Raw genomic sequence first — 143,849 nt, forward strand, 5'->3', positions numbered from 1 at the left:
ATGTTGAGTAATGGGAAAAATATGCCATCACTCTCCTCCGAGCCTCCTCCCAGGATGTGATGCCACTCGGCCCTGTTGCATCCACTCCTCCCCTCATGCTGCATTTACAGCCATCTCCGGCTCCAGACAGGAACCGCCACAGCCCGCAGGAGCCTCCAGGACTGCACCAAAGCTGTGCACTACACTTCAGCTAAGCCTCTCCTTGAGAAACAGCTAACAGGCACTAAATGTGATTTACAATCCACAGACAGCTTTACAATCCAAGGAGCTGCTCTGAGACAATCCATGGAGTCGCCAGCAAAACCTGAGCAGTGGTGACATGTCCTTGAAAGGAATGCAAGACTCCCCGTTTGACACCAAAAGGAGATATAAGGGAAGTTTCCTGTGTTGCTACGTGCCGCTTGGGCAAGAGAAATAATTGTTTTCTGGCATTTCATTTAGTACTGCAAAGAAAACTAAAAGCAAAGGTTCCAGCTGAATTCTTTTGTTGCTCTGTAACTAAGGAAGGAAAGCAAATATGGCATTAATTAAGAGGATTTACTAAGTGCTCTTTCTAGTGAAACAAGCTTGTTCCAGCTGAGATGGAGCAGGGAAGGCTGGTGTGGGGCAGAGCTGGGTGAGAACATGGCACATGGAACACACCATGGTTCAGCCGGCACCAGACCCCTCTGGCACCATAACCTCTTGTTCCCTACAATCCCACAAGACCCCCTAGCAACAGATTGAAGAAACAGATACAGAAGTGGCTCATTGAGAACCCATGAGAGGTCATAACTGCTCCTGTTTCATCTCACTCATGACCGGTCTGCATGCTTTTTCACTGCCAGGTTCACCATGTTCCAGTGCACACATGTACATTTAATTACCAATTACTTGCCAATCAAATGCCTTCTTGTGCTCCACTTGGCCAGGTGGAGCAAGAGAGGGCTGAGTAACACTCTCCTCCCCTGTCAGTCACCAAAATCCTTCTGAGATCCTTCACCAAGCCCATGGGAGGATGACCTGGGTTAGAACCTCAGCCACCAAACAGATTGGTGGCTTGATCGTGTCAGTGCAGGAATGTCTGCCATGAGGCAATGCCAAGGTCTTCCCCCAACACCTTTGTGCCTCTGTAAGAACAGTATAAGACTACCTTGTAGCAGGCTTCGGGACCCTTTGGGGCTCAGTCAGCCACGGAGTGCAGGTGTCTCACACCATCGGGCCTCTTTCTGCTTGCTGGAAGATCCATCAAGGAACGGGAGCTCCAACAAACTTGGGATTTTTGTTTTGCTTTGCTTTACTGTGTATTTTCTCAGCTGCCTTCCAAAGCAGAACAAGTCTGTTTCCAGCCTCCCCCTAGAGCACTGCACTGCACTCATCGATGCAGATGTCTTCTCTGATGCTCAAACCGACTGCCAGACATGGTGGTAGGGCCACAGGATCCTGGGCAGCCATGTTAAGACTTTAAGAAAATGGCGCCGGGTGGCTCTTCACTGGAAGGGACCATTATGTGTGGCTGACAAGACTGCGGTAACGGGACAAGATGCATTTTGGACACGGTTGTATTGCCCCATGGGGGCCATGCTCAGCTTTGTGGACACACTGGTGTGTAGGTGGGCACATAGAGGTGTAGGTGGGCACACGGTTGTATAGGAGGGCACATGGATGTAGATGGGCACTGCAGTGCCCACATCCCATGGCATGGGCGCAGTGGGGATGCAGGCTGGTTTGGGGAAATGGAGTCTGTTTCAAGCAAGCAGCAAAATGGGGAATGCTCTGAACCCATGACAAGCAGCTTTCTTCTTTTCCTCTTTTCCACCTCCTATAGCCTGGCTTCGAGCCCTGAAAGGAGAAGCTGTGTGCCGAGAACGTTTATGACCAGATCCAACGTTGCAAGCCAACACCTGATTTGCCCTTAATGACGGTGGTGGGAATGGGAGTGAGGGGGGGCAAATGGGAAAGATCAAGGAGGGGGTGACAGTCAGGATGGGGCTCATCTGTCACTCACTGTAGGTCACGGAGCCAAAAATAGGCACTGAATGATGCCGGAGCTTTTGTTGAGCCTGTGAGTAAAGCTACCCTGCATCCACGTGACCCAGGAGCAGCACAGCGGGTTCCCAGCTCCTCGGAAAAACCAGGAGGTGCTGCTAACACTGGGCTGAGCGAGCAGACATAGGGAGACACCAGGCTCTGCATGGTATTGAGTAGCTGGTTGCAAATAGAAAGCAATAAAATACCGATATTCAGTCACAGATCTATGCAGGGATAGATATAAAGAAGGGGAGAGTCGCAGAGTTTGCTGAATTAAAACACTGCACGGCATTAAGGCAGCCACAAAGCCCTAGGGAGAGGAGAGGAGAGGGAAAAGGAAAGAAAGGAAGGCACCGAGTTCTCTGCAGTTCGGGGTGCGTAGCGCTGAGCCTAAGGCAGCCGCACCACGGCTCCTCCTCAGCTCCCAACACCGGCCCCTCACACGAGCCGCCCCCGGTGAAGGTTTCCCGCCCCGAAGCGCCCCCCAGCGGCCTCCCGACACCGCAGCGCGCGTGCGTGCGGGCCGCGCGCGCCCCCCCAGCCGCTCGCGCACGCGCCCCCGCTCAGGCCCCGCCCCCCTTCCCCCGAAACCCCGCCCCTCTCCGCGCCGGCACGCCGAGGTGGGTACGGCGGGGCCGCGGCCCGATCGCGCGGCCCCAGAGAGGGGCGGGGCCGCCGCGGGGTCCGCGGGCCGCTCGCGTGACGGGAGGCGACTGCGGGGGCATGGCGGGGCGGCGGGAGCGTCCCGGAGCGGGGAGGAGCCCGAGCGGGAGCCCCGCGGAGGCGGGAGGCCCAGCCCGGGGGAGGGTTAGGGGAAGGGGTGGCGAAAGCCGGCGATCTGCGGGCCCGCCTCTGCCCTCGATGAAATTTAAATCGCTCGGGGCTGCCGGCTCGCGGCGGGCTGCGCGGGGACGGGAGGCCGCCGGTGGAGGGGCCGGTGTCGGTGCCTTGCCCTTTGCAGCGGGCCGGGCGCGGTTCCCGCGGGTTTCAGCCGCACGGCGCTCACCAGCGAGCAATCATGTCGTCCTTCGCCAAAGGTAAGCGGGTGCCCCGCGCTGTGCCCCGCTCCGCTCCCCGCGGCTCCTCCCGGCTCTGCCCCGCGGACGTGGCCGGAGTTTCGGCTTCCCGTATTGCGAAACGGAGATCGTTTCAGGAAGAAAAATCACGTCGGCGCTTCGAAGGCTTTCCCTGCCCTCCTCTTTCCCGGTGTTCCTAACGGGGCGCGCGTGCTTTGCCGCGTTCTGCGCCTCCGGGCTTTCTCGGTGCAAACCCACGCGGGCCTACGGGATGTCGCGCTGCCTGTAGTGGGCATCCGTGGGTCTTCTGCGAGGGGAGCTGGGAGGAAGCCGAGAGCTTGGCAGGCTTCGGGGAGCCGCTGCAGCTCTCCCATGGATGTGCAGCGCCGGTCAAAGCTGTGCTGTGTGAGCGCACCGACAGGTCGACGCGGGGCAGGGATCGCGCTGTGGCAGCGCTGAGATGAGATAACTCCTTTCAGTCTGTGAACGCGAGACAGAAATAGGATCGGAACCCAACTTCTGAGGGGAATTGGCTTATCTTGGCCTCCTGATGAAGGTTCCCGTCTTGCAGCAAGCAGTGATGACCCGCATGAAGAGGTCGGGAAAATTTCTGCTCAGATGGGCTTTCTCTGTTAGCTTTATCCCCAAAGGACAGAGAAGAATAAAAGGAGAAGCTCCTGGGGGGCATTCCCCCATAGGGTCTCTCCCTTTCTTAGTCTACTGGAGGCATTCCCCTATAGGATCTCCCCTTTATTCGGAAAAAGAAAGCTGGAGACACTCCTCTATCTCTTTTGGGGATAAAGACAACTGAACAAGCCTATCAGAGCAGAAATTTTCCCAGCATCACCAAGAATTTGACGGCGCTGAAAGCTTTCTTTTAAAAAGTATACGGCCCTGAGCTTCTCTGCTGTTATCCTGAGAGACGTTGCTGGTGTCAGGTGGTATTTTTAGCATGAGCAGCTCCACTCAGAATTGCACTGCGTAACCTCGCAGCCCTCGGTGTGTGCAGCTGGCAAGGAGCGCCCTGGGCTACAAGCCTGTGGGCGAGCTCGTGCTGACGTGCTTTGTTAAGGGGAGAGAATCTGTGAGTTTCACTTCATGTATGCTTTGCTCTAATGTATGTTGACAGACGTGGCCTGTGGTAGTAGAAAGAAAAAAGTTTGTAAAGGTTGAGTGGGTGCTCTCAGTTCTCAAGTATCAAGTGAAGGGCTGTTTGTTAGTTTTGTGTGCTACAGTGTCGGTATTTATGAGGCTTTTATCCCTGTCAGGGATAAAAATTGCCTTGAACTTTGGAGCAGAGCTGGTGGAAGTTAAGGCATTTGCTCTGTACCATCAGACCCGAGTTCACGAGCGGAGTGCTTAAAGTTCAGCTGCGTGTTTTAACTTACGGATCAGCCTCCTGGATCTCTGTGAGAACGGGCTGGCTCCACGGAGATGTAAATAATTTTCTGCTGTAGCTCTTCCTGCACGCTTGCTTGGATTGCAAAAGGAATTAAAACTTGTAACCCTCAGCCCAAACAGATCCTCTTATTTCCCTAGGAGGACTTGTTGCTTGACTTGACCTGTACCTCTCTCCTGTGTGCCGTGTTCCAAGGCAGTGAAATCCTCCTCAGAGTGAGACAGAGGGCTCTTGGGGCAGCAAAACTAAGCTTTGTTCGTTCCTCTTTTTTAATATCAAATAGGGATGGCAGAGAGGTGATACACTGCAGTTGAGGAAGTCTGTCCCTTACTTTGTTTCTGATCATTCACAAAGACCCCCTTTACAGTAGCTTAATCTTTCTTCTTTTTCCCTGAATGTCAGTTATAAAGCCATGCATGATGGACTTGAAAATGCCTCACCGTTTACGTTGGTGTGAGGACAGTGGCAGGTTGGCTGTGAGATAAGGGCACAAAGCAAAGTAGAACCTAAGGGTGTGGGCAGCAGGGTTTGAATGAAATCCTACCAGTGGCTTAACTGAGGGAGTATTTCCTGCTGAAGGCATTAAAACTACGTGTGTGTGAAGAATACTGATCCTGTAAAAGTGAGCTTTGTCTGAAACTTGAGGCTGATGGCTGCAGAATGCTTGGAGGAGGCATTTATTTTCTAAAGTAGTTTGGAAGCCTGATAGCTCTTCCAGCACCCCAGCCTCCCATCTGACTTTACAGAGGCACGGTAACTGCTTTCCATTGCAGCTTCAGAAAATGTCACTTGCTGATAGGAAATGACTGCTTTTAGCAATGCAGTTGCACTGGCCTTTCCGTGTCCTCCTTGCAATTACGGTGAAGGGGGAAATAAACCTTAACCTGGGCTGTTAAATTTAACAGCAGCTCACAATGGAGGACTGCAGCTGTCCTCCTGCAGTTGGTAGGCTGGAGTGCATAAACACCAGCTTTTTCCCCACGGTGCCCAGGGGACAGCAGCACAGGAGTTTGGAGCAGTGCTTACAAAACCTTTACAGAGGGCCATCATTCCCCATTCCAGTCCAAATCCCAGTTTGGGATAAATGCTTAAAAACCTCTGGCTTGCAAACACGGGCAGCTGGCTCCTGACATGCTGGGTGAGACCAAGCAGTTGTGGAAATGTCCCCACAGAGCCAAGGCAGCTGTGGGCTGAGGTGAGGAGCGATCTTGTGGCAGGCTGACCCGCAGGAGCCTGGCTTTGCTGCTCTGCAGGGACCTTGGTGATCCAGCACACTCAGTAAGTCGTGGACCCCACGCAGAAAGCGAGGCCGTTATCACGTGTTTACTTTTGCTGTGCCTCATTTTGGTTTGTTTGTGGTATTACTCAGTCTCTAAATGCTTGTTATCTGGGAGAGACAAGTCTTTTGGCCACTGTGGACTAACTGGGTTCTCCTACGTATGTGGCAGCCTGGAGAAGAGGCTCGTGGCTCTGCCTTAAGCAAAACATGATCAGCAATGCGGATGCCGGTCCCTGTTGGATACTGCTGAGTTTCTGCTGGATGTGTTGCATCATAGCAGGAGCTTCATGTGTTCTACAGGCTGATGAGCTGCTGGAAGTGGATGCCCTTGTTCTGCCATATATTGCAGCACGCAGTTGGGAGGGTTACAGACACCTGGAAATATCCTGTAGCTGTTGTTCTCCCAAAGCTTAAGTGGTGTTTCAATCTGTGTAGGCTCAAAGGCTGGTACAGATCTCCTTATCTTTCTGCAGGAGGAGGTGAGCCTTAAGGAAGAGCTCTCGTGTTTCTCTATATTTCACCTGGGAAGGGACACCTACCAGGCTATGAGCTGTTCGTACTGCCAAACGAAGGGCATGATTTAAAAAACAGACCTATTGTTAATTGTAATGTTCCTCTTGAGCTCACCTTCCCCCCTCATCGCAGCACAGAGAGCTCTGCAGCACTTGCCTCTTGTTTTGTTTTGTTTTCCTTACCTGCAAAATGATGCGGTCAGGAAAATGGCTTCTGTAGCCTTTGGAATCACTCTCACTGAATCTGAGGCCATAGGGTACTTTAATAAAAAAATAAAAACAAAACAGAACTATAATTAGAACCATATTAAAATGAACTGCTCTTGACTTTCTGAGGCATCCAGCAGACTTTAACGCGTGTTCCAAACAAGAAAACTTGAAACATGGCTGCCGCTTCTAACAGTGTTTCCTGTCACTGGTTCATTTGCGGAGTTTGCTCCTGTCCCTTTTTGCACTACTATTCACAGTGTTTCTAAATCCCTGCTAGATTTGGCAAGGCAGCACCTCTCTGTGTTACAGAGAAGTGATTGCTCAAGGGATTTGGCCGAAATTAAATTAACTGCGGTCTTTAGAGAACGTACCGGGAATGTCTTTTGAGGAGCCACTCACTTCAAATGCTTTCTTCTGGAAAATAAAGCGGAGTTATCTTCCATTTCTTTCTGTGAGGTGCTTTGACAGTGTGGACTTCACCGTGTAGTCCATTTGTGTACGTATTCTTTTTACTTTTATGGAGCTTATCACTTTCAAAAGCAAAGCAAATGCTGAAGTGATAGACGGACTAATTCTCTGGGTTGCTTAGTAACTTGAAGTGCGTGCTGTAGTGTGAAAATACTCATATGATAAAGTAACAGAATATTTACTGGAGCAAACTGAGAATTGTGTGAAAGTGCACTGTTTAAATAATTAAACCCCGGTTTTATTTGGTTGTGTGAACAGAAGGATACCCTTGATTGCAATGTTCTGTGTAAAATACATACTTTATTGAATGGCTTTTTCACTTTTTTTACTTGCTAAAGTATGCAGATGTGGTAGGACATGAATTCTTTAGCTGCACAGCAATAAAAAGAGTACTGTTATGGATTTCTGGATGTTTCTTGAGATGGATTGTTGATCTTTGGGGATCTTCTTAGGGAGAGGAGGGCTGTTGCTTATTGCTCCCAAGTTAAGGTCTGTTCTCCAAATTACTAGGAATGAAAGCTTTGGATTCCTGAAGTGCTAGTACAGTAATAAAACTGAGATTAGGTCATGTGAATTGATTATATATATATGTGGGTACTCAAAAAGTAATGCTTCCTAGTTCTTCCCCGTGAAACTACAACAGATGCAAAGAGCAGAATAACACTATTTGGTAGAGTAAGTTCTTGGCTACAAAACACCATTTTTTGACATACAAGTCATCTCATGCTGGTGATGGAGAGTGAGCTGACTGAGGCACTCTTCATTTCCTGGTGTGGCAGTTGTTTGTGGCCATCCAGAACGTGTCTTTCATATCGCTGTTGCCACTGCTGAAACTCACCACCCACCTCTCTGTGCTCACATGCACTCTTTGGTCTCCATAAATGCTCAGCAAGCATCGACAAATGTCAGTGGGTACAATTATTTCCTCAAGGAGGAAATCAGTTCCACACCTTTGTTTCATAGGCACTCCCAGTTCGGATGCCATTCAGTCAGACTGCCCCTCTGCTGCCGTCTGTCACACAGCAACAACGTGTAATGGAATATTGGGAAGGTTCAGCCTCTGCTGCCATCCCACAGACATCTGCCCCTGATGTTTGTTGTGGGACGAAATAACGAAATAGGAGGCATTATTCCAGAGCAGCCCCATATATTTATAAAGGAAACATGAGAGCTGTCTGTAGTATAAGTAAGTTAGTTTTATGTATCCGTTTACTCACTCCCTTGAACTCATGTATTTCATTTTCATTGAAGATTTCAGCAAAGCAATGTCCCAGGCCGGCCCGTCGCAGTTCCAGGAAGTCATTCGGCAAGAGCTGGCGTATTCAATGAAAGTAGAACTTGATAAAATACTCGCGACTGCGCCCTCAAATGAGCTAGAGGTAAGAAGTCTGTTAGGGGCAGGAGACAGAAGCAAATTTTATGCAGGGGGACAAATCACAGCATGATGCAGTCCGTGCTTATAGGATGTTCTCTAATCCCGTGAAGAGTTGCATGGCTGCAGTGTCTGTAGGAGACTTCAGTTCCATGCAAAACACATGGCAGAGTTATTACCTAGTGTTTAATCATCTTTAGTTATTAAAGGTTCTCTGTAATCCATTACAGATTATATACAGGAAGGGTAAAACTGTTATCCTAAAGACTGGGCCAGATTCTTCTGTTTATAATTTTGACTGAAGACCTTTCAGCTGTCCAAAATGTGTTGGGCATTTTTTTTGTTTTTGTTGTTTTCTTATCTTGAGCTTTAGTGAAGAGGGTCTTCTGGCACCTTTTTATTTAAAATTTAGTGTGTCTGTGCTTCGTATGTGGATAAAATTATTCTTGGGAGTGTGCTTTATATCAAGTTTGTAATAATGCTTCCATGATCTAAAAGGTAAGCAATAAATATCTGTTAACTAGTGTGTTTCTTTCTTGTAGCACACTAAAAAGGACCTGGAAGGATTTAAGAAGCTATTTCATAGATTCCTACAGGAGAAGGGACCATCTGTGGACTGGGGGAAGATTCAGAGACCACCAGAAGATTCTGTAAGTTGCAATTAAGTGACAGTCTGTAAGAACATAACGATGATAATTGCAGCTTGCAACAAATGCTGTAGTTGCCTGGAGAAGATAGAACTTCCCTGGTCCTGTAAGATCACGTAGGATGACACTTGGGGTCCTAGCTGAGACATAATAATTTACAGACATATGCTGTGTGTGTTCATGAACATCAGGTCCTGTTCAACATATGCATCAAGATCCAGTGTTATTTTCTTAACTGTTCCTGAACAGGGGAACTGAGTGGGACAGATGCCATCTTAGCATTTGGTACCTTCTCTTGAGTGAACGGTAACTCTTGTTAAAGAGCTAGGAGGAAGGACCTTTGTTGTCACCCTTTTTTCCTGCCTGTGAGAGAAGGTGGCATGCCTCAGATGAGACTGTTTCCAGCAATCCGTTCTGCTAAATAATTTGAAAGGGACATATGGCAAGTGGGCTGGGTTATATAGCTCGTGTAGCAACTTCTGTAATCTAGAGCAGCTCAGTAGAAGTGAGGAATCTGAAACTAGCTGTTGACTGTAAGGTTTTTTGAGTGTCATTTTATAATGCCATCTATGTTGTTATAATGGATAACCTTCCACTTGAGATGCTGCTGAGAAAGCACTAATAATGTTTTTTGGCAGTGTTTAGTACTGAAACAAACACTTCCCATTAAGCCTAACCTCATTTTATTGATTCATCTGTGGCCCAAGGCTGTTCTTTTGGCTCTTGCGTAACGAATGGTGTAGTTGTGTTACAAATTCTTGCTGTTCCCAATGCAGCAATCTTGGCATGGTGTGAGACTCCTGTGTCCCTACACACATTTGTGGTTTCCTTTTGCCTCTGTGGTGATTCAGTCAGGGCTCTGTTTGCAACTGAAAGACAGGCTGTCCAGTTACTTCCAGAACAGATGCAGCACTGCTTTCTAAAGCATTGATGAATGATGCTGTTTTAGAGCAAGGATAGGGTTTTTTCCAAGGCTGAGTGTTTTCTTTTAACTTCGGAAACACGTGATGTCTGTCTCTTCCGCACTGTAAAACTGAATGAAATGTTGTTTTGGGGAAAAAAACTCCACCTTGAATAAAGAGGCCAAGGTAAGAAGCTGGAGTTCTAGGTGACATCTTACAAGGAAGGCTGCAGAAAAGGGCTTGCTTTTAGTCTAGAGCAGGCTGAGGCTTCAAGGAAGCAATCGCTCTTTTAAATATGTGAAAAGGTAGCTGCAATAACAAAGGGAATAAACTGTTCTCTGTGTCAAAATAAGGCCTGGGATTAAATGACAGCAGTTTGATGCTAATGAATGGACTGCTTTGTAGAGAGGGAGAGCTGTTGTCCATTTCTAAAGTTTTGTACACTTTCATTGAAAAAAATTCAAGTTCTATAAAGGACTGAAAATTACTGGGTTATTGGATATTGGGAGCAAATGTCAAGCAAGAGGGATGAAAAAAACATTAAAACAAGTTGTTGGGGATTCCCAGGCAAGGCAAGCTGTTTAAAAAGGTCTAGCCTAAGGTCACAGAGGCCTGAAAGGATGACAGGATTGGAGGTGGTATCTCTCTTCTTTCTTATGGCCTGTTCTGGCTCATGCTCATTTCTGTCACTCAGCTAGGAAGCAACTTTTGTCCAGAAATGTGAAAGTATATAGTAAAGACTCTTGCACCATCCTATTGCTTTGGTTCAGGTGAGATGCATGCCTGTTCTTGGCTGAAATTCTACTTCCTAGCATGAACTCCAAATTGCATAGCAAAAATGTCACAGAGGAAAGCTAGAGAAAAATGCCCTCAAACAAGCTTCCTTCCCATGCTGCATGTGAATACATACAGACATACACACATACATGTACATGTAAGCACCCAAAAATGCAACACCAAGATTTTAACAGCTTAGAGTTCATGAATAGGTTCTGGCGTACTTAGGCTTTGTCTTCTAATTTTCTATTCTACATGAAGTATTTCTGAGATTCAGGTTGAGTAGGAGAACTGCTCCAGGATTCTGTCCAGTGCTGTGACTGTGCTATGCAGGAGAAGAAGTTCTGGTCAGACTTCAAGGGTCTTTCATTATCTTCATGGATAACGTTTTATCCACAGTTCTTGTTCTTTGAATGTCATTTTCTGTTCCTTTGTGAAATACCAATGGACAAGTAAAGATTCCTGACAGCAGATTGCAATGTAAGAATAACTGTGTTTTAATATCCCCCCATTTTTCTCCCTTCTGTTTTTAGTATGACAGCTAACAACAATGGGCAAGCAAGTTGTAGGCTTTAGATGATGAACCCATTCAGATGAACCCATTTGTGTGGGTTTAACATGTCATGTTGATAAACTTCTTGTTTTTTTCATTCCAGATGCTTTCCCTCTGTATGTCTAAAGGCTTACAGTGGTAGCTGACCCATTTCTGTGGTCTTCAGAGAAGAAAGCGTGCACTTAAAGTCCTGATTAAGTAGGAGACAAAGTAAAGAACGTGAACACAGCAAGTGTAATTTAATCTTATTGATGTAGATTGCAGTGATCAGCTTGTTTGACTTGGAAGCAGTAGCAAAGCCCTGCTGGGGGCCTCTGGGGAAACTGCAGTGATCGAGTTAACCTCAGAATAGCAATGCAGACCCTCATCCTTGATGTGAAGTGAACATCTGAAGCAGTTTGAGTGTGAGCAAGTTGTGCCAGGGGAGGTTCAGGCTGGATGTTAGGAAACATTTGCTCCACTGAAAGAGTGGTGAGGCACAGAGTGCCCAGGGGGGTGGTGGGGTCACCATCCCTGGGGGTGTTCCAGAAACATTTAGATGTTGTACTGAGGGAGGTGGTATAGTGGGGAAATACTGGTGGTAGGTGGGTGGTTGGACTGAATGATCTTGGAGGTCTTTTTTCCAACCTTGGTGAGCTGTGATCGTGAAGGAAAAGGAAAAAATGACATGCTTTTAATCAAAACTAAAATGTCTTCCTAGTCTTGAACTCTAAAAGCAGGTCTGAAGGGTTCATTTTTGCTCTTTCTAAAACTGCCCTTTGGTGCTGAGTAAATGTTACCTTGTTTTTCTGTGACTACAATATTGACTAAGATGGGTGTATTCTTTTCCTGTCTACCCACGGTGGTGGCCCGATGCTCATTTTGTCTCTGGCAAACTCTCCCAAATGTCCCTGCTGTAGGAGTGTACTTCTGAAACGTTAGTCACACTCCCAGTGTTGCCTCATGCGAACTGTTCCAAAAATCACTTCTGTGACACTGTCTGCAGAACTGAGTGGAACTAGATATCATCTCAGAGGAATCCCAAACCGCAGTTTCAAGACTCGTTGGAAATGACTAACACAGTAATCATGCATCTCTAAGTCCTGTCATTCCTGCTCAGTTTTACTCCTGAAGTATTTTCTCGTCGGCCCTCTCTTGTCAAGTCCACTGTTCCAAGCTCTGAGCGCAGGAACTGATTTTTGTTATTCTGGAGCACTTTCTACTCCTGTCTATGCTTGTAGGTAATGAGGCAGCTCTTTTGCATTTTAGAGCCTCTGCACGCCTGCAACTGCTCAGTAATAGCACCAATACCTAGCAGTCCACATGCTGGAAGGATCCTGCTTGAATTTGAATTCCTAACATTTCTTGTTCTCTGAATTAAAGACCCTTCAAGATCCAGGGCTTCATTTCCAAGTTGTCATTTCCAACATTTGTGCCAAAAGAAACTAAAATATTTAGGCTGAGTTACAGATCTTGCGTTGGAGCTACAGCAAATGAACTCAATCCTTGACAAAGAGGGTTGGGGTAGAATCGTTGATTTCACTGGCATCAGATTTTTGCTCTGGGCTTTCTGCAAAAGCTCATTTGTAGTGCAATAGTGAAGACCAAAAAGGGGTGGTTGGCACTCCAGCGAATGATTTTGAGGCAAACTGAGCAGCAGTCTCTATTTTTGGAGAGCTGTGCATGATGCAAGAAGAACATAGTGAGACTTTAAAGGCAAAACCATTTTTTTCTCTGTTTTTCAGCCAACACCTGAACACTGGGTGTGACTCGTGTCCTACCCAGCTACATGTTTGAAATTCACTGGCAGCCTGGTAGGGGTGGTGTTGATTTTGGAGTGGGTAGGAGGTGTAACAACAGTGTGTGCTCAGTTCTGGATATCTGCTGTCAGTTCCTGCGTTCATGACCCCTTGTCTGTATCGGCTGCCCCTGCCTTTCTGACAAATCCATGATTAAAACCTTTGGGATCTTTTACCTTCTGTAGTTTGTTCAGACACATCCTACACTGCTGAAACGCTGTCTCCATATCCTGCCTCTCTCATTTGTTCTACACGCTCCCTTTTGAAAATACAGCAGAATAAATGGACTGTGGATAGAATAAAGTGACTCTGAACAGATGGCATTTCTGAACGGATGTGCATTTGAAGTAAGAGAGGAATATTGTACTGGATGATAGGCAAACAGAACTGAAGCTTTTCAACATTCTGCAAAACTGCTGCTATGAAAGATCCTTGCATAGTATGCAGAAGATTGCTAAGGGATTCTCTTGTACGTAGTTTTGTTGTAGCTGAAAGAAAAGGGAAAAGGAAAGAAAGGGGTGTGGGAGATGCAAAGGATTTTGTGTGGAAATCATTTTGCCTCAAGTTTGTTGTGCATTCCTCTGTGTTATTCTTACCTAGCATGGCTGATGAAAATGGTGATGTTTCCTTTTGGATCTAGAATACTGCACATTATTTGTATCCCTTCTTTCCCTGTTCTCTTCCAGCCTCTGGTTAGCAATGAATTTCTTGTGAAAAGGTTCAGTTCTTTTGAAGGTTCCTTTGAATTATTCTGTCCTTTTGATCTGCAATGAGGAGATGACCAGACCCGACATGCAAATTCATTGCCGTGCTCATCTCCAAGCTGTGGTTTTGCTCCAGGCATTACCAGCCTTTGTGGCCTTCCAATTCTCTCCCTCCCACCTGCTGAATGGCCTCAGAGTACATTCATGGCACTCAGTGTGTGTGGGTGCATAATGTTAGCAAGCGAGCATCCTGCTCTGAACCAGCTGAGGCATCTGTGGGAGCAGCTGAAGTCTTCTCATTTGCAGCACTGTCCTGTCAGGCAGCACTGAACTCATCTTGCAGAAAATGCAGTGGATGCTGTTTTAAAAGGTCACTTTCTGACAGACACAACCAGGGCTGCTGCTGTAGCTTTGGTTTGGATTATTGTAGTTGTGCTCACATGCTCTGTTGCAAGAAGAGAGACACCTGGAGATACTAAGGTGCTACTGAAGCAAGATCAGCCTATTGTGTGCCTTTGGGCTGCAGAACTGCTTGCTGATAACCAATTGCTGGAGCTGTTCTTGCTGCGGTCTTCGTGCAGTTTTGCTTGGCTCAGTTACCCCAGGAGCATGCAGGGCATGCCGTGCAAGATCTCTAGGTTTGCTGATGGCAGGGTCCACAAACCTGTAGCATCTAGTGATTGCAGGTCAGCTGTAGCTGATTGGCAATCCCTTGAGGTACGATTACGTGAGTGAGAACATCATTACTTCTGTCAGGAATGTTGCCATCCAAGCTTCCTGTTCAGTCGACTTGATAATCCAGCCTTTCTGCCCCAATAGGAAAGGTATGGCATATATAATGCTTTCTCACTTCCTCATACCCTAAGTAGCTGACTTTTCTACTCCTCATTTAGTCACCTCTTAATATTTTCAAGAGACTCTTTGTTTCAGAGCACATAACACACGGATACGATAAGCCCTGTATGTTCTGTTTGTCTTCTTTTTTTAAATGCCGGTCTCCTGATTCTCTGCATCTCACTTTCTGGAAGAAATGAGCCTCTCAGCTGAGTTATAAATAAAACAACTCTGTAGACTTGAAAGCTTTCTCTGTCTTAATTTAACTGAATAACTCTATTGCTGGTCATAAGTTTCCTACTGAAGGGTTGTAGTGTTCCTCTGTAAAATAAAGTGACTGTGCAGGCAGTCTGAAATGGTCCTGTTTCAGTCTGGAAGATGTGGGTATTTAGGAAGCAGCTTTGACGTGGTGTTTGTCCAGGTTGCCACGGCTGCCCTGACTTGTAACCTTCTCATCCTGGTGTTCTTTGGGCAGTCATGGTTTATGCAGGTGGCAGAACTACGACAGAGGCCAGGATAGATGCAAGTGATGAGAATCGGTGCTTAGTAACCCTTGGAGTGCAGGGATACAGCTCAGGGCTATGGAGGACAAATGCCCCTTGCAGAGGAGGAAGAAGAATATTTGAGAATGCCTGGAGAGATGCAGACTCCTGCTGCAGATGGGTAGGTCCAGTTTCTCACTTTGCAGCTCACCTCCTGTAGTAAGCTGCTGTGGTCAGTCTGCCTTCTGTTGTCCTCCTTCACTCTGGATGTGTTGGAAGAGAAGCAGTACAAGCTGTGTCAAAGCAGTGCAGCCTGCTTCATCCCTTCTTTCAGCAAGCAGGAGTCATTGGAGTTCACATCTCGTGCATCTTAGAGGCAGAGAACACGCTACTCCAAAAACAGGCAATTTCATAGTTCAGGGCATTTTGCCTGTGTAATATTGCAATGTCACGCAAGTGCAGATGTTGTTCATTTACCAGAAGTACAAAGTTCAGGTAGACTGTTCTTTCAGATAGTCTGTGGTTGTGGTTTTTTTAGGCTTTGAGCAAGTCTCTGAATAAAAAAGAAAAACAAAAAGAGCATAATTCTTTCCAGCACACTTACCTGCTGGATTTGTTTATCAAACATACTTTAAGCAAGGAAGGGGCAAGATAGTGGATCTGTCTATGCTGAGGGAGCACTGAGGCCATGTTTGCCTCTGGAGTTTACAGTTTCCTTTCCAAGGAAAGATTGCTTCCTACACAGCCAGATCAACAGACCTCACCAGACTTGATAGGCACAAACCCCAATTTAAAAAGAAGTCTCCCTGCTCCCCAGGGCATGGTATTGTGGTGAGGGGGTGTGGAAAGGCTTGGGGCCATGATCCCCACCTCCTCACCACAGCCCTCCTGGAGAAGCCAAGTGCTGGGGCTGCCTGTCATGGGGCTTTTAGGCCAGGGCACGCAGTTGCAGCTGAATTGCTCTGGAGCCACATTTGGCTGCTCCCAATTTTGCTTATCCTGGGTTATCCATCTTTTAAGCCTTTGCTGAAGTAGGACTGTGGAGATGCTTCCAAAATCCTGCTGTGAAATTTAAAATGCGAAGAGGAATGTTTTGATAAGACTTAGTGGTCTTACATTGGTGTACTGGCATTTTATTTCTTGTTATTTCAGGTCTTTTGCCCCCATGCCCTAGGACTCCATTCATTTCGAGCTGTCACCTTATCTTCCACCTTCTTCCCTCTTATCAGTCTCAGCTGTCTTTTTCCTTACTTATTTCAACCTTCTGCCTTCTCTGGATGATGCAACTGAGCATAATTTATAACCTGGAGGCAGAAGGTTGTGCCAGGGTTCAGGTTGCAAATAGGCTGCAGCTAGCTAGAGGTCAGAACCAGCAAATAGATGTAGGGGAGGGCATGGGCAGCACAGTTGGCTGAGGAAAGGAAAGCAAGGCAAGCAGGGATGAGTGTTTCTCTTCTACTTACAGTCTGTCTTACCTTGCCTGTGACTTGTGGAGCAATACACAGTACAATCCTGTTAGCAGCAGGTACTGTGACTGGCTGGGATGATGTGTTTGTGATTAGAACAGTTGCTTAATTTCTTCAAGTTGCCAGATAGTTGTTTTTTTTCTTTTTTGCCTAAAATGAATTCAGTCACACCCTCACATGAGGAAGCTGGAAAGTCTTACTCTGTTGCTTCCTTAGAGGAGCAGTCAGACTAACACACCTATCAGTAGATGATACACAATAGAATCTTGCATAAATTATTGGTAACTGTATAATCAATAAATGTACAGATGTTATAGTTATGAGATACACCAGAGAGCTTGGCTACACAGTTATTACACCACAACAGAATAGATAGGATGCTTACCTGATCCTGGGCTCACTATAAGACTCCAAGGAGAGATCTCCAGCAGAGATCCTTCCCCGCTGGCATTCAGCTCTTACATGGGTCTAGCAGAGGTGCAGCCAGGCTCCCCCCCTTCCAGCAGCACAGCTGAATTGCCTTCACCTGTGCTCCCATGGCTGACTCAGTGCTCGCCTCAGGTGCTCAATCAGAGGTTCAGGCCATGATTCAGCAGTTCCCATACAGCAACAAATCCTGAAGTTCTCACTTGAAGCCATGCATTCAAAACTGTCAGGCTTTTTAAGCAAGGGATCTTGGAGAGCTGTTTTAGACAAGATAGTTAATGAGGGAGGAGCCTGTTGTTTGTTCCTCGTTTGAGGTAGCAGCAATCAGTGCAGTTGTTTTGATTTAGTGCACTTTCTGGTGGGTCGCTTTAGACATGCATTGTTGTTTAGGTGTTGTGTGATTTCAGTCTCATGATATGGAGTCAAAACTGAGAAACTGATTGTCAAACTGCTGGGACCCCCTGAAAGCACTGCTTGAAAACCACCCCTTGTAGACAAGTGAATCAAATTGTGGCAACAAAGGTAGATTTGTAGGGATCAAACTTGTGGCTGTCCTACGGTCAGCGCTGAACTTAATGATTTGGCTGACAAATTTCCCCTCATCTTTTATTGATGCACATAAATCTTACTGACAGATCTATCTGAAATTGCGTTTCTTCTACTACTATCATCTGCAGATTGAATGGAAACTGACATGCCATCATCACCTGCTTTGTTTCATCAGTTAATTCCTTTCTCCAGGGAACTTGGATGCTAGCACATGACTGCAGCAGTAATAGTGTTGCTGCTTGCTGCCTGAGCCACCATAACACTTTGTTTCCCTTCTGGCTAGTTTGCTGAAAGGGTGAAAGAAAAACTGTGTAACCACCATGTCTGCTACTGTGACATACTGGAAAGTGGAGGCTTCAGTGCATGATTTCCCCTTTCATAGTTAACTGTTACAAGCAAAATCACCTCACCTTGAGTGCAGTGGTAATTTGAAAACACAGGATAGTTTGTGCCTTACTCATTAGGTTCCTCACCTTACTCGTAAGGTGCTTCTCAAGGATTTTTAGCACAGGGAACCTCTGTTGCTTTGAAAAACAGGGAAGTACAGTGAGCCCAAACTTACCAGTAGGTAGCAATGCAGGAGCTTGGTAAAGAGCATGTGGATTGAAACATTTCTATCATTAATGGGGCTTTCAAGTCCGGTTAATTGCTTGGGGTTTTTTGGAGTATGGATCTTAAGCACTGGGAACCATTTCTAGGTGGAACGAATCGAAGCAGCTGCATCACGATCTTCCTGGGCCAGTTTCCACTGAGTAATGGCAGTTTCCTCAGTTATTATGCTGCAGCTTGTGGAGTGATCTTCAAAAATGCACCATATGCTGTGCAGATACTGCGTAAGGTGGAATTTCCTTAATGTGAGGGATGTGCTCTAATCTGCCACCTGTGCCCTGCTGGAGCTGCACTTCTCCTCCCTGTTCCTCACATCTGAGTAAAAAATGTGATTCTTGCTCCAGCACAACGTGAATTTCCATTGGAACCCCAGCCTGATGTGCCCCAAGCTGACAGACTTCTGAAAACTGCTAAGCACGTGTTTGTCTTTGGTAATCAGCTGTGGATTTTACACATCCCTTATCAGCACAGAAATAATTTGTTGTTGCTAGAATACATACAGCACTGAGGCACAGGGACTTTTCTCCTAAAGAAAATCTCTAAAAGGGCAGGTTAAAAAATAATTGTATTGACTTTGCTCTAACAGTGTTGGCGTGGTTCTTATCACTGCATTATTAGCTGTGTTTCCTTGACTTAGGTGGTTTGGATTACAGAGAAGCAGTGCTTAATGAAAGGCATGCTGGCTTTCATTACAAGCCTGATTTTGCTCTCCATCTGTCACCCCGAAAGCAGCCTATACTGTTTTTATACTGCTTTTAAACTTGCAGGATGTAGCTATCAGCAAGGTAGAAGGCTTTCTGTGAGTTTTGATGTGAGCTGTAAACACATCCTGAAAATATCAGGATGAGAACTAGGAACTTCCTGTCTTCCATTTGGAGAGATGAATGGTTATATCAGGGTAGTAACTGGAGTAACAGGTGGCTTAGACTGAGTCAAAGAACCAGCCTTTTTGCCAAGAATGTTGCCTCTGAAAACCTTACTGCAATGTATCAAAAAAACTGGTGTGACTTTATGCTGCTTGAGGATGGAAAGTTGGGACGGGCGTGCAAAGCCTGTGCTCTTAAATTGATCCTGCCTGAAGGGGGATATCTTAATGAGGAAGGGTTAGATGGGTCACAAAGAGACCCTCTCTCCTGTAGGACAAGAAGGGGCTTGTGGTAACCAGTGTATCTGGCATGACTTCCTCTGTGCCCCCTTCTCACCGCTGTGTCAGTTCCCCCCGTGTGAAAGAAGAGACTGAGACATCTCGTCTGGATGAAGCTGATGGTGGCTGGTCTCACAAAGCTGCAGAGCTGCTCGAGAGAATAGGTCATCTTATTGAAACAAAGCAGGTTGTTGTAGACTCATTTTGCAAGTGTTCTACCATCATATAAGAGAATGAGGGTATTCTTAGCAAATTTTAAGATTTGAAGTTTCTAGGAAAGAGCAATTTCACTACAAATATCTGACTTGAAATAAACAAATTACTTTCTACAGATCCAGCCCTATGAGAAGATAAAGGCCAGAGGACTGCCCGATAACATCGCTTCTGTCCTGAACAAGCTGGTAGTGGTGAAACTCAATGGCGGCTTGGGCACAAGCATGGGCTGTAAAGGCCCCAAAAGTCTTATTGGGGTGCGGAATGAGAACACCTTCTTGGATCTGACGGTTCAGCAGATTGAGGTAATTTGTAATGTGCTTTGAGTGCTGGTGTGGATGCTTGAGGGGATCTGTGTGCTCGAGACCTACTCTGAAACCCACTTAGAGCTGAAATTCCTGCCAATACAGAAACCCTTCCAGTGACAAATGTGGTTTCAATTGAATACAAGACCCAATAAGTGGTCATGCTTTCCCTTTTTGGGGTAAGAGGGAGTTGGAATCCAGTTCTTGTTTTGCGTGCTGCCTTTTGGAGCTGTACTTTGGAATAAAGCATTCCCTTTCTACATGAGGTGAAGCAAGATGCGCTGAAGCATCTGAGCCATAGGAGAGATCACAGTAGAGACTTACCAAAAGAGAGAAGGAAAGGGAGCTTGGTCACCACACTAGTGGTAAAGCAGAGAACTGCTTTGGAAGCAACAGGCAGTAGTGATGTGCAGCACACGTGGACAAAAAGGACAGAGCAATTGGGGATTTACATCTGTCCTCTCTGCACGTTACTGGAAGTGTAACACAGCTGTGTGCACCAACCCTGAACAGTGGTGTTTGTGTCCTGTAACACAAGGCATCAGGTTGTGGAGCTGACTTCTGACCCTTCCAGATGCAGGTCTGGGGGTGGCTTTTCTCATGTCCCTTGGAACAAAGCTCTCCAGAGCAGCTCAGAGTTCCTTGTCAGATGGAAACACTCGTGATAGAAGTGCTGGCTAGGATTTTCCTCTGAGGAAACAAGATAAAAGAACAGCTGCTAGTGTTGAGAGAGGGCACTTCACTTATGATTTTAATGCTGACTATTCCTCTCGCAGTGGATACTTAAGATGGTCATTGGAGTAGGAGATGGGGTGTGCCTGCTCCTTGCTTTCTACATCTCCAGCCATTGGTGCCTCTGCATGGTTTTTGTTTGGAGTGGCTATGTATGTGAGCTACTCCAATAGAAAACTTTTATCCAACTAATTTTTATCCAACTAATGCAGCTTTACTCTGCCCTTCTCGCGGGTGCTTTCTCAAAAGGATCATTGTGGTACAGCCTCTTCCAGAGGTGGACGATCCCAAACATTTCCCAGCAGGTGAAGGTGATCTAATGTACCAAGTTTTCAACCCACTGTAGATTTTGTGGGTTTTTTGCACTCTCCTTTGGTGAAACACTATCTTGTTTTCCAATGTGTTTCCTTTTGCTGTGCTGTCCACATGGGTGTATTTCAGTTCTGTTTTCCAGATGTCCAAATAATTAAACACTGTAACATTTTATCCATTATGTACTCCTGATACTCTTTCATCTCATGGCTTACCAAAAAGGCTCAAAACTGCTTATTGTGCAGAATAGTTTTTGCAACCTCCCAGACTTTAATAATTTGGGGGAAAGCGAGCCTTTTGTAACCAACAATTGGCTGAAATTTGACATGATCATTTTGCAATGCTTTTGAAATCTTGAATTTTCATGCAGATTTAGAAACAAAGATCAATTGTACGTTAATTAACATGGTCGTGACCTTAGATACTTCACAAGGTTTTGTTTTCCTTCACTTGATTTATTAATACATTCAATTAGCGTAAGAGTATTCCTTTTATCTAACAGTTAGATGAGGCAGACTGGGATTAATAAGCCTGTTTCCTTTTTCCACAAATCCTTAGGAGTTAAACATTCATGCTGAATTTACCATTTCTTTCTCATCTCAGCACTTAAACAAAACCTACAACACCGACGTTCCTCTTGTTCTTATGAACTCCTTCAACACGGATGAAGACACAAAGAAAATCTTGCAGAAATACAGTCACACCCGAGTGAAAATATATACCTTTAATCAAAGCAGGTATAAACAACTTTTCTACTTGAGTGAAAGGCAACATACCTTGCATTTCCTTATATTCCAAATGGCTTTTAGTTTAGTAACAGGGACTTCTACACCCATATTCAATCTCATTTTCTTGAAAGACTGAAATGTCAGTGTTAAGTAGAGCCAAAGGCAATGTATTGGAATTAGAGAGGGATTCAGGATGGGGCACAGTCTCAAGAACTGTGTGTAACGGAGTACTGGATGTTGGCCACTTGGTTCCCGAATTTGCTTTTAGGATACCAGGGCTCTGGTATCCTCTCAGGGAGATGGAACAAACTCTAAAGTGTTTGATGTGGCTGATGATGTTGGAGGTGTATTTGGCGTGCTGTAAAGCTGCATATCAGAGAAAAACTGCTTGGTCTGAGGACTGCGGGTTTAAATCCTTGACTGAGAGATTGCATTCTGCAATTTCCTAGCTATAGCTCAGGATTTGGATGGGTCTTCCAATTCAGAGAACTTACGCTAACCTTGAAAGCCTGGAGTCAAAAGGGTATGAAAGAAGCCCATGCAGCTGAACGTTAACTACTGTGGTTTTCTTTTATTTGCTGCTGTTCTGGCATTGGTGAGAACTTAAAGAAAATGTTGTCTTCCCAGGTATCCTAGAATTAACAAGGAAACTCTGCTGCCTATAGCCAAGGATGTATCTTACTCAGGAGAGAATACGGAGTGCTGGTATCCGCCAGGCCATGGAGACATCTATGGCAGCTTCTATAACTCCGGTCTGCTGGATAACCTTATTGCAGAGGGGAAGGAATATATTTTTGTATCCAATATAGATAACTTGGGTGCTACAGTGGACCTTTATATTCTGAATCATCTTATGAACCCACCCAATGGAAAACGCTGTGAATTCGTCATGGAAGTCACCAACAAAACCAGGGCAGATGTGAAGGTAAATGCAAATAGTTGTGTAGCACGTCTGAATGCCTTCACGTTGCTGCAAATGTAAGCCTCTTGTCTCTTCCCTAGGTGTGAATTCAGACACGCATTAAATCTTCTTATAGCTATTTCAGGCACCTTTTAACACGTCGCCTGTGGTCTAATTTGAGTGGCACACAATCAGCAAGTTTGTAAAGTTTTAAATAAAGGAACAAATTGGATCGAGGTTCTGGGCACCAGCAGACAGGGACAGCTTGAACTTGGCTGGTTACTGAAGATGATTTCCACACGATATGGGTCATAACCTCTGTACCTTCTCCAAACTATCACTTACACATGGCAGAAGTTTGGGGATGGTAAAAGCTGACTGAAAACTCTAAGCTCTTTATGCTGCTGTAAATGCATGCATTACACAGCTCAGCTTGTTGTGGCTGCAAAGCCACTCCTGCCCCAGCCACGTGACTTTGCACAAAGTGCAGGTCTGACACCTTGTCCGATGTTTAGGCTGTGTGTCAGGTATTGCTAGCAGGCAGTAATTTGTCACAACAAATCTGCCCTAACAGAACTTTGTATCTGTTCTCTTAAATAGGATAAGGGGAACAGGACTTTCTCCCTGTTAGATATCAAAAGTCCTCTAAAACCACAGAAATGCTACATAAAAATACAGAGCTTCATCCATGGAGAGTCCAGGTTGCTGAAGTACCACTTATCTCTTCAACAAACTCCAAGAGAGCACAACTAATAGACTTATTTAAATTTTGCTCCATAATGTAGCAAACTGGTGCCAAAGGTGGTTTTTGACAAAAATGGCATTTGCAGAAGATTGCCAACAACTTTCATTAACAGAAACAACTGTTCTGGTGATCTGAAATGTGATCATTGGACAGCTGTAATTTAAACTTGCTCTATAATTAGTAACCCAGTGAACACAAGTTTTCACTGAGGCTCAACTTTAAATGGCACCAAAGCAGTGCTTGTGCTTAGGGTGGGGGGATGGTTTCTCTGCTGACATCTCGTGAACAGGACCTAAAGCTGCTTCTTTAACCCCTGCAGGGTGGGACACTCACGCAATATGAAAACAAACTGAGACTGGTGGAGATAGCTCAGGTCCCAAAAGCACACGTTGATGAATTCAAGTCTGTCTCCAAATTCAAAATATTCAATACGAACAATCTGTGGATTGCCCTGTCTGCAATTAAAAGGCTGCAAGAGAAAAATGCTATTGACATGGAGATCATCGTTAACCCAAAGGTAAGCAGCTGGGAAGAGTTTGGAGCAAACGGACTATAAAGAAGTACTTCTTCCTGTGCAACTAAACAAGGGCTGCTGCCTTCAAAAAGGAGCTAGTCTGCTGCTAAATGCAGAGCTGTGAATTAAGCTGTGTTAGCACCACGTACCTTCACCTGCTGCTTGTTTACATGAGCTTTCTCTTCCAGACTCTGGATGGAGGCTTGAACGTTATCCAGTTGGAGACTGCAGTTGGTGCTGCTATTAAGAGTTTTGAGAACTCTCTGGGAATAAATGTACCTCGTAGTCGTTTTCTGCCTGTTAAGACCACATCTGATCTCCTGCTTGTGATGTCTAATCTGTATAGTCTTAATGCTGGATCTCTAACAATGAGCGAGAAGCGTGAATTTCCAACTGTTCCTCTTGTCAAACTGGGAAGTTCTTTCACAAAGGTAAACTCCTATACTTATGCTGAGTTGCTTTTTCTTTTCTCCCTTTGTATAAAAGTAGACCATAGCAATAAATATATTAAAAATGAGGGGATCCCCCACCTCTGAGCAACTTGTACCAGGGCCTCACCACCCTTATTGTAAAAAACTTCTTCCTTACATCCAATCTAAATCCTCTCCTCTTTTAGTTTGAAACCGTGTCTCCTTGTCCTGTCACAACAGACCCTGCTGAGGAGTCTGTCCCCTTCCTTATTACAGCCCCCCTTCAGATACTGCAAGGCTGCTCTCAGGTCTCTGTGCAGCCTTCTCTTCTCCAGGCTGTCAAATGGAGATTCCAGAAAGACACTTGAAATGAATTTTCAGGCAGCTCCCATGCATGTCTTAGTCCACAAATGGGTTTAAAACAGGCAGTATTCTTCCCTTTCCCCCAAAGGTTCAGGATTACCTGCGGAGGTTTGAAAGTATTCCAGATATGCTGGAACTGGATCATCTCACAGTTTCAGGCGATGTTACATTTGGGAAGAACGTTTCATTAAAGGCAAGTACCTTTACCTTACCTTGCAGGTTGGCTTTGCAGCTGTGTGTCCGTGCTCCTCAGTTTGGGATTCTTGCTTTCTTGGAGCTAACCAATTTCGCTTCTTTCTCACTGCTTCTTCAGGATCTGTGGCACTTTGTTTGTTTGTCTTGTAGCTGGGATGGTAAGCTGTGTTACCAGCTAACATGGGAACATTTTTTCACCAAAAAGCAAGCAGGCACGATAGAAGCACATACAACAAGTATTAATATTCAAATAAGTTATCACTTCTGTTTGCAATCTGATGGTATGTAATATGCTGGCATAATTACAGTGCTGCCAATATTGCTTGCTTTAAACCTCTGTGCAAAAAACGTCTTTGCAGAAACAGCTGAAATACATGCAGGATCTGCCTGCTTCACAGCTGAAACTTAAGCTGGTTCTCCGAACAGCACTAAATGTCGACTTGGAATGAGCTCATCTATAGCAGTGTTTCTGAACGCTTGCTTTCCTCTCTGTGAATGCAGGGAACAGTTATCATCATTGCAAATCATGGCGACAGAATTGACATCCCAGCTGGAGCCGTACTGGAGAACAAAATTGTATCAGGGAATCTTCGCATCTTGGACCACTGAGCCAATGGAACGGCGGCCGGTTCTGCAGACTGCTGTGCTAACCAGTCATCGTGGAAGAACCTTTTAAGCATTAGAAATAAGTACACGGAGGGCCTACGCTTTGCCATCTTCACAGTACCCTGCAGTATTAATTTTAAGTTAATTTCTCTTGTCTTTTTAAGCAGATACGTAGCGCAATGGATGTGCGTAAGTGATGTTTCAGACCTTAAAGAGATTCTGTAACTCAGTTAATATAACCTTGAAGTGCAATACTGTTTGTCTTGAGGTAAGATGGACAGATCTACTTTGATAAGTTCAGAGGCTTGCCTCTAACACGTAGTTGTTTTGAATTGCTTGTAACTGCAGAAATAAGCTGTGAAGCAATACACGTGGGACATGGTTAGCTACTCATGCAGCTTTTCTTTTAATGAAGTGTAAACAGCAGGCACAGTTGAACAACCAAAAGTTTCAGTACTGCTAAATGTGCTGTTAAAAACCCTGTAGTTCATGTGCTCACAGATATCCCAACCTATATTCCTAACCCCTCACAAATGATCAGTGGGATTGTACCGCAGTCATTCTGTGTGTCACCATACAAAGGCAAGGCCGCCAGTGCCTCCCTTCTGTATCATGAGAGTGGGCAGCGCTGATGTTCCAAACTCGCCCAAAGAACCTGATACTTGAGAAAAATGCCTCATCATCCACCCGTGGTGTTTGCTTTTCACATCCCATTTAAGACTGGATCTCCCATTAATATCTTGATCCTTGACCTGCCCTCTTTTCGATGAATTGATATAGTCACCAGGATGTAATTCACGTTCATCTTGTCACAGCCACTTACTTCTGTTCATTATCTTCTCTTGACTCATTTCTAAATTTTTACAGAAATTGAAATCCCTCTCCTGATCACTGTTGATTTCTTAATGTTTCTCTTGTATTGACATGCAGACAATTTATTTTATAAGCTTATTAATAACACTGGTATGTATCATTAAAGAAGTTGATCTTTAAAAACAACCGTGATTTTATAGCTTTATTTTGACTGACAATTAACGACATCTGTTATGCTAACAGATAAGCATGCCTGTCTGAAGAAACCATAGGCACACACACACTGTAAGACAATTCCATCGTACATCATCATCACAGGGTTAGGCACTCAGACCGTTCAGGTAAAGAGGTGTGAGGTGAAATACACAGGCACTTTTACTTAGTACTGGCAGCATCCAGTCTTAAAAGGTAGTATAAAAAAAACCTCTTAATTTCAGTTGCACCTTCCTTAAGGGTACAACCTTTTATGAGCAGCCTAAAAACATTAAAATGCTTCCTGCCCCATTTTCTGTGTCCTCCTCTGTCTCTACAGAGCTGTTTTATCTTTAAAAGGGGGGCTCAATAGTGGAAAAACTGACTGTACTTACCCTAGTGTAAGTGGCAGTGCCCAGTCAGCGGTGGGGTAGCCGCAGGAAGCCATCCACACATCAGCCTTTTTACTTCCTTCAGGTTCCAATCAATGCACAAATCCATCCTGCAGTGATGGCTTCAGTGAACAGGCGCATTTTTAGAAAGTCTCCTCTTCAGCCGGCAGTGCAGAGCTCAGCTGTGAGAAATACCCTGAAACAGGACTGCTCCCTAACAACTCTGAATCCTATATGCAAGCAAAAGACATTTATTCATATAAAGTTCTGTAAAAAAATAAATTTTGGAACAGTATACTTTTATAGAGAAAAACATTTTCTACAGAGTTCCAACTGCAAGATTTTTTTTTCTTTTTATGTTGTACCATCATTAAATAAGGTGGGACACCGTGTGAATTCCATTGCACTAGAAGAAATGCAAAGCATCTTTTTAATATAAAGATATACAGAGCATTCTAGACAACTACAGCTGTGTTACAGCTATGTGTTCTTTTGGATTTGGTCCAAAGAAACCTGAGTCTGTTTCCAGAGAGAACGAAAAACATTGCACAGACAGCTGATCACTTGTTTCTTGCTGAAGGACACCAAAAGATCACTCCCTGCAGCTCCCTCTGAGCCTAGTTTCCCCAGCTATCAATAGTGTCCTTTCTTGGACTCTGTTCTTCAGTATTCACCTCACAGTCGTCACGCTTCTTAGAAGAAAGTCGGTCTGTTGTCAGAGCCAAGTGACTGCTCCCAGTGGATTATCACCTCTTCTGCTCCCAAATTTCAGCCATGTTTAGGTCTAAGTTGTTAAGGCCTTTCAGAGCTTGAAGGTTTCCAGTGTAGAAAGCTACATCTGACGTAACCAGTCTGCATTGAAACGCGCACCAAGGTTAGCACCTGAGCTTAGTGAATCTACCACCAATATTTAGAAAGACAACCAGAGGTTATTTATGAATCAGGCAACCGGTTACATCTTTAAATACTTTGCTTGGATTAAGTACATTAAGTACCAGTTCAAAACTCAGTGCTCTGGAGAAGGTTTATCTTACAAGAGCCAAAGTGCACAACTCGCAATTACTGCCTGATGTAAAAGCTGGCTGTTAGGGAAGGCAGATTAAACAGCAAGTTCCAAAAATTCAGCGGGGGGTGACAGAAACACAGGCACAGTAGTTCTAGTTGGAAAGCAGCACCACATAGGAATAAAAGTTGCATTTCATAGCAAAGAATTAACCAAGATTAACAGTGCTGAACTATTACTGTTGTTACAAAAACAAGCATTTTAAAGTAGGATGAGAATCAGAAAAGCACATTAAAAACAACATCAGTGAAGGTTGCTGGAACAACAGCAAGTAAAATTCAGCGTTCGATATTTTCCTTCTCAAATGGCTTTAACTACTTCTTTGGAGTGTATTCTAGAGGAAATAGCTGCTGTGAAAGAAAGAGACCTGGGGCATTCATTTCCAGCTGGAGATGAGGGACCCCTGTGACGGGAGGGTGATTGTGCTGGGAAATACAGCACTGGGCTATCAGAGGACCCTGTTCTCAGAAGGGGGCTCTTTTAGGCTCTTCAGCTGCAGGCATTACACAAGAATGAAGGCAGCAGCATGAAGACATGACAGCACACGATTCAGGACAGACAAAACATGCCAAGAACACTCCCTGGGTGCTCCGATCTCACAGCTGGGCTGCTGTGGCCTCACTGCCATTCAGTAAGCTTGTCGGCCTCTCCTACTAAGCAACTTGGTGTTGTGCAACTACATCACAACTACAGATAAACTAATAGGAATAAGCTCATGCAAAACATGAAAGAGTCAGTTGGACAGAAACAAAAGTATTTCTCATTCCAGCAACATTTCAGAATGTTTACTAACTTCTTTCTCTGACTTCTTCAACCTAACGCAATGCTTTGTTCCATGAGGGGAGGCTGGCTGAATTCAATGCCCGGCTCCCTAACCTCTTAGCAAGCTGACTGCATTCCCATAGGCACAAAAAGCACAAGTCATGTTCTTTAGTGTAAAAAAAATTCCAAATGAATACCAAAACATGGAGTGTGGCTGCATTCTCCTATAAATTCTTGTAAGACAAGGCTTGCCCATTTAAATCACTCAGCATAAAAAAGAAATGTGGATACTTACCCATTCTGAGGTCCTCCATCATTGACTACATTTAGATGGGCCAGCTGCCTTTTCAGATGAAGTTTGTAGCTTGCATTAATTCTTAAAAACAAGATCTAGAAGAAACAAACCAAACCGAATGAGGAGCCATGCCACTGCCTACAGACAATACACTGCAAACATCTCGACTCCCACTAACCTTCAGTCTCGTTCATGCAATTTCATGTGCTTTTCCCATCTGCCAGGCCTTCCTCCTCCTAGTCTAGCTGGCCACTACAATATACCATAGCATACAGGACAGAACACACTCTTTCTTATTTCTTACGTGTCGCACTTAAAGGACAGTTTTATTTATATTTTCTTCCCTGTTGTCTGAAGCATCTAGAAATTGCTAGAAGAAGAGAATTAATCTTTTTCCTGCACTATAACCATTTAGAGTCTCTTTTATTTTTCCCCTCCAAGAGGAAGTGCAAAAAGCAATCTGAAGGGAACATTTAATTTAGTGTGAAAGAGAAACTACAATTCAGCACATTCAGCGACTCTACCAGTCCTTCCTGTCCTTAGATTTACAACTCTGCAGTAGCACTAACTGCAGCAAAACATGAGAAAGGCCATCTGGTACAATCTAGCTGCATAACACATTTGAAACCTCCGAAACCCACCCTATATGAGCAGTGTGTGACAGAAGAATTCCCAACAAGGGCTGTGTGTAGGTTTTGCCAAAACTCAGAATCCCACCCCGTGCAGATAAAGCAGAAGTCTCTCTTGTTACAGAGTGCTCGTGCATTTGCAAGAGAGGTGTCACATGGATTTCAAAAGTAGCACTCACCTGAGTTTGTTCCTCAGGAAGGAGATCATATATAGCTTCATGCATCTTTGCCATTTGCTTGCAGATATTTCTGAAGCATGCTGAAGGAACAGGAGCTTTCACTTCATACTGGAAATAAAAGCAAAACCGGTTATTCCTTTCTGTCCCTGTAGAGCAGTTTATACAGGAGAATTTCCAACAGCCAGTGGAAGCTCTGTGGTGCTGCTGCTGCTATCGTGAATTCCATTTAACTTAGCACAAATGGAAAGGGGCTCCTGGCACGATCTGGTGCTAGTCACTCAAGGATCATCACACAATCCATCAATCCATCTTTTAGCAATTCCTGCTTTATTTTACAAACACACTCAAACCAGCATGAAATCTGAACATTTCCAACTTCATCTCTAATCTTAGAGCACTCCACCAAAGGAATCCACTCCTCTAAGATTATTTACATCCCTACTCTGCAAACGGAAGATTGGAATGTGATTTTTGAAGTAGCTGGAAAAACTATGCCGGCAGCAAAGCCAGCACTTCAGGTGCTGATGGAGAGGCTGTGCTGGCACAGGCCTGGGTTAAACACCCACGGTCACCTTTGCTATCTCCACAGAGCCTTGCACCATTCAGAGGAAGAGCTGACTCACTGGGACTAAGAAACAGGAGGAGATGCTCGCTTGTACGCTACTCTGAATTGTGAAACAGAACAAAGCTTGCGTGAGTGGGAGATGAAAGGGAGGAAACGAAATGGGGAGTTCTGAGAAAGCCTTTAAGGAGAAGCCAAACCAATGACTAACAGGAGAAGCAGCAGAAACAGTGCTTAGTACCCCAGGAGCCCTGCTCTCCACACAGCACGCGGGTGCCTCAGGACATTAGAATTGGGCAACCCATGACTTACAATTCACCAGTACAGTACAAAGCCGAAGGGAACTGGCAAGCTGCAGCAACGGCCCTTGTGGGACTACAGACAAACTGCTCATTGTGACAGGGTAACAGCAGCAGGAGGAAACATGAGCCCAGCGCTGCGAGTAGCTGCCCGTTTTCATCTCCAGCTGAGGTCAACAGCAGGTAACAGCAGCGGGGATCACACAAATGTACCGCTCTTCTTTGCTGACAGTCACACAGCAGCGAGTTGGAAGAGAAGCTAAGAACTCCACCTGGGTTTTTTCCACAAACACGCACCCTTTTAATCAGTTTGAAATGAGGGATTTCTAGAACTGTTACACCATCCTTTCTTGTTTTAACTCCGTGCCAAAGCCAACAGAGATGCCAGGATCCGCGCAGAGCACAAGGCCTCACTGCAGTGGGATGGTGTGAGCAGGGCTCCTGCCCCCTGGGGCTCAGAGAAACAAAAGTAACAAGGACCAGGCCAGCATTAACGACTGGGCTAAACTGTTCCTCTCGTTCAAAGCAGCGTGTCTCCTAGACTGTGCAATCTGGTTTTAAACCACTCTGGACATGGCACTGCCATGAAACTCACTTGCTCACCCTTTTAGATTTGCACATTTGAAAGCAGATGACCATTTTATCCGTAAGTCACCCAAAGAAGATACTGGCATGGATGCATGGTTTGCCTGTTTGCAAATTTCCCAAGTTTTTATGTTCATCACTGCCTTCAGTGCCAAGATTTCATCACTGCAGGAACAAGATGAACCGAATTATGGGAAATGTTAGGAAGGGAGGCAAACCAACACATGGTCTCCTCTTCTGTCCTCTGTGGGAAGCATTCACACGAGCCAGGCACTCTCACCCAAGCCTTTCAGACCTTTAAAATACAGGAATATTCACAGTTCTTATATCCTGCCAGCTCACAAGATGTGAACAGGCTGGAAAGATGGAAGGACAGCAGGAGATGGATACTTAATAATTACCATCAAAAACCAAAATAGTGTTACTGACGTGCTGTGGGCTAACTTGGTTAGTAATGGTAACCAAAGTTCTTCCATTTATCTTTCACTTTCAAGAGGAAGATGACAAAAAGTGATCAAAAAGCCACGTTTCTACATAGAACTGCTATTTTGTACAGGGAACAGAGCACTGTTTGCATACTTAGAAAAGGGCATAAACATCTTTTTACACGCGTAAGCCCAACAGGAGCATAAGACCCATAGGAAACCACTAAGCTTTAAGAGTTTCTCCATAGTTTCTCCACCAAATTAGCAGGCCCAGCAGACCCCACCTAAGGGCATTCTCTTCCACAGCCCCAAGGAGTGCAGTGTTCTCTGCTTCTAAGTGAGCCAGGAACTGGATCCTGCTCAGGACAGATCAGTTCAGCTGACAGACACTCGTGAAACACTAAGAGCATTTAATGGCACAGCTATCAGCTCTGCTGCACAGCAGGACCCTCTAAGTGCAGACTTGCAGTGCCCAGGCTTGCAGCCCTAGCAATGGTTTGATCCTTCTTCACAAAAAAACTCTCCCCCCTCAGTAGATTGTTCTGTTTCCTCAGCTGCAGGAAATGAGGTACCATCAGGAAGAGCGGGGAAGGGGAACCAGCTTTTTTGGGGAGAGGCAGGGGGCAGCAGCCTGGCCGCAGACAAGCCATTGGTGGGTAGCACTGCCCAGAGAAGCAGGGCACTTCAGTTCCTGCATGGCAAAGGCAGAGCATCTGCACCAGCCTGATCACATCTGGTACAGAAGTAAAGGAACCATCTGGGGGAAGGGAGGAGGAAGCTGAACGACACCCATGTGACAAGTGCTGAGACAGAAATGCACGATGCAACACAGCTTTGTGCATATAGAAGAATTCTAACAGCAACTGATGAAGAAAGTTTAAGATTCATTTGCAACAACCAGGCGCTACAGTGAGGCCTCCAACAGCAATTTAGAGTGTCTAATTATTTCTGTAAGTCATTACCTTGGATAACAGTTTGTCAAATAAGCTATCCATGATGGCAACGAGCTTTGCTGAGATTTCAGCTATGTGGTCGTGATAATCCTGTAATGAGAGAAAGTAGGTTTTATTTATTATCTAATGACATTCATATTTTTCAGAGCACAACTAAGAAGCAGAACTTCCTGCTTAATTGGGAAATGTCAAAAGAGTTACCTTTGTAATGTGGTCAAAGTGCCTGAGCATGCTAAACTGCTTTGGCTGCAGCCGAGCTTCAAAATGAGCCCTGATAATAGGAATGTAGTGTACGATTAGCTGTAGGCAACGTGAAGAAAGGGCTGTAAATCCAGAATTGAGAGAGGAAAAGCAATTAGTACACAAGAAGAGTCTTTCTGTATGGATTGCATCTCCTTTAACATGAATAAGATAGACCTAAACACAATTTAGTGTGCTTTAAAACAATACAAGGAAGGGGGTAAGCATTTATTTCCATTGGAGGAGCCCACCCAGTGAAGAGGCCACACAAGCACCTGCCTATTCACACCCAGCTGCGGTAACATACAGAATAAGGGACCAGTTTTACAAGAGGCCTTCAGTGCCTACTTGGTATTTGGAGCCCTGAGCACACACACACACACCAGAGAGATCTCAGAAGACCTGACTCAGCAGCCACCTAACCTCAGCAGCCACATTCCCAAGGCACCGATGTTTCACCCCCATATGATGTACACAAACACTGCCCTGCCAGCACCGAGCTGCCTGCAACCAGCTCCTGCCTGAATGCCCTCAGGGTTCCCAGCACCGAGCTACTCCTGAGCACACAGGGTCAGAGCCAGCAGCAGGACATGGTGGTGCCAGTGTGGTCACTGTGCTGGCCAAGCCTGGAGCCAAAAGCTGGACCCAGCTTCTCTCTGCTCATTGTGCCTGTTCCAACAACTATGGCCAGCGACCCCCCAGGGGAGCCTCTGGATCCACCCTCCTCAAGCTGACCTCTTAGCTGGTAATCATTGCACCCCAAAATACAGGAACAGGCTCTTGCCTCAACCCATTGCTAAAGGCTCTTCATTTCAGGAAACAGTTTAAAACTTGGAGGGGGGGTTCCTTGAGTACAACCAGGCTTTCCTGCAGCATGAAGCTGTGCATTTAGCTCTCCCTTGCTTCTGCAGCAGCTGGAGCAGCCCAGGCAGGTAACTTTGGGCTGTCAATTCAGCTGAATAACTGCACAATCTAAAGCTCAAATCTGAGTTTGGATCCAGCACACAAAGCCCTAAATTACCTGGCTGCATGGAGACACTCAACCACATAAAGACTTACTATTTGGTTCACAGCCACCCACAGACATCATGTTGTGTTTTACCTACGTGTGGTTACAAGCCACAGGAGCCACAGGAGCTGTCTGTGGACAGACTGTTCCAAAGCAGCACCACAGGGCAGACAGGATGGCACAGCTCAGCAAAACACAGGGGGAGGCTGGTGTCTGGCTGAGCCCTCTGCCTACACCGCCCATCTGCAGACCCAAGCTCTGCACAGCACACACACATGCCAAAGTCACCAATGGAAGAGTAACTTCCCACAGTTTCCCACAGTCAGAACATTTTCATGGCAAACCTGCCAGCCTGTTGGTTTCTCTCACCTAACACAGTGGAGCTTTATAGTCAAAGCATTCTGGTAGACTGGATGGATTTTCATGCACCTCTTGCAAAGGCAGTTAGCTTTTGTACATGTTTTACCCTCAAATATGCAAGGTTTTATCACCTTGCGTTCCACACCAAGTACCACAACACAAACGTAGCTCATCCTTAACTTCAACAAAAAAAATCCACTGAACACTTCTTAAAATAGGCAGGAGTATAACAACTGATGCCTTAAATACGGAAACACATACCTAAATTTTTTGTAGTGATTGTTTTCAATCCAACAACTTGTAATGCACCGGCTCCAAGCACCAGCTGGCAGCTTCGAGAGTTGAAATACTATGAGACATAAAAAAGAAAAGACAACAAAAAGATATGCTGGCTGTGTATGCAGATGTATGCTCCCTTCATCAAAAGGAGAAATACTGTTACTAAAAATATATTGTTACATTAAAAAAAAATATCTTAAGAGCTACAGTAGAAAGGACAAAGTAAAAATGTAATACATCAGAATGAGTTTCTGGCTCCACACCTTTCACACTGCTTACCATACAGAAAAACTTGAAAGCATCAATCACTGCTGCTGAGGTGGGTGAATTTGCATTACTTACACCACAGAACTTGGAAATCTAAGAAATGCCACACAGAAAATGTTCAGTCATGTCAAAAAGCGGGGGTAGAGCAACTTCAGGTATATTAGAAGACTTGTTACTTGATCTTCCTAATGTAGCTCCAAGAGAGAAATGTTGTTAAATGGACACAGGCCAACAGGCTCTCTGGGACAGTAAGAGAGCTCCTCTTAGCATATTCTGTCTTAGGAATTCTGTTTCTTGGCCCAGCTCAAGACCCAAGCCACCCCAGACCAGGTTGCATGATGCAGTAGAGATGGAAAAACCATTCCTGTTGTCCCTGATCCCTGCTCCAGAGGGACAGCAGGAATTCCAGGGCTCACATTTGAACACAGCTACTCTGGCATGGGACTGGAAGTCAGGAGGCTAAACCCACCAAGAGCTGACCCTTTTTCCTGTACCTGATGATAGATTCACAAGTACTTGTGGCAAGGCCGCCCTCCTGCAGCTTCTCTGTGCAATACAGTGCATTTCCTTCACAGAGGAAGGAAATTTTTATTTAAGTTCCTATTTTTTTTTTTTGGGGGGGGGGTTGGGGGTGGGAGTTATCACAACTCTGCTTCACAGCTCCTTATTCACAATAACACGAGAACAAAACCCAAAATGTCAACCTTCCCTGTGTAAAAATAAGAAAGAATTTTTCTGTCTACTGCCTGAAGTTAGTGACAGAACTCAGGACTACAGAGGATGTAGTGTGAATGGAGCAGGGCCAGAAGAGCAACCCAGACCTAGTGCTAACAACAGAACCAGAGCCACACGTGGTTCCTGATCTGACAGTGGCATCACCTACTCTGCTCGCTGGTAGTGGTCAGGATGTGAAGCTGTTTGACATTCATTTCCTCTTTTCATCTTGAAAAGCAGGACCTTTTCTTGTGCCTCCTGGTGGACTTTGGAAGTATATCCACTGAGCTAAAGACAGACATCCTACACAGCCTCAGCCCTCTGAGGTATTTAGCTTAGGTTAGAGCAACACCTCCTCCTTGTGACTGTTCGGAGGAAAGTATTTCTCCATTCTGGCACTGTGGCTGCAAACCTTCTCGTCTGTGCCAGCTTAACTCCAGTGATGATGGCTGTGTTTCTGTTCACTCACAGTGTCACTTCACTCTGGTTACAGCCACAGCCAAGTTTAATCATCCAGCAACCACTTCACAGTTTGCAATCACTGAGTACTCTTGCTACCTTCAAAGCCTGCTAGCTTTGACAGTTGTCAAATAAACAGTAGTGACCTGCAAGGACACCTTTGAGTGGCCCTTATTTTGTCCAAAGCATAAAGAAATGTGCTTTTGTTTTTGCTAGCTGTCTTTGTCACCTCTCTGATGGTCATCTCATTGTCACAGAGTTAGGAATTACAACTAAACTGCAGTGATGTTTGGGTACCAAGCAACAAAACATGAATCGTTTATCTTGAGCAATAACAAGAAATGGAAGGGAGAAAGAAGTAACACAGATGCAAATGTGCTTAAGCCTGAGGCAGTTGCTGCTGTTCTGCCTGCCTGCACAAAGGTGCTGCAAGTCCTGTGAGAAGCAGCAGATTTAGTAAAAAGAGGAACATTCCCAGTCCCAGACTGACTGGATTCCACTTGAATGGCATTTAAGAGGGAAGGTTTGTGGATGAACACAAATGATGACTACAGGAAGCATTTCTGTGTCTGCTTATTCAGATAAAGACCACCAACAGAAGGATACTATTTAAAGGCCCATCTCCCCAGGTATATTTACATCTCTTTCAGCCCGTTTTATGTAAAATATACTTGCAGCCATTGCAAACACTAGAAGATGGGATCTCAGACCATCCCTGGTGAACGAGAAGAACAACAGCCTTCTGGACACAGCAGATTGCACAGTCAATAGCTTACCTTAAAGGCCTACCTCATGGCACAGTAACAAATGCAATCGTTTCTAGATCATTTCCATCCTTTTCACCAAGTTGTAAAAGCACGTGAAACGTTAGAATAAGACATGTTCACTGCCCTGAATACTCTTATCTGGCACAGACAGCACATTTGGACTCATACCTTCAGTAAATCAGACAGGCGGGTGAGCATGTCGGTGGTGATGGAAGGAATGTTATCCACGCACTGGCAGTACTCCAGGATTATTCTTATTAACAGCAATACTGTCCTACAAGAGAGGAAACAGCCAAATACGTTATCTCTGTGCACAGATGAAGTCAAAAAACAACAAACAGGCCAGTCAGACTGACAGAAAGCCACCTAATGCTGGAAATGATAGTGTTGAATGTGCCCCGTAACTGATCTGAGGTACAGATGGAACAAAAAAAGATATATAAAGAATACCTGTTTCAGGGGGAACTGTGTAGAAAAAGTACTTAACACACAGGTAAGAAAGCTTCTGGTGTTCATTAGGCATAACTTTTTCATCTCCAGAAATAATTACTGTGGAACTAGAAGTCTCCATGCAGATGTCATCTGGGGAAAATCTAAAGCTCCTCTCTTATAATATTGTTTAACTGGCCAACTTTGAGCAAGCACAAAAAAAGCATAGCCTATAGAAAACAATAACCACTGAAAAGGATGCAGTGGGTACTGAGGAGCCAAAAAGAGATCAATCGCTGCAAATAAACATCTGGAGAATCCTGGGGGAACATCTAGGCTTTTTCTGGTGAATGCATTTGATTAAATACAATGAAATTGTACGTAACAGTGTGCAGAACAGCATGTTGCACCAATGGGAATTAGCTCACAGAGCTAAAAATAAAGCTTCAAATTAGCAGAGATTAACTATCAAATACACAGCCTAGTGAGCAACTTCATCCTTTGAAGCACGTTCAAACACTCCTTCCTACTTGACCCGAAATTCTCTTTCGCCAGCAGGCTGGCACTGAAGTTCTGAGCCACCAGCTTCTGTTTCTCATTGAACAATGGCACATCATCACAAAGCAACTCACGAAACGAGAGCTGGTCCAAGACTTTATGTAGATCAGTACTTTTCCATTGAAGTTTGGGGTAAATTATGTCAGGACTCTGGAAAGTGAGATCTTCCAGGTTTTACTCCCTTCTGAAAAAACCAAACGCTCCCAGGCATATTTAACACTTAAGCCTCTCTGTCTTTGGAAACACAGAATGCTTCTGAATGAAAGAAATATGGGAGTGCCACATATTTTAAAATATCACTGATATAGCCAGCTAGCTGCAAGAAAGTACTTTCAAACCAAAGCAATCAGGCTACAAAGAAATATGGATTGCACCTTCTGAGAAAGCCTTATCTTCTATTTTTTATTCTGAGTAAAATAAGGAATCAATCTGTACAGGACTTGTGTATTTTGCTAGAGACAACCTATATTGTGAGAAATAAAAACATCATGCTATAACAGTAAATCTATATTTTCATGAACAAGTATTTTCATGAGAAAATTGCAAAAAAATCAAATAAAACCGTAAATTTCAGTCCAGTCTTTCAGAGAAAAAACGGTGTTTTAATAATACAGAAGAGCTTGTGATGCTTTAAAACTGTTCAGGAACTAAAAGGAAACTAATCTGTGTAAGGAAAGGTTTTCTTTCTATTTAAATAAGGTTGCTAGAGCTATTAGTATTCATCACAGTTCTACCCCAAAACACTTGCCAACTAATCCACTGGTAAGGGAAAAGTGCCTCTTACCCAACCGTTGCATATTTTTGTCCTTCAACAATAAGGAATTCAGTTGGCTTCCTTTCTTCAGCACCTAAAGATTTTAGCAATAAAGGAAAAGGATGAGTTGACCTAAGAACTAGTACAAAAAAATGCTAGTTTCTAGAAATCAGGCATTCCCTTGCTCAAGTTTGAAACCAGGGAATCAATCTTTGGAATACTGATCCATGTTAAAAACTGTGTCACTCATTACAATTAATAAGCAACCTCACTGGTCATATCTATTGGAATACAGATGGGATTTTACATCAGAAATCCTCCAAAGTCATTACAGATTTAGAAACTTCAAATACAACATGTTAGAAACACATGAAAAAAAAGCAGAAAAAGCTACGAGGTTTTCTACTGTAGATTCTCCAGTGATTTGCTATGTATATTAATATTTTAGCTTCAAACCACTTTTTCCCTCAGGCTTCACAGCAGAAGCTCTTACTGATGCAGCGTTTCATGCTAAATTTGATGCTCTCAGTTTCCTATCTTCTTGAAGAAAGCTGCAAGAACTTCTTTAGGAGGAATGGCTGCCAAGCACTGGAGTAATGTTCCATGATTTGTGTATTGCCTAGTGCCTTCCATCCCTTCTGCACTCCTTCTGAGGGGCAGACAGGGCTTCTGCCCCATGCCATCACTGTATTCTCACTCTGCCATCTTCCTTCCCCTCTGGGTATGCTTTCTCCCCTTTCCAACTGTTCACAGACATTTATCGCTGCAATAGCAGATGAGAATCCCCACCAGGTAGGAATACATTATGCATTCCCACACTGCACTGGGGAAACAAAGCACGAGGAGAAAAAAGTGATTTGTCTGAGGTCAAACAAGGTTTCTGTGACAAGGTAAATAATTGAACGTACATAAGTTTCCACTTCCACGAGCAGCCATCCAGAAGGCTGTCTTTCACTTGAACAACTGGCAGAGGAAGCAGTGGAAAGGTGCAAAGCACTTCGTAACACAAAGGGAGCTGAACACATGCACATGCTCCTTGTTCTCTCGCAGCACTTCAGTGAAAGAGTCAATTTATGCACGGACTGCAAGCCTTTACACTGGGAATACTACTGGGAACATAGCTCCCTTCCTGTGCTAACACTTAAGTGGGTATTCAAATGGAAAAATAAACTTTTAAAGTCAGCCCAAGTTTCGACACCGCTAACACACAAAAAAGTGTCAGTTTCCTTCCTTCTGATGTCCCCCCAGTTGTGATACAGAAACAAGCACAGAGCAGAATACGTCCATCAACATTCAGCAGCACCATCTGCAGCTCACAAGTTTAGATTCTGCTAATGGTAGAACTGCAAAATACCTGTTGGTTTTTTTTCAGGGAGAGAAATTCTGCCATCTGACACAGAATCAACAAGATCCTGAAACTCGGCAGGAACTTCAGCTTGCTTCCAGCGCTCGTTGTCCAAGAGCAGGCTTAAAAAAAAAAGACAAAAAGAAAGGACAAAGACAAAAGAAAGGAGGATGAGAATACAAAATACCTTGACTGGACACCTCCCTTGCCTGTAGTGCTGCTCAATCAAACCTACAGTAATATAAAAAGAGCCAGTGGCCCAAAATGTTACATCATCAATCCTTATTAGAAAGAGGTGCCCAATGCTTAGTAGTAGCAAACCAGAAAACCACCCTTTTGGCCTAGAGATCTTACAGCCTGTTCATTCAAACTATCACAGAGTGCAGACGATCCCAGCAAGGAATAGAAGTCCTTATAAGATCAATGCCACTGAAACAATGTCAAAACAACATGGAAATACTGGAACTTTGGATGCTTTTGATGAATGAGAACAAAAGGACTTTGTATGTGTTACTGGGAAGACTGTTTCCCAGTATGGGTTGGATTTTTGTGGTGTGGGGGTTGTTTTTTTTCTTTGTTTTTTCTTGGAGGTTCTTCCCTTCCCAACTAACTCCTGAGATAGAGACCCCATCTTCCAACATCACTTTCGAGTTCTTCCTGTAGCTATAAGCTGTTCTTATTTACTTCACCATTGAACAATCCGGTTTAAAGAAACTGTACTGAACATTGTAAAAGCCTAAAACAATTGAAAAGAATTGTGTTTCAAAATGGCTGTTCAGCCTGCCCCTCCTAAGTACAAAGTTCTGAGTGATCCAGGCAATGAAAATTTGTGTTTTCATATGAAAGATTTGTGTTTTCCTGGTGTAGAATTGAAATTATGCATGTAAGAACATGAAGGTCTTCTACACAGAGATACCTTAGCTTTGTCTTCCTCTCCTCATGGAACCTATTCACAAATTTATTGGCTTGACTTTGAAGTGCTCCTCGCAAGGACATACTTTTTCTGCCACAGATCTGCTCAGTATCTAAGATAAAGCCTTCCATCAAGCGAGAAAGAGCGACAAACTCATTGGAATTCAGCTTCTCTAGGAAGCCACCCTGTATGCAAAGAAACCCACTGTAAGGAGACATAAAACCACAAAAATTCAGAGAAGACAAGAATCAACTAGTCAGCACATCTGAGGGCTAGCAGTATTTTAAAGGCACGTTCTTTTATCCTACATGGGACAGAGTAGGAGACTGCAGTATAAACAGCTGTCTTGTCATAGATTATGCATTCTCTTCATGGAACTTCAAAGGCAACAAGTCAGAATATTAAAAAGAAAAAGAAAAGTACCGAAACTCACGTTACTTTACAACAATGTGATACATTAAAGCTTGGGCTCTGGGCAGTAATTAACATTACGTGACTGACCGTGGAAACAATTACTTAATACCAATTGAGAAAGCGATCTCAGGAGTCTTACTTATTAAGCCAGTAACTTGTAGTAACATCTCACAGAGGATGAGACTCCACCAGCAGCCTGATCCAAGCTCCTTACCTTTGCTCTTGCCATGAGGAACTTAACTGAACGATCATGGCAGATATCAGAAGCATTATACAACAACTCTTGAATGTTATTTGCCAGCCTGCCCAGTTCCAGTTCAGTCAACTTCATGTCATCGCTGATCCTACAAATGACAGAACCATTTGCTTGAGCATCAATTCATAGAAAACGGTGTTTCTGCTCACAATTCCAAGGAAGAAAGAGCTTTGCAGCAGCTGTCAGACGTAGTCAGTTAATCACCAAAGCCACTCTGTACAGATGGGACCATCTAAACTGCTGTCAATGCCACGTCAGTCCCTGTGGCAAGCAAATATGAAACTGTCCTTATATTTCAATGTCCTAATTACTGTTACTTAAAGAAGAAATCACACAACCATTGCTAATACAATAAATACCGATGTCTATTGACATAAACATCACCTAGCTCCCATTTGAGCATCACAAACGTATAATGGATAAACACAGTATTTTAGTACCAAAGCAGGTGTAAGATCTACCATAAATGCTCTGTGCTCTCATGACTGTAGTTTATCAGCCATCATTCTGCTACAGTCTTACCCTTCAGTCTCCTAAGCCTTTCCTTTTAAAAATAACTCTGTGGCTTGTCCTGTGAAACAAGCACATAAGCACAGCTCTGCCCTTCACCTAACCAGCTACGATAACAATCTTCTGGTCTCGCCTGGCTGCTAGCACTGACAGCATGAGATGAGGGAGAAAACCTGGGACACAACAGCACATCAACTGGGCTAGCAGTACCCTGATTGTATAATGAATTACCCTTCTCCAAACGTGGAGCAGAGGTACAAAGGAAAACAAAGAAGGGGTGAAGCAAGTCCATTTCTGAACAAAATTTCACAATCAGCCTTTGGAATGCTTTTGTTGCTTGAGAACTCCATCTGTGTGGTTTATTTTTAGCTAACCTCTCCAGACTGGCTGGGATCCTGCTCCCTCCTCCTTCCTCTCTCCTCACTCTAACCCCATGAACTCATCTCCACATTGCGTTTTCCTCCCAACATAGGATGAGTGTTGGGACATGCAACAGCCTGAATCCACTTCAGTTGCAACAGATTTAATTCAAATTCCTTGTGATTTGGAGGAGGAAGGTCCCCAACAAAAGTGAACACAGGGATAGACGCTTGAGTACCAACCAGCAGGAGCGAGCAGGCAGCTTGCTGCCTCACCCTGCTGAATGACAGAAGAGGTGGTATTTCAACTCTGCTTCATAAAACTATATCTAGACATGCTGGGTTTTGAAGTGGCTCACAGCTGAATCCCACACATTCTTTCAAAAAGGTAGCTGATGACAGCCATAAATAAGAAATGCCCAGAACTTTGTCGAGAATATTACAGCTGTGCAGTCAAGCACACCACGGGGCAGCACTGCCTATGTTACCGAAGCCTTGAGGAGTACAAGTTGACCACGAGCAGCTGATTTTCTCTAGAATTCATCAAGATGTATGCCATGAAATCATCTTTAAAAGAGAATAGAAAAAGTAGCCACAGTAAACGTGTGCAGGGAACTGAGATGCCTCAGTCAACTGAGGCCAAGACAAGCAATTAGTCTTCTTTCATTAGGGTAGACTTCCATCTCCCCTGCTCTCTAGAAGCAGGCTCCTTAGCAGAGCTGACAGGAGAAGGGTGTATATATACATGTATATATATATACACCATATGTAGAGAGGTAAAAACAAAGCTAACCAAACAAATTTGAGTTGTTACTGTGGCAGTCTGTAGGGATGACGGTGGTGGAGAGCCACTTCATTTACCTAGAAAAGCACACTCTTCCAACCTAACTTTTGTACACACAACCCCCAGCTCCCAACACCCTGCTCCTGACAGCTGAGGCAGGTACTGCATGTACTCACATCATCTCCACTCCCGGAGTAACAGACGACGTTGGCTCCTTGCTGGACGAAGAGTCTGTAGTGCACTCTGGTTCAGAGACTGAATCACTGCTACAGGGCTCGCTGTTGGGAGAAGTGTTTCTCTGAGAGGTAGTGTCAGCTGCTACAAGTGGGAGGTCCCCCTCGCCGAAGGCGTCGCTTATAAACATGCCTTCGTGTGTCAGGTAAGCCACTTCTGTGTCCAAGGGACTGTCTTTCACAGAGTTCTTTTGCAAGGTGTCCTCCAGGTCTCTGGTTCTTTGGTTCTTGTCTAGAACCAAGAGAACCACGCTACGGATAGTATTTAACGTTGCCTAGAATCAAATATAACTTTTATTACAAAAAAAGACCCAAAACCCTGTACCATACGCCTGCACTGGGAGAAGATTTTCTCTTACCCACAGAAATCTGACTAAATCCTGGCTTTATTTTCTACTGTGCAATTAGCATTCAAAGGCAGACCCATCGTCTTTGATGGTAACCTATATCAGATGTTTCTGAGAACAGTGAAAGAAACCTCATTTGGAGCAATCTAACACATACAAAAGTCCTGTCCTAATCCCCAGCAGCCCGAAATGGATGTAATCAGGCTACAAGAGGTATTATCTCCTTCCCAGTGCTCTCTTTGTTAGCACTAATCATTTTTAGCCTGGATGGTGATATTCACATATCCCTCTTTCAATCAAGTTTGAATTCTATAATCAAAAAGAACACCTAAAAACTTCAAATGGAAAGTAACTTCATTCTGTCTCGTGTCTGAACCAGCTACATGAAAATCTTGGCAAATTAAAGCCTTACCTTTATTCTCTTGAGGAAGATAGTAAACTTAGAAAAAATATCCTTCAATAAATCAAACCACTGAGGAAAATTCATCATTCTTATCTGGTCTGCAAGCCTAAAAAAAAAAGAGCAGTATTTGGTAAACTGCAAGTATTTATTAATCATGCTGACGACTGGCATATCAAAAACAAAAGCAAGCTCTAAATGGGAACTGTAATTGTAAGGAAAACTGTGCAGACATCGCCTGAAAAACTGTCCTGACTAAACACAGTGTATGCAAGTGGAATGGAGAAGGAGGCATAGAAAGATAGATCATGCTAGAAAAACAAAAGCCTCACTTAAGCTTTTCTAGGGCATAATGCTCTTTTCCCAGAAATAAGTTATGTTACCATAAAGGGGAAGATGGGGAGTTAATAACATTTTTACAAAAATGAGACAACAAGAAAAAACAAAAATACTTTGCAAGTATTGCAACAGCTGTGTTATTAAGTTCATTTTGCTGCACTGCAATGAGATCACTTTTATTAAAGTCAGCTGTTTGTAGCAGAGGGCAGAAAATTCATTCACTGAACATAAGCTAAACTGTGTAACAAAGAGTTAGGATCCAATTGCAGAATGGTAAACACTGAAAATAGTGAACAAATAAATCTTCAACGCTTAAAAGTGATGCTGTGCCCAGTCTCTCAGTCTCAGCACGAACACCATGCAAATTTTGCTGCTCACTTTGCATTTGCAACTGCTCTGGCTTTGTTATCTCAGGGTAGCCCTTTGCTGATCCAAATGGGTCATGGAGCTGCAGGCTGGTGGGACTCTCTAGAGCTGGGACCTCTGAAGATCCCATGTCCAACCTCTGCTTTCTCTTGTGCCTGCTGCCCCTCACCCTTCTGCACACCTCCACAAAGAGCCTGGCTCTGTCTCCACCTTTGCCCTATCTCTCCCATGGTGCAGCTGCAGGCACCTCACCCCTCAGCTTACCACTCCCCAGGATTGCCCAGCTCTTTCAGCCATTAAATCTCAATGCCTTTCTTGCACTGGGGAGTCCGAAGCTGAGCACGAGAACAAGATGCAGCCTCAAAACAGAGGACAAGGATTATTTTCCTCAACTTGCTAGCTATGCTAATACAGCCCAAGCTGCAGCTACAAGGACACTCCATGTCCACGGCTGATCTTTCACCTACCAGAAGCCCCAGGTCCTGCCATACAAAGCTGCCCCAAGTCAGCTGGCCTCTGCCTCTCATCTTGTGAGGGGCTGCCCCCTCCTGGCTGCAGGACACGGCGTTTGCCTCCGCTGGGCTTTGTGAGGTTCCTCCTGCCGGCCATTTCTTACCTGCTGGCACTGTCTGATCTCTGCCCAGGTAGCTCTGTTCTCATTCACATGCAATGTACTGAAACTACCAACACATTTTAACACAAACAGGGAACACCTTCACACAGTTAAGAATTGTATGCCTAGGCACAGTCGTTCAGGCTGCATGCAAGGAGATTCAGAGAGAATTTCAATGCTTATTTCAAAAGCAAGTTAAATTTAAAGGAATGATTTCTAACATTAGAGACTGAATGAGAAGAGGAACACATGCAGTTTTTCAAAGAGGTGGACAGGAGCAGAGGCTTAAGGTGAAACAAAAGAGAATCCTTGATTATATGGAAATTGATACAAAATTAGAATGGGTAATTTATGTGTGCTAAAAGCATCCATCTCCTATCCCCCACCCACCATTTAAGAAAAACAACATAACTAGCTGTATACTTACTTAACAACCACTTCTGTATCTATTTCTTCTATCTGCGATACCGTATTAACCACACACTGTCAAATTTAAAGGGGAAAAACAACAACAAAAAAAGATCTTAGCTTCTTTCTAACTGCTGCTGTGTTTCATAGCATGCACAGTAATCCTCATATTAAATAAGGAAAAAGAAAAACAAAGCAAAGGCATATTTGTATCATTTGATAACTTTTTTTTCTCTAAGGAATAAAGCCAAACCAAACAAACACCCCCCCCCCCAAGACAGCTGGCTGCAAAATACCAGGGGTCTCTATTCCTAGATTTCTTCATGCTTACTTCTACACTGCAGCCTTTCCTCAAAGGACTCTGAGATACCACTGTCAGCCAGTGCATATGGAACTGGCCAGCTTCTTCAGGTCTCCAGAATAATGGATTTTTGCTCCAAATGCATCTTTTGTCTTACAGTGATTTGTTTACCCATCTCATTTTGCACTACTCTCTGTTGTGCTCATGGTATAGACTGACTCCATTTAGAGTGCAGCAGGGTTTTTCCTCCAGGCATCAGTCAATAACCTGATGAAAGGAGTCAGCAGCCATGGACTCATCCTCCTTCAAGTGAACACAGCCCGAGTGGTGACTGAGTGCTGGCAGCCATCTCAAGCTACATGGATTTTACTTGCATTTTGAATAATGGTGCTCAGTACAGAAGCTTCTTACAAACACACTTTGCTCTTGAACTAAGCAGTGTGCTCAGTGCTTACAAACCTCTGCTCTTCCATCTGTCTGGCAACAAGGAGCTACTGAAGTACTGACCAAAACAGGCCAGCAATGCGCTTTAACAGCAAATGCATTTGGGACACAGGAGGGAAACGGCTTCTTCTGTTATGGAAAAATATCTTTGTAAGTTCAGACTAGATGATCTCCAGAGGTTCCCCTCCCAACACCTATCATTCTGTGACAACAGGACTCTGATCCTGTCCACTTTTCTTATTTAACAGGAAGTTACACTGGAAATTGGAAATCCCTTCCAGTACTTGAAGGGAGCATTTAAACAAGAGAGGGAACGACTATTTACATGGGCTGACAGTGATGGGACAAGGGGGAATGGTTTTAAACTGAGACAGAGGAGGTTCAGGTTAGATATTAAGAGGAAGTTTTTCACACAGAGGGTGGTGATGCAACGGAACAGGCTGCCCAAGGAGGCTGTGGATGCCCCATCCCTGGAGGCATTCAAGGCCAGGCTGGATGTGGCTCTGGGCAGCCTGGTCTGCTGGTTGGCGACCCTGCACACAGCAGGGGGTTGAAACCAGATGATCGTTGTGGTCCTTTTCAACCCGGGCCATTCTATGATTCTATGCTGAAATTGATTAAACTTGGGTCTATTATTGAGCAAAGGTGTCACCTGAGAAATCACAACATAAAGGACAAATATTTCTAGAAGACTGGGAAAAATACTTTATGACTGTAAGCAAGCTAGAAAACAGTGTTACTTGTCTGTTACCTGACTAAGCAGAACTCAAGGGAAAAAAAGTCTCCTTGTGACTTTTGATATAGGTAAGTGAAAAAACAATGGAGACTGATGCACAGATAACACAGCTTTATCCTGGTCTTACTCATTCATGCACATTGTGCTTTTAGGCCCAGAACAGCTGTGCACAGAAGGGGCAGGCCCTTATTTGTGGGGCTTATGACAAACTGTAGCATTTGGGAAAGCTGTGTGCTAAAAGGTAAAACAAATAAAGCTGAAGTCAATGAATTCAGAACAGTGGTAATCATACAGAGAAAGCTGTGATCTCCTGCCATTCTTGGGCTGCCTACTTCCTGCAAAAAGTCTTCTCTGCAAACTGACCTGTGTGCTTCAGGAAGCCCTTAGTGCCTGCAGGCTCCCTAAACGTGAGACCATCAGCCAGCAAAAAACTTCAGAGCAGTCCTTACCCACTTCAACACACAAACATTTTTAAGAGGTCGAAGCAACCTTGTCAGATAAGTCAAAAACTATGGGCTTACCTGTTTTATTATATTCTTTGCAGTAATAATCATTTCATCTCCATATATTTCATAAAAATTTAGCTTCCTTTGCTTTAAAAGTCCAAATACTAGTGATACAAGTCTCTCCTGTCAAAAAAAAGAAATACACTAAAAATATCAAGGGGAGAACAAGAAACTGTGCAGTAATTAGATAGAGTTCATGAATCAAACACACGGAGGACAGAATTTACCTCAGTCCAGTGCCTCGAGACTAACGCCATGACTGAACAGTTCTAAGCTTCCTGTGGTAATAACAGCTAAAGGAGTTCCTCCCAGCCTCTTTCATTCCTTTTCTGCTCATACAAATGTTTGTAAGCACAATTGGATTTCCTAAGCTTAACATTTCCTTGCCCAGAGCAAGAATGGCACTGCAGACAACTGCACCAGCACAAGTGAGACGTGACACACTGCTGCATGGAGGTGGGAAGAAATGGTAGGGCAGAAATGGGAGTATTTCAACACGACTGCCATGCACCACATGTCACAAAACCCACCCGTTATACAGGACTAAACAGTTCACGGGAGCTAGCAATTACTGCAGAACAGTGCAAGCACTCCAAAACCACTACAACAGCTCCATTTTCAAGACCTTCAAAGGAATACACCCTTCAAATGAAGCATGCATTCGGGGCAGTCATATGCTTGATATAAGCACCCAAGAGTGCACAGGAAGACAGAAAAACAGCACACACAACCCTCACCACAAAAAAGTGAATTTTTAAGGCCAAGCAGCTATAAGGGTCCACATTCTTTTCCACCTGTGTGTTGAAGTTCACCAAGTGCCCAAAAACTTAATATACATTTAAAACAGAAGCAATCATATTTAAAAAATAAAGTAGTACTGGATCATGTTTCCATATGGTTAGTTACAATTATTTAATTAGACCGAGTACAGAAAGGTGTGGGGGGAATTTAGATGAGAAATTACATGAAATCGCAATGTTGCTACTGAATCAATTAGTCGGTGCTAATTAAGGATGTTGCAGATGCAGACATACTCATCAGACGGTTTATTTCAATAAGAGACATACCTCTTCTAGAATTTGGCAATCATCTTCTAGGGGTCTATTTAAATCATTGCGAGCGTACGTTGAAAACTCTGCAATCATCATTTTATCTATCAGCTTTTCCAGTTCGCAGAGCTGTGAGCCAAGGTGCCTAAGGAAAACAGCCATTGAGATGTAAGCTAAATAATCAACCTGAAAATGAATCATTAGTTCACAGTTGAAGAAAATAACCACGCAGCAGGTAATTTCCATGCAATCATCAATGCTAGCTTAATGGGAGGCGTGAGTCTTCTGGTTCTTAGAGCAGCTGTAACCATGCATTTTTCAGAGGCAACATCACCTTGCAGTAAAAACACACAGACCTGAATATTAATGGAAGGATAAAAATGGAAGCCAGACTTCTTTGGAAGGTGCTGAGTGCCCTCTCTTCCCAGTGAAATGAAGCAGAACCAAGAATATCCCATGTTTGTCTGTACCTAGTGCATCAGGTTCTTCCATTTCAAGTATTCAAACTTCTGATACGGTCACAGGAGATTTACTCCATGTGGCCGAGATACAGGGATAGCTTTACATTACAGAATGGCTGTCAGAAACACAGGTGAATTTTCAAATTTGCCACTTTGATATCACTCTAAATTAATTTTTTCCCCCCATATATTACAGATTTTAAACCACATTTTGCAGACTGCTTGCATATGAAGCCACAAGGCAGCTCCTCACATCAGAAACGTTGAAGTTGAGCAGCGAGAGAGATTTGCAGTAAAATTCAGAGTTGGAACCTCAGAGGTGCCAAACACTCATGGCTTTCCAGGTTCAACTGACAGCTACAGTCACCAAGTATCTGTAGAAACCAGGCTGCTTAAAATAAGCATTTTTTCCAATGAGAATGAAGAGAAGCTGCAGTGTTTTAGATAAACCCAGTTACAATGCAGGGAATTCCTGACTTTACAGAGGCAGGTTGAAGCTGCATTGCTCACTGACGTTACTTTACTGCTGGCTTTTAGGTAAGCACAAAGATGCTCTTTGGTAAATTATATGTCTAACTGTGATTAATGCCATTAAAACCCAATGGCATAACCTCAGAGGTATGGAAACACTTAATGAGAGTTGCACAGTTACAGCTGGACTAAAATTTGTGGACAACAGGCTGGCCATGAGCCAGCAGTGCGCCCTTGTGGCCAAGAAGGCCAATGGTATAATGTGGTCAGCAGGGCGAGAGAGGTGATTCCCTCCCTCTGCTCTGCCCCAATGTCACATCTGGAATACTGTGTCCACTTCTGAGTGTCCACTTCTGAGCTCCCCAGCTCAAAAAAGACAGGGATCACCCAGAAGGAGTGCAGCAGAGGGCCACAAAGATGATACAGGGCCTGGAGCATCTCCTGTATGAAGAAAGGCTGAGACACCTGAGGCTGTTCAGCCTGGGGAAAAGAAGACTGAGAGGGGATCTGACTAATGATTACACATAACTAAAGGGAGGAGGGAGGCAAAAGGATGAGGCCAGGCCCTTCTCACTGGTGTGCAGAGATAGGACAAGGAGCAATGACCTAAAACTTGAACATAGGAAGTTCCGTACAAACATGTGAAAGAAGTTGCTCGTGATGAGGGTGATGGAGCACTGGAACAGGCTGCCCAGAGAAATTGTGGAGTCTCCTCTGGAAATACTCAAGACCTACCTGGATGCCTACCTGTGCAACCTATCGTAGGGAACTGCTTTAGCAATATGGCTCAGTTTAAAGACATCCACCTTTTCATTGCACGTTATTTCTCCAGCTGTGCAATACACAGAGGCCACTGTAAGACGTGGGAGCAACCACACTGAGGCTGTTAGATACAGCACTGCATCTTTGGTGGGGGTGAGTAGTGAAGTTACTTACCTTTCTGAATAGCTACCAGCCAAGGCAAAGGGGACATTTCCAACTCACATCGCTACTTTCTGAATATATATATATATATATATATATTTTAACTTCTACCAAACCAACCAAGTAGGCACTGTTCACAGAAATCCCTTTTTACAAGCCTGCAAATATGCTCCACACCCGACTATGATTTCATAACAACAGCACAGTCTTGGAGCACCAAGTATACTCTCTGCTGACACTGCACATAACTCAGGTTACTCAATTGCAAAACAAAACGAATTTTGATTGAGGTTACAAGTTAGCAGAAGTAGACTCAGTATCAGCAATGTAAGTACAAACATGACTCAACTGGATTCATTAGCCTTTAAAAAAATAGTTTTGTTTTGGTTTTTTTTTGCCAGATTATTTTTCCTGAGTTCTCTTCTACTTAAAATTTGGTTCTTTTGCTGAACCAGCCAGAATGACTGCTACAGGAGGTGCTCGTCAGCACAGAATATCCATGGTACGGTTGTGGAGCAATAACCATGTTTTTATTACAAAACTAGAACCCTGGATTGCAGGAACCATGCGACCTCAAAACCAAATTAAACAGTAACTCAGCTAAGCAGACAGCTCCCCAGCTCGCCAGTACAAGTCTTAGAGCCTATTTAACATACTCCTGCCAACAACACAGTGGTTGCTTTGCATGTGACACTTTTGCAGCATACACAGCAGTTGTGGTCGCTAACTTTGCATCTACTAAAAGGATTCTGATGTACTGCTACTCCTGCACATCACAGGTGACCCTGCCCAGTGCAGCACTACCTCCCATGTGGAGCTCTAAGTATCCAAACACAGGTGAAAAAGCTATAGCAACAGAAGTTCAAGCCTCAGCTTTTCACTGCTTCTTCCCATCCCAGCTTTAGCAACTCACAGAACTGGATTTCTCAGCAGGATGAAGCAAGAGGGAGCACCCTCTGGCCACTGTAAATACAGCTTTTCCCAAGAGCAGACGCTGCTGAACACATCCTATCTAACAAGTTGTCATCCGACCACTTTTTGAGCCATGAGGTTTGATAGCATTGCACTGGCTTTTGCTTGCAAAGCTCCTTCCAGCACAAGGGCAGGCTGAAGGTTAGGACCCACTCAGCTCCTGATACTTGAACATTCCTACCAGCACGTGTCAGGATCTGTCAGTCAACACAGGGATGAGGAATGCAGCTGTGCAGTAAGAGCTGGGGTGCTGTGGCATTAGAACTGCAGATCACAGCTTGGAAACCATCTCTCAGCTGTGAGCTACAAACCCTGCAAAATGAAGGTTCAGTCCCTGCTTGGGTGCTCATCCCTGTGCTCCTAAACCACCTGGAGACAAGAAAGGAGTATAAAGCATCTTAGTACTCAGTACCAAAACAAAATGCATCCAGCACATGCATTAGTCATGCTACTTATGCTATAGTCATATTTTATACTGTGTCCTATGAGAATAAAGAAACATGTATATCTTCCCCCTTCAGCCAGCAGAAGACAGAACACATTCAAGCTCTGCTCACATTTTAGTCAAGTCCTTGATGGTTACCTACCGGAAACTGTGAATGCCTTGAAGTTCCTGCTGCAACACCTCCTGCGTTGTTGCTATCAAGTCCAAAGCTCCAACAAACTCAGAAGTAGACAGTAGCAACTGTACTGTGGGCTGCGTTTGGTGTACAGTAGCCATTAACTTCAGTTTATTGTATGCTTTTATACAATTATTTCTGGTGAGCGACAGTCTTAAAACTCGAAGAGAGCCTTCACACATTACTTTATCAATTTTGGAGATTTTCTCTCTAAGTAATTTTACAGCCTGGGAGGTTTTCCTGAGGTAGTCCTGTAACTCATGCTGAGAGGTCATTGCATGAAAAAATGCTTCAGAGCGTAGAGAAATCTGATGAGCAATATTGACTTCCACAATGTCCAGATAATGGCTCAGCTGGAAAGAGGATGGAAGGGGAAAGGCACTGTTATGGCACGACATGTTCATCACCATGCAAAATTATACATTTTATACATACATACTGCTGAAATGTTTTACTGCATCATGGAAATTTTGCTAGCAATCAAAAATGCTACAGTATTCCATTAAAACCTCTGTCAGAGTAGCAAGAAAATAACCACCCGACATGGCTTGTTCACTTCTTTCTACATGAGCTCAAAATCACTTTGGGAAGGCTGACCTGATGCATACCCTGCTTGAAAACGACAAGGCAAATAGTTTTAAAATACCCACGCTTTTGTACTGCATGGTCTGCACTCTGGCACCATTACAACACAGCCATTAACCTTGAGATGGGCTCTCAGTACTAGCGTGCAAGTAAGAACAGCACACGTGTGCAAATATGCTATGCACTGAGAGGCATTTGAGTTGATAAAGATGCAGCATGACTGTGTTTGATGGAATTACTTTGGAATGGCTCTGTCAGATAATAGGTTGTAGCATCATCTTTGCAGAAAAATCCTCAGGAGATCTCTGGCTGCAGTTGCTTTTTGACAACCAGTTTGAGCTGCTGTTAAAGTCACTTCATGTGCCATGGCACTATGGGATTTCCAGAGACAAAACAGGCCTATGTGTTTGGAACCTGAGATTCAAAATCTTCATGTTGAACAAGTGCAAATTCATTATGCTACCAGACCAATGGATTGGCCTGATTATCTGAGCTGTACAAGCTCTGCGTTCTGGCTCATGCTGAATATGCATCTTAAAGGACTGAGGTATTAGAATGCTCATCTGAATGCTAATACTCAAATGATCCGATTTCTAAGAGGTGCCAAGCACTCAAACCTCATTCTGGATTCCAAAACGCCTATCCAGAGATGGAAAAAAGAAAGTCAGTCACACAGATACTTTCATCCCGCATACTTATAACAGTGGAGATTTATGCAGTGTGCAAACTCATCTTTTTTGTAATATATTTAAAGCAAAAACATCCTCCACCAATCAGCTGTGACACATCTAGCCCATAGGAGAAGCTGAGATGGACTGTGACAAAAAGATCAGGGAAAGGTTTATTATGATAATTTATATATATGATTTTTGCAGCCAGATGCCCAAGGCCTCTTCACTATGCCAAGTATTGCAGAACAAACAGAATAAAAATGACAACACCTGCCTCGAAGAGCTTACAGTCCCGATGTAGGCCAAGAAATAGAATGAGACAGACTAAAGACAGACTAAATTTTCAGAGGGAAACTGCTCAAGTGCATAAGCAGTAAGAGCCTAACTATGCGTGTTTATAGCAGGTTTTTCCAAAACCTGTTGCAAAATAGCACTGGGATCTAAAGTGAAAATTAGTGCAGCAGGATAACTATCTACCTATCTGACTGATGCAAGCAAACTTGAGGCAGTTCAGAGCCTTTAAAAAGCAAAAACAAGAAGCGTGGACCCACTAAGTAATGTAATATGGTTTCATGCATGTGGTTTGGAAGGCAAAGGACTTTTTATGCTATTTAGGTACTTTTTATCATCTCTAAAAAAGCATGTCTCACAGCTACCTACAGCCCTATCCCCGCCCTGCTGCAGCAACAGGGGCTCTGGGTCTCCTTCACTCCAAGTGCTGCTGAGCATCCATCCTGCTGCTGCCAGCCCCGCACACAGGCACTACCCAAGTTTCAAGCTTGTGCCAGACACAGCTTTTTCATCTTTGCACAGCAAGTGCCACGAGCAACTACAAAGTAGCAATCCCAGAGGCAACCTTTCAGTACGGTGGACATGCAAGGAAGGAGCAAGCTACCTTGTAGCAGAGCCTGCCTGGTTCCTCCTGACATGGAGGGAAATCAGGAAGAATAATTCCTCGAGATTTGCAAACATCTCCCAAAGGATTTTGTGTTATTTCTTCCCTAAGGCGCCTCTCTTGTTTTTTCTTTTTTCTTAATTTATTTTTCACTTTTCATTTTTTTAAATCTAACTCCCAGAAGCTTTAGCAAATTAAACAGGAAGGAAAATCTAAGTTACAGCAGAACCCAAAATTATGTTCATTTCCGATAGCTATTTATTTTCTACTCTGACTACATAACCTAACATCAAAAAAGCATAAGACAGGACTTATGTTTGAGTGAAGCAGCTCTGCTTCCCTGCTCTCCAACATACCAAAGTTCTTTGTAAAATGCAAAAATGGATCAGTACAGATGACTTGATAGCAAAAGGTAAGAGAAAACTCCCGACGTATAAAAGATCTGGATTTTGGATTTCTTTTAACATAGAGACCTTCAATTTGAAGTTTTCTTGAGATGCAAGAAAGCAGTAGCCTTAACACGTGTTCTAAAGCCTCTGCTGTTGCCTTCTCATGGAACTGCTCTTACTTCTTAACAGCTCCATGTCTCTGAAGTTGTCAACGCATACCCGCTTCCTCAAAGAGCCAATTAATGTTCTATATGCAGATTTTTTGCCAAGTTTTTACAGATACATTTATTTAGAAGGGAAAGGAGCCCTCCCCAAATAAGATACTTCCTGCATTGTTTACTAATAATCTGTAACATTTCAATATTTGAAGGGAGCATATAAACAGGAGGGGGAACGACTGCTTACAAGGGCGGACAGTGATAGGATGAGGGGGAATGGTTTTAAACTGAGACAGGGGAAGTTTACATTAGATATTAGCAGGAAGTTTTTCACACAGATGGTGGTGAAGCACTGGAACAGGCTGCCCAAGGAGGCTGTGGATGCCCCATCCCTGGAGGCATTCAAGGCCAGGCTGGATGTGGCTCTGGGCAGCCTGGTCTGCTGGTTGGTGACCCTACACACAGCAGGTGATTGAAACTAGGCGACCTTAGAGGTCCTTTTCAACCCAGGCCATTCTATGATTCTGAGATAAAACTTAAGTTACAAAAGTCCATGCACTAACATCTCAACAAGCACAGGACAGCAGCAGTGGACTGGACTGCTAATAGTTTCTTTGTAGTGACAGCTAGGGAGAATAACAACACATCGTATCAGAGCCTTACCTTTTCTTGAAGTAACTTGGAGGAAGCTGCATCACGATTTCCTTTTCCACCAGCAGTACTAAAATGAGACCATGGTAAAACGGCATTAAACGTTAAGGAATCTTCCAAGGCAAAATCTGGTTTCATAAAAATCTGAAACAGAAATAGAAGAAATAAATGCATCTCTCTTATCCGTATGTACTCCTTTCCAGTTTAACAGACATCCTGGTTCACAAAACGAACAGTGATCTTATTTGTTCATTTTTCAAAAGTCAAATTTTCTTTTATCAACTCAGACAAATTAGTTCTAGACCTTATAACTGATTTACTTCATACTTTAAAAGCTTGCACGATCTGACAAAGCATCATCTTCCTAGAATCCGAAGGAAGCTCCAAAACGACCTGTGTTATCAAGCACCCAAGATGATCAAATATCCTGAGCATGAAAGCATAGGTAACACTAAACTGCACATGCATCCCTAAAGGAGCAGTGCAAATATTCCTACATAGCAGAGGCATCTTACTGCTGATATATTCATTCATGGAGCCTTAGTTTCCAGCAGACCAAAGATGCAGCCAGCTGCCCACGTGCACCAAGTGCTGCTTGGGAAGGAACAGAGCATGAAGCCCATCTCCTTTAGCACAGTACAACAAATGTACTGGTCTCTGAAAGGCTTGGTCGTGTTATTTTCACTTAAAAAACTACCACAGAGCTGGGGCACCCAGCTGGACAGCACTATCCCTTTCTCTGTTTATGAAGTGTAATTTTAATAGATTCAACACAGGCTATAGCATCCCACTATACTCGAACATTTTTGCTTATGGGACTTCAAATGCAGTGATTGCTGCTCAGCTGCATTCATAATCAGCATAATCATTCATAATCACAGAGGTGCTTTACTTGAGGACTAGAGGAGTGAAATCAACTGCTAATTTATACATACTACGTAGTACCCAAACTTCTGCCAAGCCCTTCGGTTTCCCTTTCCTCCTGAAACACAGGATGGCTAATTTTGCCTAGCTCTAAAGTTTTAACTATTAAAAGATTTTTTAAAATGGCATGTGTATCCTAAAATCATGGGAATCTATTTCAGGATTAAGATCAAGGAAACAAAACAAAGACAATAAGCAAAACAAACAGACTGTTCTTAATTTTGGTAAATTTTAAGTTCTAGAGATCCTCTCACTTCAATTAATTTGGACAAGTCTTCCACGTACAAGAGAGTACATTCATGTATTCAAGACTCTATGAGAAATCCTTATAAAAGCTTAGAGTTCAGAAAAACCATACCTTAGGTACTTGTTCCAGATCTGTCCTGGATTTATCTAAAATTAAGCAAAACACAAGTAGTCACTCATGAGCAAAGAAATGAAAACAATTCCTTGAATGCTATTAAATACTACAAGGAATTTTTCAGAACAAAAATGCCACACTCCTCACAGTGAGTAGACAGGTGACAGGGCCAGAAATTGAAACACTAGAGGCTCTGGCTGAATGTGAAAACATTTTTCACCAGGACAGTCAAACAGGCTGTCCAGAGGCACTGCACACTCTCCATCCTTGAAGATTTTTAAAGGCCTGATTGAGTAAAGCCCTGAGCAGCCTGGTCTGCCCACACAGCTGACGTTGCATTAAGACAGCATTTGCACCAGTGCCCCTTCTAACCTGAATTATTGTGACTCTTTCAAGCATCCTGCTGTGCTTTGCAGTTTAGGTCTCGTGGTTAGAGTGTTCAAAAGTGTTCCTACTTGGCTGCTTTGGCAGTGAAAACATTAGTAGTACAAAGCAGTCTACTTTGGACCTCACATTCCACCATGCAGCGTTCAATCAGCTGCAAAGAGCCAGTAAAAGCCCATCTAACATTACCCCAATTTTGGTGATCCAAATCAAAGCTGCTCATAGAATGATTTGTGCACAGCACTAGGAGTGTGGATGCATAACAGCTGGCCAGAAGGATGAATGAGAACTCAGGACTAATCTCAAGCACACCGAGCACATAGCACAGAAGCAGCCTTCTCTCTGAGGTAAGCTCCACTGAACCTTGCATGGGATGAGCTAGTTGAGCTGGGAGAACGAGTATATTGCAGTGTAAAGTGAAGAATTTCAAAGCAATAGTGTCCATCTGTCTTTGAGAAGTGTGGCAAACACCACATCAGCATTATCCCCCACATTTCCCTCACCTCTTTGTCACCTTACAGATATTGAAATACAGACCAACTCTTACAGAACTAAAAGGCCTGGTCTTGTGGGCTGGAGTTAGGGGAAAACAGGCAATGCCAAAAAAAGAAACTACAACATCAGAGCTTCAGATTACCTAATGATGCTTCAGTGAGGAATTGCCCCTCTACACAAACCAGGAGCTCCCAGTTACTTTGGTGACAGAGTCATTTTCTTTCTCAAAACAAAAAACTCTTTCAAAATGAATTAAGCTAAGCCTGAAGAAGGAAATTCTATTTTACGGTATGTGCCACAAACAGACTCAGTCAGGGACAACTGCTTCAAAAGAACGAGCCCAGAGAAACTCTACATAAGGGTATCTTTATGCATGGAAAAGGAGGAAGAAAACTGACTGGAAGAACAACTTAATGAAGAGTAAACGTTTTTTGCTTTTTGCTGCATGACCCATGGATCATTTATACAGAATGAGCCTGATCGAACAGCGATTGACAGATGAACCTTATGTTAACATTTTTGAGAAAACAGTTCAAAAGAAATTAAACGTTACAAACTTGCTACAGGTTACATTTTTTTTTCCCTTTGTTTCTCTTCTTCCTTTGGCCAGTTTTTTATTAGCTGAACTATTTCTGAAAAGTTCAGAAATTCCACTTTACTACAACTGCAGACACCAAAAAGCACTTTGCTAAAAGTGATCTGAGAAACACCTCTGCAGAGAAGGCCCTTCAGGTCCTGGTGGCCAACAAACTGACCGTGAGCCAGCAGTGCACCCTTGTGGCCAAGCATCCTGGGTTCCATTAGGAAGAACACTGCCTGCAGGCTGAGGGAAAGCAATCCTCCCTCTAAGCAGCATGGTGAGACAACATCTGGAACACCATGGCCAGTTCTGCACTGCCCAGTAGAAGATATGAACACACTGGCCTGTCATTGAACCCACTGCACAAAGTTGGAAGAGGGAGCAGGGTGTATTCTGCATGAGGAGAGGCTCAGAGAGCTCAAACTGCTTAGCCTGGAAAAGCTCTTAGTAATGTTTATAAGTATCTGATGGACAGCTGTAAAGAAGTCAGACTCTTCATAAGCCCAGTGATAGGACAAGAGGCAAAAAGTACAAACTGAAACATGAAACATTTCATCTTTTACTCTGAGGGTGGCCAAACACTGAAAAAGACTGCCCAGCGTGGTTACATAGCCTCCATCTGTGGAGATAATTAAAACCAAACTGGACAGAATACAAGGCAGCTGCCTTCGGTGACCCTGCTTGAGCAGGGGGTTTGGACCAGAGCATCCTCAGGCATGACTTCCCATCTCAGCCATTCTGGGATCCTCAAGGCAGATAAGCTGGGCTGGCCCGTTGCTGCTGCTCTTCTTTGCAAAGAAATTTGATGCAATGGTTTCAGCTTATCTTAAACAAAAGAAAGTCAAAAATACTGCCAAGGACTAATGACCTGCCAAGAAAGAAATTATGAGCAGGTCTCACAAGCATTTTGACCTATCAAATATCAGCAGCCATCATGAATGAGCCTGGTCAATTATGGCTGGGTTTTCAATTATTGCTACAAAGCAATCACCAGCAGCTATTTTTGCACATGAAGCCTATGAGCAAGTGAAGGAAATAATCAGTGTGTTACAGAATTCATGAAATAAATGACTTTTTAATGATTAAAAGAGGGCTCTGACTGTACCATAGGTGTGTAATAGAGTCCTGTCGAAGGTATCTTTAGAAGGACAAATATTCTTGCATCTTTCGTGAACTTTCTCTCTCTGTAAAACAGAAAATACATTAAAAGAATTACTCTAAGAAGTTAAAAAAAATACTTTTTCTCTGAAACAGAACATTTTCAGAGAAACACAGTGCATTCTGCTAAATAATTCTGAAAGTTGTGCAGTAATATTTCTTTCCCTCTTAAAAACTCAGATGATGTTTGTCAGGTGAAAGGACCGAAAAGTTCAACCTGTGATATGTTGTTTCTTCAGTATCTTTACAGGTCAAGAGAAAACGAACACAGAAATTACTGAAAAGCCACAACAGCCTCTCTATGTAAGGAGATAAAACAATAGATCAATGTAATGACAACACTCATCTGCTGTCTGATCCAGACATCACACTAACACACAAAAAATGCTTTTTCATTGCTAGTTCACCCAGCTGAAGCCAAATATCTTGGTTTGTCATGCTGAGCTTCAAATTTTATCTACAGGTACAATCAACACTGGTGACCACAGCAATTAGAAATTGCACTTTTGAAGACCACCAGTGTTAGCTGGACCTCTGCTAGAAGCCACGTCGTGCTTCAGTTCCCTCTTCCCAAAACCTTCTTTGCTTTGCAGTCACTGCTTTCATTACAAGTTAATTTTAACAGATGAGCTCTTAAGTATTTTAGGTGTTGAATGTGTGAACAAATGGCACTAAAGACAATTCTCTTTCGCATACTGCAACTACTATTTACACAGCTAACACCTCCTGTAACTCATCCTCTAACAGCAGAAAATTAAGAAAAAGCTACAAACCAAGGAAGCAGAAAACAGTGGGAGACTTCTGTGTGTTCTTTCAGCTCAGGAAAGAAAAAAAGAAAAAGAATGTTACTACATACTTACTGACACCTGTATTTTAAAGAGTTTTTAGAAGTCTCCTACTGGCCCTGGCATCCTTAGATGTAGCTTAAAATTTCCTGTTACAAAAGAAATCATCAAGATAATAGTTTAACAGGTTCATGTATGAATTTTTACATTGGAGATTCTTAAAAAAAAAAAAAATAATTCTTGCAGCACGTAGTTATGCTCCAGATTTGATTCAAAGGTCTGAAAATGTTGAGCTGTAAAGCTCACACAACGAAAGAATCCCTACAGAAAAAGGATTAATAATCAGAAAGAACTGACATAACTGTAAGCCCTGGCACAGAGTACAGCATTCAGAAATACAAAAGAAAAAACATGGCATTGTCTAGAGAGAATTCAGACATTTCTCACTCTAAGAATAATGAGATAAAACAAGAAACACCTGACGGAAAGTCAACAAGCATTGGAGAACAAATTAATCATCAGCTAACTGTATGATGCACTACTAACAGGGACAATCTCTAATTAGGAGGAGGTTCTCACATCTCTTTCTAGTACTACATGCATCTGACTTTGGGTTCTTACCGGAGCGATCTCCTGTTGGTATAATGCAAAATGTTCCTTGGTGATCTGTGGGAGGTAGAATGAAGGCGTGACTTCAGTGTCCACAAAGTCCACTCCCCATGTTTTTGTAAAGAAATCAGATTCCCTTTTTGCTAACCTAGGATCATTTAGTGCTGCTGGGAGATTGACTTTGGAATGATAAATAGTCCATCTGTGCTGATCCGCAACTAGAGACGGGCTGTCACATAAACTACTGGCATCGCCTGCAGCACAAAAGACAAGACAGTTTGTTAAGCTGAGAAACTGAAAGCCATAGTTTTTGTTAAAATGTGGTTCTTAAGCAAACCGTGTTCTAGCAGTTACACAATGGATCAGAATTACCTACACAAAAGACACGTTACATCTCCATTTCTCCCAGCGCTGAGACATTTCTTCCATCAGATTAATCAGTACAAGTTTTGAACACAATAACAAACCCACGCTCACCATCTTTAGCTCAACACCATTAAGTTACACCAAACAGACAGGAATCTAATCACTTAGAAAATTTTTTCCACTATCTCAACTGATTACTTGATCAGAAATAGTCAAAGTCCATTTGAATTATATTCTGCAATTCTTAAGATCTCATCCTAGCTTGGTATAACACAGCAGCTATAACTTTGGTTGGTGTTATGACACTGCTAGGGACTTATTACAGAGGTACAGACAGGTTTGTCTTTTGCTTCCCACTGCAAGAGGGCTCTGTGTGTTCCCAAGAAGTAAAGCAGCTGGGCTGCAAGCATGCTGGGTAGGTCTGCTACAGGCTCCCACAGAATATACCTTCTTTTGGCATGTGGTACAGTGTATGATCACCCTCAAAAGATCCTACATATCGTGTGGAGATCTAATTAGAAGCTGCAAGTGGGAAGGCTCTGCCATTGCTCCAAAGGGAGCCAGGTGGTATAAAGCAGAATGATGGCATACTTTGAAATAAGACCAGAGCTTATTACGCTACACCCAGAATACAGCAATATTTGACTGAAGAATTGAAAGGGGATTTCTGAGTTCACAAATTTAATTGCATTTTCACCGTCTTTGCCCACCAACGTTACCTGTAGGCTCCTTGGGACACACATCAGGCAGTGACTGCACGGGCTGGAAGCGTTTTGCAACATCCTTTTCCTTTTTAAAGAAAGCATCGCTGCTGTTTGGCTGAGGCACTGGTGAAGAACTGTGGCTTGATGCCATTGCATAAAATCACCACTTGATAAAAGCTAAATGAGAAACAATAAACATCCAGGCTTCAATGAAGTTACTTAAAAAAACATTTTAAAGACAAAACCAGAAGGCAGAATGCAACTTCACAGCCCGTTTCCTCCCCTGTCCTCAGGAATGAAGGTTAGTTCAATAAATGCAGACACAATAAATGTTAACAGCAACAGTAGCAGAAATCTTTCAGGCACTTCGGCCTTCCTGTCGCCAGAACTACTGCAGTTCCAGCACACACTCTCAGGGTACATCTCCCTGGGAGATAGCAGGGAGCTTGAGTAAACAGCCCAGCCTTGTATGTGGGCACGGAGCTGCTGCCTGCACCCGTCATCCTGCAGCTGCTCCACGCTGACTCAGTAGCCAAATGCAGAACTACTGCAGGTGTGCGAGCTCACCAAAACCTCCCCATCACGCACAGCTCAGAGGCACTGATCCGAAACCTCCCCTCTCAAGGGAAATAAACACATCTTGCAAGATCTTGGCATTTAACTACCAACTTCTAACAGCATCACTTATACTGCAGCAAACACTTTTGGAAAAAAAAATAATTTCCTCTTTCTAAACTAGGCTGGAAGCATCCTGCAAAACAATTCTAAGGCTGAGCTAAGATACACAGCACTAGGAGAGCACCCAAGGAGCAGGAGCACAAAGCAACAAGCACTGCAGCAGGAATGCTGGTCAGGCATCCGGCCATCTGCACTTATAGCAGATAGAATCATAGAATGGCCTGAGCTGAAAAGGACCACAATGATCATCTAGTTTGAATCCTCTGCTATGTGCAGGGTCACCAACCACCAGACCAGGCTGCCCAAAGCCACATCCAGCCTGGCCTTGAATGCCTGATAGACATGTGCCTTACTCCCTTCTGCTGCCAACATGGTAAACATGCTTCTGTGTGCCATAAGTGACTGCTGAAGAGGTGAAAACAGCTCAGCAGAACCCTTTCCATAAGTGTGCAGAGGAGCAGGAACCCTACCTCCTCCTCTTCAGGGGAGTGGTGGTTGTCTCCTATGTAGTCAGTACTGAATTTACTAATTGAGATAGAGAATGGGAGCACAAAGGGAAGTGTGGGTGTAGTAATCTGCCACACCTTCATTAGACAACATCAGTCTCTCTCCCCAAAGCATCCCAAAGAGAACTCTGTTACTACTTCTGTTAGAGGGCGGGTGTTCTTATGCTCTTCCCTTGACACTCTCAACCCATATTATTTGTTTGTGAAGCTCTCTAATGGAACGGCTTAGGTTGAAGGGACCTCAAGAATCAAGTTCCAGCTCCCCTGTAGGGAGGGTTGCCAAGCACTACATCAGAGCTGCTTCAAAGTCCTGCACTGGCAGATTTTCTCCCCAGAAGAGCCTCTGTAACACGACTCAAGGTCTGCCCTAGCCAGACACATGAGAAGCTAAAGCCGTTTGTAGGAAGCACTGAAAACCTTCACTCTTGCTCTCGAGTCTTCAGTTAAGTTTCTATCCTTTCTCTGTAACAAAGCATTGCTCCAAATAATATCCTAAGATGTGACTTGTCTGAAGCACATAAAATGCCTCGGCCACAACGCTAACTGCATTATGCTAGGGCAAGATTTAAAGTACACACAAAGGTCAACGTAACACTGAAGACAAGTTCAGTACTTCCAAGTTTTCAGACACAAACTACTTTGGTACAGGCATTTTTATTGCTCATCACCCTAAAACATTCCATTGCCTTTACATACTGTCAAACTCTTAAAACAGAGCGAAAAGAGAACAATGAAATGTCAATGCAAGCAGTAACCTTCATACTATTGAGTGGCTTTCAACAAGATACAAAGATTCACAGACAGAGAAGCCTTCTTAAGTGGCTAGCAATACGATGCTGCACTAAATTATTCATAGTTAGCAGCTATTCTGGTAGACTCATAAGTCAGGGCTTTATGGATAATTAACCTTCTGAACAGCCGCGTTTGCACAGAAATAAACTGATCTGTACTGCCAAAGCCAGGCATCCCTCAAACTGCAGTCCTTACAGTAGGAGGCATTGCTTCGAAGAGAGGGAGAGAAGACAACTGGACACAGTTACCAGCATTAAAACCAAATTACAAAGGGAAACCTAAGAAGTCCAGGTGAAGGCACACACCCAGCCCCACACCCCAACCCCTTAACCGTCAGACCAATGAAAAACACCGTTTCACTTGCTCACTCGCACATCTTTCTTCGTGCTATCCAGCTAAAGACTTCACAGACAAATGGATTTATAACCAGCCATCTGAATGAGCATTTTAAACAACGTGGTGAAAGACAAATCTGCTGATTTAAAGGAACAGGAAACAGTGATGTTCAACATTAACACAGAACTAAACTGCTGCAGACCTGAACCCTTCCCATGCAGGTGCACTGCAGCTAACTAGAGCTACCTCATAAAGCTGTGAGCAGGAATTATGCAGTGGGAGCCCTCTGAGCCTCCTGCTTAGAACAGCATAGGTGCAGCAATAGGAATGTGTGTCTGGGTAACAATGACCCCAGTTTTTAAGTGGCATATGATTAGAACTGTGCTAGATTAACTCTGTTCTCTCCAGTAATCACCATAATTTACTCACGTTTTGTCTAGCAACACACATTAAACTAACATAACCAAAAAACCGAGGGGATCAGGTCCTGGTGTAACAATGGAAATACTCACAGGATTAGAGCTACATTTGCTACGCTCCTGCAAGATATTAAAGCTATTCTGTGCTCACTGCATTAACTCCCTTAAAGGATGACATGAAATTACACCTGCTACCTATCCTTACTGCCTGAACACAGCCGTGAAGTGTGGAATAAACATCAGATGATATATGACCAATGCTTGGCTGTTGTGCAGTCAGCAAAGCAAGAGACCTGAGCAGTCAGCAGTACCTTAATCACATCAACTCTGAGAAGTGCTGTGATGACTCCTCTGTGAGTTCAGTTTCACCACAAAGCTCTCAGCACTTAGAAGAGCACAACAAACAACACGACTTCTGAGTGTTACTCAGAAATAATTGCACAGAACGGCTGTAGCTCCTGTGCACCTGTTGGTTGGATTATTTTTTATAGAACCATTAATATTTGCATGAAGTTCCTCAGAAACTGCCTCTCCATATTCTAAGGGCTACTCATGCTGTTTCTGATACGGTAAGATTTGAAGCATCCAGTACACACACTACATGACAAGAGGCACAAACTACACCTCACCTATCCATGGTTAGCTTTGTTCTCAGGTCTCCTCATTTTCTGGCAGCATTCCATTACTACTATTGAGCAATTTTCTATTTGCTACTTAAGGTAACTGCTTTTTTTGGGTTGACTGTTTCTGCTAGGAATCTTCACATGAGCACATTCGAGTTTGTAAAGCCACAATGTACACTAACAACATAAATTAGAACGTATGAAACCAGCACAATTTCTACAAGGAAGGGAAGGAAGTAGTAATTTCTCCTTTATCTACACACTACCTCCCAAATGCTATTAACAGCAGCTTCAACTTTAGCTGGCAGTTTTGATCAGCTGGTGCTACACAGCGCACCTGAGAGCTTACTAACTCCAGATACCTCCCCAGTTCAGAGAACCTGATCTCCAAACCCTGTTTTGGTCACGAAAACATAACAACTGAGAGGAGACACTAAGCACCCAGGGCTTCAAGCTAACCACACAACACTGAGCAAGTTCTCCTTTAAGTATTCCACATCACTCAAGATGAGAGACACTCATATAACACCACCAGGTACCTCTGATCAATATGCTCTGCTCCCAAAGGTGAGCTGAGAAGTTTCTCATTGGGAATGAATGCCACATTACAGCTGCTGCTGCCTTCCATCGCTTTGTCTGGCAACTATAGAGTGGAATCAAAACATTTTCAGGTGCTGCTCTGGCTCACTAATGCCTTTTGGAGTAGAAAACCATCAGAAGCTGCTCACAGTTCATGTTAAAGCAAAACATTTCCTTTCCAGAAGTCATAAATACTGGAGATGCTGCCTAAGGAAAAGGATACCTGAAATATAACTGAAAGGGAAGAAACCAGCAGGGACTGTTTCTGGGACCCAGCAGTGTGTTTCTTATTGGTCCAGTCAGTGTATTTACACTGTCCCCAGAAGTGTAGGTTTTCCACTCCATTATTATACAGCCTTTTATTAAATCAGCAGGATTTAACCTTGTAACAAGAAAGCCATCACAGGAGTTAAGTACAAACCACCTTTGTAAGACAGTGTGTAGCAGCCTAGATTAATGCAAGCTATATCTTTCAACCAGCTAATTCCTTGGACTGAGATTTCCACGCTTGCCCATGTACCTCAAGACAGACATCTCTTCCAGTGAAGGAGCTGAGAGTTAGCTTTCAGCTAAAAGGTTTAAGCAGTTCCAGAGAATAAGGGTAAGGCAGTGCGAGCTGTTCTACTAACTCAAGTGCTTTCTGAATACTTATCTACATCCTAGGCTTTCAGAGCAAGCAGTAGATTGTCAGGGAGGTGGTAAGGTGGGAGTCAGAGGAGAGCTGTGACTTGTACCCATGCCAAATCAATCCCGTTTGGTGGTCCTTTTAACAGCTCTCTTCCTTGTACAACTTGGAGAGGAGCCTGTGTCAGCCCAGCCTTCCTGAATGCCCAATAAATAGGCACGTATTTCTAGTCAGACACACGAGTGTACCTCGGCACATTCCACACATCTTCTAATAGTATCCCTAATCTCATCCTCCTAGACTGAAGGAACACCTTCCCTGCACAAGTGGTGACCACCCAGATTAGCTTCACGGGAACAACAGGAGCTTGACAAGGAAACCATGTATCAGCTGTCAGCTCCACTCATACCCAGATATACTGTCACAATCCAGCATGTTCTGCACCTCCTTGGGCTGTGCTGAACCTCACCATGTTACCTTCTCAGCATCCCCTGTACCAGGACCGTATAACAGCAAGAGCACTCACTCGCTCTGCCATCTCATAGGGCTTCCCTCACGTGGGGAAACAGGCAAGAAAAAAGGAACCTGACTTTAGGAAAGCACTGCGGGTGGACTACAAGGCCAGGGCAAAACAGCACCTGTATTTCATACATACTTTGTACAGGTTTCTTTTGCCCTCTCAGCTGAAATCACTGATAAACATTATCCCCCAAAGCCCCTGTCACTGAGTAGTCTATGGTTGTTTGAGTGCACGTACTCACTAATTATTCAGAATAATACACAAGTGTACACATTTTGTTAAAAGTTTGAAAGAAAGAGAGGTATCTCCCTATAGACAAACCATCTCTGAAGCTGTTATTTCACAGTTCTCCAGGTACTAAATGAAACAAATTAAATGGAACATCTGTGCTATATCCAATGCACCAAATGCATTTCTTCTCATCCGGAAACCTAGTTTCCCAAGGAAGAAAACTAATTTGAAGTCAGAAGGCAGCTTCTGCACTGGAGGAACAGACTTTCCTACAGCTATTTAGGTCAGTATGCATCAAGTTCTTCAATGCCAGGAGCAGCAGAATCATGCAGAAAAAAAAATTAAGAAAGCAGTAAAAAAAATGTGTATCAGACAAGAGAAGGTCTCGTGGCTATTTGCCCACCCTATCACAAAAGAAGGGAGCAAAATCCCTTTGTACTCTTCTTTTCAGGCATCAGCATTACAGTGCGCATCGCCTCCTGCAAAATGGTGAGAGAAAAGCATCTCATCCAGCTCCGCAGAGGTACGTACAGCTGAACGCAGATCAAGGAGCCCCAGCAGGCACTCCAGCTAGAAGCCTCTCAAAGGCAGAGGCTGTGGAGTGGTGACATTTTGAGGAGAGGCAGAAATGCACCAAGCAAAAATGGTAACGCTAAGGTTCTGACTTCCCAAAAGGAGTCTGACAGAAAATCGTGGTGATTTGTGTCAGCAGCAAGTTTCCCAGCACAGGCTTTCCCCTTGCTATCTGCAGCAGAGTTATGTCCAATTCATTAACCTGAAACTAATGTTCTAGCAATCTGATTTTTCAGGAGAATGACATCTTTGCAAAGCCATATCAAAGCCCTAAACAACCTCAAGCAGCTACGCAATAGCCAATCAAGAATATTTAACAATCCTGGTGCTATGCAAAACAGCTGCGAACAAGGATTATCCAAAAGCAGGCATCATACTTTGTAGTAAGCCTTATTAAGCAAGCTTGATACAGGATGCCAGCCGGCCTGCGGGAGGCAGGAAGCCATTCTGCAGGGCAAGTGTGCGGCAAACACGACCACTGAAGTTTTGCCTTGGGGAGCATCAGGAAGTGCCACCGTGTTTGTTTATAGTTCTCATAAGCGTTAAGAGGGGCCCGACAGATCAAAACCAAAAGGATCATCTCACCGTTTCCTTTTCATTCCTCAGAGCGTCCCCCTACAGGACAAGTAAATATTTCCGTAGCGATAAAAAAGTCTGGGAATGCTACAATTGGAATTCCTAAAATTGAAAGCAAAGACTTACTTCCCTGTTCACAGGAATTGTGTAATATCAATGGACACTTCCTACAACACTGCAAAGCACCTGATAAGCTACTCCAACAACCATTTCTTGGCCACTTAGGCTGTGAATTGAGGGATGAGTCTGTGCTTCTTTCTGTGCTCTATTTCAGCCTCAAAGCTGAAATACCCTAGCATTTTCTTTATCCAAAGATGAGCATTTTGGAACATCTGGTCAGAAAATGAGTTTGACATTTTTGAGTAAGAGGAAAATACATTAATGATTCTTCTCCTTTTGAAGAGAATCTTCAGATTGTTTTAAAACCTAACACCTAGGTAAGACTGATGCAAAGAGCTGAAGACACAGAATCTACAATGCGTCGTATTTGCTCAGACATAATCATACATAGCTCCAGAAAGATTTAAAGATATAAGCAAAACATCCATACATGCTCATCCTTTCTCTATGCTTTATTCAAAAAACAACAGCAGGAGGAATTAACAAAATGAAGCTTAAATAAAATAACAATAATAAAAACTGTAAAAATGAGCTAAAAAAAAAAAAAAAAAAAAAAAAGAAAAAAAGATACAGAAATCAAAAGCAAAACTGAGCCTCCCAACAGGGAAGAATGCAAGCCCTGGAGCATAGGGCATTTGTTGCCCTTCACTCTTCTCCTGAAGAGACACACAGTTCCTCATTTCCCCAGAGTGTGAGAAGGGAAAGCAGAAGTGGCTTTCACACCAAGTTGCTGCCCCAAAAGAAATGATACCTACACAGCTCCATTTCCCAACTTCTTCCCACGCAAACTGACAGGGAGAAAGTCTGCAGGCTGGGTTCTCAATCTACCCTCTCTGACTCCTCTGAGACTTCTCAAGGAAATGTTTCTGTTCAACACACATCCCTTTCTCTTCCCATGAAGTTCATGCTGCCAACAGCAAGACAAAATTTCTCTGTATACACACCAAACTTCTACTACAGAGAAATTGGTTGCTGAAGACCTAAGGACACCCAGGAGAGATGTTCCCAGATATTACTGGGGAACAGGATGGGAAAGGCCGATCTCCCTCCCAGCACACAGACTGCAGGCCTCACTGGAGAGGCTGCCCACACAACGCACAGTGGCTTTTGCTTAGAGAGCTGCAGACCTCCTGTCTATTACTTCATCTTTGGCATTGTTTTCCTACCCAAAAGAAGCACTGTCTTACTTCCAAAGGATTTCAATGGAGCAACTATAGCTTTTGTATATGCTACAGTTTGTGAAACTGTCACACAGGCTCTCAGACTGGAGAATTACTGCAGCCACTACAACAATTAACGTACTGCAGTCAGAGTGTTTAGTAAGAACGCGGCTTCATAGGGATACAAAGCAGCTGTGGATGCACAGGGCAATCGTGGTTACACTTTAGGATCCTCATTTCATAGGTCACCTTCTCGTGGAGGACTCCCTCAGAGAATGAAGTCATCACACCACCTGCATCTTAAGACTCTCAAAAGCACACATGCAAATCTCTCAGACAGATATTTTGCTGCACTTTACAAGTTTGAGACTACTCAGTGTTCTAGAACAGAAATCCAAAGTGTTTATAGAATATAAGGAAAAAGGATGAGGAAAATCAACGAAACGGTAAGGTCAGAACTGGATGTCACAGAGAAAGTTAATGTTTGGTTGAGAGTACAGGTGGTCAATGTTTGACAGACACATCAAACTGTGTCCCTCTCAACAAGACTTGCATCTGCCAAGGTGGGAAAGGGAAGAACCTTTATTTCTCCACAATTCTATCACAGAACCACAGAGCCATTCAGGTTGGAAAAGACCTTCAGGATCGCCAGGTCCGAGCATCCACCCGACCTACAGAGCCCCGCTGCCGCATCACATCCCTCAGCGCAACAACAGTGGGGCAAGCGACCGAGATCCCGGTTCGGAGAGGTGTTTGGGAAGAGGCGAACGAGAACGGCGCTCCCCGTGCCGTCCCCCAGGCTGCACATGGGGGCGGCCATTCCCGAGCAGACCCACCGCACCGCCCGCACCTCGGTGAAAACACTCCCGGAGCACCTGAAGGAGGCCGTCGTCATATCTCTGCCGGTTGCATCATACGAGAACCGCCCGCCGCCGTGGCTGCGAGGCAGCCGAGGACCTGAGGGGAGAAGCCCCCGTTAGAGCCCGGCACGTCCCCGCGGGGCAAACCCCCCCACGACCGCCCCGTTCCCGCTCCGCGGTTGCCATGGAAATACGAAATAGATATTTAGGGAGGAAGGGATCCGCGCGGTTTCCCCCGCACCCCCCCGGCCAGGCCCCGCGCTCCGCCAGCGCCCGCCCGCCCAGCCGGGTCCGGGGCCGCCCAGACAAAGGGCTCCGGGGGGGCGTTCAACTTTCCCGGCCGCTGCCGAGAGCGGCCGCCGGACCCCCCCCTCGCCTCGGGAGGCGGCCGTGTGGGCGGCCCGGCGCCGGGCGGCCGGCCGGGGCTCCCCGCTGCCTACCTGCGGCCTACTGCGCGCCGCCGCGCCGACACGTCGCTCCCCGGCGCAGGAAGCGGCCCGGGCGGCGGCACGGAGGCGCGGCGGTACGGCGGCGGGAGGAGCCCGGGCGCCGCCTCTCCCTCCCCGCCGCCCGGAGGAGGAGCCGCAGACGGCGGAAGGGGCCGCCCCCGGCCGGGGATGGCCCCGGGGTGTCCCTGCGGCCGGCGCCGTGGCCGCGCTGCCGTTCGGGGGCCCCGCGGCGCCGTGCCGGGCTCGGGCGCGATGCCCCGCGGCCCCGCGGCTCGGCGTGCGGTCAGACTTGCATTTTGGACGCTGATTCCGCAGCGGGTCGCCAAAGCCGCGTCGGGGAGAGTCGGATTGGCGATTAAAGAAACGTTCTTGGCCCCGCGTGGCGCAGGAACGGCCCCCCCCGGCAGCGGGGACGGCCCCGAGCCGCCGGCCTCGGTTCGGACGCTGCTCTCGCAAACCGCGTTTAACGTTCAGCCGCTGCTGAACTCGGGATAGCCTACAAAATACAGGGCGTCCTGATAAACGTCCTGATCAAACGCTAACGCGGGTCTAACGTTCGGAAGGTATCACAGTGCAGGGCCGCTCGAGGCTCCGGTTAATTAATGGCGGTCATTCCCTTGGTATTAAGGAGCAAAGAGGCAGGTGGACGTGTCACCGTGCGCTGATGGCCACGGAAGTGCGTCGGTGGAAGTTCACACCCTGCACGCACCACGCCTGCCCCTCTGCTGGCATGAAGTGCTGTTTGTTCTGGCTGGTGCGACTGAGAAGAATTTGGCTGCCCCAGCAGCCCAGCTCATTCAACCACGTCACCACAGCTGCCTGCGAGATGTTTTTTCACTCCCCAGTGAACGCTGACAGGCCTCTGTTGTGTACAATGTGTTTTGCAGGCTCTGGAGCAGAGTTCCAAATGGCAGCCTCCAGGATTAAGCGTCTGAGAGTTGCAAGGATTCTTGGATTGCTTCTTCAGGAGCCTTGTACCTGTCCTGATTAGTCTTTGCCCTCCTGCTCAGGGAACTCTAAAGGGCAGCAGGCTCCTGTCTTCAGCTTCTCGCTTGTCACACGTTGTAAGGCAATGGAAAACTGCTGACAACTTTAAGAACCTCACGCCGGTTGCTAGCGCAGCAGACCAGGCTTTTTTTTTTGCAAGAGAAATTAGTTGTAGATGCAGGAAATAGAAATAGATACATGCACACATTCATTATGCATAAATAAATAGCAGGAAGAGAATTGTGGAGATTCTGCTGTCCACACAGGAGATTATTACTCTGCCTTTTGCTAGTTGTCTTTAAGAGACTGCATGTTATGCATGCAGTATCCCATTTCCTTCTTCCTGTCTCACATCTTCTGCAACATGACAAAAAGTTGTATCAAGCCAAACAAATTGCACTAGCACTGCTACCACAGGGTATGAAAGAGTTATCCCAAAGAATAACTTGATTCAGTACATTTAAAGCACAGATCCAGCAGCAAAAAGCCATTGTACGTCCCACAGTAGAGGCTGCTGTTTCAGGTGTGTGGATGTTGTGTTCACAGGACGGACTGCATGTCTTTGTCAGTTCAAAGCTGTGTTTTGCTAACACTTATGCCTTCAGCAGCAAAGTGACAGGGGTATTCACACCTGTGCGTTTACACACTTGGGCTGTAGTTACCAGGGGACTACTCTTCTGTCTTAACATTAGCACGGGTGTAAATGTGAGGCAGAGTCACAGCTTTTGGATTTAAGATGTGGAATCTCCTGGTCATGTTTCCCACTACTTGTGGGACCTGCTATTCTATCCAGTACACTGTACGTTCTTGTTGGTTTGTGGAGATCATGTCAACTGTTAGCTCTGCAGACACTGCAGAAAGGATTGCTTGAGAGTTGTAGTTGGGAGGGTTTCTGAAGGGCTGCAGTCTTCTTGCTTTCACTTCTTGATTTCACTTTCTTGGGCCACCATACATCTGGAAGCATCCATGAGTCCCCAGGGTTCAAACTGTTACATCCTGGAGCACAGAGAAAGACCTGAAGATGCTTACCTTGCAGTTACTTCCCTCTTACTTCCCTATCTGGAAAGCCTCAGCAGCCTGATGCTACAAAGCTAAAGAAACAGCCATAGTACAGGTGTGAGCATTCTATTCATCAGTCCTGGACCTTTCCTTGTGGTAATCACAGTTCTGTCTCACAGCTCTGATTGTGCAACATCACATTTTATTGAGGGCACAAGGTGCGCCTTCAACTCCTTTTTATTTCAATATAGTATCAATACAGCTCTTTCCAGACATTCCAGAGCTGTTAAGAAGCAATAGTTTCATGCCCAGCACTGAAGGTGGACATTTAGGTGTTTTTACTGTTGTTGCTTCCGTTGATCCAGGTTAAAACTCTAAAGCTAAAACAACTGAAGAGTGAAACCTGTGTTCTAGATCACAGTCTTTTTTGCATCAGAATATTCCTGCCAGATTTTACAATGTCTTTGTGGCTCACTGCTCACACAGTACCAAATCTCTCATTGCAAAGCTTATTGAAAGCACAGCTCAGTGTGCTCCCACACGGAGACTGAAGTGTTGGCTACTCAGCCTGGCCCACTGATTGCCACTCATGTGGATGACAGCCTGGGAAAAGCTGCTGAAACAGCTTGGTGTGTGAGAATGCAATTAAATCTCATTTTCTGTCTACCCTGCAAGAGCAGCAGGTAACTGTTTGGGTTTTTTGTTTGTTTTGTGAGGTTGAGAAGCAGAAAATGCAGCACTGCAAAAATGGTTAATTTAATGTTACTCTTACATCATAACTGTTGGCTTCAGCTTCTCGTGACATCAGCACCACTGGTTCGTCCTCTTTACATCTATGATACCTTTCGTAGACATGCTTTGGAAAATAAACATGTACCTTCTCACACTTCAAAATACCATTCTTGGCTTTCTGAAGTACTGCTGTTGATATCATCTCAGCAGAGCTCAAACAGGCTTTCTGGGAGCTGCAATAGCAAAAGTAGTAAAGGAAAAAGATGTTAAATATTAAATGCTTATTACAAAGCCAACGGGAATTTCCCTCTAGCAACCTGTAAACTTCACTCACCGTATTTCATAGCAGCTTTTCCACTAGCTGGCAGAAATCTCTTTGTCTCTAAGAGCGACAACTGTGTTCAGACTGCAGAGACACACAGCAATAAAATGTGAGATCGTGAATAATGTAAAACTGATCACTGCATATAGATCCGTATGACAGAAACATAGAGTCTGCAGAATTTTCTCCTTTGGATGAAGCCAATAAAATCAGAAATATCTTTGAAATGGGTTGTGGATCTGGGGCAGGGGAATGGCACTGCTCTGGTCTGCCCATTCTTAGCAATCAAAAATATTTCACAACTTTTCCAAGGGTCATTTTACTTTGGGTCTTGACAGCACTGTGAGACTGAGGTCTATTGGTAAGGAGCCTGTGAGTAACAAACACTGAGGCTCTGTGTCAAAAGCTATGCACAGTGCTGTAAGGGCTGTGCTGCAGCGTTGTTCACATCTGAGACAGTTCAGGCAGTGGAGTCCAAGAGGTGAGTGAGCTGGCAACCACACTGAGCTGAAAGAAAGACCAAGAGCCTGTGGGAGAGATGGAGGCTGTATTTTAGTCCTGTGCTCTGCTGTGGGTCTGGTTTGGGTTACCTACTGCTGCCTCCAACAGGCTTCCCAAGCTGTGTGGGGCCCAGGAATACATATAAGAAATGGATGGGAGGAGATGCAAATGGAGGAAAAGGCAAAAAGAAAGGGAATTTCCAGTGGAGGAGCAGCCGTGGGTGGTTATTCAGCCACTGTGAAGCAAAAGCCTTTCTCACAGCCTCAGTGGTAAACCAGTTTTCCCTCTCCAGCCCCATAGGTCAGCCTGAGGCTAATGTCCAGTGCTGTGGCACAGATACCATTTTGTAAGCCTACAGCTGTATGAGTCGTGCACTGAGACACCTGCTGCCACGCTGTGCCAGCTAGAGCTGAGGCTGCAGTGCTCTCCTGGTATCTCCAGTGCAGTGCTCACGTACGACTCTGAAGCATCTTCACACTAGCTGATCACTCAGAGCAACCATTAAAAAAAGTCTATCACTCACTTAATGTGAAGTGGCCTTCATGCAGAGCTGGACCTACCCATCAATGACACTTGCTCACGGAGTGGCTGAAAACCTCTGGTCTTTGTTTCTCTTACACTGAAGAAGTGCATTTAAATCCACAATGATTAATTGTGCTAGAGACGTAGGGGAAAGCCACACGCCCTCTCATGACATTTAATAAACAGTTTTCAGTTGCAATGGAAAGAATTTTGTATTTACTTACAGCTGGGGAAGAGAAAGCAGCCCAGCCCAAGGTCTCTGTGTCTCCCAGACCGTAGGATATTCATGGGTGATTTCTAGTGGCTTTGAGAAAGTGTCTTTAAACCACAGCGAAGTGCCGTGGGGCAAAGAGCGTTTCTGCTCTTGTGAACTCTCGTGTGTGCAGCCTGAACATGCTGATAGCTCTCTGCAGAACTTAAATTGCCATTTTTTAATCAGAAGAGTTTGGTGAGGAGACCGTGAGCCAGTAAACCATAGTTCATTTGACGTGGTGTTTATCTACCTTTTTTGAGTACAACTTGCAGCCATAAAGTACGTTTTCCTGGTAACTCTTCTGACTGCAGCACTTTGGTTATCTCAGCTTCCCGCTGAAGGCCAAGGGCCACGCAGGCTTTGCAGGAAAATGTGATTCAGCGCTGGCACCGTGTTGCAGTGCCCTCATGATATAAAATGACAAACATCCTTATTCCTTTGTGCATGGGACATAGTCCTACAAAGACTCTCTTAGGCAAACAAGTCAAATCCCACATACTTCTAAGCAGGAATTTTTTCTACTACCCTAGGTCCTTGCTGGAAGGGCCCCGGTATTGCTGGATTCCAGAAACTTTCACAGCTTGCATTGCAAGCATGGCATTGAGATTCTAAGGAATTTGAGGGGAAATAGTGATTCAATATAATTAGAGGGACAGGTCCCCCAGGAGCCCTGAGTGCACAGGGTAATCCTGTCACTAAAAGAGCAGCACCAAACAATGATAGGAGCAACCAAACGTCAAGGAACAGTTCTGCTTAGAGGAAGCAGGGGATATGAAAGAAATATGTAAAATAATGAATGCTGCACAGAAAGCAGATGGAGAGTTTATGTTCTCCTTGTCTTCAGTGATGTGAAAGCATTTTAAGGCTGAATTTTTCATAGCAATAGCAGGGAAAACATTTCCATGCCTTGTGTAAGTGGAGCATGGTGTGCACTGCCACAAGAAACAAGGCAGGGGCTTAACAAGATTCAGAATGGGACAGCAGTTCTATAGGGCAACTTCAGTGGCTTTCAAAAATCCCAGCTATGGTGATTTTGCAGATGATTTTTATCACGTCAGCCAAACGCTAACTACTGCAGCCAAGGATCACGTCCATGTAGAGAGGTCATGATGGCCCATCTCACGTGCTATAGCATGTTGCATCCTTGTTTGAATCAAGATGCAGGTCAGGATGGGTGCCTGGTCTAACCTTGGTGGACAATATCCATATTTTCTCTCGGGGATGGGGATGATCTGCATGGCAGAGTGCACAGAGTGTGACAAGAAGTGGTTGCTCTTATAGCTTGCCCCAAGAAAAAGTGGCTGGATGAAGGTAGTATCTCCTCCATCTAGGACAGGAACAGTGTTCTTAATAGTCTTAAGATGCTCTCACAACATAAAGACAGCTAATAACAGGGATGTAAAATCAATCTCATTCCCCCTAAATGTTACAGCATTTATTCCTCCACATCTACAATGGTATCAGAGTTCCTCCTGGCCTCAAGACATTCCTTGGCATACTAGACATGGTGCAAACGTATCCACGTTCAACCCAGTTTCTTCTTTGTACTGTCAGCCTCTGGTATTGAGGCTGTATAAAATTAAAAGCTTGTGCTTTTGTATCACATTTTATCAGATATCAGCTTATTCTGGTGGAGTACATGAATACCAAAATAAGCAGTGACTGTAGTGTGTTGTTCTGTTGGCTTTTTTTTGTGCATGTCAGATTTCCAGGCTAGTTTGTTATGCACAACACTTCCTTTGAAATGGGCCACCACCACCCCTCCATTACAAATAGAGGGATTCTGGCAGGATGCTTTCAGGGAAGTATAATGGAAAACTGTGTGGTCTGAGTGGTACCTCTGATATCATCAGCATGAGTTCAAATGGGGCTTTGCTTCTGAATTAAATAGCAACATGGAAGTTACTGAAAAATACAACAGGAGATTCTCCTGTTTGGGAACAAGGCATCATGGTGTAAAGGCCATGCATGCCTGATATATGGAATTCATGGGAATTAAGGTGCCTTATCAGTGCCCTCCAGCTTTGCTAGGTGTAAATAAGACTTCTGTAGGCAGAAGACTCTTTTTCAGTTCTCCTGCTCTTTGAGATGCTCCTACAGAATCATACATACAATACTCTGACTTGGAAGGAGCCCACAGGGATCACTGAGTCCACACTGCACTTATTCTCATGCTATCTTGCTTATTTGGTACAATTCCTTCTGGCCTCATAGTCTTTCTTTGCCCAAGCAAACTAAAGCTGTTTGTTTGTGAGAACACCTGTGAGCCAAAGTGTGCGGTTTTGAAGAAGCAAGCAAGCTGGTATCAAGCAAGCTGGGCTGGAATGGTTCAGAGATACTCATTTTATTTTAGTTTTATCACAGGTTTCGGCACAAAAGTTTGTTTGTTTTTTTAATAAGAAGAAAGATAAGGGCCCTGAGTTGTAGATGCCTTTAGACTTCGGTCCTTTCCAAGTCGCAAGGTCCACAGGTAGATGGTACAACCACGATTCCTAACAGAGTCATGCAGAAGTGGCTATCCTAGTGATCACACATACCACTGCAAGGAGAAACACGTGCTGTTATGCATTTTAGGAGCTGGGAAGCTGTGCAAGCCCCATTGGCACCTAGAATAAATTGAGGACAGCTAGGGAAGCAGCACACTGCCTGTCTCCTAGCAGCAGCTTCATGAGAAGTGCTATAGGCTTTGATGCCTCAAGACTCCTCTACTTATCTTCAAACTCAACTGGAAATATCATGGGCTAAAGCAGGTAGGAGCAACAAGGATAACCCTTGCACTGAGGGCATGATTTTGTAGGAACAGGTAATAGCTGTTATTAGGAGAGTGATTTGTTTGGAAAACACCAAGGCATCTTTAACTGTGCATTTTACCTTTGGTTATCATACCTTGCCTGAGCTCTGCACAGCTTCAACAAGACTTACGATTTGATTTAGGTCAGTTCTATTTCTAGCAACCACTTTCTATTACAGCAGATGGCAGCCTTTCCCCACTTGTAAAATAAATAAATAAATAAATAAATAAAAGTAGCAGGATTCCAGACAATAATTGTCTTTTGTTGTTTCCTGGTGCTTGCTTGCTACCAGCAGAAACCTCCACAGCAATGGGATCAAGAAGCTAGAGGTAGAAACGAGACAGAAACAATCTCCTTGCATTTGCAGGGCCTGCATCCTCACCTGATGTCCAATGAGCCGCTCTACCACCCCTACCTGTCTAGGGTGACACTTTCCTTCCAATTGACATCACGGTTCAAGATCAAAGTAAAAAATCCACCAATTCATTTTTTCACCTTGACAACACCACCAAAGGGAAAACATCATATTTTATGGGTAGTATGTCAAAACCAAAGCGACACTTTTCACTGCTTGATTTGATAAGGTGCTAGTGCCATATTAAAAAGCACCTCTGCTAAAAGACCTACGGCAGCTGGCTCAATCAACTGCCGTATGGGCAAGGCCTCAAATCACTTCATCTGTAGGTGACTGTTCAAAAGAGCCTCAGATATGCTCTGTAGATTTTCCCAGCCCTGAAAAGCAGTGAAAGAACTGATCTGCACTTTTGTCTCCCACCTCCTTTTGATCTTTGCTCTAAGAGCCTGAGAAGGAATGCTTACTGGGACAGGTGCGTTTTCCAGACAAGACCGCTAGCAGTTTTCCACCACAAGCTCTTTCTGACACACCTGATATCCTGTGGAAGCATTTCTTGTTACTGAGTGGAAGCTCCCCCATCCCCACTGTTTCACAAGGAGAAGAAAGAGGTGCAGAGAGGTCTTGTTCTGAGGTAGCTCCTAACTCAAACATGAGAGAACATTAGATTCACTTCTACTTTCACTCTGCCTTCAGTTTCTACCATTATTCTGCTTCTGTCCTCACAAAATATGTTAATGGCATCCAGATGCTTATTAACACATTTCATGCTAACAACCAGAGACAGGAAATACAGGCCAGATGAGGAAAAGAACTGCTCAAACAATAGTTAAGAGAGATTAGAGGAATCCCGAGTCAGCAGGGCCAAGTAAAATGTATTCTGGAGCCTTCAAGAAACTACTCCAATGGCGGCTTTATATAAATGTAAATGACTTTATAAACACAGAGGGACAGGAGAGGTCCCACAGGATCAGAGAACCTACTATCAAAATCTAGGGGGACATCCAGACACAGCACACTGCAGCAGCCACCTTGGGCTTACAAAAACCAGCTGTGTCTAACCGACCCCATTTGTCTCTTTGATAAGACAACTGGCCTGGCAGCTAGGAAAGTGAAGTCACACATGTGCCATATCTTCACTTGAATAATGCTGGCTCATGCAGCCAACAAAGGAAATGGTCTAGACATCATCACTACAAGGCAAACAGATGGGTGAGTTGCTTATGCTTAAGGTGTAGCATCACGTCATCCTGTCCTGGCTCTGTATTCCCCTGACGGCCACCACGGTGGGAGCACTGGAGCCCAAAGAGGCAGAAGGCTGTGCTTCTGCACGTGTGCTGCGAGAGCTGGGAGATGCAGCGGGAAAGAGTTAATTTCACACAGGAAATCTCTGTCAGTGAGGAAATGACCCCAATTCCATGTTGTACTCAAGCTCTCTGTGTTCACAATCATTTTTTCCTCAGAAGACCCGCACGCTAACCCCCTCAGCTCAGCTTTCAATGAAAGAAACACTTAAAATACTCTTCCACCAACCTACCCAGGCTGCAGAGACTGTTTCAGGCTGCTTCTAATACCTGTCCCTCAGAAGAGTCTTCTCATCCCTTTGAAAGCTGCCCTCTTCCTTTGTAGCTCTGTAGAGAAATCTGACTAAATAGAAATCTTGAGACCATTATACTGCAGTTCTCCCATCTTCCAGCCAGCATTCATTATTAATGGCTTATCATTAATTTTTAATAAATTGAGTACCAGAAGTTTAAGGCTGGTTTGGTACCTTTCCTTCCCTCCTTCTTCCAGGTGCATTTGCGGATGAGTTCATTCAGCACCATGTAGGGGAAGCTGTCCATTAATGACAGGCATACATCACGCAGAAAGCTGTAACGTCCTTGTTTTCAGTCTCTTCACAAGTGCTTACAGTACAAAAGCATTGCTTTGGGTTGCTTTTCTTCTAATAACAAAATACAAGAAAAACCCCAAACAGCAAGTAATTTTTGGTCTCAACTTGCTCTTCACTCTACCTTATTAGAGCAGGAGCTGTCCTGACAAGTCCTAGCTTCCTTCTGTAACGGGTTGGTTTCACAGGAAACAGAAAGACTGAAGCAGCCTGGCTATGTAAGACTGCTGATCTGCAGATCCTAATGCAGGACCACCCCCTGAAACATGGTGAATTGTGCATGCTCCAGGAGCAGCACAGGCAACAAATACAGTAGAAGCCCACATCGGGAGAAAGCTTCTCCAGTGTTCTTCAGGATAGAAGCTGTTCTGCCCCCATCCTTAGCACTGCCTTATTTTCACGTGCAGCACAAACGTGGAAGAAAATGGCACTGATATTTGTTACACAGAGTTGTTTTGGCACGCGTAATCCTGTCACCTTGTCATGAAAACCCAGAAGGAGGATGCTGTAACAGATTCAAATTGCTCAGCATTTGGGGCTCAGGCAAGCAAAACCGAAATGCTTCTCAGTGGTCAGAAACATACTGAAACAGAATCGGGATCTTCTTCGCCACAGAAGGTGGGTAAGTTTTTGGAAGGATGTGCAGCGTGCAGGACATGGGGAGGGCCCTTCTCATTACACTCAGCACATCAAGGGCCTCAGGGAGGACGTGATGAAGCTGAAAACAGAGATCAGGAAACAGAAACGAGAACCAGGGCAGTTTGGCAAGCATAACCTACTAGTGAAGATCAAAAGGACTCCTTTAGTAGAGAAGAAAAGGCTGGGAAGAGACATGCTAACAGCTTTCAACTGCGTAAAAGGCTGCCAGAAGCAGGGAGAACAGAATGATTGCTTCCGCATCCTCTGGGGAGGGAACAAGCATAATGTGCTAAATCTTTCCTTCTGGGGAGATTTAGGTTCAAGATGAGGAGCAATTTCTCTCTGCAAGGATAGCTGAACTGAGGAACAGACCGCCTGCAGAGGTCACTGAGACTGAATGCTGGTGAGCAGCACGTGAGTAGAGCTGACCCTGCCCCAGGGCTGACTAATACAGAGAGGATTTCCACAGATTACACTGTGAACAAAACTTTTAAATCAGCTGATGGAAAGAAGCTTGCATCTGAAATTCTAGAAAGTGGTGGTTGATGCAATTTGGGAACCCGTGCTGGTTTTCTTTTCTTTTTTTTTTCCTTCCTCTTTCTGCTTGAAGTCTTAGGGAAATTCCAGAGGTTGTAAGAGCTAGCACCCAGGAGAGAGGCAGAACCATCACTGCTCATCTGACATCCACACCGAGCAAAATGAAGCTGCTAAGAGCTTTACGTCCCGTAAAGGACATCAACTGAATAACTGAATGTCAGTCAGCTTTTTGTTTTCCTTTTTTTTCTTTACCAAAAACACGCATTTACCAAACCTGCTTCCCGTCTTTGAATTTGGCAGCTGTGGTGGAATTTCGTAAGACGTTTGACTCAGTACAGGTGACGTTACGATTAAAAGATTAGCACTCTCCCTTCTCAGCAAAGCCCACATTAAATGGATCAGCTGGCAGCTCCTCGCCAGGGCTCTGCCAGGATCAGGATGGAATCACCTCGGAGGCACTGGGGCCTGACACAGCTTTGTGCTGCCATGCAGGACCTGGGAGCAAACACAGTGATTGCTGACAGTGTCTGTACAGGACGTACTGTAGCAAGCCGAACTGAGGGCAAGAAAATCATTTAGAAGCCACCACCACACAGCATGTACTGTGCGTGTTGCCATTTATTAGACTATCAAAAGCTAAAGTGAGTTAAATACCCCCAGCATGGGGACTCCCACAGTTACTCACCTCTTCACACAGGCTTGCCCTGCTCCACCTGCATCCTGGGGAAGCCAATTTCTGATATCCCATATGTATATGTATATATCTGAATCAGATTACAGTCTGAAAGATCGTCGAGGGTCAGCAAAACCAAAGCCTATTGTGTGATTCTGTTGAACACACTTTCAGCACAGAAACATACATACAGCCTGGCTTTATTAACCATGAGCTTAATAAGATGAAAATATAGCAAAATACAAATATATTTATGGGCTGTATGTGCCTGTAAGACTTTTGTCACAAGCCCTGTGGTATGAAAAACACTACTGTCTAAAGACGGTGCATTTGGCAATATAGTTTTAGGGACAGAGAGGTGGTGGTTTGCTGCCTGATGCTGGCATAGTCTCTTGTCAAGCCTTTTTACAGAGGGCTTTGCCCCAGCGATGGCTTTCCCAGGCAGGCAGATGCCAGGAGCTGTGACAGGAGCACTGAGTCAGAGGTGCCTGAAGGCACTGTGCACACCTTCTGCTCCTCCTGCTTGAGAACAGGCGGAGTGAGATTTCCAAGTGATAAAGAATGACGCTGGCAGAAGTGCTGAGTAACACTGAAAGCACGAGGAGTGATGGTGGAGCTGAGGGCTTCGGTCACCCTGCTCCTCTCAGGAAAGCTGCTCTGAATCCACTTTTAACACAAATAAGTCAAAAAGCATTATATACACATACTTGGTGCTGTTATTCAGCATTTGGGTGATCTGCTTGATTTTGCTCCTCCTTAGAAACAAAACTTCATTAAAAGAATGTGGGGCCTGGGCAGCTTTGCTCTGCAGAACCCACAGCTACCCTATGGTGGGATCCCCAGACACAGCTCCCTGCAGAAAAGCTGGACAGATGAGACTCTCAGCTGTCCACCCCTTTAAAACCTGTTTGAAGTGATTGCCCAGGCATGATGGAAGGAGGCATGTCTTCATCTCCATCCTACGAAGGCTTTTGAAAATGTCAGCCACCATGCCAACTGGAAGTGTGGACCAGAAAAAGAAGAAGCCAATTAAAAGCCAGGTTGTGTCTGTGTTGCTCAGGGCTAACAGAACAGATGATGGCATCACTGGAAGCTGCGTTTGCTTTTAATTGTCCTTGTTCCACTGAATAACTAATTCTCTCCTCCTCCCACACAACAGAAAAGAAAAAGCCTGTTTTTTGGAAGAGATGAGTTGACTCGATTCCTCCTCTACCACGCATGACAGCAAGCTGCAGTTTTTAGCTTTGCATCTAGGCAAGTTTATAATATTGCTGCATGCATTTGTTTTGTTTCAAATCTTCTGGGATCAGCTAAAAATATTATTCTGGAGAGATGAGAGAACGCAAGAACTACATGCTTCATGTACATTCAGCTCCTCAGTTGCAGCCAAGCAAATGGAATAGCACAGGTGGATCCCAGTTGTGAGGTAGTCATACAAAGAGCTATTTTTGCAAGTGTCAGAAGACTGCGATGTGGGAGGTGCTGGGACAGACTTGGTGAGATCCGAGCATTACCCAGGGAAAGCAGCAAACCCCTCAGGCCTGGATGAAGCAGAGGCTACCAACAAGATGTCCCTCAGATGGCTGTGTCCCCGCAGCACAGGGAAGCAACTGCACTTACCTCATTCTTTGCCAGCTCGTATTTTCAGCATTAATCCAGGAGAGACTGAAGGGAAACCCTATCTAGACTGAAGAATAGATAGAAAAAGTAAAAAAGAAAAAAAACAAAAAAAACCAAAAACAAAAACATTTTGCAGAACCCAAGCCTGGGCATCATGGTTTGGTGCATAAAAAAAAAAAATCACATATTTCAATAGAAACACTTAAAACAGAAGAAGTCATTATCATAGTAACTGAGAAACCATCCGAAAAAACAGCTACAGAAAAACGTTGAACACTTTTGCTGTTGAAGCAGAAACAAATGAAAGGATAATGACAATGAGCTGTAAATAAAAGCAGAGAAGATGATCCTGGGAATGATTAGTAAAGAATATAAGGAAGCTTTTCCCAAGTGATTTAACTTTGTTCTGTACTTTCATCTACTATCTGAATAAGTGAATTACCATTTCCTATCTACCCTCCCCATGCTGCTCATGCTTAATGCAAGCATTCTCACAGGGAATCCCTAGGAGTGAGCTGTGTGCTATGAGAGCGATTTGCAGGGGAAGTCTTTTAATGAGACTTTTCCATGAGGAAGAGGGAAAACAGAAAGCTTGGTGGTACCAGCTACAACTGCAAAGGATTCTACTCGTCACATTTCAGAAGGCAGCAGCTTTCCAGGTGTGATCTCAGTGAAGAACTGCTATATACGTAGACATGGTAGAGGAAGGGAATCAGAGCAGATTAATAATTTACTCCCATCTCAGAGCTGTTTAGTTTCCACAGAAGTGACACTATATCAGCAAAAGCATTCAAAATAAAAACACTGCAATCTTGCAGGTGTTGCCACATACAAAGGAGCTGCCTCTCCCAGCAGCAAAGTGCCTCACTGCTCTATCTGTAAGGTCTTTCACACCCACACAGAGGCTGTGAGATGCCTCACCTCCGCCTTCCCCTCTGTGTGGCTGCACGGGCCCCTCAGCAGCAATGGCAGGAGGCTCTACTGGTGCTTGTGCTCACAGCTCAGCATCTTGCCAGCAGTCAGGCAAATAGGCCAGGCCAGAAACGTGGGTGACTGCAGTGCTGGTATTCATTCATTCACTGTAGGACAGGCAAGGATAGGTGGGCACGCTTGCAGCAAAATTAAGAGTGGCATATAAAAGGTAAAGAAGAAATGGTTATTCACTGCCTCTTGTGATACAATAAATTGGATTTTCAGCAAAGTCATCAGGCAACAAGGCTCAAAGTAAATAGAAGGAACTTCATGATGTGCAGCGGAGCCACGGAACTCATTGCCAAATGTTTTTTTGGGCACTGGAAGCCTCTTTGAACTGAAATGCATTTGTGTTAAAGGAAGAAGAATCCAAGGATACCACCTTTTATTCTAAAAACCTCTGAGCCACAGTTTGTACAAGAGTCAGGCAGCTCTACAACTCTTTGCCCTGCTCATATTCTTCCCATACACACACATACACTTGCCCCTGGAAACCAAATTGCGGGCTGGCTGGAGCTTGCTCCACCGAATGGTTATTTTGGATCCAGATGGCGCTCATTCAGGAGACTCAGAGAACAATTGACAGGTACTGAGGCCTTCTGAGGCAAAGGATCACTGACTATGTTTCCAAGCACTGAAGCCCTTCTCTGACTGCTCGCTTGTGGATATTTCTGCCCTGTTATTCCTTCCCCTACATGCTGCTACCATTCTCCTGTTGTGGCCAAGATGCACCGTGCTCACAGGTGCGGCTTGGAGCCAGGGAGTGGGCAGGGAGCTCCTGGCTGCCAGAGCTGGCACTTTGCCTCCGGTTACTCATCTTCCCCACAGCTCAGCTTCAGGTGATGCAGCCTGAGCTGGTGCCTATGCTGATCCCACACAAGCCAGCATGAACAGGGCCAGCTGCAGGCTTTGCAGTCACCTGCTTGCTGAGGCCACAAAAGGACTGCATCTACCGAGGCTGAAAGGGGAAAGAAGAGTGGGCAGCTGCTCCTGAGAGACCAAGGGAGGGCCACAAAGATTCACAAACAGGGACTTCTGGTACCAATGCTGCACTAATGCATGGCCTCAGCCACCCCTCATGTGGCAGCTTTGCAGGCACAGTGCTGAGGCAGCTCTGTCAGAGGCAGCCTAGGCTTGAGGAACAAAACCATGGGTCTCTGCTCCCTGCAGCTGCCATCTCATTGCTTTCAGAAAGCAGAGACTTGCAACCAGCAGCAACCAGCTCAGCTGAAGCTCCAGGTTGTTTCATGTGCAACTGCACAGGCAGTATTTCTCTGATTTAAGGTACATTTCCATGCAATACCACATCAGAAGTATGACACGCTGCCACTATTCATGGCCAGTCAATAAGGTCCTGAGCTGTTGCTGCTCCATGGGAGCAGCACCTGGGAAGGGACAGGTGCAGGGCTGCCTGGCTTCAGCAGCAGCAGCTTGCCAAAGGGCCCCAGCACAAGTTACAGGAGCCCAAGCAGCTCCTGTTTTGCCATATCTCTTTCATAGGATGCAGGACAGCATGTATAAGTGATCTCCTACAGCCATAAGAAGAGCCTTAGAAGTTGCATTTCTAGGATGATCACAGCCCTCATGTTGAAGCCAAATACTACACTTAAAAGCAGAGCAGCTTTGTCAGTGTTTTCAGAGAATGAAGCAAGTCTTGCACAAGCTGAGACAAAGAGCAAAAAATCTCCTCTAATTCAACAGCAGCCAGGCTTAATCCATTTTGAAATACGGTGTGCAGGCAGGTAATTGTAGCCATCCCAGTAACTTTACATTGCAGAACTATTCCTAGAATCAGACCTGGAAGTTGCCTCTGTTCAGACAGGGGTAACATGTGCTACAGCAGGGTCGTTATGCGATTCCACACAGTGCAGAGCAGGAAGACACCAGGGCCACGCCATCACCATCATGTCATTAAACCCTTCTGGAGACAGGCCTCATTTTTGCAGGTGTAACAAAGCCTAGCACAGATGGGATTAGAAAACCTCATCCCCAGCCCACATCTCAGATACACACCATGTGCCCGGTGTGCTGCTTGAAACCAATGGCTGAGTCAGCTCAGGGAATGGTGCTCTGTTGGTGCCAGCTACCCACTGCCTCCCCAGGGAAAGTCCCAGCAACATCCTAGCCTCCAATTCTTCTGCTGTGAGTCAATGCACCGAGAGCTGCCCTGCTTCTGCTCTGGAAACAAAAGGGCTTCATTAGCCAGCTGCTGTATCAACCTGCTCCCTTTTACCAGTATTAAATCCTTTTCAACTGTAGGAAATTGCAAGTAAATTAGCTCATTAGATAACCTGCATTACACAGCACACAAAAGAACTGCACAGAGCACAGCCGTGATGCACAAACCAACTGCAAAAAGCTACATGCTGATTTCCAGTTGCATTTTTGCAGATGATCACAAAACACTAAGGCTAGAAAAAGGCCTATGTTTACTTTACATCCATGAGCATTCCTCCATCAGTTCCACACACCTGTGGTGATCTCCCCACAGGGAATAGTCACATCTCATTTGCCAGTTGCATAAATGCCTCCTTCCTTTTGAATAAACCTTTGAAAGTGGGCCAGAGATTTCATGTGGGGCTGGTTTTGGCTAAGCAAGCTGTCATCTCACCGCCAGCAGGGCGCTTCCTCATGCGCTTCTCCCAACTCCCACATCTCTACAGAAGCAAAGGCCTTGAAGTTCAGGGAGTTTTAGTCAGTTGTTTGTGTTAAAGGGATGATTTTACTTTTAATCTCCCGTTTGTTTTACAGTTTATAGAGTACGAGACCTTCTGTTTAAATAGTTTATTGAAGAAAAGAAGCCTGGGGGAACTCAAATAGGGAACCACAGTCAAAGCCACTGCTTTCAGTTAGCTTGAACGGCTTATGGAAATTGCTCCTCAGCCTTCTTAACCACTGCTATCCTACTTTTGACAGTGGGATTTCCACATCTCAGACTTTTGAAGGCCCATTTGAAAAACAAGATTAAATATACTACAGGCAGCGTGCAGCAGAGTGGAGGGCAAAAAGATTATCTTAACATAATGCTACCCAGAGAAATAGCCAGTTCCTCAGCAACTACACATTAGTCTGTAACATTTCTGTTTTAAGAAGGGGAGGAGGCTAGAACTGTAACAGAAGCATAAAGAATCATCTCAATAAGGTAGAGGTTCAGCAATGGTTGTGCATTGGGCCCCTCTTCTGCTCTGCAGTCAGATGGTTGCATACCCAGTTGCAACAGCACTGCTGGCTCCATGCTGTACCACCAACGTGGGGTGAGTATGCTGCGTGCAGTTACTTGCACTCCAATTCTCAATCTGTTTTCACAATTTGCCTCTGTATTACTCATCCTGCTTTAATAGCTTTTGTTATTTCCTTTTCTGATTTTTCTGAATCCTGCATTCAACAAGATCATGACCAGAGAAGATGTGCAGATCCAATTTGTGGACAATAAAAACAAGAGCTCCTGAAGTTTTCTGAGAGTCCAGCCACTTGCTTGGCATTTTTGCTTGCATTTCAAGTCACTCAGAGTAAGAGATCATTTACCTGCCTTTTGAACAACAACCTTGCCTTTGTTAATGTAGGGTTAAATATAAAGCTGGAAGGTGAGATCTGAAGGGAGCCTTTCCAAACCGTGACGAACATTTAAACTCTTCAGTTCTTTTTTAGTCTTAACCTACATGTGCAGAACACAATAGAAGACATCTCTAGACACCCTCCCCATTTCTTGGAAGCAAATCAACAGATAATCCCAAAATCTCTATTTTTGAAAAGAGTTTACTCACATAGTTTGAATAAATTAATTTGCAAATAAAAATTAAACTACAGTATAACATAGTTTGAATAAGATGATTAGAACAACTACAATACAGGGGGTTTCTTGCTGCATAAGTTTCATTACTTAATGCATATAATCTGGAAAATGTCAAAATCAGTTATATTTCTATGAAAAGGGAGTAACAGCAGTTACATGTACATGACAACTAACTGAACTTATAATACAAGTTTCCTGACACATGCATTTCCTGAGTGAACCAAACAATATATATAATTTCTTTTTAAAAAATGAAGAAACAATTGACAGTCGAAAGCAAATATTTCATGACATCTAAGCAACATACATCTCTTTTTAAACCAAAAAGTTTAGAACAGCTTTGAAAGGGAAAATTAAAGCAAGGTATAAAGTATGGAGATTTGCTACCGTCAATTATACAGTACATATGAAAAAAAAAAAAAAACAACAACAAAAGGTTGGCCTAAAAAAAAAGTCAGTTTTGTGTATTTGCCATTAAACATGGTGGGTTAGCAGCAAAGCTGGATGTAGTGCACTGGCCTTTCCTGGCGAATACAGAATGGAAATGAAGGTTAGGGTAAGGAGAGCACAGAGACCACGACCTAGAGCCCACCACAGTGTGAACAGATCTTATGCAGTCTTCCCCACAGCAAAGCCTACGAGGCCAGTCCCAGTGCAAGCTCTTCCCTACCAGATTGCCAACTGGGTCAAGTGCACGAAGACGCCAGGATGCAGCACACATCCAGCAGGTACCAGGCTTCTCTTTTGTTCCACGTGTGGCCTAGATGAGTACCTGCACCCAGCTCCTCAGAGCAGCATATAGGCAAGCACACGATACTGGTGGCTCCCACATGCACAGCTGCAAGGAGCCAGACAAAAGGCAGAATATGTGACTGACAGAACCTTTCTCGAGCAGAGACTGTGGCCCACTCACAAACTGCTCCCCACATCACATGTGGCATGGGCACATGCACTTTTCGCCTCCCCAAACAGCAAGAAACAAAATGAGCCTGATCTTTCAGGTTTGTTAAAGTTCAACATTGGAAAAACCCCTCAGAAATGTCACTAATGCTAAATAAAGACATGTTAGCATGAAGGGAGGAAAAATCCTTAATCTAGACTAAGTTGCATATTCAAAGAGTCTGGTAAATATCTTTCTCATAACCAGATCTTAAGTACAGTCCTACCAAAAAGACGCTTTAAGAAGTCCTTCTTAGCTACCTTTCACGTGGTTAAAGCACATCTTGACGCCATCATAAATTGCATTAGCTTTGTTCGAAAAGTATTTTAACTATTCTAAGAACTCAGTACTGCAGATTAAAAAAGATTTTTCTACCATTTCCATCTCACCTCCTTCTCCATCCAGAACTATTCTACACATCCAATTGCTGGATGTAACTCACTATGATCACGCTACTCTACACATTCTATGCATTTTCAATAATAAAGATAAATAGAAAAGAGTTAATATACACGTTATATTTTACAATGTTTGCATCCAGGCTGTAAACTACTGCTCTTTGAACTATTTACCCTCCATATACAAAAAGAATGGAAACAAATTTCAAATACTGTGGGGGCAATTTGATTCAAAACCATTAAAGGAAAGGCATTTCAATTCACTCCGCAATACCTCCTTCACCTCCTCAGGAAGCAGTTAACTAAACAAGCAGGACTTCTCTCTTACCCCTGTTTCTTCCATTTGCAGACCTTTCTCAATAGAGAGAGATTTAGCTGTTAGAAAAAAAAACAAACCAAAATTCTTCATCTTAATGCAAACCAGCAAAGCCCAGAGAGTACGAAAAACGGTTGATTTAAAAATCAGAATCGCTTAGCTTATCAGTTTACTGCAGTCCTCGGATATACGTGTGTTAGTCAAGAGGTCCTTGGAAAATGAGTCTGATGTAACCTTGCTCACCAGCCAGCTGATGCGCACAGAAGGGACAGGCTGCATGAAAAGTGTGAGTACCATGAGGAAGAGGGATTTGGGACCAATAAGCAGTTGTCTTTTCTGAGCACACGTGGCCGCACGGGCTGAACGCGTGAGTTGGAGGTCCCGCATCCACATAAAATCCCGCTTCACATCCGAGCCACAGAGGCACGTAAGGGCCCACAGAGCGGCACATGGGACACTCCCGATCCTTGCCGTCTCTCTCCTCCTTGTTTCCCCAGTTGTGATAGCCGTGCACGTGGCCGCAGTTCAGGTACACCCACGGCTGCTTCTCGTCTACAACATCTTTTCTCTTCATGCTGGGAAACGCCAAGGTGTTAAAGCCCACCGGACACTGGGGCCTCGCCGCATTGATCTCCTGCCTCAGCGCCTCCAGGTGCTTGACGGTGGGAGTGCGCGAAAGCCCTTCTGCAGTGCGCCACAGCAACGTTGCTCCACACAGGTCGATCAGAGAGCCATCCTGCAGCTGGTTTGTCTCATTTTCAACCTTGTGATGGACAGAGGAAGAGAAAGGTGCCACCTAGCATTATTTGAAGAGTAACAAGGCACTTTCATTATACAGGTTTACCTGGAAGATCCAGATAAAGTTTCAAGCAACTAATAAGTGCCCTATGCAAGACTCCCACAGAACCCAGTGCCACTTCCTCCTCTTTCTAAGGAAAACTTCTTAAGAGATTAAGGTGTACGTTAAAAAACTACGTGGAGTCCTCCATTGAATTTTAGACTGCTTCATTCACACATAGTGAAGTGGCTTGTGCTATCAAGGGTAATGGAAGGCCAGTTGGACTAGGTGATCTTGTAGGTCCTTTCCAACACTGTGATTCTGTATCTTTACACAAGGCTTTGCTCTCCCCAAGAAAAATAAGCTGCCAGCATTCCTAGTTAAATGCACCAATAAAGTATTCATGCACATTTATTTTTGCTAAGAGACTCAAGTCATACCAAAATTAATCACCTCCTAAAAGTGTCACCACCAGTGCTTTGGAAACAAAGAGGAAGGTAAAAAATGCAAACAAAGAAATGAATATCCAGGTACAGAGAACACGCGTTAATAAATATTCTATTCTTTAAGAAGGGAAACATAGGAAACTTCAAAGAGTGAACACGAAAGGAAGAATCAGGAAAATGCTCTTTAAAACATGAACACGATTATCACATCTTGCAGAAGGGCACACTAGAGTGCCAACTCATCTGGGGAGAGCAGTCTCGATCTGTAGTTTAGTACTATTTCTGAGACAGATTTAGTTTTCCAGGTCAAGTAAGAACCTTTCATGTGTGAACAGAGGAAGATATAAGTCAATGCAGCTTATTGCACAGGTGACAAATGCACTGAATTAGGCAGATTCTGGCTTCTATTTAGGTCCAAACTGTATCACTTGTGTCTGTGCCCATCTTAAACATGCTACATAAAACGCTGGTCTCCACTCTTACCATTTTCCCCCTCTGCTGAGCTGATCTGGTTTCACGGAGGCTGAACACATTCCCACACACAGATATCTCTCTCCATACTCCTGGCTTGGAGTCTTCTGTAAATCCATTACGTGGATGCATAACAAGAACTCCATTTGTGGTTAGTCCATCCATTTGCCCATCTGAAGTCTTCCACTTCGCAGCCTTCTCCTAAGAGAAACAACATCAATGAGAACTTCTAATTTGGCTGAAGTAGAGACTCAAATTAGATCAAAAACAAGCCTGCACTGATCTGGGAGAACAAAAAGAATTCCCTTACCCCAAGAAAGATGTTCTTCGAGGAGTCAAATCCTGCAGCATATATTCTTGCTGTAAAAGGAGGGTTACGTTCACATATGATTCTGCAGGCAAATCTTGATATAGTGCTTTGCACAGACTGCGTATCTGAATTACTCTGACTTCCAGGAACCGTATCTGTCACAACGAAGTCTATAGGGCTCTCTGTTGATCTACCAATCTGCAAAAAGGGATTAAAAAAAAAAAAAAAGCTGTTTAGAAGTTTACCTTTAGATCTACTAATGTTCAAGCCCAAAACAATTTAGAAGTGATTTTAAAAAATCATAGCATTCCAATTTGAAGCACTTAGGTCCATCAATTTGAGATTAGTTTTCTGAAGCCTAATCGGAATTATTTACTCTATCTTCATGTGATCAAAGTTATTCCAAAGGTTGAGTACAGCCAACTGAAGGAAGGAGGAAAAAAAAAAGATGTAATTAAGCTAATACTGAGATAATTTCCCATTGAAAGTCTCCTCAGAGAAGTTAAAACTCAGGTCACCTGGAACAGCTGCAGCAGCAGCTGAACAGCTGGGACAAAGCAGTCAAATGGAAAAGTGGTATTCAGACACTTTGCATGCCCAGAGTATTCTGAGCAATGCCATACTAGGTGGAGGTACAGGTGTAAGAAAACTGTCTGGAGATTACATGAGCTGAAACTGCAGCTCCAGTGAGGTATTAAGCAGCAGCACATCTGTCAGGAAAGACCAGGTACAAGATGGTTGTGGCTGGAGCAGCATGATGCTACATTAATATTAACACAACAAGGATACAACATCTGACCACAGCCTGATTTCTTCTAAGACGATGGTCTTAGAAACAGCAGGCTGCAGAGCAGCTGTGCCCTCTTTTCTAGTTGTACGGAAGAAAAACACATTTGCAGTCTCACACACTTTTACCAATTTTGACACAGTTGCATGTTTTTGACTGCTTTTTCGTCCTTTCCTCTTTACAAAACAGAGGAGTTATATCCCAACCTCAAACATCCCCATAGCCAGGCTTTAAGCCCACTTGTACGTTATTACCTTTCACTCACTTTCAGAGCTCTCAAGCCTCTTAAAACATAGCTGTTTATATTAAGACTGATTAACTGCTAGGCAGCAGACAAAGAGCCTGAGGTAGTTTTTGGTGAAGGCTAGAGAGCTTTCATGAGACTGAAACTGCTTTGTCAGAATATGTTTTTCTTTTTTTTTTCTTTCTTTCCCTTAGACAGGATAACCCAACAGTACACAAAGATCACCACTGGCAATTTAAGAGCAGAATACATGCCATAGCATGCCTGAACAGAGAACATTTAGACTACAGCTTATGCTGCAGTTAGTTTGTTACAGCCCTTTCGCTGTTGGAGATACTTGCAGTTGCACACAGCTTCCTCACCACGTACCAACACCTCCTACTTTCTTAGATTCTGCAATGTCCTCACAGTTAAATGCTGTGACAGCAGAACTCCTTGCCTTACATTAAGTACAATGAAAATCAATGCGCTATCAGTCCAGGAATTAGAAGAAACAAAACAAAATCTGAAACAAAACCCTTTTGAGAAAAACAGGAAATAATAAGATATGAGTGAACACAGCTGCAAACGTGTTTGTGGTTCAATGTCATACACACAGGAAACTCCTACAGAGTTATTCTAAACTAATAGTACACTAGAAGTGGGCCTTTCTCAACATTTCCCACCATTTAAGCTTATTTCTGGGGTTGTGTTAGAAGTTTCTCCTGTATTTTTACATTGCATTTCTTCTACCCTCTTACTGGCTGATCCCAAATCCATTCATGAATGCTGGAAGCAAAGTTCCAAGTGCTTCAGAGATCTGTGCACTTTACTCTTAAGCTGTGTCTCATCCCTCCTCACAAAATTAAGTGACTGAGTGGCAGAGTGGCAGTCAACAGCAAAACCATAATTCTATGCATTAGTCACAAAAACAGATTTAGCCTCTGACCAACCTAAAAGAGATGCACAGATACACAGCCTCCTATATGTGATGGCCTTGGGAATGAACAGAATTAAACATCTCTGAAGAATAAAGCGCCGAAAGTAACAGTTTCACATCTGAGAGGAAAAGCACGTTGAGATCATGTCTCACTGGAAACCAGCACAGGTGAGAATACGTTCTGGTATCACTTAATTCACGTACCTGGAACATATCTGTGTTGCTGTCATGGGTATATTCAACTACTACTGTCTGGGCCCGAGACAAAGTGTAAGATATGCTGTGTTGGTCCTTATTGCTTATTGCCTGTGGAAAGAAGAGACAAGTTACTGCGCTAGTGAACAATAAATCTACTACATAGAGCAGCAACAGAGCCAGGCTCTTTTCTGCTCAATGAACACATTAAGTGTGATGCTCATTAGTGACACACCTGTAGTTAGACTTGACAAAAACCAGTCCTCACCATTAAAAAAAAGCTGTAGGATTGATTCAGCAACAGACCAAACTGGTCTCTTTACCACACGCTGCCACAAAATAAATGTAATCAGGACGGATTATTAGTCATGCTTAATATTAAAGCACAGCTGGCTTTGGCACAAAGAATAGAACTGAGTGCAAAGGCTGAAACTGGATTCAGCCAGAACTTCTCAACAGCAAAGTGATAAAAACTTACAGAATTCATTATTAAAAAAAATATATATATCTGAGTTCATATTAAAATCACTGATGATTAATAAGCCACATGGACAAAGAAGTTACAAGCAGTGCTATCAATTCTTACCCAGTTTACACATGCTGTAGCAAAGTAACCTAGGTTTCAGTGAGTTTAGATTTTCATTCTAGAGATTTATGCAGTGCTTCATAAGCAAAACTAAAACTATCTGAACAAACAAACTTCTGTGAAGTGCTTCCAGATAGCACTTATTACTTGAAGACCATAAACAATCAGCATAGTATTAAACTAGGAATCAATATTTCTAAGCACTGAATTATTTTCAGAATCAAATATTTAACTGTACTGAATTTGTCCAAGGGCCCGATTTTGAACATACTGAATATCTCTAAATAACTAAGAATGTTTGTTCATTCTTGAATTCCACTGGTATTAGTGGAAGTGATCTGTTTCTTACTGAACATAATTGCAATACACTTGAAACACCACAATAAAGTAGTATTTCATGGTAATACCTTACCTATAATAGCCTGAGTTTTGACATGAAGTACAACTCAACTTCAGGACTTAGGCCATTTCTTCACTGCTTCTTAAAGGGAACTCTGAACTTGGTTACCAGCCACAAAAAATGTGCCCTGCCAAACCACCTCATCTCAGGGAACTCCTACCCACTGGACTGAGTAGGAAGTACAAACAGAGCTTTGATCAAGGATCATTTCAAAATCAGCTTCATACAAAGCAAGCTTAGCCCTAAAGCATGAATGAGTGCAAACACAGGAAATTTGAAACAAATGTCTGTAGCAAATTTGGAGGGAAAACAAAATAAAAGGTTTTACATGACAGGACTGGGCCTTGAATGCTTGTGTTTCAAAAACAAGCATTTTTCATTCTGGGTATGTCAAAGACTGTGAATGGCTTCTTGCTAAACCTGACAGGTACCAAAAATCCTTGAATAAACATGAATCATTCTTTTCACAGTCAGAACTTCATGCTTTTTTTATTTCATCTCAGCATGGATTTCACTTGGAATTCTTCAGACAGCACCAGCAGGAACAAGACTTAATCACACAAATCCTAGAATCTTTTCAAGTGGAAAGGACCCTTAGAGGCCATCTAGTCCAACACCCCTGCAATGAACAGGGACTCTTATAGCTCAGATGCTCAGAGACCTGCCCAGCCTGACCTCAAAGGTCTCCAGGGACAGGACACCACCACCTCCCTGGGCAACCCGTGTCAGTGCCTCACTATCCTTACTGTAAAAAACTTCCTTACATCTAATCTGTATCTTCCCTCTTTTAGTTTGAAATCATTTCCCCTTGTCCTATCACTGCTAAAGAGTCTGTTGCCTGTTGACCAATACAAAAGTGTTGTTGGATCTCAGCTTTCTTCTTGTCCACTGTTAATAGCCTGCCTCTGTATACCCTCTCTGCCCATCAGAGAGGGTATACCCTCCTGAACTTTCCTTTTCCAGATTACATACCTACAGAAGCCTTTCTTATCCTTTGCTGCACCCCTTGCCAAGTCCAGTTCCAGTTGCACTTTGGTTCCTGACACCAACCCTATACATACAACCTAGCAGCATCCCTATACTCCTCCTAGGTTACCTGTCCTGCCTCCACTGCTTGTGCATTTTCTTCTTGCTCTCCAGTTTGATCACAGTCACAGTTCAGTCATGCCAGCCTATTGCCTTCCTTTTCTGCCTTCCTACACCCAGTGATAGAGAGCTCTTATGCATACAGGAAAGCTTCCTTTAAGATCTGACTGGTCTGTTTCACTCTCTTACCCTTGAGAACTGATTTCCAGGGAGTTTTGTTAACTAAATCCTTGAAGAAATAGAATTTGGCTTTCCTAAAATTGAGCATCCTGATTTTACTCTTTGCCTGCCTGATACCCCAAGAGTAAATTTCATCACTGCATGGTCACTACAGTCCAGGCAGCCCCTGTCCTGATGTCACCAACCAGCTCACTTGCATTGGTGAGCAACTGGTCCAGCACTGCATCCCCCTGGTGGGGCTATTACTTGGCTAATCAAGCTTACCTTTGCTGCTTGAGGGGTACAGGCAATATGCACAGTGCTAGGTTTCACCCCGTTTGCTTTGGGCCTTTTAAATAAAGCAAATCTACTTTTTCTTCTTCCTCTATCTCCATTTGGGAGTGACCCATTGTACCTACAAAAGAAAGGACAGAAAAATAATGAAGTCCATATTTCTGTACAACTTCAAGAGGTGCAGACCTACATAAAATTGCATTCTAAACACAAAGTCTTCTTAACTAGTACAATATTAAAAAGGTACAGATCTCCAATTAGTTACACGTATTTAAATCTGATAATAGGTAACTGAAGTACTGAAACATGCCTACAGAACTACAGCACATGCACCCAAAGACGGCAGAGCAAGGAATACTCTCTAGGATTCATCTCAAAGCTACTATCAACAAGTAGAAAGGATTCATTTCAATGCTGCTAGATAAAATATGAAAGGAGTTCAAGACACGGTATGAAAGTGAGAGGTAGCATGATAACATCACCTCTCTCAGCAACCTGCAGATAACTGCTTTAAGCATGCTCTGAAATTCTACCTTCATTCTCACTTCCAGCAAACATAAACACTTACCCCAAAACGATCAATTCACCATACTTCACCGGTGCTTTTGATGGATGATTTTCTTGATCAGGAGAAAACATGAGCTTAGCTAGTGACTTCTTCTCAAACTTCAGGTCACTGATCAAGAGTCGTGGCACACTTTTTTCATTATTTCCTGTAAAAATAAAGAAAATTAAGTGTAAGAGACTCAAATCAATTACACCAACCTGCACACTTATTTTTGGTCTTCCTGATACAGTAGACACATTATTTTGCACCTGCTGCCTTCCCATGAAATAACTTTAAAAAGATCACACGTAGACACTTCAATTCAGGCTGTGCTGCCTGCAACAATTACACGAGCAGATGAGTGTTTTTAGAAAATTCCCATTCAGACTTGATAAAACATTGTTTCCATTTACACTTTATTCTAGTAAAATTTTAATATAAATTGTATATAGCTTCACTTAGCATGTTTCGTTCAGCTATCAAGAAGCAGAATCTGATAAGGATCAAATTGAAAGGAAAAACAAGACTGGTGCATTAACCAAAGAGCTACAAGTTCTCATGGAAAGTATCTGATTCAGAGCTTTCCAAAAAAGTTCTGGGTAGGCAGATTGGAAAAAGTTGTCATACAACTATATATCGAGTCTACCATATAAATTTGGGGTATGCAACGCGACCTCTGCCTGACCAGAGAGAGAAGTGATGCAAACAGCTGTTTGAAACAAATCTCCAGTAAAAATTATGAGCAATTCTTTATGAGAGTGGTTTCCTGGAGTGCATTTTTTGGTCCTATTTTGTTTTCAGGATCACTGCATACTACCATTCTTTACACCTTCTCACTAGTAACATTTCCAGACACTGACCCAACTCCTACAAAGAGGAGGATGCTCCAGAGGAAGGGTACCCATCACAGCACTTGTTTCATATCAAATAAAGCTGACAGCAGCCCGTTTGAAGCTTTCACTTAAAAGAAACAAGACTATTCCCTTGGTTCTTCCAGACCAAGCTTTCTTATGGACTCATAAAACCATTAAGCTTTTTAGTTTTGCACTTTTGGTTATGAACTGATTGTTAATATTCTGCCTTCCATTCAAGCAAACATTTTTGGCCCACACAACATTTCTCATATCCTGTCATCCACTTTAGTCGTGACAATGATGCTGTATTTCTGCTTTCTTCTGCCTGGAAGTAGATGTCATGCAGAAAAGACACCACTGTGTCATTCTACCCTCCACCATATGCCCTAATAGAGAAGAAAACGTGACCATCCTGCTCACATTTGTTCAGCACCTGGAACAAAGACACCTTCACTGACCCATCTCTACCCTCAGTTCTCTTTGCTCCACCGTGGAGGAACCTGGCCTTCAGTGGCCCTTCTCGAGCAAGCGCCTCCTCATTCAGCACAGACAGACCGACCCCCTACTTGCAACCAGCCACAACGTTATCTCAGAAATCAGTATGCTCCTTAATGCCCTCTTGAATGCTATCCCATGTACTCAGGAGGGCTACACACATCTTACTGTTCTCCCAACTTCGGGCTGTGTTCTGCAGTCATTGCAGCAGAAGACTAAACCGAAACCTTTCATCTACCTTTATTCTTTTTTCCTCCATCTTTTTTCTCCTTGCTCTCAGCCTGGGTACTCTGGACTATGCAGTACTTGAAACTATAAGTTAAATAAAGCCTTCGTTTAGCAGACATGTAACGTTAACACAATCCTGACCCACTGCTAGATGTGCAAGTGCATCCTACTAAACCTGATCTGTACTGCACTACTACACAGCATGTCTCCTGCCTGCTCTCCCATATTTTCATTTTGTAATAAGCAGCATGTATTTTCATCAAATATTTCTACTTAAGTCAGTAGAAATCTACATCCTTATGTTCATATACAGATCATCTTTTGTGAAGTATTTGTACCATCAAATTCAGTATTTCAGCATTTGTTTTGCTTTAAAGTTTCCTTGCGTTAGAGTTACTCATGTTGTCTTCAAAACCCACTTTCTAATGATTTCATCTCCTCCCTAAAAAACTAACCTGTTTTCCTCTTGAATCTCCACAGCATTCTTTTGCCCTCACTTCAACCTTCTCCACATAGAAGTAATTTCAACTTGGTCATCACATATTCACATGCAGCACTTCACATCTCTTTGCTAAAGCACACAGTGTCTGTCCTTTGAATTAACATTTAACAACTGAGAAGAACCACTATGAAATCTGTAATGCCATCTACTAGCACGCAGCACAGTAAATGCCACAAAAAAAGACAGAAAAGGACTTGAGTAGTACCCATCCTACTCTACATTCAAAAAAAAGAGCTCATCAATTCACACAGAGAAAGGGAGGAGGCAAGCAGTAAAAATAATGTTAATCTCTAACACTAGTGCAAAAAACTTCCCCAGCTGAGTGAACGACTTCATGGAAGGCTAAAGAAACAAAAGACATCTCCAAGTCAGGCAGCTTCTGAGTCTTGGTAAAAGTAATTGCACATGAACAATTAAGGGAGACTCTACTTGAAAGCACCACCCAAATTGGTGGCCAGTGACCTCTTCTTAAGAGCTGACAGAGCAGAAATCAAAAAGGGAGAGAAGCTCACGTGCCTGCTTTAGCTGCACAACAAGTCTTAATACAAGAAAGCGTCAAGCATCTGACACTCAGCTCCCACTAATGCTCCTTCCTTTGTTGTTGTTTCACATTTAGATAAACCCAAGCAGGTTTATTCCAGGAGCAGCACAGACAGCAGAAACCCACTTCTTGTTTGAAGGTCCCAGAAATGTAATTCCAGAGCTCCAAATGATACAACAGCTTGCTTCCACATTTTTCAAAAACAGGCTTGAATGCTAGAACTTGATTTTTTTCTCAAGTATGTCAGAACCTCCACAGGCTGCATAAGTCACTCTTCTAACTACTAACACAGTAACTTCAGTTCAGGCACATACCAAATTCAGAACCCCTTAGCAATTCCATGCAATGCAAAAGCTACTTCTCACACTTCTCACACTGTATGATCTGCCCAATGCACTGTACTCACAACAAAGACATTTTTTCCTCCTGGAAATAATAAATGCTGATCACGTTCTTCCTATGAGGTTCACAAGACTACTCCAGTTGCAACTCATTTGCTATGAGTCGATTGGGCCACAGGATAACCACCCCACTCCTGAAACAGAGAAGGCCTGTGGATCTTTTAAAGCTGGATACAGCATACAGGAACTTACAGAACAGAATGCTCTTGAGCTGTCTGGAAGAAATCACTAAGTTTTACAGTAATGGGTCTTTTGTTCTTACAGAATGACCTGCCCGGCTTTTATTTCTAGAATACTACATCAGAATTCATGGAAGTGCTATGAAAAGCTAATTAAATACATCAAAAAGTCAACCTGGTGCTGTAGTATCCAAGAACAACTGAGCAGCTGGCTGCTTGAACTGAAGACAAGCAAGTTAGCTTTTTGCCATGACCTTTAATTTGGAAGTGGTGTATCTGCCCATCAGTGGATTTGTCATCGTTGGGATAGTCCCAGAACAAGAGACTACTTTAAAACTCCTTCAACATCCTTGAACACAGTCCTCCACTATAAAACTAAAGAGAATTTGTGAGTAAAGTAACTTTCACACACACACACACACACACACACACAAATAATCAGAAAAGGTACTACTACTTGAATTGGTAAGAGGTGCTGCTCAGCAAGCACATCTTTGCTGTTAGCACAAAAATATGGTGAGTACCAGTTAGCATCTTTCAGTCTTAAAGCAGGAAAATAGAAGAGGAAGACTTCATAAACAACACTTTGTTGTTCTTAAAACTGGTTTCTCTGCAGCCAGGAGAAAGACTGTGGAAGGTAACTTGCACAATACTGCCATGCATGGCATGAGGCAGTGGAACAGCTTGCCCAGAGAAGCTGTGGATGCCCCCTCCCTGCAGCTGCTAAAGGCCATGTTAGATGGCTGGCAACCCTGCCCACAGCAAGGAGTTAGAACTAGATGATCTTTACGGGCCGTTCCAACCCAAGCCATTCTATGATTGTCATCCTACGGGTAGTTGTTTTGAGGGAGTGGAAAGAGTTGACATCTAAACTGAAAACATACTTTGAATTTGGTTTAGGAACGGAAACCCAGTTTCCTACCAACCTTTTTGTTCTTAAATACTCACTTGAGTCACACAGGGCAAAGGCTGCTATTGCAGAAAGCAAGCCACATACTTCTGACAACATTTGTATAGAAGGAAAAGCCTTATCATTGTCCTCTGTCCTGTAACATTCAAAAACCAGTCTTTGAGTCTGGAGACAGACCTAGCAAGCCATGTGCTGCTGCAGCATGTAATAATGAACAGGCTCAGACTCACTAAGCACTGCAAATCTAACATGCCTTCAGCCACTTAGAGACATACATACATCAGTTCAAGTCTAACTGAACATCAGGATCTGTGCCAGGCATGTCAGGGTTGTGGTCAACAGCTCTTTGTCCAGGTGTCGGGGCACAAGTCCTTCAGCAGTCCATCTTGGGACTGGCACTCTTTAACTTCCTTATCACTGACAGACGATAGGATTGAGTGCATCCTCAGCAAGTTTGCTGATGACACCAAGCTGAGCAGTGCAGTTGACACAACAGAAAGAAGGGATGCCACAGACTTGAGAAGTGGGCCCATGTGAACCTAATAATGTTCAACAAGGCCAAGTGCAAGGTGTTGTACTTGGGTTGGGGCAATGCATACAGACTGGGAAAAGAACTCACTGAGAAGAGTCCTACAGAGAAGGACTTGAGGGTCCTGGTCAATGAAAAGTTGGATATGAACAGCAGTGCGAACCTGAACTTGAGAACCAGAAGGCCAACAGCGTCCTGGGCTGCATCAACGGAGGGTGGCAGCAAGGTGAGGGAGGGGACTGTCCCCCTCTGCTCCATCCTTGTGAGGACCCACCTGCAGTACTGCATCCAAGCCTGAGGCCCTGAGTACAGGAAAGATGCAGAGTTGTGGCCCTCCTCTGGTCCTGCTCCCACAAAGTTGCTCAGAGGACTGGAGAACTACTCCTAAGAAGACAGGCTGAGGGAGCTGAACTTATTCAGGCTGGAGGAGGCTCTGGAGAGACCTCACTGCATTCTCCAAGTACTTGAAAGGAGCTTATAAGCAGGAGGGAAACTGATTTGTTACATGGTCTGATAGCAATAGGAAAAGTGGGGAACAGCTTTAAAGTAAGAGGAGAAACGTAGATTAGGTGTTCAGAAGAAATTCCCTACACAGAATGTGGTGAGGCATATCATGCAGAGAAGCTGTGGATGCCCCCACGACCCCTGAAGGTGTTTGAGGCCACGTTGGATGGGAACATGGGCAGCTTGACCTGCCTCAGCTGGTGGGCTGGAGCTTGGTGTTCTTTAAGATCCCTTCCAACCTAAGCCACTCTATGATCTGACATTTGTCTTCACTTACTACCTCAAGGTTTAAGCCTTTGGGCACGTGAAAACAGAATGAAAACAGAGGCAAGTTACAAGAATCTACATTCTCTGAACAAACCATTTCCAGTGGGGAATCCAGAGATGTAATGAATTTTGGTTGAACTACCAGCTTTAACTTACCAGCTATGTTCAATCATTCCTCTGTCTTTCCTGATCATGAGACTACATTCATAATTAGTCTGTACTGGCTTCTATAGAAAGCCTTCCAATCCTGTTTGCACTGGGGCACAGCACCTTGTGAATAAGCTTGCTATTTAGTAGACCAAGAACGGTTTTTAAAACTGCAGCAAGCATACTAGTATATTAATGGTTAAAACGGGGTAGGGGGAAGGGAGAACATAAATTCAATGAGTCCAAGCAGAGATTCATTAAACACTCTGCTGTGAGCTAAAAATACTAGAATAAAAGTCTCTTTGTAATAAATTACCATCATTTTCTAAACACAGAGCCAGCATTATAGGCTGTTAGCAACTGTAGCTAGTGCCAGACTAGCCCTTTTCTAAAATACTGCATTAAAAAAAAAAAAAACATTGCATAAAAAGTCCTCTGTCAATGAGGAAATTAAAAATATGCTGATTCAGATGTAAAAGATGAATATTTTTCCATTTTTATATTATCATTCTGTTCTGTATCTACATATTCTAGGGTTTGGGGTTTTTTTTCCCTTACAGAAATAAAGCACAAGACAGCTTAGCTACTCATTTTTTATACAGTTTGCTATTTGTAGTTCTCCATTTACAACCCTTGCAACTGTCATACACAGCTCTTCACACAGCAGTTCTGCTTTAAGTCAGAGAGGATACGGATAAAACATAACCCAACTCTTCTCACAGGTATGCAGTGATGGAAATAGGAGGCAACAAATAAGCTGCAAACACAGGAAATTATGATGAGCAATTAGGGGTACAACAAAAAGTCCTGAGCAGCTGCAAGATCTCCATTGCTGGAGGAATTGGAAATATTGAAAGCTCAGCAGCACACAGCCCTGAATAACCTGATCTAGGGCTGCCCCACATAGACAGCAGAGAGACTGGAGCACACAGCTTTCCAGCCTAATTCTAGTTCTAGAACCCCATTTTAGGAAACCCAGCACCATCTCAAGAGCCAACTAAAGCACAAGTGCTCCTTAACCCTTCAAAGATAAACCCTGACTTGTACGTTTAAAGGACTGGAACATCAAAGTTAAGGTAACCATGACACAAGAGGTCTGGTGCATAATGCTTGTCCCTCAAGATGAAGACGTTTGACTCAAGATGAAGATGTTTGCAAGCACAAAAGAACAGAGAGGCAAGAAGCAACTGGAGAGAGGTAAAAGAAGCAATCTCCAGCAGACCACCTTCTTGCTTGATTAGAAGTTCTATGAAGTCGAGGCTGCTGGATTTGGAAACACGGTTGTTAGCACAGTAGTTTACAGCACTACACACAAAATAACAGGAGTAGCAGCACATTTTGGATCATCACATAGAACCACTCTGCGTGAGTGGCTTGTGCCTCAGTCTTGAAACATCAGTACCTTCACAGGTCGTCACGTTTCAAAGTGACCGCCTGTTTTCTGAAAGAGATGTTCTTGCCTTTGGAATTAGTGTCACTTTCCTGATATTAATAATGCCCCTACTCTTCTATGTGAGCAGCAAGGAATCAGTTCCTTGTACCACGATGGCTCTGAGGGTAGGCAAAGAGTGGGAAATCACTTTCTTCTATGAGATGGTTAAATCATCACTGTGAAGTTACTCTCCTTCAACTGACTTCTTTTTAAAAGCTTCTATTTATTTATTTTTTACCCAGGCAGTGGCTCCAGTAGAAAGAGCACATAAGTCACAGGAGAGTGCTTCATGTTTCTAAGCTGTAGTTTCCACTCTTCGCCCAGTTCCCAGTTGAAAACAAGCTCATGTTTCCTTCAAACACATACCTGGAACTTTAGGTTCAGCAAGTTTAATTAAATTTCACTTTCTAGATCAGTCAGATTCTTTCTACAGCACTGCAGATGCATGGGAAAGGTACAGCAAAACAGCTGTTAAGTATTCAAGTTGCACTGTCACTTCAGATCAGTAGTGCTATTTTTCCTTTCTACAGTAGGGTCATTAATTTGCCCCTCCTTTCTAGGAAAAGAAATGCTTAAGCACCTAAAAAAAGGTGCAGAAAAAGCCTCAGAAGCATGGAAATTTAGCCCAGACCTGCTTTTGAATGGCTTCCTTTCCTTACTCTATATTGTCTGCTTTTTCTAACCTCTGAATAAGCTTAGTCATCCACTATATACACAAGAGCACTTTATGATATAAAAGCACTGAGAAGACAACAAGGCCAAATCCTGAAACCAGGAAGCAGCCTCTCCCACTTAGGATACCAAGCACAAAACAGTGCAAACAACTGTCTGCTGCTCTGTCTTGAAAACATCAGTGAAGTCTCAATGCAGGGATTTTTCATTCTCCTAAACAGAATGAAAGCATCTTTTTATCACCAGCATCTGCTGTTGGTAGACTGGTAATCCTGGAAACATGTCATACAAGAGTCTTAGCACGCGGGAAAAAAACCATATTGCCTATAGACAACTCCAAAAGGGCATTGATTTGACACACAAGAGCATATCTACCACTGTGCACCAAGACTACAGCCAACCTTTTCCAGTGAAAGACACAGCAATTTAGTTAGGTTGCCATACAGCATGCTGCCTCAAGTGCTGCTTCCATCACAGAGGCAAACCAAAGCAGCTCTTAGCAATTTTATGAAGCTCAGAAACAATACTGAGAGTACAAGCACTTGTTCAGGCAAACGTTTCAGAACAAGGCTTCTATTATAGGTGCCTATATGAAAACTTGTACTTCACAATGGTGCTCAAAAATCATATTCTTCTTCAGAAGACGGAAAATCTAAGTACAGAGGCCTGATTTCAATCAGACCTCTGCTACCTTCAGTTCCTTTATTCTGAATTGCCACTGATGGGATCAGAGCGGGGTCAGGCATATTAAAACTGAAGGAGTTATGTAACAGCTAATGATCCAACTTAACAGTTTGACAAAAATCAATTCTGAAAATATTCTCAAAAAAAAAAAAAAAAATCCAGCATTTTTTTCAGTTACGAAAAGTAACAGCTGATCCTCCCTTGAGGAAACCATGATATCCTCCTACAGATTATAGCTGATGTAATTCAGACTGCGTGTGGGAAGCTGAAAACATTTGTCTTTTAGCACAGGGTGGCTATTTTAAAGCTGTCACTGCAATATTATCCATAACCTTAATTAGCAAGAAAAGGCTCCTTACCAGTGAAATTGGTGCCTTTCCACGCACCCTTATCACCCATGTGCACCAAGTCAGCTGTCAGAAACCAGTGACAAAGCATAAAAGCTCAGTGTTAACTTACTGGTTACTATTAAGAAAGCTTTCCTTTCTTAATACTCTGAGCACTAGAGTAACTAACTGCAGGATGCACTGGCTGTGTTGGCTGAGCCACCAGACAAAAGTTATTTGTACAAGCTACTTACAAAGATCAGCTTGCAGATTGGTTGCACTTGCACTGTGACAGTTACTACACACACTGTATAATTTCAAAAAGGGATTTTTTTATTTGAGAATCTGAGTATGAAATCATTTATACAAGCCATAAAACAGTATAACAGGCATGCTGATAAAACAATGTTATGTGCTCATTAACCACGGCACTGCCTATTTATATCTTCAGAGTGCTTGGTCAAAGTAGAAGCAGGAAATGAAAAACTTTGTACAGTGCCAGTATGAAGTGGGAGAAGTCTAATGGTTTGACACAGAGCTCTGCACTCAGGATCCCTTAGAATCCCTGCTCCTCACTGCCCTCAGACAAATTGCACGCTATTACCTCAAAAATAAGTAGTCTCAACATTCTCAGCAATTCAACTTCCCCATACAGATTGAGAGTTTGTACCAAAATATAGGTGTTCCATTTTTAAAAGGGCCATTACACAAACAGATGGAGCTTGTTACGCTTTGATGGTTGAGCACAGGACACCTACTGTACAGTGCACCTGAAGTAGCCGAGAACCCTGCACTTGCACAAAACCACAATGACATCTTGCTCCACAGACCTGAACATTACTGTTTTGCTTTCTGAGCTTCTGACTTCCTGACGAGGCAGTTTGTGCACCAAAACAGCAGCTACACAGATGCTTGTATTACGCTAGAGCTTTTCCACACAGCCTATCATTTCACCTTGCAAACATCAGAGTTACAATTGCACTGAAGCCTCTTTCAGTTTAGGCAACAGTGACATTTAACAGCTCTGTGAGAAATCCCCCTTGGTACAATTTCGTAATAGGCATCTTGCTCTGCACCTGCAAATGAGAAGCAACTGACTCCTTCTGAACAAACAGCACTTTGAGCATCTCTTCCTATTTGAGGTGGGGAAGCAGCCCACAAACGTTGCCTGCTCTCAGATTTCCCCTCAGCCACATCACCAAACTGACTTTCAGGTGCCTTCTGGAGAACCATGCAACTGAGGAGGCTATTACAAAAGACTGAAACACAATGTTAGAACATACAAGAGATGGCACAGAGGGAACTTACCAGTATTTTTCCTGTTCTTTCAAGATTTCTACTCCTTGGAGAAGAAAAAAAAATCTTGTATCTTCTTTAAAAGACAGACAAAATCCACCAACTTAAATCCCAGCAACTGTCAGACTGAGTGCCTCTGCTGTGTGCTTTTACTTCAGCAGTGGGTAAGCATTCTGACTAAACAGGGGCTGGCCCTGCCTTACGTCAGCTAGGTAAACACCACCGCGCTGCGCACCATTGGCTGAAGTCACAGCCTGCATCCTGCTTGTCATGCCATAAATTCATCACTCTCCAGCCCCAAAAAGGAAAAAAGGAACTAGAGGGTGTGTTGAAAGCTATCCTGCAGCCCAGTTCCCCAGCAGTTCTTCAGTTTAGGCTCTCTGAGAATCACTGTTCTATTTCCTTCTCAGCTCCTCTTACATAACTGTACCCGTGCATGCTATACCTTTCTTTTTCATTTAAATCATCACTTATTAGCCCAGCTAGCTTTTCTCACCTCCTACGCAAAGCAATTTCTTAATACACTAAGAATTAAAACAGAAGAAAGTCTTCAGGTATTGCCAGCCTGGTTTTAGCTACTGGAGTCCTGGATGCACAACATACCTGCACACAGCTGCTTTTGGATACTGGACTCATCTGGCCAATGCTGCTGCAACAGCTCGTTCCTACAGGACACACATCCACAAAGGTAAATCTGCATGCACCAGATCAGGTTCTGAAATCACTGCAGCAAGCCAGTGGGTTGGATCATTTAAATGCCTGAAGCGTAAAATGGTGACTGAGTTACAACAGCTTCCAAGTCACCACCTCACAGAACTGATCAAGCCAACCTTCCTCCGCTGTAAGATTCAGCACAGTAGTTAAACATTTACATCGTTTTACAATGTAGTTGTGATGAACTAAGCAGTTACACAGTTACCCTGGCTCAAACGAGGTGTACTCAGGCTGATGACTGGTGTAACCAAATCTGTCTGTGCTACAGAATCACCGCATTGGGCAGGACAGGAAGGGACCTCAAGGATCACCAATCTACAACCCCCCTGCCACACACAGGGCCACCAACCTCCCCATTTAATACTAGACCAGGCAGCTCAGGGCCCCATCCAACACCTCCAGGGATGGGGCATCCACAACCTCTCTGGGCAGCTGTTCCAGCACCTTACCAATCTCTCTGTAAAGAACTTCTCCCTGACATCCAACCTAAATCTTCCCTCCCTCAACTTCAAACCATTTCTCCTTGTCCTGCAGTTATCTACCCTTTCAAAGACTTGATTCCCCTCCTGTTTGTAGGCTCCCTTTAGGTACTGAAAGGCTGCAATGAGGTCACCCTGTAACCTTCTCTTCCCCAGGCTAAACAAGCCCAGCTCCCTCAGCCTGTCTTCGTAGGGGAGGTGCTCCAGTCCCCTGATCATCTCTGTGGCTCTTTTCTGCTCCCTCTCCAACAGTTCCCTGTGTTTCTTGTACGGGGGGCTCCAGACCTGGATACAGCACTGCAGATGAGGCCTCACAAGAGCAGAGTAGGGAGGAACAATTGCCTCCCTCTCCCTGCTGGCCACCCCCTTCTGATGGAGCCCAGGATTCCATTTGCTTTCTTTCCGAGCTGCAAGAGCACACTGCTGGTTCATGTTAAGTTTTTCATCCATCAGGCCCCCCAGGCTGCTGATATTTTTGTTTAAAAGAGTTAGTGGATTTTGTCTGTTTTTCAAACAAGTTTGTTGATGATATTTCTGCTGCTTTTTCCAATAGCACAGCTCACCACTGCAATTTTGCAAGCACAGCTTCATGGATTGGTTTACTTGATCTGCTTCACAGCAAAGCTGTCTGCATTTTCAAAAGTTCCTTTACCCGCTTTATTGTTTTTCAGCTGGATCTGTTTCCCAATTCAGCTCACAGCACGGCTGTGCAAACAGCTGTAGCAGCAGAACTGAAGGCATGATGGGGAGGTGCATTAGATGGGAGCACCCAGAGCTAAGCACTGCCAAACTACCTTTTGGTTCATAATGCTGTAATGCAGCACAATTTGCAACTCCATATATGTAAGCTTCACTGCTGAGAATGAGGTCAGTGCTTAGGATTTTTTCCTCTCTCCTCCACCTGTACTCCACAGCTAACCTTCCTCAAAGTAATACTGTAAGGCTGTGCTGGTACGTGATCTTGTCACTTGAAAAACTAAACTTCAGAACTCCCTGCCACAGAGATATTCTGGATAATAAAGCTGTTTGGAGGCGCAACGATGCTCCCTCCCACCCCATCATGGATTACTAAGCACAGCAGAAGTGACTGAGTCATAATCACCAAGCACACAGGAGCACTTTGAAGAAGCACCAATGTGCAAATTCTATCATTCCCACTTTGCTCTCGGCTTCTGGCCACCAAAGAGCACATGCTGCTCAATACTGCTCTCAGATGGCATGGCCATTATCACGGCTATCAGATTACCAAACTGATAACGCAATTAAAAAATAAAAATAAAAAAATCAACACAGACTCCAACTACTTTAACTCAAATTATTTCTTAAATCCATTTGTGAGTTAACTCTATAAACAAGCTGCACCAATGCCAGTGACAAGATCAGAACCCTCCAAGTGAATCTCATCAGTAAAGGCAGCGACTCATTGAACCTCAGGGTGTGGTTCAATCCTGAGGTTCAAACTTGGTCCCTCTCCCATTCCGCTGCCAAAATCAGTGCTCTCACTCTTGTGGTGCACAAGCCTAGCCTTTCCAGTGATAGGAAATGAAGTAAAGCCTTCAAATGGCACCTTGCATTACGGTGGAAGAGCTGTCTAATCCCAATCATCTTCAAGTATTTTACACTTCGCCCTGGCCCACATAAGGCTAAGAGCTTTAATATTAATGATGGCTGTTCAAAAAACAAACAAGCAATCCCTAAAACATCATAACTGCATTGGCATCACTACACATACAGTCATGGCAACAAAAGATACAAAAGGTGCTCTATAGCAGCGCATTCATTTAACTGCAGTGATCAGTTACATTGACACAAACATTTCTAGATTGGATTACTTTTCTCACAAAGGTCACAAGGCTCGAGTAGCACTGTTTCAAAAGAGTTCAGTCTGAAAAGCAGAACTTAATGTTAATTGGCTTCCAAGAGCTTTATTTTCTTTCTTCATTTAACAGAGCCCAGGTTAATAAACCTGTGGATTACCTCATGCTGCAGCCATAAAAGTTGGAGAATGAGCAACTGCAGGTTTGGATGTATCTTCTACTTGGTCAACCCAGCCTCCCACAGGTAACAATCCCCATTAACATCCCCACATCCCACCTACCCCCTGTTATCTATGACCTATTCCTGAGGATAGTCTTCTAGCAGCCATACGCTTCACAATTCCCTTTTCACAGCTCATCATGCTCTAACTTAAAGCAGGGGGCTATCTGGGTTTATTTTACTCCAGCACACTTAAGTGGCTAGACAAAAACCTCACCCTGAGTTCTAAAATACCATTTCCTTGCCTGTGTTTATTCATTAGCCATGCTCTTCTCTCCTCTGTTCTTGACTCCTATTAAGAGAAGGTCTAATGACTTCTACTTCAAATAAGAACTGCGCTCTGCTTCAAGGACTGGAAGCAAATGCCTTGTGTGCTCTCACCAGGCACGCTCTGACTTCCCCCAAAAAAGAGACGCTGCCAACCATGCTAGATCAAAACAATGAAATCTGCAGCCCAAGATATCATTGCTAATTTCATGAAGTGATGCTTAAATGCAGGGGAGGTTCTTTTCTTGAAGTCGTTAAAGAAAAAGGGCTGTAATCGTCATGTTCTTCTATCTGACTCACAAGCAGATGCTGTACAGTTTGATATGATTACGTGATTCCACATGACATTCAAAATGAGCTTTTAAGAGGAATGTACTTCTACCTGTACGTTAAAAAAGACAGACTTGCAGTCATGGATAAAGGGCAATGCTATGTCCACTAACATGTGGACAGCTGAGAAAGCAGAGTAGAAAATGTCTCATCTCAGTGTTCACCTGATCCTAATGCTTCAAAAAAGACATTTTAAACACATGACTGTCGATAATTTTATTTAAGTAAATAGACAGGGAGTGAAACTAAAGCCCAACAGAGGATAATGCTCAAAATCATTGCACATAAGATAACGAGGAAAAAGGGACTACAGGAAACAGTAAGAGCAAAAACTTGGAAGAACAAGGTCTGTAGCAGCCCCAAGGGGAAATACATTCAACACAGAATGCCAAACATGCACTATCCACCACCTTACCTCTGTTTCCCATGGAGTCAGAGACTGAGCTATGATCAGAGCTGATGATACTCCAAAAAAGACAATTCCCATGCACTGGAAAGCATTGGCTCCATTACAGGTATACAGGGTAGAAAGAAAGGATGGAAGATTACTGGCTTACCAGTCCCATTAATCTTCCATTGTGTTACACCATGCGTAATCTCTGCGCAAGGAATTCCCATGTTATATAGTTAATAAAGTCATACTACAGTGTTTTAAGGAGATTAAGGGGTGAAAGCAGCCCGAAGCCAAGAACATGCTAATTAAGAGTATACAATAGAAACGTTAATCGAGTAATCTGCAGGAAGAGGAGGAGGGAAGGAAATGACCTAATTCCCTGCACTACTGAGTGGTGCCTAATGGCAAGAAGAAAATTCTTTCAAGGGCCAAGCAAACAAAGGTCCATTGTTAGAGTGTTCAGAGAACGCTTTGCTCTATCTCATGCTGTTTTAACGTGAAGGGTAGATGGTGCAGCTTTATGAACCATACTGACCATTTCTTGAAGGGGTCAGGAGAGGATAATTAGATTTGCAGGACAGCAAGTAAAAGAGCCCCAAATAGAATCTTGAGTTAAACTCTCCTTCCAAAAAGATCTGCCATATCTACAACGGTGGTCATCCAACAGCCATGGTGTGTCTTAGGCAACTGTGGAGCAATCCATTGCTGAAGCTGCAAGAACCTAGTCACAGAAGCTATAAATCACACTGCAAGAAGCATTTCCCATGGGCTTGAGTCATCCTTAGCTATTGGATGAGCACAGCATGCACCTCTTACGAAGTCCTGTTCCACTCTTAGAAATTTGTGTGCCTCCGCCTGAGGTGAACCAGGAAAGCCCTTCGTTGATTTAAGTACAGCACATTACCATCAATGCATATTCCATCTTGCAGAGCAGAAGCATAACTGGCCCTCTCTCTCAAGGCTGGTTTCTGTTTTAGCAGGCACACGTGGCCCTTTGGCACTCTATCTGTTCAGTACTTCCAAATTCCTGCTGGGGAGAGACCCCACCAAAAAGAGAGCTTCTAGATTACTCACCATTGGACTGACAACGTATTTCAGTTACTCTTACTGTAAGCTGAAGGAACCTCCAGCAGCACTGAAGAAACACCTGCAGGTTGCAGGACTACTGACAGAACAGTCAAATCCTAAGAGATTTTAAATTCAGGTCTCCCTCAAATAAGCTATCTGGTATTACAAGTTTGTCACCTTTCCCCTTTTTCACTATGCACCAAAAATCAGAACAATGCCCATATGTTCCCAAAGTTTGAGTCTATCTCTTTCTTATGAGGAACAGAATCACGGAATAACCCAGGATTTCAGGATGCCATTTAGTCCAACCTCCTGCTCAGAGCAGAAGCTCATTTCCCCGATGTCAAGTTATTACAGCAAGAGGCTGTGAGCTTTAAGCATGAAATGGCCCCTCAAGACATGCCTTCCCTTGGGAAATAGGAAAAACACATTGAATGGCAGAGAACTGCAGATGAAAGATGACTTCCAAACCAATCTGGAGCTTCATCTTTGTTGACAGCCTTCCTATGCCAGTTTGTTTCACCATTTGCCTGAAGCAAAATGTTTAGCAAGAACTACTGCAGAGAGCTCACTGTAGACACACCAAAGATTGTGTGGGCTAATTATGCATCTGAAAGGATAATAGCCACAACATCCTGTGTTTTACAGTCACTTCAAGACAAGTGTGTTCCATGCAACTGTGCAAGCACCGGCATCACAGAACTTTATTCACAGCATTCATTGCTCAAGTAAGAGATTTTGGATTTGACCTGCTCTTGAGACTGCCCTTCACCTGGCCTCTCAAGAACAGTCTGAAATACCTGAAGTGCTGGATTCCCAAAATCCCAAGGCAGAAAAGTTAATACTGAAGAGAACATTACTTTCCCAAAAAGGTCATGTAAGCAGTTTGCTAAGTCAGAAGCATACAGATGCAGTTGCACTGGGCTTCTATCCAAGAAAGTAACCTCGAGAGGTCTTTGTTTTTTTGTTTGGTTTTTTAATTCTCCAGGAACGCTTCTGGATGTTGAAAACCTTGCAAATTAAATGCCATATCTGCAAATTCAATTAACATCGGGTATGGACAAGTACTTCCTCAAAGAACTTTGTAGTAGTTCTGAGTTCTTTGAAGAGTAGAACTTAGATTCACCGAGCTTCAGGTATTAGTTTCTCTAGATTAAGAAACAGAGTTCCAATTCAAATTCATTTCCACGATGTATTTTTCCTGCTTGCAAAACTTAAAGGTACCTGCTAGCAGGACTAGTTGAACCTGCAATACCTGAAAGTTTTCATTCCCACCAAGTGAGATTGTTTGATCAGAGACTTCTTCAGAGAAAGTTCAGAGAGCGTGTTGCTAGAAGCGTTCACACATCTTTGCTTCACTTTTAGCATGAAAAAAACATTTCATATAGACCAAAAAAAGATAAAAGTATTCAGTTATAGAAATTCAGCTATGAGATGTTGACTCTCCAAACCCACTTTCCAGCCAATCTTAGGATGGACAGAGTTTAAAAACTATTCAGTACAGTTTCTATTCAACTCCCACATTACGCAAATGACTATCTTAAAACAAGGCATATAATTTTTCACTTTGAGAAGCTGTGAAGTATGAAAGTCAAGTTCTTCCAACAGTTTCCCTCTGCTTTATTCTTAATTTCCTCATCACCCTGTTATTACACTCCTGACACCATTTCAACTGTAAGTTCATTTGTTGTTCCAGTAAAACAAACAACAAACAGACATGTTGGATAATCTCCATTCTTGCACAAGAACATTCCAAGTTTGTAGTTCAGGCATGAATATTTGGTAACTTACAGCTAATTAATGTACCATCTTACTCTATTCCTCCTTCTCTTCAAGCTTCAAACAGCCTTCATGTAAGGTACAAAACACATCTCTTCCTAAACATATCACCTCCAGCATTTACATATAAAAGCGTGTGACCTACATACCTCTGGATGGATGTCAGAGGTCTGCCTACCCCCTGCAAGCCCAGCATCAATGTTCCACAGTGGCCTGACAGCACATTCTGCAGCCCCACACACAAGTTAAATGGCTGGTTGGGCTGCAGTTTCCCATATTTCTGACATTCAAGTATGTCTTTCTAGGAATATTTTAAATCAGGTCATATGAGATCAGGTGCAGAAGAAAGGATACATTAAGCAAGGATCTGAGAGAAAAGAATTGGTTTCTTCACGCATATAAGATCCTAATAAAGCTATATTTCAGTATTTCTAAATACATTAAAAGCTGTATCTCGACAAATAAGGTTAGAAAGCTTCTATGCTAATACCTGTAGCTTTACATAAGCACAAAACTAATTTTATGAACTTCTTTTCACATTACCATCCTTCTACAGCCAGCAGTGCAAACAGACCACATTTCCAGTTTCTCCACCTCCTCATGTTTCTTTGGATCACTTACCAGTTCCCACTTTGTAATGGCTCAGAGGAAAAAAAAAAAACAACCTCATGCTATTTGATAATACATTTTTTTCCTCCTTATCTATATTTAAGGAGGAGCAATACTTTACTTCCTACACTTCTAATCCAATTTGGCTAAGAGGTTTGCTGCTTATAAAAATAGGCAGTTGCACTTGAGAGGATGCAACAGCCATTTGTTCACCTCTACAGGGGCACCAACAGCAATACACAGGTCATTCTCCAGTACTGGTAAGAAGTCAGTGCTAGGGATTCCCTCCCTAAATTTTACCCTTAAGTTGATATAGGAATCCAGAGTACTGTCCACATGTACAAAGCAAGAGCTGGTAGGTGCTCTTGATTCTTTTCCACCACTCTCCGTGCCAAGCACAACTTTGCAGAAGGACAGAGCAAAGAGAGGAACAAAACCTTCAAGCTTTTTCCTGAAATTTCAACAAGAAAGAAAGAAAATACTATTACAGCAGTGCTGGTATGGTGGGAATAACTGTGGCCTCAAAAACACAACCACTGAAGTATTATGGATAGTCTTCTCAGATAGAACTTTTGGTACTACTGTGCATACTCACAAAAAAAAAAAAAGCCAAACAGTGACTAAACCAAAGAGATTAAGAGTAGAAGTCATACTTCTACAAACACTTCAGTGACTCTGACCTGACAGTATAGCTCTTAGTTGTGTTTAACACTTGAATGTGAAGGTACCTTGAAACTTTCAAGTATAACTCAAGTTTACAACTGGCTATCTACAAAGAAAAACGTGACCTTCAAATAAAAGAGACTATCCAGCTGAATAAGGCAAGTGCTTTCTTTTGAGTTACCACACTCACCAGTAAGTCCTCAAAGGGCAAAATATTTTCAAGTGTTTGGGTCACACAGGACCTGTTTTTCAGAAGCACCCAGAACGCTTTCCAGCAGCAGTCAGCGTGCACTCATAGCTACACAGCATCTAACCATTCAGCAGGCAGCCTCGTGGCCTGCCCTTGCATTTAGCAGGATGGCCAGTCACATCACTCAGCCTAATGAAATTACATTAGCGAGACAGCAATTTGACTCTTCTTAATTCTACCAGTGAGGAAGGCGCTCCTGAAGACAAACAAGTTCTTCTTTGATCACCTGAAGACAGTGGAATTCTGTCTGAAAGCAAACATACAACAAATGGCCTAGAAACTGGAAATATTTGTAGAACTGAGATTTGGGGACACAAGCTCGGTATATTTCTCATCATCCAATGCAGGTTTACCTATTTCCCACAAAATGTTTTCAAGCAATACAACTCAAGAAAGTCTTCTGGAAAAAAAAAAACAAAAAACAACCAAACCCCACCACCACAAGAAATGTATGTTAAAGCTGCATCCTAGCTAAGACTCTGGATACTTCAGATTTGCCTGAAGAAGCCTCACACCAGTTGCAGTTGAGCAGTTACAGATTAGGCTATAGGTCTGAATAAGATCATCCATGAAAGAAAACTCACATCTCTTTACCTTTCCGTGCATTACTCAGACACACAGAGACAAATGCAAAATACCTTACATTGGCAAATTCACTTCTAGCAATGGCTTTGGTTTTACAAGATACATGCATGCTTTGAGAGGAGGACTGTAAGCAGTGCAGGATTACTCATTCTCTCTCACAGAAAAGCCTTTGCATTCAGGAAAACTGCAGAGCAAATGCACCAAAAAGGGCCACGAAGAGCTGCAGTTTTGGCAGAAATCTGACCAGGTCATTTATAACTGGTAACAGTTGACACAGCAGTACTTTACAGAGTTTGGAAACAATTTCATATGGCTTACAGCAACCAGTCATTTATGAACCAAAATGTTTTGTTAATATACTACAGACTTCTCTCAAGCTGTTTCTCAAGGTTCAGGAAGGAAGAAGACTCAACTTTGACCCTGTGTGCACCTCAGAAATTCATATCAGCATCTGATACGTTATTGCTTGGGCATCTGTCCTCAAGTATACCAAAGAAACATTAAGTCCTGCTTTTGAAGCATTAGCCTTTTTTAGTATGGAAGAGCTATTTCACTTGTCTTTTAATAGCCAGCTGTTTAAGTACAGACTGATTAATTGCCAGAAATCTGGCTCTTCAGAAATAACTCTTTGCAAGTTCTTCAGGACAGACCAGCCCCCTCAGGACTGACATTGTTCATGAATTTCTCTTCAAATCTCTAACAGCTGTTCACATGGAGCACATCAGTGCTTCAGTCACGTGCACTCATAAAGGTTTGCAGAAGTCCTGCTCACAGTTTGCAAGCTTTATTAGTTACTCTGCTACTTAGGGGATGCCGTGTCAGCCATGCACAGAGAAGCAGAATGCTGTAAGGCAGAGGTACAAACAGCCACAGCAGCCACATCACACGCGTTAGGAAGTCACTACTCAGACTTAGCAGGCTTTGGCAACCTTGAAGCCAGTTGTAAAAGTAACATATCTTCTCTAAACAAAGCAAAGATGACTTTCTCTGGCACCACAGTCACTGTTGTAGTTGAAAGTCTGAAGTCATTCTGCACCTTCAGCATTTTACTGAAGGAAGCGTGTAAATTACGTGTCCCAGGCACAAAGTCTAAACTACACAAATAAATACAGTGCTGTCACAAGTTAACCCTCCTATAGCCTTGTTCATACTGTGCAGCTCTTGCCTGTACACAGCACTGCTGGGACAAAAAGATGCCAGATCAGCAGGGCACCAACATGGAAATAATACCCATCCTAAGGAACACTACAAAACCAACATATCAGCTCCAATCATTAGTTTATTTATTTGCAGCCCTGTTCAAGTCTTTTTTTTCTGTTTGTAAGGGAGAAATTTCATTTTAATTGTAAAAAAAAAAAAAAAAAAAAAAAAAAAAAAAAAAAAACAATAGAAAGGGGTAAATAGAGGAAAATTCTATATTCAAGTAAGTCTTTGTCCTAAAACCAATCTGCAACTCTACACTTTCATCTTGAAATTATGCTTTAATAGCAGTGAGAAAGAGCTTAGAGACATCATGTATATAGCTGTACCATTGTTATCACATTTAAAATCAAACTAAGTGCCTATCTCATATTACAAATGAGAAACAAATACTTGCATAGAAGTCTACCTGTAGAGCAGAAAAACTGGATAAAAAAGGCTGCAAACTGCATCCCCAAACCTATATGACTTTTCCCATATAGGCTGAAGACTGACAGATTTATATTTACTTGCAAGAATAAAAGTTAAAAATATAAAGATTAATAAAATGCAGTAGAGAACTCATGTCCTCTACTACAGGTAGGAATCATTCCAGTCAGAAACGCACAGAACAACCTGAAACTATTCCAACATACGGAAGGTGCTATCCCTTGGCAAAGCTTCAGCCCTGTGAATAACTACTTGCAAACTCAACACACTTCGGATGGCTTTCACTGTGGCACACATGAAGACTTGCCCATTAAATTTTTATAAATGTTTGCAGTCCTTAAGTTTAGCCAAAGCAGAATATTGCAGCAAGATCCCCTCAAGGATAAGTGTTTTCTTGTTTTCTTTTTTGAAGCATGCCAAAACCATTGGTTAAAAGGATAACCTAAACAAAGCCATCATTAAAAAAAGTACAGCTACATCACGCCATGGCTGGAGCAGCTACACAACTGGTCAGAGAAGAAAGGCCATTTCCTGGCACAGTAATGTAGCAACAGACTGAGCTCTTTCTCTCTTTTTGTTATTACATTAAGCCTTCACAATGTTTCACGAAAATAAAACCGAGGTTTGCAGCTCATCTGCAAACAATCAATTGAACTGAGCAGCGGGACTTTGTTTCTCAGTATATTATGCAAAAAAAAAAAAAAAAAAAAGGAAAAGCATACTTAGCAAGGAAAAGGAATTAGACTCCTACTTCTGCTCTTGTTCACCTGCCTGGTCACCTCACCAAACCTGATATCCAAGTCATATTTATTACCTGCAACTAAGTATTGCAAGTAAGTATTCAGCTCCATTGGAGCCAACTGAATTAACCGGCTTAAGCAAGATGACTATCAGCCTGCCCAAGCAAGACTGCACTAGAGCAGATCTGGGCTGAACACGTAACTTAATTCACCACTCTGATTTTGGATAACCCCCAGACGTTCAGGACGGCTACGGAGCAGAGACAGCTCTCAGGGCCAGCTACAGTACTTCAGTTGTGCACTGTTTGACTGAAGAGATGAAGCACTCAGAAGCCAGGAACCTTTGAGATTCTCCAGCACTCAGCTTCACTAATTGTATTCCAATTGTGTTCACTAACTGTATTCCACAGCTCTTATAGAAGCAGAGTCTTGCTAAGTTTGTTGCAAGTACACTGGCTTATAGGCACTGTGCATGTTCTCTGACCCATTCTGTCGTTAGAGACTATTCCTTTACTAATAGATGAAGCTTCTGAACTGATAAAACAAAGTTCCACCTGCTACAGTGCTTTTAAAGCTCTAGATCACACCATATTATCTGACAAGCTCCACTTTCAAATACAGCAGCACTGTCAAGTATTGTGAAATAAAAGTTTCCTTGGAAGAGAAACTTGACAGAAAACAGAGGCATGGTGGAATCTACAGCTGATCTGAAACTGGAAGTGCAACGCAGCATTAATCAAGTCCAACCCATTTGAAAAAAGTCATGCCATTGAGTTTTCTACACTTAAAGTGTTCCAGTTTGTTCACCACCTATACTGACTGCTCACAACCAGCTTCAGGAATTAGGCAGTTTAAATAAAAATAGCAGCCACTGACGTCATGATACCTTTGATCGTGAAAAACATCATTATGATTACCATCTCATGCCTACCGGCTCTGATCCCCCAACATGTAAGGTAAAACTGTAAACATTTTCAAAGTCATATGCCAAGTTGTCTTGTTATTAATCACACCCATTGGATTTGAGCTTGCATTCTCACTTTCACTAGACTTAGTTTTGCTATCAAAGCTGGTCTAAGCAAGCAAAAGATGATGTTCTCATAACACTCCTCTATCGCTTTTGTGCAAACAAGGTGGCAGCAGTCATCCAAAAGACAAGAGAGTGAAAAAAAAAAAAAAAAAAAAAAGAATGAGCCACATACATACAGTGACAGAGCTACTAAAAGCAAAATAAACATTTTAGGTCTACCACATCAAAAGGGCATACTGTCAGACTAATGACAAAGCTCAACATTCAGCTCCCTGAACCTCTGAAAAAGGAATTTGATCACAGGAGTCTTCCAAGAGGTTGGTGAGAAATGTCTCCTCCTTGCTAGAAGGTTGTGGTCAGCAGATCCAGAGCAAAGAAGCATGCAGGGCTGCACAACTCAGAGCCCAGGAGTGGGGCTGCATGCAAACAGGCCAGGGAGACAAGAGGGAGAAGCAAGCCAGCAGGCACTGTGATATCATACCAACTCAGAGCCCCTGGAAACAGTCTTCAGTAGAAATTCAATGTTAGGGAATGAGGGAATATGGCTTGGTAGAGCTTAACAGTCAGATCTCTTGTCAGCAGTTTTATAAAAGCTGGGGCAGTCAGTGTAAGGAGACAGTCATAAATAACTTAAGGCACTTCTTCTCCACCCAGTTTAAAAAGGCAGCGTTTAGGGAACAAATATAGTTATGGTCAGTAACAGCAAGACAGCACTAATAGTTTGTATTGTTCTACACTTGCACTTCTAGCAAGTAACCTTAAAATCTGAAGAGCTAAATAAAAGGGACATCTTCAGGGAATGTAGATGATAGTTAGCTGTGGTTACCTTTCTCTTCAAGATTTTCACGTATGGAAGTTCAGATGCAAGAAGAAACGTTTGCTCTCTTATGGCAACTGTACAGATGTAAACTCACCGTGTCCAAGAACCGCAAGATCGTAACCGCACTTCCACTTGGATTTACGATACATAACCAAAAGCCAGGCTCGCAGAGGGAAAATGACCTGCTGATGATGGTGGCTGTCAACAATGGGTGCAGATCAGTTAGCTGCTAGTGTAGACTGGACAAGATTTTTCAACACTGCGAGAGAAAGTGAGAGCGAGACCATATGGTTAAGCCCCATCCACATTAGCACCAAACAGCATCACCATTTGAGAACAGTCGGCTGGAGGAGGCAGAGCCAGGAAATCTGTTGCTCCAGCCACTGTAAAGAAGAATGGGTACGCAGAGACTTATTGGTTGGCTCAATGTCTGAACAAATAGACATTTTGAGAAGGGAATTCTTCTGTTCACAGCATTTCTTTGAACATGGCATTTGTTACACCCAATCGATATTCCTAGCGCACAGCAGCTCAAACATTCAGTTGTCCAAAATTTTTCAATGAATTCAGATACCAGTCTGCTCAAGCATGCTCAAGACTTACCAGAAAAAAAAAAAAAAAAAAAAAAAAGCACAAAATTCTGGAGTGATACTGAGTAATTCTAAGTTATATATTGACAGGAGATTGGTAGTAATGCCAGTGGACAATGTATGCTGTTCGTATGCTGGACTATTCAAAATGAAAAGATTAAAGTGCTGGCTTCAACTTCAAACTGCTTTGAGCGGGGGGAGCAGAAGGGGCTGGACTAGATGATCTCCCAAGATCCTTTCCCAAACTGCTCCTACTCATTGGGAATCTGGTCACTAGTACAGAGATACAAGCCCTGTGTGCAAGGACAGGAGCACTGCATCACAGAACTATTATTTACCACCTATCCTCCTCACCTATTCTGTAGGAATGCCCACACCAGGTTACAGCTGACCTACAGCAGGATTTCAACCTGTGGTTAATCAATTTCAAGACAGCATAAAATACATTGCCTTGCATTTAGGCAACATTTTTGCACAGCCACGTTATGGTGTTCACAGATTGAAGCCCAGACCTATTATTCCTCAATTGGATTCACTACATTTCACATACGTGTCTGTAAACAGACAGGAATAGAGATCTCGATGTAGCTGACCGTACTTTCATTTCCAAAAAAGAACAAAATTAGTGCCTGGGTTTTTTTAAATGAATGCACTACTTAATAATGAGACGACAGGAAGCAGTTTGTTCTTCAGCAGCATTTAAAAGCTATGTTTAATCTTGAAAAAGCAAGGAAACATAGCCACTCCTATTCTTCACCTTGAAGTTGATTCTTGTTTTCTTTACACGCACCCTTTTATTTACATTGTTTTGCTCCTTTGTGCAACAAAAGCTAGCAAAAAGATGACTTGGTACAACAAAAAACCAACACACAAAATACTCTCTTTATACAAAGAACATTTGAAAATTAGTTTGAAAATAAGCACAGTAACTGCAATAAACTAAAAACTTTCAATTTCGTCTTGGATACAAAAGCAGGTTTGCAACAGTTTTTTGATTCTGTCTTTAATCATTTTTTGTGCTTTGACTGTTTAGTCATGTCTTGTACTTTCTTTCTATAGGACAACTTTTCTGTTTGTCTTTGCTACACTCCTATCTGGGAGCAGGCACTGAACTACAAGCCATGTGTGAACACCAAACAACTGAAACTAGGCAAAGAAGTCAGGCCTAACAAAAACCACTGGGTGCCAGGAGGACTAACGAGTAATTCCCACATATGTCAAGTATTAATGAGGAACACAGAACAGCTTGGGATTTCAAATCCCTCTGCAACAAGAGACCCCTCCCTCTCTTCCCAGTTTCAGGCATCTTTGAAGAACTAAGCGAACTCTGCTCTAGCAGCACTAACAGAGGGTGCAGTTGCAAACCAGAACAGATCGGCATTTAATAATAAGAGGCACAGGAAAACTATAAGAGGGGGAGGGGGAAACACCAGGCTCTGTTGAGTGCCACGCTCTTCCACATCAGCATAATAGAAGGGAATCCTGCTTTGCTCTGAGGGCGATGAGCCACCTGGCCAGAAGCCATGCTTATGCGCAGCTACTTGGCCCTGAGGGTTGAAAATAAAAGATGAACAGCCAAAATATGAAGCCAACAGACACAGCTGTCAGGCAGGAATCAGCAGACCTGATGACTGTGGTACTATGAACAAACCAAGCCATGCTGGTTGGCTGTTTTGCACCGTGCCCCATTCCTTTTCCCAGTTATTTCCTTCCTCTCCTTGTCTACTACCACAGCTTCTACTTGCTCTGTTTCTCTCCCTTACCTCATTTCTTTTGTCTCTTCAGAGTCTGACATCTTACAGGCTTGGATCTGTACAGCATAGGAGCACTGCGAAATAGAAACCCACAATTTTTGGTACTGTGTGGACTAAGGTTAGCTGACAGTAAGTCCTTTCTCACCTCAGATTTTTACCAAATTCAAGTTCCTTGAAGAACAGCTGAAGGACTTTGCTTATGTTATTCTTGCTCACAGTGTGCCCGTCACTGCTAAAGTCAGGAGCTCAAAAACATTTCAGTGTGCTGATTTAGCTCCCATAAATGGAGAGTTTGTCCTCTGCAGAGATGCCTGATCCACAGCACTCACTCACATCAGTAGTCCCTAGACAGGCAAATAAACACTGGCAAGATCCTCCCACAAATTCCCAGAGGAAAAAGAAATTAAACTGATAGGCTGGATGGAACAGATCTAAGAAATATCAATAATGGTAGCTGGAAAATCTAAAATTGAAGTCGCTCTGGTTTTGATGCTTTCAGTACACACAGTACATTAAATTTGGCATAAGCCCAGTGGAACATGAAGTACTTGTGGACAGTGTCTGCCAAGAGCTAGAAATATAGCAGTCTTTAAAGGACAAACAGAAAGCTTCAGACCATTTCTACTTTACGCATCTGAAAAAGAATTAAATCAAGGTGATCTCTCTGAGGAAACATTTGTATTGAATCTAACTGGCACGCTTTGTGAAATTGAGCATATGCCAGCTGGCAGAGTAACTGCATTTACCATTTTATAATTTGTTCCACTTGTGACAAAGGTTACAAACAGATGTTGTGACTCCTCATACTAGAAATCATTGTGCTTTCCTCCTAAGCACTGTGGCTCAGGCAAGTTCTGTACCTGCTCCTTGGTCACATGCCTCAACACCCGACACAGTCAAAGCAGAAGAAAGAAATGAGAACTGTGAACTTTGGGAACTCAGTGTGCTATTCACCCAGCTTCACGTGTATTGGCACTTCATTAGTTTGCATACCTCAGAGCTGAGCAAGATTTGATTAGGAACCAAATGCTAATTTTCATTTCTGTAGCAGCCTCCAAACATCAGCAAATCAAGCATCAACACCTGTGAGTTCCTTAACTTTTATCAAAATGAAGGCAAGGATATGAGCTTAGCATCCATCTGGGGCTTCACAGACACCATCCTCACAAACAGATCCCTCCCCCAACGTTGCAGTACCTAGGGTAAGAAAAGAACACTGAGCTCCCAGTTGGATAGCACAGCAGAGCACAACTCCTCATGATGTTTGCTCTTGTTACGTTAGGGACAGCTTACATGTCCCCCCCACACCTCCCTGGGATCTGGAAGGGAATGTATCCCTCCCATGCTTTCAGAGGGGCCCCATCCCTATCTCTGGCTGGGGAGCAGGAGACAAACACACCACCCTATGTCTGACATCTGATCAGAGCAAGGCAGGGAGAAAAACCTTGGCTCTCTACACATAAGCCAAGTACTACCTGGATCGTTAAAGTTGCTATTTATTAACAGCTGATGTTCTGAAGTTCAGAACAAAAGGGCCAGGTAAACCTGATTGTTACTGTTGTTCATACTACCAGTAAGAGAGCAGCAGGCCTACGCCACTTGTTATTGTGGACGCTAAGAGACTGAAAAACACCAGATGTTCACTACACATGCCTAATTGACACAATAAGCAAGCTCTTCGCTTCTTCCCTTGACTGGCCCCTCAGAGCTTTAAGGTAAAAGTTTACCTTCCCCTTATCTTTTGGATCACGCTCATATCTCTGCTCCTGTTTAGATAGTGCCAACTTCAATATGCTCCTTTTTGTGGACCTTTACGTTACCGAGTGCAGGAAAAATGCTCCTAATGCTTTTTCTGTACAGGTAGGAGTTTCATTGCCTGCTACACATAGTTCATCAACAAATGGCATAGTAAATAGTTATGAAAATGAGGAAAAAAAAAAATAATCAAGAAGCACACACACACACAGCTTGGCAGAGGAATTGAAAAGCAGCTGCTATCCCTAAGCCCCCACATTCCAGCACCGCATCATGGCCTTCCTCTGCCAAGAGCAACAAGCACAAGGACCTACTCTACATTCACATCTGCTACTCACACAGCCCCTGGGCAAAGCTAACAAAACTAGCCTGTGACCAGAAAGATGTGCACACATGCACAAAAAAAATAAAGCTACCTATGTGATTATCTGCTTGCAAGATCAGTTGAGCTCTTCAGCTTCTGCAGGTGATCACCTCAACAAAATACTGTGTTGTTTCTTGTTCCAAAAGGAAGGAAGAAATCCCAGCTGCTGCCCTTAGCCCTGTGTGCTCCAGCCCTCTACAATAACCTTGAGCAGTGCTCAGAAACCTTCACCAGGAGTCAGCAGCTCCTGTGGCACCAATTCAGTGTCTTTACAGTCGAAAGCTCTACTGTACAGCTATTTCTCATACAGCACGAAATGAATGCTCTAAGAATTGATGTGGGCTATCATCAGCATAGTAATTACCTTATTAACAGAAGATCAAAGAACAAAGATTGTAGAGTGATGGATCCACCTACCACAGGGATCAAGAGGGGGTGACTTTGCTGGGAAAGTCATCTATGCACAAAGGAGAGATCAGCTGTCTACAGTCAGTAACGTGCACTGCAGTACAACTTGTATTGGCTTGGTCTGCCATTCCAGGGATGAGGTGCACAGTTACATGGTTGTTTAACTTGAGGAGATTCGGGCACAGCAGACAGGACCAGAAGAGCAGTCCTTATCTAACGCAGCAGCATTATCAGCACAGATTTGCCTAAGCATCGTCACACAATTAAGAAAAAAGACCAAATGGAACACCTAATGACCTACTTTGGGGCATCCTGATTCTCAGCACCGCCTATCTGGAGAAGTGAGGAAAAAGGTTCAGATCTTTTCCCTCTGAAGAAAGTCTTTCCTGATTGCCCATATGACTTCCAGGGAATTTGAACTGGATCTCTCCCATCTCTGTAAAGAAGGCACATTAAACAAATATCACCCAACACACTGGTAAGCATTAAGAGTCAAGCTGTAAAACATGCCATCTCTATCTTCTTTCCTCCAACTACTCGGCTTTTGATCACCACTACAAGTGCAGTGTGGAAGCCATTCATGGACAGCCAATGCACTCCCACCATGGGTGAGCAGCTCTGGATCTCAGAATACCCAAATACAAAATGGATTTACCGCACAAGTTTGATTATGGAAATGGCTCAACGGACAATCAGTGGCTCCAGTTTGCCATAGGTGAGGAACTCCTGTTTCTCAGAAGATTTGGACATCATTAGTGACATCTTTTTCAATCTCTAACCTCAAAACAGAACACTAGCCCAGCAGAAAGGAGCCAGCCCAAAGGGCAAGTACATAACCTACCTGACTGATTAACTAAGGCCCCTGTACTTTTACTTAAGAAATGAAGTTTACAGTCATCTTCTGCTAGCCTTGAAATAAAGCAGTGAAGGTGCTTTATTTATTAAACACCTAGTTGGGTTTATTTTCTTACATGTTAAACGTGTCTCTGAGTACTTAAGTGGCTTGGGGAAAAAGCAAAGAAAGAAAGAAATACGTTACTGGGAAATGGTAGAACTGACATTTTTAGAATTAGCAGCTTATCCCAAGAGGTGCATTACAAAAGGAAAATGAGCAACAAGTTCTTTAAAAGGAAGTTAATTACTTGATAGTAAGACTCCACGTGTGATGCATTTTGGATTTTTTTCCCCTAACCATTTAACAAATAAATAGTTCGGGCTATATGATATGACAGAAAAACCATTACTCACCTCCCAGCCAAATCTTGTTAAGCCACGATTAAGACAATATTTATTCTTGTAAAAGCACTGAATTACAACTGTTTCATAAAGTAGAAAGAATATCAGGATGGCATCAAAAGAAAAAAAAAAAATCAGAAAAAAATCAATACACATTAACATTTAAGAGAAAAGGAGCCTTGAGACTTCTTAAATAGGAGCTCTTCAGAGACAGCTTTTATTATTATACATGATAAATTTTCTTAGGACAAATAAAACATAGCTGAAGTACTCCAGTCCGTATGTTTTCAACACCAAGTCCTATCTATTCAATACTGCTCAGTGACTGACAACAGAAGGAACCGATGGCAGATGTAACGCAGAGATGCCAGTCGGACCCTCTGACCTAAAGAACAACTAAAACATTAATGCTGTTAACCAGGTTACGGGGCTTCCCTCCTAGAGGAGGAACTGGCAGAAGGCAGCAGAAACTCTCAGCAGTTGCTACTTCCCAATCCCTGCCTGCTCCATTCAGACAAACAATTGGGCAGCAGCGACAAACAGACCGCTCAGGGTGAGATACTTGAATCAGATCCAGGTTTGCTCTTACTCTGCCTCCAGAAACCTCTCACAAGCTTGAACTCCACCAATTTTAATGCAAATCTTCCGAATATTACAGAATATTCCTTACAGAAGTTTTGTTCTCTTATCACCCGCCTTGCCTGTGAAAAAAATTGCTACCCCAGTTCAAGAAAGAGCACTTTTAACTGTTTGTAATGAGGTCCAAATGGTCATATAATACGTATTTGAAATAGACATAGCCGAGTACATACAAGCAAGTAAACCAAGAGGCAACAGACTCAATAATGCATTGATAGCAGTCTACTTAAAAACAGCTTTGGCTAGGCAGTTTTTCCTTTTTTCCTCCTGGAGTCCTACCTCTGCATCACCCAGCAAATCTTACTCAACAAACTTGCACCAATTCCATACCTTGCAAACACCTACAAAACATTTTTGAAGTATCCAATTTACTTGCAACCTCAACACACAAGAAGGCATTCTTCTAGTAGCTACTCCAATTATCCTGCTTAAGAAAAATAATCCACAGATCTCTTCTGATCCGAGTCTAACTTCATTTTTTTATTACCTTGCTCGCTTTTCATTTCTGTATTACTCTATAGATTAGCCCACAACAGAGCCTCAGCCACTATAGCAAATGCTAAAGAAACAAACACAGAAACACAGCATTTAGCAACAAAAGCTTTTCTGCCAAAACAGTCATGGTTATCTGCCCAAGTATTTTACTTGCAGGCAAGCTTTTGTCAGCCTGTTAGCTTACAGACTTTGATTAACTTTTGTCAATTAGAAGGCACATTTTCCCCCACGGACACATACCCAAGCCCACTGTTATCTAATACAGCCAGATCAGCACCTCTCAGCCCCAAATCTCTCTACTACTAAAAGCCTCCCCAAAAGAATACTTTTGGCCCTTCTGAAAACACATTTATGCAATTAAACTGCTGCAAACAGTGTCGGTATAGGAAAACATCTGGCTGACATCACCATATAGCTGACATCAAGGAAGATCAAGAACATTTTGAGCTGCATGACAAAGTCTTCTGTAACATATTCTGCTGGCGAGGAAGGAAAAGTACTGCAATCTGAGCATGAATTGAGTAAATCCTTTCTCCAACGGGAATGCAGCAATGGGGCCAGGGGCTTCTCCTCTGCCAAGTGCCATACACCTCAGAACAGTCACAGAGAACACTCCCAAAATGGCAGCCCGAAATGCACTGCAGGGGTTGATCCACTCTGCTCTTGAGTACAAGAGCTTTTAGCCTAAAATTTAGGCATTTATGTAAGTACATACCATGCATGGCAGGCAAGTAACTACGACTGACTGCAGCACCGTGGATTAAGAAACAAGGTCAACAGATTAACTTTTATTACCTATTCATGAACCAAACCACGTTCCTACATGGCGAGGACCTGAGGATACCATTAATCTTTAACCAAATGCTTCCAACCAGTCCGAATCAAACAAATCTGCTGACTAGCTCACACTTGAGCTCACATCCTTTAGAAGCCCCTCACAACCTTTACTGAAACTACATGACCACCTACCTTCAGCAAGGTGAAGGGAGGCCAACAAAATCAACAGAATCGTCCTGCAGAGACATTCTGAAGGTGGCTTCAACAGCTCGCCAGGGCACACACTGCTCAACTTTTTGTATTCCCTCATGACTACCAGGTTACTGCAGAAAGGTCATTTCAATATCTAAGCGCATTTGCCGCTCCAAGTGGCGTGGCAAGGGTCAGCAGAAGAAAGGCCATGACAGAAGGCTGACACAGGCAGCCATTAAGCCATGCACTTACCTGGGCCAAGCACTGAAGCACCACCTCTACATACGAGTAATACCTGCCTTCAAAACAGTGTAAATACAGGACACCTGGATCAGAACACATTCATAGTGCAAGATGGCAATTTTCCTGCAGATCATGTTGTCGGCAGCAACGAGGCAGCTTGCTTTTTTGTAACTTAAGGATAACTTGCAACATACCAAAGATTTTGATTTTTTTTCTTAAACTCACAGGTTTTTGAGTACTTGTTATATTCCAACAACAACCCAAACAAGAAATATTACAGATACTTGCAACAATTTTAACGCCCACTGGCAAACAGCATGGCCACAAAGAACACTCCACAACACTACCATATTGCTCCAGACTGCCCCCAGCAGAACCTCAGCAGCACAGTGAAGGAGCCCAAATGGAAATCCACCCACCAAACTGCCTCAGGCCTCCAGGAAAACAAGGGACCACTTTAGCTTTGCTCAGCTGGCAATTTGTGGGCACCCAGCACTGCACAGAACCAGATCAAAACTGCTGTTTCGCTTTCCTCACCACCAGGCCTTCCATCCAGGCAGCCTAACTGCACCTGATTAGGGACACAATGTTCATTTCAGTAGGACCTGGAGACCGCTGCAGGAGGGTAAGGTTCACTGGCAACTCCTGTAACCAGTAGATAGAAAGGAAACAGAAACTAGATCAGATGGAGACATGCTTATTTTTTTTCCACTGAAACTATCTCAGCAGTATTCAGCAGAGCTTGACCTACTTCCTACACCATCTCTTTGCTGTCACTTCCTTTGACAGTCTGTCAGCACACTTGTGAATCTGAAGATTAAGGAATGAATGTCTGGAAGGAAAAGAGCTGAGGACTTCTTCCTTTTAATGCCACCTACAGTCAAAACTTCTATGGCCTAATCAGCAAGACATGCAGTGACCAGCCTAGCAACAAGTACTTTCAATTATTAGCATCCTTCAAGAGCTCCAAACCAACTGCCCAACTTAGCTTACAAGCATGCCCTTAAAGACGACTTTGTTTTTCATGAAATACCCTTTTTCTTCTTCCTTTAGCTCACAGCACAGATCAGGATCTACAAACATTTCAGGTTCTCTGTCCTCCTGTATGCCATAGATCCTGTCTAAGAAGATATTATATACAAAAATACACTTCTAATTAGTTCCTTACAAATTAATAACAATTTAAATATCACCAGCTACAAGCAGATGATGCTCTACTTGGCACCTACAACCACACAGTCACTAGCCATAAATCCCAAAGTGAAATAATGCTGTTTTCTCTACTTAGTTTATTAATATAAACCAATACCAAAACACAAAATGGTTATAACACAAATTTTACACTAACACAAATATTTATACTCTTTTTTTTTTTTAAATTGAAATACTAACAGTTGAAATTTCAATTTCAGACAAAAACAACAGTATGAAGGCTTGCCACACCAAGAAACACACTTCATTGTTTAGTAAGAACAGAAACATTAAGTACAAGACTGCACTCAGTATAACAGAGGTGCTCCTACAAGTCCAGTTCATTAGAAACAGAAGATATTTAAGCTTAAGGCAAGCTGCGTGTGCCTAAACATAACAAAGATGTGCTCGGAAAGCTTCCTGCCCGGCCATTCACAACAAATAGAGCTTAAGAAGCAGTTAGGATACTTTGTGCCTCCTAAGGTAAAAGGGCACAAAAAGGGCCTAACTTTTCCAGCTAGCTGGCTCAGTTTCCTACCACCCAGGTTTTTCCTGCAGGCAGGAGGTAGGGGAGAGCAGGAGGGGATGTCCGGTGCAGACTTGTGAACTTTGCCACCATACCACTCGCTTTGAAAGCGCTGGCCTAAGACACAAAGCCGCACAGACCGCACCGCTCATGCAAATGGAAACCCAGCCGGGAAAGCCCTCGTCTCCACTAACCCAGCTTCGCTTCTCAGCACAAAAAGCGACGAAAGATGCATCATCAACAGGTCACCCGGCTTCTCCTTTGTGCAATATGAAATGCTGCCCAACAGAAACCGGAAACAGCCCGCTGCCCCCAGCAGATTCCAAATGGAACAAATAAAGCCATCCCTGCCTGGATGTGGAACCGAGGCTGCCCGATGCCTCCACTCACCGAGAAGCACGTTCTGAAGGCTTGGCAGTCCCGACGAAAACAAACGAGCGGCCTTTAAAAGGCACGGCTCAACTACGAAGCAGCGCTTCGCAGAGCTCAGACAACGGCGGCTTTTGGGGAGAGGGAACGAAAACGCAACGAACAAGCAAGCCGCGGGTACAAAACACAACAGCCGCCTTTCCAACGCCCTCCGCTGCTCCCGGAGGCGGCACGCGAGCTCTTAGCTCCGTCCGAAACCGCATTCGGTGAAAGTTGCGCCGCTCACAAAGAGCCGACAGGGGAAGAGGGCAGGAGCGAGGGCTCTCAGAGCGAGCTTTCAGCCCGGCAGCTCAACGAGAGCCCGCAGCGGGGCGGGTGCAGCGCCGGGCCGGGGGGCAGCCCGCACAGCTCCTTTGTGCCGCGCGCCTCGCCGCGCCGCCAGCTCCCTTTGCTCCCCTCGGGGAAAAGGGGATTACCCCAAACCCCCGAGTACATAAAGCATCCGGAGTCTAAAGATAGCGCGATGTCGTAAAATTATTTTTAATATCTCCCCCTCCATTCCCTACCACCCCTCCCACTCTCCACCCCACATCGAGGATGGCTGGCTGCCGCTCCGTCACAAAGACACGGCGATCCGTTTGGAGACGGCGAGCGGGGAGGAAACAAAACCGCACGGGAAGCCAAGCGACCGGCACAAAGGCACGAGGGGGGGGGGAAGGGGGGAAGGGAAAAAAAAAAAAAAGGAATTGAAGAGGGAAAGAAAAAACAACAACACAAACAAAACAAAACGGCCAAGGAGGTTGCAGCCGGCCGCCCGGAGCACAAAGCGGGGCTGGGGGCAGGCCCCGAGCGGCTCCCTACGGCCGTACGGCCGCGCGGAGGCGGGCTGCGTCGCAGCGGGCGCGGGACTTACCGCAGGAAGGCGGCAGCAGGCGGGAGAGGAGCCCGCGGCTCCCTAAGGCGGCGGGGGGGACCGCAGCGACGCGCCGAGCAGCGACGGACGGACGGACGGACGGACTGACTGACGGACTGCCTTCTGCAGGCGGAGAGCAACGCACAGCCTGGCGACACCGCCTTCACCACGCACCTCCCAGCCGCCGCTCCGCTCACCCAGACCTCTAGGTCGGCTGCCGCCGCGCGCCCGCGCACCCAACCGTCTGTGGGCGGGGCTAAAGGGGGGCGGGGTCAGGGGGCGGGGTGACGGCCCTGGAGCCCGGGGCATGCTGGGAGTTGTAGTGCCATCGTCTGGCGGTGTAAAGGGGGGTTGTGTGTAGGTGTAATATACGAATATATATAACCTTAGGTTTACAGAATCATCAAGGTTGGAAAAGGCCTCTGAGATCATCCCATCAACCCGTCACCACGTCCCCCAGTTCCACATCTCCACTGTTCTTGAACACCTCCAGCGATGGTGACTCCACCACCTCCCTGGGCAGCTGTGCCACTGCATCACTGCTTCTTTGGAGAAGAATTGTTTCCAAATACTGAACCTGAACCTCCCCTGGTGCAGCTTGAGGCCACTACATTGCTGTTACACGGGAGAAAAGGCCAACACCTATCTCCCTACACCCTCTTTTCAGGGATTTAGAGAGAGCCATAAGGTCTCCCCTGAGCCTCCCCTTCTCCAAACTGAACAATCACAGTTCCCTCAGCCACTTCCCACAACACTTGTGCTCCAGACCCTAAATGCACACCCTGTGTCTGAGATTGCTGCCCGAACGCTCCCTGAGCTCTGGCACTGGGGCCGTGCCCAATGGAGGCAGCCCATCACCCTCTGCAGCAAAGCCTTTCCCCAACCCCCAAACCTTCCCCTGACCCAGCCCCACACCATCACCTCAAGCCCTGTCACCGTCCCCAGAGTGCAGAGCTCAGCGTTGCCCCTCCACTCCCTGTGAGGAGCTCTAGGCTTCCATTAGACCCACAGCAGTGTCAGCTCATCCACAACAAACTGGGAAAGGAGGAGGTCCTGGATGCCCTCTGTGTGCTTTGCAGCCCCTTGTCCTCCTGTGAGAGAAACTGGCGGGGCGGTGATGAGAACAGGATGAAAGAGAACCCCGTGGAGAAGGCCAGCTGACAGCTCTGAGGGCTGCTTGGCTGATCCTGAGCGGAGGTGCGAGGTGACTCAGGCCTGAATGACAGTCACTGGGCACAGTGAGCACAATACACGGTGAGCACCGTGCTGCCGTGATCTGTCCTCCACTAGTGAGTCAGCCCACAGGCGGGTGGAAATGCTTTCAACCGTGAGTCAAAGCTGAGCTCTTCGCTGGAAGGGTTGAGCAAATCGATACACTGATGGGTCAGGTGTGTGGGCTGTGAGGTGCCCAGTGATGAGCAGCATGGGACCGCTTCAGAGGGAATCTTCACAGCCCCTTTGATGCACACGGAAACCAAGGCAGGCTAAAACTAAGCCTCTGTGCCACAAAGCCCATCTGCAAGCAGCAGACCACAGCACTGCAAAGACTAGTCCCCACTTCTTACTGCTGCTGGACCTCTGATGCATCAGTTTGTGCCATGTGCAACCACAGGTTAGCTGAAGAAACAAAGCAGCTTTTGAGATCTGTGATCCCATGAAAACACACAAAACCACAGATGTCTGTATGTTTTTGTTTACATTCAATTTAAGCAGCCGGAGCACTTTTTTTCCCTTGCCTTCCCCCCTGGCCCCCCTCCCCACCTCTCCTGCCGTATGTTATAGAAAACAACGTCCTGCTTTCTGCTTGGGAGCTCTGTGCCAGAAGACCCATGGCAGCTTTCATTTAAGACAGATGAACTGTGTGGTAACATGGTAATACTCCTTTCTTGGCTCTCCCTCAACATAGTGTCTCAGGCTGACATCTACAGTAAGAAGACAAAAGGAAGGAGGCCACCATGGGCTCTGTCTAAATGTTTGTTTAGTGGTTGCTGCAGGGGGATTTTCACCTGGGCCCTCCCCAGCCACTTGTGTTGACCTCTTCCCTGAGGTCTGTTTCTGGATGCTACCAATGGTTTTTGTTTTGCTTTTGCTTTTTGGAATCCAGTTCATGGCTGTGTCTTGTTCTCAAATAATTTCAGCCAACACCAAATCCTGCTGCTTCCACCTGAAAGATGAAAGCACCTCCTACTGTTGCATGTTACTGTGTGTTTTTCAACCCTGAATTTGATTTGTTGCATCCTTGTGCTCCCACCCTGCAAAACTCCTCCTGCAGCCCCTTGATTTTTGCACGTTCCTCTGAAGTAAGTACCCATTACACTGGTGAGGAGAGGAAAAAGCCTTTCTTTGAATATTACCCAATGGAGAACATTCTGTCCTAGGCTGATGCCTGCAGACTTGAGTTACAGCAGCTTATTGCAGCGTATAATGAATCAGAGAGCTGTGAAAGCACAGACTTGCTACCAGGAGCCAGTAAACCACCTTCCTAGCAAATGCTTTGCCCTGACCGTGCACCATCTGGGGATCTGGTGGTTCCGTTGATTCCTGCATGGCCCCAAAGGAGACGCAGTGTTCCTCCATGGAAGGACAAATGTCTAATGGCCTGGTGATAGATGGTCATAGGGCATGTTGGCTGCTTCCATGACAATAAAATGACAGCTGCTAGGAACTCAGCATCATTTAGTTCCAGGCCAGTTATTGCCCAGGAATGGTTAGGAGAATGTCTGAGCTGGGGACATCTTGAAGGAGGCAGCTTTGATAGGTCACAGAAAACTTTGACAGCACTGGTACATCACCAGCTGGCCTCAGGACCAGAAAACCACTCAGGACATGCTTAATTAGTCCACGTCTCCATTGTCTTTGAGGCTTGATGATGGACCACAAAGTCCACTGATGGAACCCAACTCATCTCTCTTCCTCTGTGCAATGACCAAATTGACGCCCACTACAGCAATGCTCTCAGCCATGGAAAATGAGACATTCCCAGCAGGGAAACTAGGAGAAAACACGTTGTTTTTTTTTAAAAAAGCTTGTTGCCTAGTTGCAAGAAAAGAGGAGGAGAATTTAAACTGCCTCTTGGTTGAGCGCCCTGTGAGTCACTCGGATGCTGAGGTGTGGTATCCAGGCCTGCCAAGCGTGGCAGACCCACCCTTGCTCCCTACTTCTGCCGTGGGAGACAAACAGCTCTGTGTGGCAGGCTGTTGGCTCTGCTTTGGGTACTGTTGGTTGCCCAGGGAAGATGAGCTGCCCACCAAAAACACCACCTGGGATGCTTTGGAATGGGGCACACGGATACGTCTGATGGGCACTTCAAAAAGCTGCAGAAACGGCACAAGTGAAGTGTTGAGGAAGCCAAAACGGGGGTTTTTCTGGCTCTGTGCTCACAGCAAAGCCAGGCTGTGACCTCGGCAAGGGCAGGAAACATAGGTGCGGTGTCCACGCCTGGATCTGGCTGCAGGAATTTTCCCTGCGTAGCAACAGTTGTTATGTAGCAATAACACTCAGCAATTTTTGAGGCACTTCAGAAATATTAATTAATCCGCATATCAGCCTCCTCAGGTAGGCAGCTAGATATTTTCCCCCGTGCTTTATGGCTTGGGAAGGGGAGAGGATGAACTGAAGTGATGTCATGGCAGGAGGCTTGAATGAGGAGAAGAGGTGCAATACAGAGGCAGTAAGGACAAATCAACAGAAGCTTCACTGGAATTTCTGCTGGAGAAGTCTTTTGCCCTCTAGAAAATACATGGGCCTGGTAGGCTTTTCTTTGCAGGGACAGAATTTGGAGGTGCAAGCTCCAGGGCTTATGATCCAGCAAGGAAAATCCTCACTGTTTGCCTCATCGTAAGGAAAACACAAAGAAATATAGCAAGCACGGCAGGAGAGCTTCAAAGGGCAACCAGGAGTAAGCCAGCAGCAGTGCACCCAGATGTGTAGGATGTGCCTGGATTTCCACCCAGTGAGGCAAACCTCCTATCAGAGGGACTTGCTGCTGCTCCTGCTGGCATTTTGCAGCTCGGCTTAATTACACTAATCACTGTGATGATGACTTCTGACATTCACCTTCATTAGCCATCGATGGCTGCGCTCAGCTGCCTCGGCACAGAGCTATCGATGCCTGCTTTAAATAACCCATGAGTAAAATCAGCAGGGAGACAGAATGTCTGGGCTCTCCCCTGGCACAGCCTGCCTGGGACTGGCTGGGAATGCACGGCCAAAGCCAAAAATGCCATTTAGCCCTGACAGGAGGTGGGCATGACTTTTTGTGGGCATCTCAGAGATGAGAAAGCTTTTCTATTGGGTGGGCATCCTCAAATGCAACGTTTCTTTTTGATGGCATCGGTTTGCAAATTAATGCCTGTGATAAATCCCCTCGTGCAGAATGAATTAGCAGAAACCTGTCATTCATTAACATTATGGCATGTGATACTTGTTTAAAATGAAGGAGAACGCCTGCTTATAGCAAGGAATAAGTAAAAATCAGCAGGCTTTTATGCTGTGAAAGTGGGATAACCTTAGGATGAGTAGAGCTGGCCAAGATCCCTTGCTTTGGTGCTATGACCGGGCAGGCACTGCTGATGGTGGCTGTGGTTGGGTAACTCTCACTGCATCTTTTGGATGCTGCGAGCTGATGACTGCTGCTGTAAATGAAGTAGCAACTTAAGGAAGAAGTAAAATGTTTCCTTTATGAATGATATGATTTATGTATTCCTGCATTTTATTTGACTTTGTATTTAGCGTTTTCCTAAATACTGAGCTGTTCTGTGAGAGTGCATGGAAACAGCCTAGCGTAACCGTGCTCTGTGTGCAAGTTATAGCAAACAGCAGGTTCTGAGTGCTTATCTCTGCATTGAAACCCATTGCTTTGCATCAAGTTAAATTTCTTGGTGTTGTTTTTGACATGCTGTACCTACTGCATGCATTGGCCAGCTTCTCTGCTGTGCATCTTTGTGCTGCAATGTGCAGTATACTCTCAGCGATGCAGTGCATTTTTGCACTCCTGCCGAGGAGAATGCTATCGCTTCAAAGCCACTGTGTGTGGTCAAGAGGTGGGAAGATTCTGAAGGATGCTTCTTCCCAGGAAAGGCATTCCCTGCCTCTTTCCTACTTTGAAACCATAGGAACACAGATCTCTGCTTTGGAGATTACCTTGGGTTGCACTGGGACACTGCTGATGACAGCACAGGAGAGCCACCCAGAAATGGAACTGGGACCCATCATGGTGAAGCAAGGAAAGACTTCTGCCCTGCCTTGATGAGCAGCCAGCTCCTGACCTGGTTAAATGCTGATTCAAAGGCAACAGAAAACTTCCACAACCCACCACCATGCCCTGCATCCCATTGCCAGTGCCTTTCCTACACTGCTGCAGATGCGGGCATCCCAATCTGCACCCATTCCTGCTGCAGGAAGGCAGGTGCACCACACATACCCCAAGAACCCAAGATTTAGGTAAAAATCAATAAAACCCAATGGTCATACAGGTCTTGTGGCTGCAGCAGAGCTGGTAGCAAGCAATGAGCACTCACAGCGTCACTCCATCCTGGGCTCTGGTCCAGCATACTCTCCAGCTCCCTGTCAGAAATGAGGGAAAAAGAGGATGGAGGCTCACATACCCCTGGATTCTGTATGTCTGCCCGAATATGTATACAGATTTTGATACAACGAATACACTATTTTTAGTTTCCTTTGGGGTATGTTTGGGAGCAAGCCCTTAACTGTTGCTGTGCTGCTATAGAAACCGTATCCATGTACATGGACATGTTTACAATGGTTTTAAACGCCATAAACTTTCAAGGGCAAAGTCGAGCAGCTTATTTCCATTAAAGTCACTGCCCTGCTGTGGCTTTATCTTACTATTACATTTAGTAATTTAGGACCCTTCTCAGTGTTAGCTGGCCCTGTAAATTTTTCATTGCGAGAACGGCTCACCGACAGCAACCTAACTGAATAAAACAATAATAAAAACAAAGCCAGCTTCTAGTTTAAGTTTCAGGAAGAGGGAAAGCTATTCTTTTTGTTTATTCTAAGACTTCCCAACTTCAGCCCTCCCCATCCCTGATTAGCACCACATCTCCAGAAGCGTGTGGTGTGGTTGGATGGACTTTTTCTTGGAGCTCCAGCCCCGTGCTGGGACTGTGCTGCTCCCTCTGCAGCAGCACAAAGCTCTGCTCACTCTTCCTTAGGCTTAAGCTGGTTTTCCCCACATTAGCCCAGATCTATAGGAAGCAAGTCTACTCCAAAGCAAAGGGAACAAATGGGGCTTTACACTCAGCAGAGCTTGCTCCTAGCCTGTTTTAGTGCCTCAAACATAGGCACCTCCTTTCCTTCTTTCTTGTGCAAATCTGCTTGTGCTTACCTGGTTATTAATTGTAATTTTGTCCCAGCCAGCACTGTTTATTAATGTTTACTAGGTCATGCAACATGGAATAAAGCTGACAACAAACAAGCAGCAGCTGCAGTTAAACCCTAACAGGTGAGTGGAGGCAGGTGTTTGTGGCTGTGCCAGCAGGTGGCTCTGGTTGTCATCCCTGCTCACAGGATGGAGGTGGTTCTGGTCCGGGTGCACTGGTTCAAACAACCAGCAGCCAAAATGCAGATCTTACTGTCAGTGAGCAGCTTCTGCATCACCCGTTTGGACCCAGAGCAATTCAAGTGCTCCAGCATGAGGTCATAGGGTGCTCCTGCCTACACTGGCTCTGTGCTCATGCATGAATTGGCTGGGTGCCTAGCTATGAGCTGAAGAAGTCTCTCGAGTAAATTAATCAGGCCCTTGTGCTGACTTTAGTCATGGCCCACTTGGGGATGAGTTGGGTGCTCATGCAGGCACTATCTGGGTGCTCCAGCGTGAGATAACTGGGTGCTCATGCATGCTTGAGCGTGGCACTCATGCATCTGCTGATGGCTCACTGGGCTTTCACGTGTGAGCTAATTAGCAAGTGCAGTAATCCCTGCAGCTTCTGCCTGATCCGCTCCTTTCTGTGCCGAAGCTACTTGAACACAACCCGCTTATAAAATCTGCTTTCACCGTCATTGCAATCCAAATGCACACCCGACACAAGCTCTGCACTCCCTCTCCATGACCCAGGCAGAGGAGTTTGCACTGAAGGAAGGCTTACATGTGTTCACTGTAATCCCCTTCCTCACCCCAAGAACACAGGCACAGGCATTATCAGCATTGCAGCCTGTGCTTTTAGCTGCTGCCAGCTCAACCCCATGCAACGTGGACCAGATTATCAGGGTCTACATGATCACAGTCCAAATATATGGACTTTTCATGACTTCATCCCTCATCCCCACAGACCAGGCTGTGAGGTTAATGTGATAACAACTGAATGCAATGTTTATTATGAACTCTGTACCTTCTTTCTGCAAAAAACATAGCCAGGAAGGCCACAGCTATCTGAATGTCTCTCCATTGCAAACACCCTGCAGTGTGCACTGTAAGTCACACTGCTGGTGTCTCCCAAGGCCCTGTGCTTCCTGTATCCCCCCCAGGCAGGTGGGGGAGGAGCAAGAGCCATCAGGCCTCGGGTGAGGTTTTCCATAGGCACATGGCTTTAATAAAAATGATACATTTTTAGTCAGATACGGATACTTTGCAATCCCAGAGCCAGCTCTGGATCCTACTAGTCACGCTCGCTAGCACCTTGTTTGGCAGATGGCAGTGCAGACGCTTGCAGAGTCAGGTCACAGCTCCCCACTGGGAATGCAGAAGTGCTGAAGCCATAAGTGGAATCTGGAAGGGGACAGGAGCAGAATGTGCTCACTTAGAACAGCACTGTAAAGTCATCTCTTCCTTCTGTAGCTTGTGGTTCAAGATTGGTCCACAGCCAACATGCCACCCGAGGGACCTGACACCTGAGCTGCCATCAGCGTGGCCTAAGGACACTGGCTTTCAGTGGCCTCTACTGGGAGAAGCTGTGGGTCTGCCATGGAGCCTTGGGGCCAATGCATGCTGAGCTCAAGTCACTGCTGGGCTTCAAATCCGCATAGTCAAAGGTCAGAAGCTGTCCTTCTGCGCCAGAGACATCTCTGATCCACTCCCGTTTGTTCAGGAGGCCAAGGGACCTAGAAACTTGGCTTGTTAGCAAAACCTGGTGTTCTTCCAGAAAGCTGAGTGCGATGGGTTAAGGAAGGCTGACATTGGTGCCACACAAAATGGTGGCTTTTGGGTGGGAACTCCTCAAGAACTGCATCTACTGACAGCATGATGAGGAGAGTACCAAGCCGCCACCCTGCACATACAGACATGGGGCCTGCATCTGAAAGCCAGCATTATTTCAAAGCCAGAATCACAGAGCAGAGCAGGCACACGAAATTGTCACCATGGAGAAGTCGCCTTCAGCACAGAGCATCCCAAAATAACTTGTTCTGTGGCTCTGAAAATGGTTTACGGAAGCTGTAAACATGTCTCATGCATAAGCTGTCATGGCAGAGCTGCTCTGTATGACGGCTGAGGGATGAATTCTTCACTATGTGAAGTGAAATTTCTCAATATGCGGATTTCTTGATGCAGTGCCTGCTCTCATTCCTCAGCAATATCTACAAGGCCTGCAGGAGGAACATTCAGGTGTGCTCCTAAGTGATGCCACAGGGACTGTGTCCCCAGACTCACACTTTTCAACCTGATGGGATCTCTGGGCAGCTTGCAAGAGCCACCCCATGGCCCCATGGCAGAGAGCCATCAACCAGCTTCAGACAGTCTCTGAGGATGACCTGGTGTAGAATACAACTCATCCTGTGCCCTGGCCACATGCTGAAGCAATTGGCCTGGTATCGGCTGCTATGGCTGGAAGTGGGCAGGAGAGGTGCTCCAAACACTTGCTTAAAAAGATTTCCACTCCCATACTCCTCAACTCTACCCACTATTTCACTGCAGAGGAGCCACGCTTGATTTTCAGTCTCTGCCTTAGACAGGGAATGAAGATGCCTTTTGCAGTCACTCTTGAATCTTGATAGACCTGAAAAGATTCCCCCAGTTCTTGAGGGGTCAGCTGAGGTCTTTGATTTGGCTTGAAACTAAAGTTACCTCACTCTCCCTCCAAGTCACTGAACCCTTGAAAAGCAGCACTTTCCCCCTTATTGTTCATGATTGGAGTCATTTGTAAAAGGAAAGCTAATTTTAAAAGCAAAGATACTTTGAAGCAAAACAAAACAAAACAAAAAAAAAATCAAATAAGTTTTCTTATGGAAACCTCAACATCAGTCATGTAGCATAAAAAAAAGGCAAAACATCACACTTGAATGGATCACTGGGGTTACCTCACTCTTTGTATGGGAACCATTTGCAAGCTGCAACCTTGTTCAGTATGCAATTATTTTCTCCTATATACTTTGTCCATGTGCTGGTCTGAGGTGATCGTGCACACAGTGAGAAAAACTTGTTGCTACAATCACCGTGTCCCTCTGGTATCAGATCAACACCCAAAGGGAGCAGCGTAGAGATCCCTTATATGCCACAAGCATTGCTAAGTTCTTGGCCATCTGCCACCTAAGATCAGACCACAACTGGTTGTATGCTACATTATTTATTAGAGCAAGCTACTGATATTAAGGGCAAGGTCAAGAATAAGGGGAAGCAGAAGGAAAAGAAGGTAAAAATACAACATTTCTAATGAAAAGGGAGCAGACAGACCTTGCAGAGAACATATCCTTGTAGGAAAGTCATCAGCCATATGGTTTTTAAGTTCTTTCTTCCTGATGAAGGATGGGGTCCCCTCAGCACACTGCATTATGCAGTGATTTATTTAGGGTGTCAGAGCAAACCTAACCCATGTTTCCTCACCACCAACCTTCAGCACCCCAAGGACCAAAGTTGCTATATTATAGAACAGCCACAGTAGCCAATACATTAAGAAGTAGTAATAACACATCATTATTGCTATGGCTGTCTAACCTACATGAGCAGGGGAGTTTTCTTCTTGCGTGCAGCACCTGCCATCCTATTCCACCCAGTTGTGTATTCCTTGTTTTGGTAACTTTTGGGGGCTGCTTATTTTTAGTGTAATAGCTCATTTACTCATGTGTTCCTCATACATTTATTAATGACTAAGAAATCAGTTGTGCCATCCGCCGTAATTAAATACATCAAGTCAAATCTCGCCTGCTATTACAGATGAGGCAGGCAAACTTTTTTTTTTTTCCCTGCATTGAAGAAATTAACTATATTAAGATGTACACCCAACAGGATGCAAGCAGAGCACTCCTAGAACTGAAAGCTGTGCTGCACAAAGCCTCGGGAGATCAAAGGTTTTCTGCATTCCTTGAAGCCGTGCTTGAAGCAAACAGCAATTTTTTTTTTTCTCCTCAAAATCCTGCATTTTATTTTGAGATCAGTGGGAGCTGATGCCATGTGTGTTTGTTCTCAGTTGTTAGCGGTTTGCCAGAAACCATAAAGTGCTGTGAGCTCATCCTGACATCCTGAGGTCTCAGTGGAATGCAGGACCCAGTCTCAGTTTAGGCAGCACCCATTAAAATCATTACATGTGAAACCCTACCAGCTCCAGTCTCCTAATGTCTTCATGGACACAGGAAAAAGGAAAGGTTGTTCCTTGGCCCAATCTGCCCAGGGTCCTCCCAAGGGCAGCTGTACACAAAACAAGCTGGAGGATTTGGAACTGTGGTTTGGCATTCTTCATTTTATGTGAAGAAGGTGTGAGAGAGGGGAGCAATAAATGAGTTTTCCTTCTGTGCAAGCAAGTGTGGTGAGTCACATCACACTTGTGCTTTCATCAGGACACCTAAAAGAGAAGAGAAGTGGTGGTGTGGGTCCCAGCCCTGTCTAGACTCCATAACACCTCCGCAGAAGGAGAACAGGCAAAGGAATAGGCTCCTCTCCATACAGGGGAGGAATGGTGACCCAGTAATTAAAACCTAAACAGAGACATTGTCAAGCCACAGTGCCCCAGCACTGCATGCTGACCTGCCCGGGTGGGGAGCAGCACTCTCATTTGATCTGCATGGCCAGAAATGTTCTGTGTGCTCTCCTAAAAGCAGAAGTCACCTAATAACCTCTCAGGGTCAAGAGAGGGCCAAGATCCCATGAATTTCCATTTTGCAACATTGCTTAAAATCAAGGAAATTGCTGAGAACAGCTCGGTGTGGCCCAGTGAGAGCAGCAGCTATTCCCACTCATAGCAGCAAAGCCTGGGGCACAGGGATGCCCAGGGCATCCACCTCTCACCTGCACCCAACCTTTCTGTACCCTGTACAGTTTCTCTGATTTTGGGTTTCCCCAATTTCCTCTTCTCATCTCGTTTTTATCAGAAGTCTTTAGAACTGTGAAATCATTAAAGTTGGAAAAACCATTAAGATCATCGTGTCCAACCATCAACCCGTCACCATCATACCACTGAACCATGTCACTCAAGCCGCCCAAAGTCTCCATGCTACTCCAAAATAAAATATTTCTTGGGAAGAAAGCCAGCTCAAACCTTCTCTCTGCTTTTTGTTGTACTGCACAGAGAAAGGGCAAGCCCCAAAGATGCAGATCCTCCAGTTGCTGCTTCAGTTCACAAGTTCACACACCAATCATTTAGATACAGCAACCAGTCCAGGCAGGATGCTGGGGCTGCCTACTTCCCCTGCGTCAAGCAGGCAGCCCTTTTGACCTGAGGGACTTGGCTTTCTATGGCGGAAACCCAAAAGGGACAGAGTTCACTCAACCCCATACAAACCTCTGCTTGAGCTGTGTTGTTTGGGTGCCTTCACTGTGGAAAGCAATGAGTGCCCTGCCCTGCAGGTCGATGGGATGCGCTCTCCTTCCTCCTGCAAGAGGAAAGAGCACTTGCAAACCAAATATACGAGCAAATTTGCACGGGGGGATGCCCTGATGGCAAATGGGTGTTTTGGTGCAAAGGCATGGCCAAAGCCTACTGCTGAGGGATCAGAGGGCTCAGTTGCT

General features: G+C 44.1%; 3 protein-coding genes and 1 long non-coding RNA gene across 7 annotated transcripts; 1 reads left to right on the plus strand and 3 right to left on the minus strand.

The window, feature by feature from the left end:
- Nucleotides 1–2,897: 2,897 nt before the first annotated feature.
- UGP2 (UDP-glucose pyrophosphorylase 2) lies at nt 2,898–26,160 on the plus strand. The gene is made up of 10 exons (XM_052699212.1): nt 2,898–3,047; nt 8,146–8,273; nt 8,809–8,916; nt 19,470–19,655; nt 21,303–21,436; nt 22,055–22,352; nt 23,393–23,590; nt 23,776–24,018; nt 24,449–24,553; nt 25,057–26,160. The coding sequence occupies exons 1-10, from the start codon at nt 3,029–3,031 to the stop codon at nt 25,162–25,164; spliced, it is 1,527 nt and encodes a 508-aa protein (XP_052555172.1). The 5' UTR covers nt 2,898–3,028; the 3' UTR covers nt 25,165–26,160.
- LOC128088642 (uncharacterized) lies at nt 15,407–18,683 on the minus strand. The gene is made up of 3 exons (XR_008210312.1): nt 16,795–18,683; nt 16,419–16,481; nt 15,407–15,496 (listed from the first exon to the last, which is right to left on the minus strand). It is a non-coding gene; the product is annotated as an uncharacterized LOC128088642 (long non-coding RNA).
- A 3-nt stretch (nt 26,161–26,163) lies between the features above and the next one.
- Nucleotides 26,164–70,782, minus strand: VPS54 (VPS54 subunit of GARP complex). 2 transcript variants are annotated; one of them, XM_052699086.1, is made up of 24 exons: nt 70,671–70,782; nt 70,246–70,327; nt 61,648–61,809; nt 60,575–60,816; nt 59,116–59,194; nt 56,549–56,583; nt 55,279–55,410; nt 51,885–52,270; nt 48,488–48,614; nt 47,436–47,543; nt 45,453–45,508; nt 43,720–43,816; nt 42,904–43,235; nt 41,033–41,162; nt 40,408–40,589; nt 39,501–39,613; nt 38,177–38,240; nt 36,574–36,679; nt 34,181–34,268; nt 32,512–32,633; nt 32,320–32,400; nt 29,487–29,594; nt 28,679–28,773; nt 26,164–27,410 (listed from the first exon to the last, which is right to left on the minus strand). In XM_052699086.1, the coding sequence occupies exons 3-24, from the start codon at nt 61,781–61,783 to the stop codon at nt 27,305–27,307; spliced, it is 2,925 nt and encodes a 974-aa protein (XP_052555046.1). In that variant the 5' UTR covers nt 61,784–61,809; nt 70,246–70,327; nt 70,671–70,782; the 3' UTR covers nt 26,164–27,304. The 2 variants fall into 2 exon arrangements, with proteins under 2 accessions (XP_052555046.1, XP_052555037.1); XM_052699077.1 differs by having other exon boundaries at nt 70,221–70,327.
- Nucleotides 70,783–88,209: 17,427 nt separating this feature from the next.
- PELI1 (pellino E3 ubiquitin protein ligase 1) lies at nt 88,210–132,194 on the minus strand. 3 transcript variants are annotated; one of them, XM_052699226.1, is made up of 8 exons: nt 131,954–132,194; nt 120,596–120,760; nt 97,162–97,306; nt 96,585–96,714; nt 94,078–94,179; nt 91,924–92,121; nt 91,626–91,814; nt 88,210–90,714 (listed from the first exon to the last, which is right to left on the minus strand). In XM_052699226.1, exons 2-8 carry the CDS (start codon nt 120,648–120,650, stop codon nt 90,115–90,117), a joined length of 1,419 nt encoding a protein of 472 aa, XP_052555186.1. In that variant the 5' UTR covers nt 120,651–120,760; nt 131,954–132,194; the 3' UTR covers nt 88,210–90,114. The 3 variants fall into 3 exon arrangements, with proteins under 3 accessions (XP_052555186.1, XP_052555194.1, XP_052555202.1); XM_052699234.1 differs by having other exon boundaries at nt 88,210–90,681; nt 131,954–132,193; XM_052699242.1 differs by lacking the exon at nt 120,596–120,760.
- Nucleotides 132,195–143,849: the final 11,655 nt, after the last annotated feature.

This window comes from Tympanuchus pallidicinctus, unplaced genomic scaffold, assembly GCF_026119805.1.
Source record: "Tympanuchus pallidicinctus isolate F22 unplaced genomic scaffold, pur_lepc_1.0 scaffold1, whole genome shotgun sequence".
Taxonomy (NCBI): Eukaryota; Metazoa; Chordata; class Aves; order Galliformes; family Phasianidae; genus Tympanuchus; species Tympanuchus pallidicinctus.

Excerpts from the sequence above, each read along its gene's own strand:
- PELI1 (XM_052699226.1), bottom strand. The coding sequence starts at position 120,650 with ATGTATCGTAAATCCAAGTGGAAGTGCGGTTACGATCTTGCGGTTCTT. Across the intron at positions 96,715-97,161 it reads GGTGAATTGATCGTTTTGGG|GTACAATGGGTCACTCCCAA; the intron begins GTAAGTGTTTAT and ends TTTCTTTTGTAG. Across the intron at positions 94,180-96,584 it reads GTACCCCTCAAGCAGCAAAG|GCAATAAGCAATAAGGACCA; the intron begins GTAAGCTTGATT and ends TTCTTTCCACAG.
- UGP2 (XM_052699212.1), top strand. Across the intron at positions 8,274-8,808 it reads CGCCCTCAAATGAGCTAGAG|CACACTAAAAAGGACCTGGA; the intron begins GTAAGAAGTCTG and ends TCTTTCTTGTAG. Across the intron at positions 24,554-25,056 it reads GGAAGAACGTTTCATTAAAG|GGAACAGTTATCATCATTGC; the intron begins GCAAGTACCTTT and ends CTGTGAATGCAG.
- VPS54 (XM_052699086.1), bottom strand. The coding sequence starts at position 61,783 with ATGGCATCAAGCCACAGTTCTTCACCAGTGCCTCAGCCAAACAGCAGC. Across the intron at positions 59,195-60,574 it reads ACCAACAGGAGATCGCTCCG|AGAGAGAAAGTTCACGAAAG; the intron begins GTAAGAACCCAA and ends TCTGTTTTACAG. Across the intron at positions 56,584-59,115 it reads GACTCTATTACACACCTATG|ATAAATCCAGGACAGATCTG; the intron begins GTACAGTCAGAG and ends GCTTAATTTTAG.